Source organism: Micropterus salmoides, unplaced genomic scaffold (genome assembly GCF_014851395.1).
Source record: "Micropterus salmoides isolate LMB-PRFRI ecotype aquatic unplaced genomic scaffold, ASM1485139v1 Ms_hic_scaffold_21, whole genome shotgun sequence".
Classification (NCBI taxonomy): Eukaryota; Metazoa; Chordata; class Actinopteri; order Centrarchiformes; family Centrarchidae; genus Micropterus; species Micropterus salmoides.
The window spans coordinates 26,864,838-26,983,560 of NW_024041262.1; the positions used below are offsets into that span (position 1 = coordinate 26,864,838).

The window sequence follows — 118,723 nt, forward strand, 5'->3', positions numbered from 1 at the left end:
TGTTTTCTCTCCATCCCTCTAAATATCTGAGCAATTAGTCGGATTTGATGAGGTTTATCTTGTGGTGAATGTGTGTCATTAGGCTGCCTGTCTGCCTGCTGAGGCCGGCTGCTGCTGCTGCTCGCTCGCTCGGCGCGTGGAAAAACAAACGGGCTATATAACATTCAGGTTGTCTGAACTTACACCTGGCTATGCATCAAAACTTAAGGCTTCACCACAGAATATACAGGCAAGCATACTCCTCACCGTTCGGGCAAAATTCTTTTTAAAACCACTAGTGTTCGCTAACTGTTCATTTATGGAGACCAGAGGTAGCACAGTAGGCTACATGGAAGGTAGGCTAAAGTCAACAGGATAAAAACGTGTCGACATCGGTGTTGTTTACGCTGGGGTCATGTCCACGCCACTTTTTAAAATGGCCGATTTTGTCCTCACCACTTTTTGAAAGCATTTGTTTAAAAACGTTTTCAAAAGCTTTCAGCAAGAAATGTTCAATAATAAACGAAGACGCTTTGAAAAACGTTAATTTGCACTTATTTATTTCACTTTAAAAAAAGCAAAGCTACTGACAATAAAATGACCCAAAACGTGCAGCACCAGTCAGTCACTTTAACAAGTTTTACGTTCTCTTATATTTTTAGATTTTCATTTGTCTCCTGCTGCCCAGTCGCTTTGACATAAATAAAAAACATTTCCACCATAAATTGATGCAGGAAAAGAAGAAATTGGTGCAGAAAATTTCACCAGAATGCAGGAAAATTAAATGTTTAATGTTCAAAATTTACTACTCACTCCAGCGTAGAAGATTTCAACAAAGTAGTGTTAAATATCGTCACATCTTGTTCTCACGACACCAATATCGAACATGATCTCCTCTCGTGAGCTCAGTGTGTTGTCACCTCTGCTTTTCTACACAAAGGGACGCCCCTGCGCGTTGCGTTGCAAGTCATCTATACAAACATGCTTAAACAGATTCCTCTTTCAGTGTCTGTGTGTTTATCTGCCAGCGTTTTTACCCCTGAGCAGTTTGCGTGCCTGAATGTGGCCAGTCCTGACAACGGGCCCGCCTCCTAGCGCTGTGACGTTGTTTTACCGTCTCCAACTTCTTCTAGTTTCTTTTAATCGATGGAGGTCTAAAACCTCCCCGGATCCATGGGCGTAAATAAGTCGGGCCCCATATTAACAAAGTAGTCACCGCACACACCGTCCTGCCGTTGAAACTTTCCGGCCGTGAATATAAATCGGTTGTATCTGTATCGGTGGGGTGACAGCTGTTAGAGAAGAGAACATACATGAAGTAAAAACTAAATAAAGAAAACCCCCTCGCCCTCGCTTTCCGTCTCGCTCGCCGTCAGATGGAAAGGTGGTCGCCTCATTAATCAGCTCCAATCCTCTCCAACCAAAACTCATTTCTTTATTTACTCAGAGCGGCGTGTGGCGCTGCACAGTAGGCCGCTGCGCTCATGTCATATTATCCACTTGTCAAACCCAGTTAGCCTCCAGCGCTGCAAACACACAGAGACGTCTTAAAACTGGAGAGCGCTGGTGGCGACCTCGACCTGCTGCTGAAATAACAAGGCTCGTGTGTGTGCTGCTGCTGAACGGCTGTGTAGCGCTCTGTAGGCGGCGGAAAGCTGAAGGTCGAGCTGCAGCAGAAACATCATCACTGTGAGCTCGTGTAAAAGCTGGAGTGTGAAAACCTCCGACATCAGAAGCCCAAACTGAAAACATCTTTACATACATAAGCAGCGTGCTCATATTTATTATAAATGTTATCAAAAAGAGATTACAGTAGACTAAACATGTGTGATTTATCAAAGAGAGAGTTCAGGGCCACAGTAGTTTTGGGGAATTGTACTGTTTTTCCCACTTTGCCAGAGTCAGAAACCAATAAACCAAAAAAAAATGTTTTTAGTGTAGTCTGACGTTATGTCAAACAAATATTAAACTATCTTGGCTCAACTGTTGAGTGTCTGTTGGACCAAATAACAAAACTATGGTCCACAGGCGTCCAGGAATTGAGCGAAACTATGCAAGTAAACTCAGATGGGGGAGGGGCCGCCTTTTCCCAAGCTTTGGCTGACGGGAGGCCGACAGTCTCAGACTTTGACAAACCTTTTATTCTCAACGTCTACATGGTTTTATTTACCATTTATTTACCGGTTGGATGTATTTCTTTACTAATTTGTCTGTTTGCCTGGTTTTGTTTGAATCGGTTTCACGATGTGTTGGGATGTTGATGTGTGATCGGACCGAAGGAGGAATATTGTCTGGTTTTATTAAACTAATCCTGACACATGAAATGAAGTGAGACGTCTTCATTGAGTACCACGAATGCAAAGCTGCGTGATGTGGTTCAGACCTTTGGTGAAACCTACAGCCTCACAGTGTTAGTCTGGTTTCTGATCCGGTCCTCAGGTGCAGAACATGCACAACTCCTCCGCCATCCCTCCATCACGCTGTCTTGTCTGTAACGGCGTGCGGTAGACGTGTTTCCGCTGGCCGCCGGGCAGAACAGTCACCGACATGTTTGTGAGCGGCTCCACGTCTGCCGTCTGTTTACAGGCCGGTTATTATGTGACGCTTAATTAGAGTTAAAAAGGGGCCCTGTGGTCTGGAGATTGGCATCGCTGAGCGGCCGGACGGAGAGAGACGGAGGACGGGAGGGAAAAGAGATAGACAGCCGAACGAGTGAAGGAGATAAGATATCGGTCAGTCAGACCGGCAGCACGGGAGAGTGACTCGACCCGGGTGACCTCAGAAACAAACAAACGCTCTCACACACACTGTTTCTCAATCTCTGTCCACAGAGTCTGACATTATTAAGACTTCAAGGAATTTCTGGAAAGTTTTGGATAGTTTGCAGAGTGAAGGCAGAAACACGGGTTTGGTTAAAACCACTTTCAGTCCAGTTCATTGAGAAGAAGGAACGTTGGTCAGGGTCTGTTTTTATCAAGCTTCTCAGAACTCTTTTCCTTTTATTAAATGTGTTAAAGCTGAGAGTCTCTCTTCCTCCCCCAGTGTGCTAAAAGCCGGTGTTCTGTCGATATGTGCTACTTAGTGATTCTGTGCATGAACTACAAGCGTGGTCTGTTTCCTCGCCCATAAATCTGTGCAAACTTGCTGTTGGTCCTGCCGTCGAGACAGAGGCTGATCGTCGCAATATCTTAAAAAAAAAAAAAACAATCATTATTACACTAACCCTGGTATCCTAAATAAAGAGAAAATAGTATTTCAACATGCTCCCTATCTCCCTACAGTACAGTGGTGCGATTTAAAATCATTCTGTAGTGGGAGCATTATTTGATAGGGGATATTAAATATAATTAAATGATGATGTTACAATAGAGAAGGCTGAGAGTTATACCTTTATGGGATTGGAAATGGGAACACATGAGGCAGTATATTTCGATCGGGCGGAGCGAATCGATGCTTTCAACTTGCGCTACGGCAGCATTTCTCAACAAGGCGGCATATATCATCAGAACACCTGCTTCCCAGAAGTAGAAGGCGGTATGGGCAGGTCAGATAACAGCCCACCGGTTTAAGATTTGTAATTAAGAAACTTAAACTTAATTTTATCTGTAATGTGTATATCATAAAGTCTTCTCCTGATAGGATGATAGCAGTAGGCGGCTCGAGCAGGCCTGTGTTTCTGGGTTTTTTATTCAATTCAATTCATTTTTATTTATATAGCGCCAAATCACAACACCAGCTAAAGCAAAAGGACAGGTGTAGACCGTTCTGTGTGATAATATTTACAGAAACCCAACAATTCCCATATGAAAGCCGTTCTGTATCGGATTATGCTCACGCTTGAGTTCGAGCACCCGTACGAGAACACAGCTGGTTGTAATTTTAAAACCGCACCACTAGTGGCCGCTGAAAACTACATGTTACCCCTTTAAGATTTAGACCTACTTTTAACTTAGAGGTTCAGTGAGTGAATTTTAGTGGCATCTAGTGGTGAGGGCTGTGAATTGCACTGTTTACTCGCTGCTCAGCCCTCCCTTTCCAAGTGCGCAGGACAAGCTACGGAGGTCGACCCACTCTGTTAGCTCTAAATAATTTCACTTGTTTTCTTCTAATAAACCAGACGACTTTTTTTCAGTTTGTCTGTTTGGGCTACTATAAAAACATGGCGGCATCCATGTGAGAGGAGTGTACGTAGATATAAATGTCTCATTCTAAGGTAATAAAAACATAACGGTTCATTGTGTAAGGTCTTTATACACCACTGAGAACACAGAATTGTTATACACTGAAACTGAAAGTCAATTCTCAGCAGGTTGATATATCTGCTGAATAATCAGTCTGCTGACAGCAAGTTAGCCAAACCTCGTTTTCAAATCTTTCAGTTCTTCTTCTCCTTCTTCTTCTTCTCTCGTCTTCAGACCCCTCGAAGCTCCAGAACCAGAGCAGGAAGCAGTCCGTCTCCAGGAGTCTGAAGCACCTTTTCAACTCCTCCAACAAGTTTGTGAAAACGCTGAAAAGGTTTGTCGAATGGAAACAGACGCCGACACAGATTTAGTCCGGAACTGAGGTTGAGGTTAAGATTGTAAAAACTCCTCAGTCAGTAAATATTATTGAAATGTGTTAATAAATTGCAGAAACAATTCTGTGTGACCCATCAGCAAATCAAAGTAAAGCTTATTTTGGGCCGTCACCTGTCTCTGCAGAGGGATCTACCTGGCTGCTGTGTTCTACCATAAGGACAGTTTACTGGTGACAGCGGAGGACCAGATCCCCATCGTGGAGGTGGACGACTCCTACAGCAGCTCCCTCATGCAGGACTTCCTGTGGTTCACTAAGGTACTGCCTCCTGAAACATGCTGGTGGAGCGCCGCGCAGCTTTACTTCATGTAGCAGAGTGACAGGATGTGAAAAAGTGGTCCTTGTACTACTAACAGTACAACTACTACTCAGACTGCCTTGTTGGGGGGTTGGGTCAGGACCAGACCAGATCTTTTATACAGATTCTTAATATGTGCTAGTTTGGGAATTTAGAAAGAAAGAAGACGTCGTGGCATTCTTCCACGGGAAGAACCACCTGAAGCACTTACTTTTCTATCCAGGCCCCAGGACAGAAGACAAAGGGATAGTTGTGGATTTTTTGATGTGGGGCTGAATGAGGTACTTATACGCAGTCAGTGTATTACCTGCAGTAGACGGCGGTCAGCGTGTCCTCTGTTTGGAGAAGCAGAGAGTTGTACCTGCACAGAAGCTAAGCAACGTGCTTCTGCAACCCGTTGTCACTCCCAACTCGTCACATATGGACACAAGACCCGTTGGCGTCAGTGTGTTACTCACTGGGGAGCCCCGTGGTGTCGTGGTTTAATGCAGTGGGGAAGCCCTGTAGCTAAACACGCTAAAGGTAGGTGTAGGACAGGAGTCTGGCATCTGGCCAAATTTTTTTCAAGCCGTGACATGGTGAGCCAAAACGTAGTCAAATTATTTTAAATCCTTGTGGACTTGTGTGCACGTTTAGCTCAGTCAGTGAGCGGGACTCCCGTTGGGAGGGTTGTATGATCGATCCCAACATACTGCAGGTATTTTTTTTTTCTTCCTTGTTAAACAGATTGATTAAAGGATGCTTCATAAACTTTATTTTCATTTCCCTGAGGAGATTCAGGGGAATCCAATCACACGTTTACTGACGGCTTTTTCAGAGGTGTGTCAAGCAAACCAGAGACTCTTTTAAATGTCCTTCAGAACTCTTCAAAGTAAAAGCTCTCAATAAACTTGACATAAAGCATTGCTGCAAAAAACATTCTCACGCTTTTATTTTGGAGGCACAAATGCATGATTATGTAAGTAACTGTAGCTGTCATGCACCAGCCGCTATCAATTTATTTATTTTTTATTTTTCTGCTATCAAAGCAATCTGGTCGCGGGCCGCCTATTACTGACCACTGGTGTAGGATATTTAATAGAAAAGTCCGAGTAAGGAGGTGGTTGGGTGGACAGAGGGCCAGAAACTGGACTTTCAAGGAGGCCGGTGTTCATTTCCTGTGTGAAACAAAAAGTCAGCATTCAATGTTTTTATTTAAGTTCTGTAGGTTAGGCAAGTGACGTTACTTAATTTACGCAAGTTAAGTGACATAAGCTACATAGTTGTTTCAACCCAAACCATGATTTTCCTAAACCTAACCAAATTGTGACGTTTCACAACATTACCAAGTTTTATTTTGAAAGTCTAACCGGCTGTTACAGATTTATTGTTGCTAACTTGACCGCATGTTGAAAAGTGACGCCAAAGGGTCTTGACCAAACGTCTGTCTGTGACGAGTTAGGAGTGAGAACGTGTTGACGGCTGAAAGGAGGGCCACCAAAAAATCTACATCAGTTCAAGTCCACGCTCGGGCTCCATATACCATTTATACAGTATGCAGTCAAACCTGGAGCCTCCCCTGCGAGCTCAGGACTGGACAGCTGCTGTCCGTTTCTGCACCTGCTCAATAAACCAGGTGTAAATCACCCAGGTTGTATCGGGTGGAAGGTGACCTGTGATCGTCTGAGAGCTGCAGTCTTCTGGGAGCTTGTTCTCCTCAGCTGTGTTTAAATCTGTGCCTCTGATCGAGGATCGATCGTTTGTCTGTGTCTCTGCAGCTGTCCTGTATGTGGGAGGACGTGCGGTGGCTGAGACAGAGCATGTCGGTGTCCATGTCGTCGTCCTCCACCCTGCAGGCCCGGCACAAGATGCTGACGGCCGCCAGCCAGCTGCAGGTCAGGACCCCGAAAACACCACAACACATGAAACTGACCTGACGGTGCAGCTTTTAAACTCACACTGAGTGAAGTGAAGCTTTGACACGTTTATTCAAGTTGCAGTTTTAAAGTTAGTTATTTTTCTAAATTGAATTCATATTTCAGAATTTTTTTGTAACTTTTGTATACCTTACAGTAGTAATGCTGTACTTCCTGTCAAGAAACTATGTACCAAACCTTTTTGTTTTTGTTGCAGAGACAAGTTAATATATTCAAATAAAGGAGAACACACTATGTTCACCTAAATGCACTAATCAGTAATTGAATACACTCAAATTAATTTTGGTATTAAATCAATATATGTGTGTGTGTATGTGTATATATATATATATATATATATATACACATATGAAAAATCAAAAAACAAACTACCGCACACTGATCTGACTTCACCTTTATTTTATATATATATTTATTTTTATAGATAAGATACTAATGAGTTCCTGTTATGTTGTAATTCTTGTGACTGATGTATGTTTAAAATATATATATATATATATAGTGATGTTTGTTGATTATCACATTCTTGTCGTTTATATTATAATACTTTGTATAAGATGTTGATTTTATAGATGTATAATTGGTGTGAAACCTGCATAATTTAGTTTGTAAAGTCACTCAAGTGCTAATTTTTGCACCTTCTACCTGTGGAGTGTTGGCATGTGATTAAATCACTTGATAACCAACGCTGTGTCAACGTAGTACTTGTAGACTTTACTTCAGTGACAGTACTAATATCACAGTTGCTACTACTACAAGTCTTTGATTTAAAATACAGAAGTTTTAGCATCAAGGTATACTTACGTACTTTTATACTAAGTAAAAGTACTCGTGCAGAATGATACAAGTGTAAAAAGTGCAGTATTTAGTTTATTAGTATTGAAATACTCCGTCAGTCAGCCGCCACAGAAGGTTTGGAGGTTTTAAATCTTGAAGTGATTAAAAATAAAATAAAAGTACGTCCGGCAGAGCCTTCTGGGAACTCACAACCTGGGCCGGGTCCACTACGAGCCCATCAAGGACCGCCACGGCAACGTGCTGCTGGTGACCATCCACGACACGGAGAGCCAGCACTCGCTGTTCAGCGGGAAGTGGATGCAGGTGACCAAACTGCAGAGCCAGAGGAAGTCTCTGTCCACGCCCGAGGAGCCGTACGCCCTCGACATCCTCATCATCACCATCCAGGTGAGGAAGGCCACCTGAGTCGGTCTGAGTGGCGTCTCTGAAACCAGGTTGTTCCTCTGTAAAACTCTCTTTCTCTCTGTCTTTGGCCTCCAGGACATTTTGGCGTACCAGCGGCGCAGCACTCACCGGCTGGCCCCGGGTCTCTACCTGGGCTTCCTGAAGCTCAGCAGCTCTGTAGACCAGATCAAAGTCCTGGTGTCCCAGCGGACCCCCAACATGCTCTGTCACTCCCGCATACGAGACAACGCCAACGTCTCCAGGTACATCGCGCACACAGAGTTTGTTCTGAGAGCACAAAAACAGAAAGAACACGATTTAACCCTGAAGGTTTGCGCTCAATGCCACCACCTAATAATAATCATTATATTCACTAAGCTTAATAAAGCACACAAACAATGGGTTCAATTGGCAGAAAGAGAGTCGTGACGGAGAGAAGAAACCAATGTTCCCAACCCGAGGCCTCAGAGAACAGTCGCTTTCTATCTGACCTCAAATCAAAACGCACAGTTACAGAATGCAATGTTCACACAGGTTAGCAGATTTTTCTTCTCTCTGGAAATGCGAACATGTTTCTGTCTTTGAAGCAACGTGTTGGGACGGACACATGTAGAAATAAACAGCTGTTTCAACAGGAACAACTAGGGAAGCACCGAAATGAAAGTTCTTAGCTGAAGCCGAATATAATGAAAACTTTCCAGAACACCGAACAAGGTTTTCAAATTTTGTTCCATTTATTTTTCCTTTTTTCCCCCCATTGCATAAATTAAACAGTCAAAATGAGCTTTTTCCTCAGTGTTTCCACAGGATGAGGAGAGACTATGGTGGGGGGTCCGGGGCCCGAGAGGCTCCGGTAAAGTAAACTTGTGTCCATTTACTTTTAATGGACACATGTAATATATTTTATACTTTCTGTGAATATAATCCAGTTAATCTTATTTCCATCCTGTACAGACGCCTTATTTTGAAAACCGGACGTTGTCACATGTGTTTCCTCCTCGCGCTAAATCCATCCAGTCCGACCCGGTTTGATAAAGAATGTTGTAACATGAAGACTTCACAGCCTCTCTTCATACTAAAGAGACAAACTGACAGGATAAAGTCTCTAACCTGCCCGTCAGCTCGCTCTGGGCCGCTTCACTTACCGTAAAGGCTGGAATACGTGTGCACTCCAAGTGTAGGCTCGGCTAGCTTCATCTCCTTCTCACAGACGAGTGACAGAAACACTCAAAGTGGTTCTTTTCAGCCACAGATGGAGCGGATGTGCTGGAGACAGTTCAGCAGAACAGCGTCTGCAAACGGCGACACTTTAAAATGCTTCCACACAGCCGACATGGCAACGTGACTGTTGCACCGAAAGTTTGTTTTTGCTATTTTCGGCCAAACATTCGGTGCATCCCCAGGAACAACCACCTGTGTCTTCTTCTACTCTCCTCCACACAGAGAACTCCCTCTGAGACAAACAACTTTCAGATGTAACTTGAAGCCTGTGGAATGAGAGCTGTTTGCACCTGTCAGATGTTGTCATTCATCTGCTGTATTACGTTACACAACCACTACACAGTGTGTGTGTGTGTGTGTGTGTGTGTGTGTGTGTGTCTTTGTGTTTGATCCAATCTGATTGGCTGTGAGCTCTGGGCAGGTACAAGTATTTCTGCGCTTTGGCCTCCGTTGCAGGAATTTCTGGATGCCGAGCGGCTCGCAGAGATTGGAAACTGTGAAGTGAGAAACAAAAAGTGTGTGTGTTTAGAACGACAGGCAAAATGAATCCGTGGTGTGAGTCGTTGTCGTGTAAATGAGGCGGTAGTTGATTTGTTTGTTGGTTCTGGTTGGAGGCGATGACTCAGACACAGAGAGGCCTTTTTAACGCACACTCGCTCAAAGGGGGGGGTGATTTAATCTGCACATACTCAGTGTTTCAGATTGTTAGAAGGGAGAGAAAAGGAACCAAACCTCTGGTTTTATTTCACCTTTTCTTCCCACGTAAATGATGCCACCTGTAGAGTAACTTCTGTTCTTTAAACACTTAACATTTCCAGCATGAAGGCCTCAGGACTGTCTGCCCTGTGTTACAGAAGATTTGGAGGACAAAAACCCCCCAAAAGGTTTCCTCCTCAGCAGACAACAGGACGCTTCCTTGCTGTTAAACATGCTGATAAATGACCTGTGTTTGGTTCAGGGAGGAGTGGGACTGGATCCGCTCGCTGTCGGCTGCCGGAGAAAAGGACCGCACCGGGGAGGACAGCGAGGAGGCGGAGCCCAGGCCTGAAAGCCACGCCCCTTTGCTGTACTACGAGCTGCAGACGGCGATCAAGTCTCTGCTGAAACACATCAACCTACCTCTGCACCAGGTACACACACACAGGGTTAAACACAAGCAGCTGCGGCGTCTTCAGGCTTCGCTGATGTCACCAACATTTATCACAGACGCCAAAATGATGATTTTGCTTCAGTGTGGCAGTTTAAACTAATACTTAAACTAATATTGCCATAAATTTTAATTTTATGTACTTTCATAAAATGTTGAATAATATTTATAAACATTATTTGTCTATTTTATACAGAGTCCGTTAAGTAGAGTAAATTTCATCTGTTTTAAAGTAAAGTTCTCTCTAAACTCTCCATATTGAATCATATATTGTTTGAAAGTTTTCTAAAGCACAATGTCAGCTAGTTCATATATCAGATATCTATAAGAGACGTGTTCATATTACAGTAATGTGTACGTTAAGTGTGTTTCTAATGCGCTAGCTAATCTTTAACAGCCACAAAATAACATTTTTTCTGCACGCCAAGTCATTTCCTCAACCTTATTCCCTTGATCTCTTATTATTCTCAGTTTTTGTGGCATTTTATTTGTAAATATGTAAGGAAAAAAAGGCTCTGTGACATATGAGCGGTTTATTTTGAATAAATCCATTAAAACAAACGTATTTGTTAACTGTTCTGTAGATGTCTAAACATTTGGTATATTTTCACTATAAAACCAAGAAGAATCCATCTGTCTCTTATCAGTGTGCTGGAAAATGGATTTCTGTGATATGCAAATCAGCGCATACTTAATGATGAAATACCCAATTTACATATTACAAAATAAAAAACTTCTGTTTATGTTTAGTTTAGCTTGTTAGTTTCATTGAGATATGAGTAAAGTTGGTTTAGATCCACCAGACTGCACACAGATTAACCCTCTGAGCAAGTTCACGTTAAAAATCAGACTTGTTTCTTAAATCGACTCATTTTCCTGTGGAGTTTGGTGCTGAGCCAGTTTGAAGTGTGCTTGTTTCGTGCTCAAACCTGCTAGTTTGTCTGGTTTTATCCAGGTTTAGTGTTCAGTTGTTCCTCCATCAGCATCTGGAGATTGAGACGTGTTACTTACAAAAAGCCGATCACACGTTATGGTTCGGACCTGGTTCTTGGTTTGGGCTGTGGGAAGGCATGCAGTGTGTGTGTGGTTAAGGTTAATGTGTGTGTGTGTGTGCAGGCCCGTCACTTCCGTCTCTACAGTCAGGAGGTGGTGGAGCTCGGTCACGGCGTCTCCTTCCTGCTGCTGCTGCCGGCGGCCGACAACGTTTGCTCCGCCCCCGGACAGTCCAACCCCTACAGCCCCCTGTCAGGATTCCTCCACCTGCCCCTGCAGATGTTCGAACTCGGTAACAACACACACACACACGCTTACAAATCCACCTTTCATGTGTTATTTGTCTTTGAAGTCCGATAAATAAAACTGTTTAGGACCACATGTTTGTGCACATTCTCACCTGCAGGGGGCGGGCTGTTCATGCGTGGACGTGTTTACTGTAAACACTCTTTGATTATGTAATTTATTTGTCCAAAAGGACGTTTGGAGCCTTTAAGGCGAGACGCTGCAGGTGAACAGGGTAAAAAATGACACCATTAAACCTTCCTAGTTGATTACTAACATTAGGACAGTATTTATTTTGTATTACAGGTTTTCTCAAATATTATGATTAACTATGCAAATGAGGCAGTGTCTAATAAAATATGCGCTTATTTGCATCTATTTAGAACTAAAATCTGAATGAAGTCAGGTTCAAAATTATTGTTTTGTTGACAACGTTAGACTCAAATGTTTTCACAGGGGATTTTGGATATCTCTTTTTATTATTTCATAAATCAGAAAATACTGAATAAACAAAAATCAGCTTTCAACCTGTTTTTGGAAATAAAATGTTGTGTGGCTGTGAATGATATGGAAACAAACCCCTTCAGAACAGAGTCAGGAATGAAACTGGAAGCTTTGGTGTCGGCAAGGCCCCGTGTCCACCAAAGCGTTTTTTCCCAGCTGAAAACGCCCAGCAGGGAGCGCCAGCGGCCGTTTTTACCTCCTGCTTTGGTTGCTATGATACATTTGTTGCAAGTAGTTCTACTTAACTTTACTGGATGTAAAAATGTCAGCACAGAGTAGAGTCCTCGCTCTGCGTGAAGAGGAGGCTGAAGCAGGTAGAGAGGGAGGACGGACTCACCGTATGTGGGTTCATGACATGTTTTGGGCGAGGAATCATCTGGGTGAGTACCACCGCTTGGTCCGAGAGCTGAGGTTGGACGAAGCCCGGTTCCCGGATAGTAACCGTTGCTACGGTGTGGTATTTGTCCCGCCCCTCCTCTACTGTGATTGGACTGCTGGGTAAAAAGTGACAATGACTGCAGAGTTTTTACCAAAGTTGAAAACTTTTCAACGCTCAGCGCCTCGTCACGCTGCTGCTGTTTTTACCATGTTGTAAAAACGCGGCGCTCCCATTGCAATGAATTGAAAAAAGACACTTCGGTGGACACGGGGCCTCAGAGCAAAGAGTCAAATCACGTGACGCATCTAAACCAATCACGTTGTCAGAAATCCACACTAGCCAATCAGATTTCACGCGCAGCTTAAATCCGCCTTTGTACTTTCACGATCGGTTGTTGGTACAAAGGAAATGACCATATTTGCTAACTTTTAGGAGAAATCTACAGACGCAGAGGGACAAACTGCCGGAAAATAAACAACTAAATGTGGATTTAGAAAGTTTTCTTTTCTACTGGTCTGAGAGACAGTTTAGCCCAAAACCCCCAAATTAGCCAGAGCATGATAAAACCACGTTGCTGCCTGCACACTGTCATCCGCTGCAGGGCAGGAGCTTCACGCAGCCTGAACCTCTGGAATCTTCTGTCATGTTTACATGTAATGACATCTAAAGTCGAGCAGCGTCTGCAGCTAGACAGGGTTTCTAACCAGCATGTCACATGTGAGAGACAGCAGAGCGTCCTCACGTTTAAAATAACCCCATCCAAAGTGCGACAAAACTGAAGCTGACGCAGAGTCAGATGTAGAAGTCTGAATACGTTTGTCTCCACCGCTGACTTCTTCTTAACAACACGTTCGCTCTGTGAAACAAAGCTCGGACACAGTTAAATTAGTGAGCTGCTGCTCAAAGATCGGAGTCTCGAGATGGGCAGGCAGCAGCGATTTAGCGTTGTACCGGACCGCCGTGGTTCAGAGGGAGCTGAGCGTTCCAGCCTTCAGCTGTAGTCGTGAGCCGTGGGACCGAAAGAAGCAGATCTCACATACGAGCAGCCCAGTTTCCTCAGACGGCCGCAGGGAGCTCGGAGTAGAAAGCAGCCAGCTGAGGCGGTTCGACTTCAGATCAGGATCCTCGTCTGGAGGTTTCCCAGAGCTCGGGTCCGCTCAGGCCGGAGTGTGTTGAGGTGGATCAGCAGGGACAGACTGAGCTGTGTTAACAAACACACCTCCGGCTGCAGGGAGAAGCACTAAATCAGTCTGCAGGCTCCAGCAGGACGGCCTCTCTGCTGACCCCCCCACACACTAACACAACAGAGTGTGTCACTAACACCCAAACACAGTGCACAATCCCCTCTCTTTGTACCGACCTCCTCCAGCGGGAAGACGCAGGTCGCTCGGCTCTCAGTGCGCGACGTGTTCCTGTGACGACCACTTATTGTTTAGAAGTACAGAACCTAGTAAATGGTGTTTTTTTTCAATCCACAAACTGGTGGAGAGTGCTGCTCTCAGATCAGTTTCTCCTGCGTCCCTGCTGAGTCCTGGTCCAGCCGTCCCTCCTCTGTGTGTCTCTGTTTGGACTGTGGCTTCTTTTCACCTCGATGAGAAATTAATTCATTTGAATTCAGTGATAAACTCCTGGACTTTCAGCACATTCAGAGTCTCTCCCGCAGATCTGTGTTCTCTCACTCCCCTACAAACAACTGATTTATTGTATTTATGTTCTTTTGTTTAGTGACCGTCTTCTTCTTCTTCTTCTTCTTCTCTTCCTCCTCGTTTATCTCTCTGCTCCTTCTGTCTTTAGTTCACTTCTGCACCTACAAAGAGAAGTTCATCAGCCTGTACTGCCGCCTGTCCTCCGTCCTGGACCTGGACGCCCTCATTACCCAGCAGGCACTGCGAGAGGCCATCACTGACAGCGAGGTGGCCACGGCGAAACAGAGGCACCAGCTCATACTGGACTACATCCAGGTGAGAGACGAACACGCAGGTGAAGGCCGACACTCGACTTTTCTAACCAAAGCGTTCGCTTTACCACAGAGAGATTTAGCCATGTTCGGTAAAGCTGCTCCCGTCGTCGTCTGCCGGTCTTTAAATGGTTTGATCTGCGGCCCCTAAAAAGGCAGATCACATGATGCAATACTCCCATAATTGTCCCATAATGGTTTCACTAACGTTCAAAGAGAGCTAGCACTGAGGGCCGTTTAGCAGCTCAGGGGCCACTCAGCTGTCGGCCCCTCTCTGCAGAGTTTATCATCGACTGTTACAGTAAATGAATAAAGTCGCTGTTTGTTCTCTTTTCGTAGTTTAATCCACAGGAAAGATTTATTTATTTGATGAATAAGCAGCGGCCGCTGTGCTTTGAGCCTCTGTCAATTCATGATACTTTATCGTCTCTGTTTTTTTAATTATTAAATAAATATATAATGCGAGTACTTCCCTCCTTCACAATAAGATAACGGGCTTTAAGGCTTTAAGCTTTGCAGTGAGGACGCAGAAAGTATTCTCTCTCGGAGCTGCTGCTGCTGCTGCTGCTGTCCACGGTGTCCACAGGAAAGGAATTTCCCATGTTTTTGGTATTACGTGACGGCCAATGAAAGTCCGAGTCCGACACGTTTTCTTCATTTGTCCTCCATCTGTCTTTTTTTTTTTGTTGGCTTATTCACCATCAAGTTGTGGCCCTTTTCACGGCGGTTTGGATTATTGAGATCGTAGAGCAGCAGTGACCGCCGCTACTGAACACGGCGAGAATACAGAGTCGCCCAGGAAATGTGCAAATCACATGCGGTTCCACTAAAAACTGGGATCAGCCCGTGTGGTTTCAGCTCCTGCACAGATTCACTCAGTCTGTGGCGGGAAATCAGACGACGAGAGGCGGTCAGAGCTCATCAAGGAGGAGGCTTAATAAATCTTTTTATTTCAAAGATGAAGGCGCTGTGAAAACCGACGACTTTGGAATCCACTTTGAGACGTTTACTGATGCAGTAAAGTGTAAGGGAAAATGTGATGGTGGTGTAGTAGTAGTAGTTTTGAATTGAAAACATTCGTTGGTGCTCCCGGCTGATGTGGTCGTTGGAGTCATCTGAGGCCGAGTGCGATCGTTTGTTTAGTTTGCTGGGGAGAGATGAGAGCGCTCGGTCCCTGATCTCCTTCCGACTCTCAGATGAAATACTGTCCTCATGTTGGGGCGGGAGTTTCAGTCAGCCCTGGATCTCCTCGATGGCGTCACGCAGAGGCGATCGCTGTCGGGACCTGATGCAGCGAGGCCTGTTGGAAGTGACGCTGAGCAGAGAGAGCTGCTGCAGCTGCAGCTCGTCCTTGGAAAGTGTCTCAGTCTGTCGGAGCTCATGAAGCTGCTGTCAGTCTGATCAGCTGCAGATGGAAAGATGGAAATTCCTTATATCTTGTTCAGAGAGGAAAAGGCGGCGTGGCGAGGCTCCCCGCCACGCCGCCTTTTCCCCTGAAGTCACAGTCTGAAAGGGAAGCTGACTCTGTTGTTGCTGAAAAAGCTGCAGCTTTCTTCAGCCTTACTCCTGAAGGTTCATCTTATTCAGTACGAAGCGATTCCTGAGACGGATTTTCATGATGTTAGCCGTGTGTTTGTTTCAAGGTCTCCGTACGATGGGTTATTTAATTAAACAGTGTTGTGAAGGCGCCACCGCTCTGTGGTGGACAGGAGGGGGAACTTCAGAGGCGGCACGAGAGCATACAAAGGCAACGGAAAGATGCGATTAGCTGCGACCACAGGCTGTACAACAGAAGCGGACATAGCGGCCGTGACGTCACCCGTCGGTTTGTGGACTGCCGTTTAAAGCCTCCAGTTTGGCATCTTGGCCGTCGCCATCTTTTATTTTTGGAACCAGACGTGAATTATCTCAATTATTGGACGAGAGGGTGGAGCTTGGAGCCAGTTAGCTTGGTTAGCAAGCTGCATCTGTAATTTACGTAAACTGTGATATTAGCTGGGATGCTACTTTTGGCTAGCGACAAACCTACTTACTGAAAAATGAGCAGCCGGCGCTGGTTAAATGTTCACAGAGCAGCAGATACGAGTCGCCTCTATCCTGTCTGACAGGTTGTCAGTCAGCTTGTAGCCCCGCCCTAAAGCCTCCCCTGCTTCCTGGTCTCTGTTCCTCTAAATGGGACCATAATTTACTAAATGAACATCATGCTGTGTTGAAGAAGACTTGAAACTAGCGACTGAGACCATAAACTCATCAGGAAAGTGTTTACTGAGGGAATAAATCAGCTGACAAGTAGAAACATTTTCTCACAGACTTCTATACAATCACACTTCTTTCTGCAGCCGCTGGAGTTTTAAGGCTGTTTTCAGCTCACTTTTCAGACCCGGATGTTCACGCTTTCGAGCAGATTTCTTTACTCTGATTAAAGCAGCTCACTTTTCTATCAGACAGAGGAAATAGAGCATCTGCTAGGGACAATTATTCTAATTTCATTGGGTTTAATAGTTTCTGGACAACAGTGGAGCTCAGAATATCACCACACTCACGTTAGTTGAATGTTTTGTATTGACAGACTTTAGACGGAGTCGATGTTTAAGCTTCACGTGTTTGTTGTTTGCTGCCCGGGAGACGAGCAGGAGTCTCCTCCATGTTTTCCTCGCTTTGTCGAGTTGGCATTCTTTCCAGCCGAGTCATCGCTGCTGTGCGTCTTCCCGCCGCGTGTGTGTGTGTTAACTGCTGCTGAAAGTTTCGTCCTGATTCATTCTCTTCACGAGCAAACGCACTCACACGTTCACCCGTGAGACTTTCACTCTCAGTGAATCGCCCAAAATACTTCAAGAGCTTCGCCGAAACTTCTCTGATGTCGATGCACAAGGCTTATTTAATGTGCAATAAATTTATAGTAATAACCAACATTACAAAGTGCTTTACTTGGGAAAAACTAAATTAAAACACTGATCAAACACTGATTAAAAGAGGAATATTAAGAAATAAAACACATGAAAGATGGAGGAGCTTGGGGATAACTTTAATAAAGTCATCTAAAGGCCTGGTTCTGTTCCTCAGATTAAACACTTGAGAGCACCGTGTATCAGCAAACCTGTTGCTTCCAAATCAAAGTGTGCAAAATGACACGAACAAAGGCGACATGTTCATCAGCTTTTTGTGTGAACGGCAGTCCTAAAAACAAAGAGTATAAAAACGTTTAATCATCGAGTGAAATGACGGTTTGAGCCCGTCTGACTCTCACACAGCATTTTGACCTGTTTGTATTTGTCCTCTGTCCTCCGATAGCAACTGGACGAGATGCGGCGTGACCTCCGCTGGATCACCGACGCCCTGCAGTACGCTCGCTACAAGCAGCCCCGCGGCGGCGTACCGATCACCTGCCTGGTGGACGCCAACGCTCCCGATAGCGACTCCGGCCAGCAGAAGACGGACTCCACCTCCTCGGCCATGGACTACCTGCCCACGCCTTCGCCCTCGCCTGAACTGCGCAGACGGAAAGCCATCAGCGGTGAGTCGTCTCTCCCGAGCGCCGCTTTAACTCTGATCGCTCTGAGCAGCGTTTCACCGACACGCCGTCTGCTTTCAGACTCTCTGCTCGGGTCGGATGAAGACGGGTCCTCGGAGGTTTTCCTGCCGACGGACAGCGACTACGACTCCAGCGACGCCCTGAGCCCCCGCGAGCTGGACCTGCTCTACTCGCCGCCCCAGGATCTGTCCCAGCAGGCCGTGCACTCGCTGGGCGGCAGCGCCCCGGACGTGCTCCAGATCCACGAGCTCAGGTGATTGGTCTGTTTGTACCTGCGCCATCAAAGCTCAGAATTATTACATACGTTATACTTTTTACTCCTTGAAGAAGTAAAAATATTACTTTACTTATTTCTGGGTATTAAAAGTAGTTAGTTATGCATTTCTCAGAGCAGTTTATTTACAGGACATAAAACGTCTCTTAGCGCCGCTCTCTCAGACGCTTCACTAAATCAGATGTACAATTGTTCGTGGTTGAAAGCTTTTTGCCGACGACAGTGTTCTTTACATCTTAGACTGTGACACAGTAACGGTGACAGCTGTGGGAAGAGCGCCTCTCTCCCCCGTTCTCCATTCTTCATTTAGCTTTTTGACTTGAACAACACCTGGGGTCTCATTAATAAACGGTGCGAACGCACAAAACGGGGCTGGAAACGTGCGGACGCCACTTCCCAAGCAAAGGTTGTGATCTATAAAACCGGAGCTGACGGGAGAATGTGTGTCCTGTAAGTAAACTCTGAACCATGCGTACGCACATTAAGAGGAGAAAAGAGAAACGGCGCCTCACACGGCTGAAGGATGAAACGCTTTGACATGAATAGGCTGACTGCTGTGTAAAATAAATCCACGTCTGGCTTAAAGCCTTTCTGAATAAACATCATTTAAGATCATTTGCATGCAGCAATTTATTCTCTTCAATAAGGTGAACAGGACAAATTACATTTAAACTGATGCGTCAGTCGAGCAAACACCAGAGCAGAGTTTCATATATTGTTCTCACATGTTCGTTGCCTTATGGAGCCGAACGCTGAGCGCAAGCGTGTGGATGTGATGCGCTGCTGCTAAAAACACGTTATGGAAAATAAAACCGCTGATGTCAACACGTCATATTTCTTTAACTCGTCAGCACCTCGTTCAGACCTCTTTTCAAACGGGGGAATGCAGATCAGTACCTGGGTCGTCCCTTCTGTGTGGGCCCCTCCGGTCAGCGACGTCACTGCTCAGAGGGAGGCCCTTCCTGCAGGTCGATTATAAAGGGGCGGAGCTCCGGGGCCCCTCTCCTCCGGTGCACAAGCGTTATTGAAAGTGTGTTTTCCCCCCCGAAACAGCTTCAGCTTCACCAAAAGGAGCATCAGAGTCACTGAGTTAGACTCAGAGTCCGCCTCCTTTTCTTCCTGCAGTCAGGACGCGTTAATATTAATGAGCTTCACTGAACGTTTACAGGCAGCTGTGGGCGTTTGGAGGGCCGGACATGGAGCTCCCTCACAGGGGCCACATTTCAAGTTGATTGTGATTTATAAAGGGAACTTGCTGACAGGTGTGGGCACGCACGCCATTTTTGGCTTTTGGGCACACGGACACTTTTAGTGAGGATTCTACGCACAGTTTTATAAATGAGGCCCCAGGTCCCGCTTCTGGATTCTTAACTGCCGCTGACCTGCAGTCATGCATTCACATCAAGGACAACAAAGTAAATCGCCCTCTGGTAACGCGGCGTTGCTTGAATAAGTAACTGTAATATTATAACTGTCCTTTATACTACTGGTTAATGTTTCCACACATGTTCATTTCCTGCTGTTTGTTTTATATTTTCCTGTAAATTAAAAAATATATTTGCACGTACATTTGAATTTCCAATAAATTTTCCATTTAATGCAGGAATGATTTCTGTCAGGGCCGACTCGGTAACGCCTCGTGTGACGCCAGCTGACATTAGGAACACATCTCAGTCTCAGTCGGTCAGACAGGAAGTGTGAACGCCCCTGATGTCCCTGTAAGTCTAACGGGCCCTCCTGTTGTTTGGTCTCTCAGGTACAGCGTCTGCACGCCCAAAGACCTCCCCCTCTCTCCGGTGGACCCCCCTCTCTCCTCGCCGCTCCTCCCCCACTCCCCGTCTCTATCCAGAAACTTCCCGTTCTCCACCTCTGGTCTGCCTCGCTCTCCCTCCCTCTCCAGGACCCTCCCCACCTCCCCGTCGGGGCCCCTGTCCCCCCGATTCTCCACGGACCTGCCCCTGTCCTTCCCCCTCTCCCCGGTGCTGTCCGACACCACCAAGACCCTGGAGGGTCTCTCCCTCTCCAAGAGCCACCAAGAAGGCGCCGCTTCCCTGAGGGCCCGCGTTAACCCCCCCGCCAAACGCAAACTGCTCTCCAGGAGCCACCGCGGCCAGTACTTCAGCGGGCCGCAGCGCTGGCTCAAGGGCCACAGCGGGGAGAGTCACACCGGGTCTTTATCTGAGGGCGTCTACACCAAGCAGCTCGACCTGGACCTGCCTCTCCCCGGGGACCCGCCCTTCCTGCAGGGCCCCACCTACGTCAGCCACGCCTCCTGCGTCCTGGAGAGCCGCAAGGGCCGACACCGGGAGCCGCGACCCCACGTCCGCAGGATCTTCGTGGAGCCCTGTAAGGAGCTGTCGCCGGGCCACGAGAGGAGGGGCTGGGAGGGGGAGGAGGAGGAGGAGGAGGAGGAGGAGGGGATGAGGGAGGAGGTGAAAGCAGCAGGTGTGTCGGTGTTCGTGGCAGAGGCGGAGCCTGAAGAAGAGGAGGAGGAGCCGGAGGGAGCCGCCACCCAGGAGGTAGACTCAGACGACCAAACCAACGCCCAGGTGTCGGAGCTCCTCAGCAGCACGCTGTAGGAGGCGGCAGGTCGGTTCAGTCCACGCCGCCTGTTCATCACACGCTCTCCTCAGCAACTGCTTTTATTTTGTCCGTTTAGCGTTTAAACCGAGCCGAAGAAGGTTTGCTTCAGATCTGCTTACACGAGTTAAAGGCTGAAACTGTGAATCAGTGTTTACGTTCGGTACATTTAAGCCTCACTTACCGTAGGAAGAAGCAACAAAACAGACGCCTGTTGACAATAAAAACAACACTGATAGGATCAAAACGAATAATATAATGAGTGGAAGCAAAATTTAAATAATAATTCAATAAAAATAAGGACACGAGTAAATTATATTCAGACCTAAGTTTATAGAGTTTCCTGGTGTCTGCGCTTTTACCTTTTATATATTTAGATATTTTCATCATACAAGGATTCCAGAAGTTTTGGATCGTGTAGCATAAAACAGCCGCTCTGTGGTTTCTATGTTTCCGCGGGTCTGCTGTGATGGAACTACAGCGCTGCGTCTCTTTATTATTATATTGCTGCTGCAAGGAATTATGGGACACCTCCTTTCCCTTGGTAAAGGGTGGTGCAGTGCTCCCTCTGCTAAAGGAGGCGAGAAAAGGAAGCAGTGAAGCATCTTTCTACCATTTGAAATGATGCAAATTACAAGGTCACACAACATGTAAACCGCACTTTGGCGTTCCTAAATATTTTTTACCTAAACGAACGTCAGAGTCGAGCCTGGACACCAGCTGCTGGGTCTCACCTCGCTCTCAAATTCACATTTTCAAATTCAAATCAAAATAATGCCAAAGCCACATATAAATTACATAAGAACAATTCATTAAATAAATAAATAAAACAGTAAAAGTTGTTTGTGTGTGTCAATAAAAAATCAAATAATAATAAAAACATATAAAATTTAAATATTATGTAAAAATAAATGAAAATAAATAAATAAAACAGTAAGCGTGTTAAAAAATAAAAAAAATATTAAAAATAAAAATAAAATAAATAGATAAAACTATAAACGTGTTTGTTTTTATATTAATAGACAAAAAAAATTAAAAACTAAAAAAATCAGTATCAAATTGAAATTTAAAAAACAAAATACAAATAAAGGAACTATTACTAAAATAATAGTAAATAAAAAAATAATAAAAAATCTCTCTCTCTGTGTGTCTCTCTACCACAGTGACGATTGGCCGGCCGTGTCCTGGCGAGCAGCCCTCGCCTCTCCGTAGATTGTAAACTTCTCTAAAAGTTGCTGGTTCAACTCCGCCAAGCCTCAGAACCCATGGCACCGACTGTTACGAAGAGAACAACCAATGCAACGACAAACCAGGCACTGCTTCTCCGACCAGGAACTTTGCACACTTTGACTGAACGTCAACCAAAAAAACACTCGCTGGTGGTTTGATTGATTGATCGATTGATGGTTTGATTGATTGATTGTGGCTCCGTTTCTTTCCAGGTTTAGTTTTATCAAATTGAATGGTTGGAGGAGTTTCCTGCAGGCGGCGCCGCCTTCAGATGGATTCTCCTCTGCTTGAAGTGAATGTACAGTTCAGTCCGTTGGCGTCTCCTGTGTTTTGTTCAGCTTGGGTCTCAATGTGGTCAAACAAACCTGTGGTCTGTCTAAAGATTAAATATATATAAAAATGATTCCCCCGAGTCACTAAACCCAGACCACTCGAAACCTTAACACATGAAGTATTTTTGTAGTCTCTTTTACCCGAAGTGTTGTCAGAGCATGACGTGTTTTGTGGGTTTTTTCTCCTGGGCCGAAGCTTCGTGTCCAGTTTGTGCCTCCTCCGGGTTCTGCATGATGATGTCAGGGGTCGGCGGGGGAGGGGGGAGGGAAATCTGCACTTTGGCCCTCGGGACCCGACGGTGTTTTTGTGTCGTGCTGTCGTGTTGAGCTTCTCTTTCCGTGTTTCCTCCGAGGCTGCTGGTGTGTTTTTATCTTTTGTGTATTATTTCTTTTTTTACAACTCGCACCAAAAAAAAACCTGCACCTGTTTTCAGAGGAACGCCCGTCGGTCGGTCGGTCCGAGAGCTGTTCAGGTTCCTCAGATGTATGCACGCCGTTTTCAAAAGTGCGTTTTTAATGTTTGCACATAAAAATGATGGAATAAAAGCTAATTGAATCTATTTGATGCAGTTTGGACTTTAACTGTGGCAGCTTCTATCACTAATGACTGTAACATGTTCCAACAAAGTGTTGATGATAAAGACGTATGAAGTGTTCTGTGTCCTGGTTTTGTTCTTCTTTGAATGTGTAGCACAGATACTGCAGTACGCCCCAGTACTACAGGTACTACAACACAACTGCACTGCAGACGCCTCTTTTACGTGACGTTACAGTCGGATAATAAAACATTTATTTGCTTTTGTTTTGGACGAGAGTTAAAAGATTGATTTCAACATCAAGTATGAAGATTAGCCTAGCTTAGCATAAAGACAAACTTTGTGGTTTCAGGCGGGGCAGAGATTTATGCTAAGCTAACACACAGTCATGAGATTACTGTCCACCTCAACATTTCACTCTCACTGAGAAAGAGAATAAATAAACTGCATCCAGCAGGTTGGAAACAAACCCAGAGTTTATTATTTGGAGGTCTGAAATGTCATATTAATCAGGAAACATGTTGTTTCTCAGTTCGGGAAAGCTGAAGCTCAGGTTTAACTTTTATTGTTTATTAGGAGATAAATTAACCTTTTAGATTTTTAATTTGTGGTCGATTTATAAAAATAATGTCCAGCTTGACGTAGAGCTGAGCGATACGGCCAAAAACGTTATCACCATATAAAAATGTCATATTTGATATCGATCATTTTCAGGTTTAACGGCTGATTTTTGCTCCTGAGTGAAAGTTAATGTGGTCAGAACAAACACTGGACGCCAAACAGAGGATCACTTCACAAACCTGAGGCAGAACATACTCTTATATTTATATATTTCTTTATCTACCTACTTTCTATTATTAATTCTATTCCTTATGCCTTGAAGTGCAACTGCGACAAAAGAATTCTGAAAAATTAAGAAAAATCCAGTTCAGTAAATATCTTAATAGATAAATTAAGTGCTAAATTGTTTGTGATTCAAATAAATCAAACATTTATTGAACTTTTGTTTTATTGTTATTGAGAAAAATGATATTGTGATAATTATCAGTATTGTTTTATTGCAGCCCTACGAGTTATTTTTCCTTTTCAGACTGATTGTTGATTTATTCTGTGTCTAAAAAAAAAGCAGTAAACATTTCTTTGTTTTATTGTTTTGGGGGAAAATTATACTGCGATCATTATCATTGTTTTGTTGCTCTAGTTTGACTTAATATGCAGTTTTTACCAATTTAAATTAAATCAGTTTTCATTTGAGATTCTCACGTCGTCTCGCTGACCGCAGCAGAACTCAGACTCTGATGTTCCACCTCACTGAAATGCTGCTGACGTAGCAAATGGATCATATAAAGCATATAATAACCTCAAAATAGAGTCAGAAACGTCATCAGAATTTCAGAAACGTCATCAGAATTGGTTCCACCAGGAGTTGAAATGTGGCCATTTCCAGTTTAAATGGTCATTTTGAGTTCTGCATCCTCACTAACCTCCAAACCCACTCCAGGATTGTCCAAATCTGCCTAAATATTGTCCAGATATGTAATTATGCACACTTTATGCAAATTATGCAAATTAGCATCTGGCAGATTCTAAATGCTGGTGACCACTGCTGCACATTTCTAGACTTTAACTTTGGGGTACTCGACATTTCTGGCCTCGCCGCGTTTGTTAAAACGGTTTTCATCGCCGCGTCCTCGTCCATATGTGTGGCATTCTGGGTATGTGAGTCAAGCTCTGCCAATCAGAGGTAACGAAACACTGCTGTCAGACAATCAGAGGCAGCGATTCACATATTATATCACATCAGTGTGAGAGTCTGCTGACCATGCTGTGTACAGCGGTACTTCACATTTTATACTGCACTACGTCTCGGGGGGGAAATACTGTACTTTTAACTGCACCGCATTTATTTGTCACTTGCAATTAATCTTATTAATCCACTCAAAGTTTGAAAAAGTGGCTTCACGTTTATGAACTACAGCATTAAAGTACTTTTTTACATGTTATATAATATTCTGTGTGAAAGGAGCCAGTCTGCATAGTGAGAACTTTTACTTGTGATACATTTTGCTAATAATGCTTCACATAATGGAGTGTTTCTACTTTTCAGTGAGTAGTAGACTTTGTTATTTACTTCCATTGCTTCAGTTTATCAGTTTACAAACTGGTCGTAGCTGATTGGGTAACACCTGAGACACGCCCACCAAACGGGAGAAAACACCTCGCTGCAGAACGTTGCAAGGAAACATGTTCAATCCGAAAATGTTGCAAACCGGTTTTTCACACTTAAGGAAGGCTTTTATTGTGAAACGTTTGAGTTTCACTGCCAGCAGCTTTTAAAACGACCAATAATTTCACTAAAACCGGCATCAGTGGAAGTATGAAGGTATTTTAATGCAAGCAAAGAAAATGTTTTGAGAGCATATTTCTCACACTGCAATCAAAAATCAAGTTTGTAATTAAAAACAAACTTTTTTTGTGTCACAAAAACTTTTAGTTGCTAATTTGTCCTCTTTGATTGCAAATTGAAAAGTTTTCCTTGAGAGTCAAAGTTTCGCAGGTTAAACCGCTTTGCGAGTGAGAAAGTTTTGCAAGGGGATTGTGGGCATGCGGTCGATGCAAACCCATGATTGGTCAGTCAAACCCACCAATAGAAACTCTTATTTCAACCATTTTTGACTCACAAAACCTTTCGACTTGCAATCAAAGAGGACAAATTAGCAACTAAAAGTTTTTGTTACAAAATTGATTGCAGTGCGATAAATATTTTTTTTTTTCTTTGCTTGCATTAAAAAGATACGAAAATACCTTCATATGGATGAAACCGGATTAAGCTCTTATTTTAGAAATACTTAGACAGTTTGAGGTGACAGAGTTTGAAGGATGTCTTGAAGCAGCGTCGGCCTGCTGAGCGATGCACGACGGAACGGATGAAAGGTGGTCAAAATCTATTTAGTAGGTTAACAAATAAAACAAACAACTCGGCTCATTTACTTAGTTAAAAGTAGTAATACTGCAGTTTAAAAATAAGTCTTGCATTCAAAATCTTAAAAGCATCAAAAGAAACTTAAAGTACTAAAAGTACTCCTTATGCAGAATAATGTGTATCGTGTTACTGGATGTGTTTAATGTGTACTAATACTTCATTTATTAGTAGATTATATTTTGTGTAAATATTTAGAGTCTGCAAAGAGAAACATATCAAATAAATGTAGAGAAACAAACGCAGATAAAGTGGACAGTGAATGTATTCAGGGGGATTTGTGATTTGTTTTTATTGGCTCGTGGTCAAGCGGGTTTCTGGTTTCACTTCCTGTCAGCTGGCGTGGAGGTGTCGGAGGAATCTGACGCTCGCAGGACGCCGCGTGGGAGGGTGTGAACCGACTGGAATCTCACACCCCAGCTGGCGGGCAGCTTTCCCCCGCTGGAGCGCTCCAAGCATTCGGTCCAAACCACAGGATCGCTGCTCGCAGAGACTTGGCGCTCCGCACAACGAGTCCGTCAGTGAGAGCGCCGATCCATTTATCCAGCGGAGCCTGAGAGCCGCTCGGGGAAACTCTCAGCACACAGGAGAGAAACGTCTGAGTAATGTGACCTTCAGGAGCCGGATGATCTGTCCTGGATCGCTGACCCGAGTTAAACCTTTTAAAGTCAGCTTGTTTGCTTCAGTCTCCTCCTCGTTGCTGCTGCTGCTACACACACATTTATATTGTAACCTGAGGAGCGGTTCAGTCCAGACGCAGGACCACACACTCTGCGTTCAGACTAAACCTTTCAGAGTCTCGGGATCTCACAGAATCTCACGTGATCAAAAGTGACGTCAGACAGAAACGTCGTCAACTGGAAGACCTTGTATGTTGGTGTGACAAACAAAAAGAAGAGAATCAAACTGTGAACTCGAGGCTGAGGAGGGCGAATCAGCAGGTTTCTGCATTTCATAAAGCAGAAACACGCTGTCGTGTTTCCATCAACGTTTTTTTACGCACATTAGAAAACGTTGATGGAAACGGAAAGATTCGACTGGCTGGCAGCAGTTTGCGCGCTTGAAACATTCCTGAGGACCTCTCTCCATTTTTCTGAGATCAGTGGTCCTCAGGTTCATGCGACTGGTTTTGTTTCAGGTTTGGAACCAGACGTCTTGTTTATTACAGCCATGTGTCAGCTGCTGATGTAACGACGCTCGCCGCAGCCTGGTTTATTCGCTCCAAACCAGCTGATGGAAACGCACCTCTTCGCTTTTAAAATTCACATGACAATTAGCTGGAAACATGGCTAACGGCTGCTCTCATTGGCCAGTCGGCGACCTTCAGATTCTGTCTGTAAAGCTTCACACTACAGGATCATTTGGGCCGATAATCTTTTCCGACCAGCCTCGGCCCGGGAACGCTACGTTCACTACGGACGTGTGTACTGTAAAAGGTGACGGTCGCTCAGCTCTGCGTTAGCTTTACGTCACAGTGCGGTTGAGTCTCAGCAGCCCGTTCTCGTGTTTCAGTTCTGTTGGATCCAAGTAGAAGCTCCCTCTGATGGTTTTGTTGAGTTTTTACAACATTGTGACCATACTTGTACTTGGAGCTAACGGCTGTGTGCAGAGCTAGCTAGCTTGCTTAGAAGGTGCATCTGTAATTCACATTAACTGTTATTTTAACAGGGCTGATAAGTTTGTCTAGCGAACAACAGGCTTAAAACTAAATGTACTCACCAGAGAAAGTGAACAGCCGACTCCTAATAAGCTTTTTCACCTCTATCCTGTTTGACAGGTCGCCATGGTAGCGACTTGTCAATCAGCTTGTAGTCCCGCCCTAAAGCCTCCCCTGCTTCCTGGTCTCTGTTCCTCTAAACGGGACCATAATTTACTAAATGAACATCACGCTGTGTTGAAGAAGACTTGAAACTAGCGACTGAGACCATAAACTCATCAGGAAAGTGTTTACTGAGGGAATAAATCAGCTGACAAGTAGAAACATTTTCTCACAGACTTCTATACAATCACACTTCTTTCTGCAGGAGTCGCCCCCTGCTGGCTGCTGGAGGGACGCAGGTTTAAGTTACTTCCGCGTTGGCTTCGTGTCCCAGACCGGGCGCTTCCCGTTTGTTTTAAATACAGGTTTTGTGTTCAACGCTGCAGATTGAAAACACGTCTGCAGCAGCACTCTGACTATTCATCACATGACCAGAGATTTTATATAAATATGCAGCTCTAATATGAATAAACGCTGTTGTCATGATGTCTCCTGCTGGTCTGCAGGTCATTGATCGACCAGTTGCTCCTCTCTCTCTCCGCCTCTTTCTTGCTTCAGAATCTATATAATCTTCATAGAAGATCAGAGACGGATGCATCGCTTTATAAAAAAGTATTCAGATCCTTCACTTAAGTAAAAGTGTGTAAGCATCATCAGCAACATGTACTCAAAGCATTAAATAAAAGTACTCATGTTGCAGTAAAATGTTCTCTTTGATATCCGATGTTTCTGGATTAACGTTCCTGCTGCGTTAATGTGGATTTTGCAGTTTCGCTGCTGCAGATGTCAGAAAATCCGCCTGTTTGCAGCTTTGTGACGACGCAGCTGCATTTCCCATCTGATCCGAGGGGAAAGAGTTTGTTCAGCTGGAGGAGGATTTATTCTCCAACATATCTGCAAACTAACTAGTAACTAAAGCTGTCAGACAAATGTTGTTACCTCTGAGATGTGATGAGTACCACGTCTTTTCTGTGAAGCCTTCAGCCTTGTGTGATTGTTCTGTGCTCTGAGTTTAGACTTCTTATAACGTTTTCCTATTACCTCGTATGTAAGATGTCCTTGAGTGTCTTCAAAGGCCTACAGCAAATAAAATGTATTATTAGTATTACCTCAAATTTCTACTAAAGTACAGTACTTGAGTAAATGTACTTAGTGTCGTTCCACCATCCCCCGCTGTGCTGATCAGTGGCATCAGCATGCACTTATTGCATCATGTGTTCACCGGTGACTTTAGGAGCAAAAGGTTTTAGTAACAAATGAAAAACACCATCTGACATTTTGTTTATTTCGTGTCATCTGCCGATTAAAAATCAGGAATTTATAAACCTTCGCGAGAGGATTTGACTCTGTTTACAGTTTTGTTTTTCAGCTGCTTTCACATGTTTTCAAACCTCTACACACAATTCCCAAAACTGCTCACACAAAACGCAAAATTCCTCATAGCTCCTTCAAAATGAAACCCACAAACACATCTCAAAAGGTTTTTTGAATATACCGTTTACACACTGTTGTTCTAAATCCAAAGCTCTTTTCTCTTTCATTGGCTTTTGTGTACGTTTCCATTCAGCGAAAGTAATCTGAGAGGGGCTGAGAAGTACGCTGTGCACACCAACGTACTGTTGAAACACAAAATATTTACTTGGCAAAACATTACTGTTGTGCACAGGAGCAGACAGGAAAACAAAACCATAAACATGTAAAGTTAAGTTTAAGTCAGGCTGGACTCTCTTCTCTCAGAGTCATGGTTGATCACATGATCACTGAGCGTAACCCTGATCTCACGTAGACAGTACGTCACAATGCACCAACGCAGCTGATGGATGAATAGTTTTCTTTAGATTAGATTATAATCTCTTTATAATTTAACCAATATGGTTCCACCTCCCATGTGCGACGGGTTGTCACAGGGTCCATGCAGGCTTTGGTCTTACCCCCTTGTGGTCTCATCAGAGATGCTTCTCCTTCCTTCTCTTCTTTCCCTCGTCCTTGAACTTATCCTCGTTGTCGTCCCGTCTCTCTGCATTGTTTGCATCCAGAGTTCGAAACAGGTAACCTGACCTTTGACCTACTTATAGGCCTTATAGTGAAGCAGTGACCTCAGGTGTTACCCAATCAGCTGATTGGGTAACACCTGAGAAAACACACCTCGAAGACCGTTGCGGAACGTTGCAAGGAAACTTGTTCAATCCAAAAACGCTGCAAAACGTGTTGAGTTTGAAAAAGTGCAGCATTTTGATTGGTTGTGTTTGGAAAAAGGAAAGCAGGTCGTAGGTAGAGAATTGTGTGCAGTGTTTGGAACAAAGTGTTTTATGCGATTAAAACCCGAGTGAAAGGGAGAAAGAGCGTCTGGTTCCCTCAGAGACCTCTTTAAACTCCGTCACTGTTTGAAGTACATTTCTACTGAAAAGTTAACGTGGATCTATTGGATGAATTATTAACTTCCTGGATATTTACCCCGTTCGTGCTGGACGTGCTTATAGCTCCTACTAGTTTGTATTGTCACTCCTCAGATGTGGGTCTCTCAGTAAAAGCATCTGCCGAATGAGTAAATACAGTAAATATAAATATAATACAACTGTCTCATTGGTTCGAGCCGGAGAAACGTCTGGTTAAACGTCTCGCAGCGAGCCTCGGCTTTGAGATAACGTATCCCTGTGGCTTCTTCTGAACTCTCCTGCAGAAGGAAGGAAGGAGGGCGGTGAAACATGAGCCTGCAGAGTGTGTTGACCTGTCTGCCACCTTGAAGCCTTCTCACCCAAATGGACCGTCCAAATTGCCCCGGTTGTCTCACCATCAAAGCTCTTAGTTGTGGGGGGAAAAGACATAAACAGCAAACAGTCCTCGGTTGTTATCTCGCCGGGTCACGAACGAAGCAGCCCGCCCGTACGTCCTTCATCCTGGGAGGCCCTTTGATTCGCTATTAAGATTAAGCTAACGTTGTGCGCTAACATCAGAGGGATCATTTACTAACACACACTGGGCCGGTCGAGTCCCGTCAAAGGCTGGAGAGCCACTGATCCACTGCGCTGGGCCGTATCGCTGCCGTGTTCTGGAAAATCAAAGCAAAGTGTGATTTAAAACATGTGGATCTGTGGAGCGGAGAGGGGAAAACACGTCTGCCAGGGACGCGCTGGAATCTATGGAAAATATGGGATCGGCCTTTTGATGATAAGTGAACGTGATCGCTGGACTTTAACGTGACGTGATGTTTTTACCCTGAAAAGGCCGAGTGGTCCAGGAACAAAACACTGAGCAGGGTGTTCAATTTAAGACCCTTATATGTCACATAGACTGACCTGTGGCGCCGGCTTCATGGTCACAGCGGCCAAAATATGAAAAGTATGATAGAAAACACAAACCCGAGTGAACGAGCTCAAGTATCTCTGCGTCAATGCTAAAATGTGAGCAGCACGGTGCGTTCATGTGCTCCATGTGTCATCTGAAACGGCTTTCTGTTACAAAGTGATTTCTGGCCCAGAGCTGCTGCTGCACCTGTACGTTACCTGAAACTGGTGCTTGAGGTGGGATAAAATATGTGGGGGGTCTGGGGGCATTAAACATTTAATTTCTGCTCCAATTTATGGTGCAAATGTCTTTATTTAAATGAAGGGAAACAAAATGAAGGTGGCAGGTGACAATTCAGAATATACAAATATGATGCAGTGACAGCAGCTTGTTTTAGCTTCACCTACTTTGTTGGACGACGCACGTTTGTTTCCTCCATATTTCAGTTGCATCGCATGTTTTCTTATTGTTGCATTTGTGATTCAACATTTCTTGTTGCTGTTGTTCAGAACATAAAGAACAAAAGCTTTCAAAAAGTGATCTTATCCCTCGTCTCTCCCTGCCGACAGAGATCAGCAGGTGGGAACGGGAACAGTCAGTAAAATGTGGAGGTACCAGTACTGCATCCCCATTCACCTTTACTGCAAATACTGCTAATAAATGACTTTCCTAATTAATCTCTGTTGCTCTACATGAGCAGCAAACTTACTGTTATAATATATACCATACCATTATATACCATATATCAAGTGACACATCGGTGAAAAATGGAAATGCAGTACGGGATTGTGCTCCATTAATCTAACGTTGTTTTACCATCAACCATGTTTATACGCGTGAGAAAACTGCACCAAATTTTGTCAGACTTTCCGAGTTGTTCTTGTTGGGGGGGTTCATGTGAATTTTCCCAGTCGGGAAATAATTTTTCATTAAGAGTTTTTATTCATTTTAATAAAATAACGTACGTACAGATATAACCTGAAAGCTCAAGTAACGCAGCACATTGTGGATCAGCGGGACCTCGGACCCGCAGTCTGTTCGCATGATATCATGAAATCTTTATTACTTTTAAGGATTCTGCTAATTTCTCAGATGACTCCACGGAGGCCGGCTGGTTCCTCGGGGCTCTGTGGTGACTTTTCCCAGAACCCGAAAGTCCTCAAGGCCCCCAAATCCATCTCAGCGTGAACATGAGTCCCCTGTGGGTCCTTCTCTTGGACCCTGATATGGAAGTGAAGGATAAAAGGTTTACAAAGTGACAGGAAGTCTTATCTGAGCCGCTGACTTCCTCTCACAGAGATATGACAGTTTAGCGGCGCCCGTCACACACGGTCACATCAGCAGGCCAGAAAATGACCCACAAACCCCTTTTTCAACAGGAGGGAGGAGGGTTACAGAGGTCAGGGGGAGAAGAAGAAGAAGAAGAAAAACACAAAACGTTTGGTGATTTAGGGACTAAAAGTTACTGCAGCTCGCTCTGATAAAAGCCTCGAATACCAAACATAAAGAGCCTGCGGGCCGAACCAGCAGGTTTCAGAGTTACGACGCTGTGAATCCTTCATGTTTGTTCTTCTGCTGCTTCAGTAAGAGCTACATTTTTTCTTTTTCTTATCAGTTATGACAACGTGAGACAGCTCGAGAGAAAATATGGTAACACAAGTCGTAAATAATCCTCCAGTTTATGTAGTTGGTAAACGTAATTTATACATTTTTATCATTTTAGCAAGATATAACACAATAATTAGAATACTGAAATAATACACCTGCAAGTCCTGTACTTAAGTACACATATGAGGTACCCGTACTTTACTTGAATATTTTCTTTTTATGCCACTTTGTACTTCTACTCCGTCTCCGGGAGACATTGTACTTTTTACTTCTCTACATTTATCCGACAGCTTCAGTTACTTTACAAAGAGTTTATAAAATAAAATGTTTTGTTATAAATGAAATGACAGTTAATAAAGTCCAGCTGACTCTAGCAGTCTCTTCACAGATAATTAATTGGCAACTATTTTGATAATTTATGTCAAGTTTCATGTGAAAACATTTTTCTTTCGTTTCTACTTCACAAATTATTAATTTTAATATTTTGAATGTTTGTTAGTGATGTTGAGCGTTGAGAAGGCGTCACTTTGGGCTCTGGGTAACTGTGGCGGCAGAATCTTCTCTGCCCTCTCCACCGGCGGAGACAGAGTATGGAAAAGATCGAGTGCCGATACACATGCCTACATGTGAACGACATGTGACTGGGAAGTACAGCTCACAGACAGTAAAAACGACAGAAAATGCTAAAATGAAAACACGTTCCATATGATGACAGTGAAAAGTCACTTTGTCTGTTAACCACTAATGTTTAGTAACGTTTCTAAGCAGCAGGCTTGAGGAAATGATTTGACTGAATCTGCCCACAGTTTTTGGGACTTTTTCCTCATGTTAGTCGAGGGTCCGAGGCGTCGTGTGCTGACGGACTGTAAAGCCCTGAAGATTAGATTGGTAAAATTAAGACTACACTTGAACATCGGGGCTGCAGAGGAGGATCAATCAACAGAACTGGTCTTGTTCTCAATGCTGTCTGCTAGTTATTCTCTGACTTGTAGATTTTTTGTGACACTGTGATCAATAAAGTGAAGTGTGTCTGTCTGACCCAGATAACCATTAAGGACTGAATCTGGGACGCCTCCTCCTCCACGACCCGTTAAAGCTCCACAGTCTCCGGCCTGCGATGTGATTTTATAAAGCTGTGTGTTCCTGAGGGGCAGACGTGTCACTAATTGCCTTTACGGAGTAAAGAAATCTGCCGCCGCTCACAGGTCACGCCACAGACAAAGCCTTGCAGGAGTCCTGCAGCCGGGAGGCAGACCCTCGCCAGATCTTTCAGTCAATTGTGTCTATTTAAGTATCTTCATCTGCTTCTAGCCTTCATTCATTGGCTGCTGGAATTAATGTTTTACTAGAAAAGCAAGTCTTTATCGTTCATATTAGCTCTGGTCTCAGAGAAAATGAGCCAGTCTGCCTGCGTTAATCTTGATTCAGCTCATTAATAAGTAAAATGCTCAGTTGGTTTTGTAGTTAACTTGAAAGCATGTGGAAATAAAACGGGCCACTACAAAAAGTGAAAATGGTCCATGATGGTGTTATTTCTCTCCCAGAAGCCCATTTTCCACATTTTGAAGCTGACAAAGTTAAAGTGTCTGAGATGGATATATTCTTCAGCATGTTTCAGAGGCCGTCTCCTCCTGCTGAAGTCCTGAACGGATCCGTTCTAACGTCCCGGCTGACTGAGCAGGAGGGGACGTTGCTGTTGACGACATTATGAAATAATAAAGCAACGGTTTGATGTGAAGAAGCAGGACAGGAAGCGAGTGTCTGTGCTGAGAGAAGCTCTGCTGTGCTGCAGAACCTGGATCAGTGTGAGCTCACGCTGAGAGGCAGAGCTGTAGAATAAACAAGACTGTGGCACCACAACGTCTCGTAAAAAGGTCCTGGCAGTCTGTCTGCAGCTGGACCTCCTTTACACCAGCAACACACACTGCGACACACACACAAACACACACACACACACACACAGTGTCACACTGCGTCACACTGCAACACACACTGCGACACACTATAACACACTGTGTCACACTGCAACACACACACACACACACACACAGTGTCACACTGCGTCACACTGCAACACACACTGCGACACACTATAACACACTGTGTCACACTGTGTCACACTGCAACACACACTGTGTCACACTGCAACACACACACACACACACTGTGTCACACTGCAACACACACTGCGACACACTATAACACACTGTGTCACACTGTGTCACACTGCAACACACACTGTGTCACACTGCAACACACACACACACACACACTGTGTCACACTGCAACACACTGCAACACACACACACACACACACTGTGTCACACTGCAACACACACTGCAACACACACTGTGTCACACTGCAACACACTGCAACACACACACACACACACAGTGTCACACTGCAACACACTGTGTCACACTGCAACACACACTGCGACACACACACACACACACAGTGTCACACTGCAACACACACTGCGACACACACACACACACAGTGTCACACTGCAACACACTATAACACACTGTGTCACACTGCAACACACACACACACACACACACACACTGTGTCACACTGCAACACACACACACACACACACACACACACACACACACTGTGTCACACTGCAACACACACTGCAATACACACTGTGTCACACTGCAACACACTGCAACACACATTGCAATACACACTGTGTTACACTGAAACACACTGCAACACACACTGCGACACACACACACACACACACACAGTGTCACACTGCAACACACTGCGACACACTATAACACACTGTCACACTGCAACACACACACACACACACACACACACACTGTGTCACACTGCAACACACACTGCAATACACACTGTAACACACTGCAACACACACTGTGTCGCACTGAAACACACTGCAACACACACTGCAACACACTGCACACACTGTGTCACACTGCAACACACTGCAACACACACTGCAATACACAGTGTTACACTGAAAACACTGCAACACACACTGCGACACACACACACTGTGTCACACTGCAACACACTGCAACACACACTGTGTCACACTGAAACACACTGCAACACACACTGCAACACACACTGCAACACACTGTGTCACACTGCAACACACTGCAACACACACTGCAATACACACTGTGTTACACTGAAACACACTGCAACACACACTGCGACACACACACACACACAGTGTCACACTGCGACACACTATAACACACTGTGTCACACTGCAACACACACACACACACACACTGTGTCACACTGCAACACACACTGCAATACACACTGTGTCACACTGCAACACACTGCAATACACACTGTGTCACACTGAAACACACTGCAACACACACTGCAACACACACTGCAACACACTGTGTCACACTGCAACACACACTGCGACACTATGACACACTGCAATACACACTGTGTCACACTGCAACACACACTGCGACACACTATGACACACTGTAACACACTGTAACACACTGCAACACACACTGCAACACACACTGCGACACACTATGACACACTGTAACACACTGTGACACACACTGCGACACACACTGCAACACACACTGCATCACACACTGCAACACACTATGACACACTGAAATAATAATAATAATAATCCTTATTTGTAGAGCACTTTTCAAAAACAAGTTACAAAGTGCTTTAACAAGTGTAAAGAATAATACAAAAAAAACAAGATAAGATAATAATAAATAATAACATTTCCTCGGGCAGGCTGTTCCAGAGCCTCGGGGCCCTGAAAGCAAACGCTCTGTCCCCTTTAGTTTTCAGTCGAGACTCTGGAACAGACAACAGACCTCTGCCCGAGGATCTCAAGGTACGTGCTGGTGCGTATGGGACTAAAAGGTCAGAAATATAACAAGGCGAGAGGCCATGAAGAACTTTAAAAGTGATCAATAGAATTTTAAAGTCAATTCTAAAACATACTGGGAGCCAGTGTAATGAAGCTAAAATAGGAGTAATGTGGTCATATTTCTTTGTTCTGGTTAAAAGCCTGGCAGCTGAGTTCTGGACAGTCTGGAGTCGATCAATAGATTTTTGGGTTAAACAGGTGAAAAGGCTGTTGCAATAATCCAGGCGTGATGAGATGAAGGCCTGTAAAATGGTCTCGGTGTCATAGATCGAATAGATCGAATTTTTGCTATATTTCTAAGTTGATAAAAACATGATTGAACAAGCTTTGTGGTGTGCTGCTCGAAATTTAAATTACTATCAAACCAAACACCAAGGTTCTTTGCCACAGGCTTAATGTGATTTACTAGGGAACCAGCAGATGGCAGTATTTGATTTGCCATCTGCTGGACCCGATGACCAGGATTTCTGTTTTGTCTGAGTTCAGCTGGAGTAAATTATTTGACATCCATTTTTTAACTTCACAAAGGCAGTTGTTAAGTGAACTCAGCATTCCAGGGTCTGTGGATCTGACGGGCAAGTATATTTGTGTGTCATCAGCATAAATATGAAAGAAATGCCATGTTTATGGATAATATGTCCAAGGGGAAGCAGATACAAGGAAAACAAAATGGGTCCTAAGACCGACCCCTGAGGCACACCATATTTAACTGGACAGAACAAAGAGACATAGTTGTTTACAGACACGCAAAACTTCCTATTTGACAGGTAGGATGAAAACCATTCTAGGGCCGTACCAGAGATCCCCACCCAGTGCCTCAGTCTGTCTAACATGATGTTGTGATCAATGGTGTCAAAAGCAGCGCTAAGGTCCAGGAGTACCAGGACTGAGCACATGCCTTCATCAGCAGACATTAAAAGGTCATTGGTGACTTTAAGCAGGGCAGTCTCAGTGCTGTGGTACTTCCTAAAACCAGACTGAAACTTTTCAAATAATTTGTTATTTTCCAGTACAGTGAACAGCTGTTTGGACACAATTCTTTCTAGAATCTTTGCAATAAAAGGCAGTTTTGAAATTGGTCTAAAATTATGTGGGAGGGAGGGATCTAAACCAGGTTTCTTTAAAAGTGGATTCACGCAAGCCGTTTTAAAATACACACTGCGTCACACTGCGGCACACTATGACACACTATGACCCTCTGTGACACACTGCAATACACACTGTGTCACACTGCGTCACACTATGACCCACTATGACACACTGCAATACACACTGCGTCACACTATGACACACTATGACACACTGCAATACACACTGCGTCACACTATGACACACTATGACCCACTATGACACACTGCAATACACACTGTGTCACACTGCGTCACACTATGACACACTGCAATACACACTGCAATACACACTGCGTCACACTATGACACACTGCAATACACACTGTGTCACACTGCGTCACACTATGACACACTATGACCCACTGACACACAGCAATACACACTGCAATACACACTGCGTCACACTATGACACACTGCAATACACACTGCGTCACACTATGACACACTATGACCCACTATGACACACTGCAATACACACTGCGTCACACTATGACACACTATGACCCACTATGACACACTGCAATACACACTGCAATACACACTGCGTCACACTATGACACACTGCAATACACACTGTACACACTGCGTCACACTATGACACACTGCAATACACACTGTGTCACACTGCAACACACTATGACACACTGCAATACACACTGCGTCACACTATGACACACTATGACCCACTATGACACACTGCAATACACACTGCGTCACACTACACACTATGACCCACTATGACACACTGCAATACACACTGCACACTGCGTCACACTATGACACACTGCAATACACACTGTGTCACACTGCAACACACTATGACACACTGCAATACACACTGCGTCACACTATGACACACTATGACCCACTATGACACACTGCAATACACACTGCAATAAACACTGCATCACACTATGACACACTGCAATACACACTGTGTCACACTATGGCACACTATGACCCACTATGACACACTGCAATACACACTGCAATACACACTGCGTCACACTATGACACACTGCAATACACACTGCGTCACACTATGACACATTATGACCCACTATGACACACTGCAATACACACTGTGTCACACTGCGTTACACTATGACACACTGCAATACACACTGCGTCACACTGCGTCACACTATGACACACTGCAGTACACACTGCAATACACACTGCGTCACACTATGACACACTATGACCCACTATGACACACTGCAATACACACTGTGTCACACTGCGTCACACTACGACACACTGCAATACACACTGCGTCACACTATGACACACTGCAATACACACTGTGTCACACTGCGTCACACTATGACACACTATGACACACTGCAATACACACTGCGTCACACTATGACACACTATGACCCACTATGACACACTGCAATACACACTGTGTCACACTGCGTCACACTACGACACACTGCAATACACACTGCGTCACACTATGACACACCATGACCCACTATGACACACTGCAATACACACTGCAATACACACTGCGTCACACTATGACACACTGCAATACACACTGCGTCACACTATGACACACTATGACCCACTATGACACACTGCAATACACACTGCGTCACACTATGACACACTATGACCCACTATGACACACTGCAATACACACTGTGTCACACTGCGTCACACTATGACACACTGCAATACACACTGCGTCACACTATGACCCACTATGACACACTGCAATACACACTGCGTCACACTATGACACACTGCAATACACACTGCGTCACACTATGACACACTATGACACACTGCAATACACACTGCGTCACACTATGACACACTATGACCCACTGTGACACACTGCAATACACACTGCGTCACACTGCAACACACTATGACACACTGCAATACACACTGCGTCACACTGCAACACACTATGACACACTGCAATACACACTGCGTCACACTATGACCCACTATGACACACTGCGTCACACTATGACACACTATGACACACTGCAATACACACTGCGTCACACTATGACACACTGCAATACACACTGCGTCACACTATGACACACTATGACACACTGCAATACACACTGCGTCACACTATGACACACTGCGTCACACTATGACACACTATGACACACTGCAATACACACTGCGTCACACTATGACCCACTGTGACACACTGCAACACACACTGTGTCACACTGCAACACACTGTGACACACTGCAATACACACTGTGTCACACTGCAACACACTATGACACACTGCAATACACACTGCGTCACACTATGACACACTATGACACACTGCAATACACACTGCGTCACACTATGACACACTATACACACTGCAATCACACTGCGTCACACTATGACACACTGCAATACACACTGCGTCACACTATGACCCACTATGACACACTGCAATACACACTGCGTCACACTATGACCCACTATGACACACTGCAATACACATGCCACACTATGACCCACTGCAATACACACTGCGTTACACTATGACCCACTATGACACACTGCAATACACACTGCGTCACACTATGACCACTATGACACACTGCAATACACACTGCGTCACACTATGACACACTATGACACACTGCAATACACACTGCGTCACACTATGACCCACTATGACACACTGCAATACACACTGCGTCACACTATGACCCACTGCAATACACACTGCGTTACACTATGACCCACTATGACACACTGCAATACACACTGCGTCACACTATGACCCACTGCAATACACACTGCGTCACACTATGACCCACTATGACACACTGCAATACACACTGTGTCACACTATGACACACTATGACACACTGCAATACACACTGCGTCACACTATGACACACTATGACACACTGCAATACACACTGTGTCACACTGCAACACACACTGCGACACAGTGTGAAAAAAAGAAAAGCTACATAATAAGTCAGAACCGAAGAGCTGGTGTGTCCCAGGGGTGGTGCATGGTGCTGTGGGAAACCAAAAAGAGACTGGGCAGAGTTGGCAGCCATCTTAAATACATCTCAGCCAGGTTGAACAGGTGAGCCACATCTTCTGACGACCCTGGCCTTGGCTCCGCCCATAGACAGCCTGGAACTCAAACCAGCACAACACAACAGACACCCACAGGGTCGTCACAGACCTCATAGTTGTTCTCCTGGACACAAATGAGATGCTTTTAATACCAAGGTGAGACCAAAGGCCTTTTCTCCCACTTCTCAAATTCATCTCAGGAGAAACAACCATATAAAATCTAATTTATGTCTGACTCTGATCAAAACAAGAGATCTCTAACTGATCTTAAATAAGTCTAATTTAAGTCTCCTGAACGTTGTACCATGAGATCACAGAAAGAGCTCAAAGAAAACCCAGCTGCTGGGATCTCATGATTCTTCTCAAATATATCACAGTTTTCTCATATTGGCCTCAGGATCAAAAAACTCATCTCTGTCTTACTCTGACCAAAGGATGAGATCTCTGCAGGATCTTAAATTAGTGTAATTTCAGTCTCCAGAATGTGGATAAGAAAAAAAGCTCCAAGATATTTCTCAGTTTTGTCTTAGTGACCCCACTTAGGGGTTATTTTACTCAAGTACTTTACTTACGCCAAATGTTGAGTTGTTGTATTTGTTGTATTTATTGTTAATTATCTGTTACAAGTTACTGAGAAAAATAAAATAAATGTTGACATTGAAAATAATGCACTTTCATATGTCATGTTTTCCAATTTGTTAAAGGTTGTCAGCCAGCATAACTGGAACAGCCAATACTTTGACCTGATGTTTAGAGATTAATTCATTAAGGACCGAATGCACGCAAGAACTGAGATACAGCATTTATCTGTCATACAGAATAAGTACTTTTACTTTTGATACTTAAGTACGTTCACTATGGAATGAATACTTTTATACCTTTTACTTGAGTAGAATTTTGAGGACTTTAATTGTGGAGATGGGATTTCTCCTCTTTTATGTAAAGGAAACTTGTACTCTATTTAAAGACAATCAGTCCTTCACTGTCGTCGCCCTTTGAACAGACAGTAATGTGATACAATCAAGCTCACAAACATCTCTCCAGAGCTCCCAACTGCTCTTTAGGAGCAATAAGCAAGACATTAATGAACTCAGAAAGAGACAATGATGAGATCTCATCTGTTGCTTTCATTTATCCTACTGTAATCTCAATTCAGTATCCACTTGTCTTACCTAAGTCTCAAAACCTCAATCTCTCTTCATCTCATCCTTTTCTCTTAAGGGCTTTTAGGAGCAACAATTCAGATTGGAGTTTTTGACATACTGACATCTTAGTTTTTTAGTTTTCTTTTCTCAAGAGTTAAAGAAAAGAGCATGCAGCTAAACTCAGCTGAAGTTGTTTGTTACTTTGCAGATTTTATATAAAACATAAACTACTACAGCCCACTGTAGGTCCCCTCATCATCTTCATCATCACCACGTGTGCCTGTTTGTGTGGGAGGGAGGTATCGGGTCAGCAGGGAGGGCTGGTCTCTCCATCCTCAGAGAGGTGGGGGGGGGTCCGCACCGCCCTGCTGGATCCTTGTCTGCAGTCAGAGGCGCCTTCAGTTTGGCTGCAGGACCAGAGGCAGCAGCAGCAGCCGGTGCGCCAACATGCGGACTCAGAGCGGTGACCTGCGGGGCGCCGAGCTGTCTCACCGGGACCTGCTGACCGGAGAAGCTCGGGGCTGAGTGCGTCTCTTCTCCGGCAGGGATCCGGGTCATGGACTGTAAAGTTCCGCGGGGAAACTCCCTCCTGGTATCTCCCCCCCCCCCCCTCTCTCTCTCTGATCAGCCAGCAGCCGCCTGAAAGTTGCTGAGAAGTTTGTGAGCGTGTTGCGCCGCGGTTTCTGCCCCGGTGCGTCCGCTGCGCGCCTGGATATCTTCCTTCCAGACTCTCCGAGGGACCCCGGGGCGCGTTTCTGTTCCTTTGAGGAGGATTAACCGAGTATTGTGACTGTGTCTCACCTGGAGCTGCTCTGAGGAGATGGATAACTCCTGGTATTTCTTGCCTGTGATAATGCTCGTTCTGTCTGCGGGCTTCAGGATAGAGGAGGGCATGTGCCAATCCCAATATCAACTCCGTCCCATTCCCAGTGACACTCTGCCCTTAGTGGAACTAAGGGAGGAACCGGATCCTCTGCTGGACCCTAGGGAGAAGGATCTGAACGAGACAGAGCTCCGGAGCACTCTGGGCAGCCACTTCGACCCGCACATCATGTCCGTCTCCCCGCCGGAGGACAAGTACGCGGGGAACGAGGACGTGATCGAGGCGGACCTGCGGCAGAAGCTCTCCGGAGCGATGCCCAAAGAGATCCGGACCATGGACTTCGAGGTCCAGCACGGAAAGAAGCAGAAGCCGGGTAAAAAACTCCGGAGAAGACTGCAAATGTGGCTGTGGTCTTACAGCTTCTGCCCGGTGGTTTCCGCGTGGACCGACCTGGGCTGCAGGTTCTGGCCGCGCTACCTGAAGGTGGGGAGCTGCTACAATAAGCGGTCTTGTTCGTACCCTGAAGGGATGGCCTGCAAACCTGCCAAATCGACTCATTTTACGATCCTGCGATGGCGCTGCCTGCAGAAAAAAGGGGGTCTGAAATGCTCCTGGATCCCTGTTCTGTACCCGATTATATCAGAGTGCAAGTGCTCCTGCCCGACCTCGAACTGAGTCTGTGTGGCTGCGAAACTGGACGAGTCTCTCCGATCAAACTGTAATGATTATTTTTATACACAAGCAGCAGAACATCCCGATGTTTAAACTCAAGTCATAAAAACTTGTTTTCTTGCAACAAAGTGAAGAAAAAAATCACCTCTGAATCTTTTCCCGGTTTGTTTTAATCCCCTGCTCTGCAAAAACATTCAGTAAAAACTGTCACTTATGTTTAAAGATAATCAGATTTTAAGGCTGAATCTGAGATGACTTGTTGTTCTGCACTGTCCAGGGGAAGAATGTATATTTGAGTACATGTTTTTATTTTATGACAGAACTTTGTATAAACAGGAAGCTCAGTGTTTTTAATATAATCACATCTACTGTGCCTGTTAAATGTATCTGGACTGTATCTGTTTATATTTATAAAGAAGAACCCAAATGTTCAAATTGAAGATGAATTTATGGACCTCAGCATGGAAATATGAAGAGTTCAGATAGATCCAGTTCAGAAACTGATCTGAGCACAGATGAAGGTACCTTTTTAAAAACAGAAACCAGGAGGACAGACTGGATGTTATTACTCAGAATCTTCATCAACACGTCTCATCTTCAGATGCTGTAAAATAAAAAGGGACAGCTGGTCTTTAAACTCAGAGACCTCAGACTCTGTGTTGATTCTTAGTAAGTGGAAGTACTCAGATACTTCAGTACAAGTACTAATACCACAGCAGTATAACCTAAAGCCAGGGGAGGCAGTGTTATTTCAGAAGCGCGTTTTGTTCTGTGTGTTGAAATTCACTTTACATTCGGACACAGATCAATAAATCAAATGCGCTGGTTTCTCGTAACCTAAGTAAAAGTAGAATCAGTAAAATGTCCTTCAAGTATTGAAGCTGTAAAACGTCCCTGTGCCTGTTGTACTGTTATATATTCTGTCACCAGTGGACAGTTACTCAAGTACTGTACTTCAATACAAATTTGAGGTACTTTACTTGAGTATTTTTCTACTTCTACTCTGCCACATCTCAGAGGGAGATATTGTACATTTTTTCTACATTTATCTGACAGCTTCCGTTACTTTACAAAGTCAGATTTTTACACACACACACGCAAGAAGATTTTATAAAATATGATGTTTAGTTATAAATTAAACTCCAACAGCTTCTAAAGTACTACTGAAACGATTAGTCTATTAACGGCAACTATTTTGATAGTTTAAGTTATATTTATTATATTATAAGTTATATTTTATTGCTAAAACATTTCACGGTTCAGCTTCACAAATGTGAAGATTTGCTGCTTTTCCTCTGAGTGATTGTAATACCTGTAATGTATAACATAAATAATAATGATATAATATAACAATGGTGAATAACTGTGAATCTTTACAAACCAAAGCTCAGTCGATCGATGGAGGAAATAATCAGCAGATTGATCCTGAATGAAAAGAATCGTCAGCAGTTACCCAAAGTGACGCCTTCACGACACTCGTTGTGACGGAAACCTTCAGAAACTCATTCATTTATAACAAGACTTAACGTTTTGTGTGTAAAACTCTTAATTTGTAAAGCTGTCAGATAAACACAGTAAAGTAAAATGTAAAATATTATAATTATTGTACTAAAGAAGACAAAATAATAAATAAAATGGAGAAAATAATGAATATTAAATACAATATTGTTCTTTTACTGCATATTTTTACCTCTTCTAAAGATTTTCATAGCATTTCTAAGCAGTACACAAACCTGTACTACACAGGTTATAACACTGTAATGGTAATACACTCAGTTTATTAGGTACACATACAGTTCTTGTTAAAAGAGATCCAACAGGGTTTATTAAAACTCACACAAGCTGCTCTCTAAACAGATGATAAATAACAACACAGTAATAATTATATGTCTTTGAGACCTTTTTATAATATTGTATATTATGAACTCTTAATAAAGTGGAAACACAGAAGTCTCCTGGATAATTAAACCAGTCTAAATACTACAATACCCATGAGCCTCAGCTGACATGAATCAGTACCAAATGCAGAGACAAAACATCTGAATTCAGGTTTTCATCGGGTCACAGCACGCCGCCGAATCTGAAGCGCTCTGATTGGACGTTTCTTGCCAAAATGCACTTCTAACTCAGATGTTCAGATAAATGATCCGTAGATTCTGTTTGAAAGATGCTGCATCAGATGTTCTGCCATTTTCGTTGTAGTTCATACTTCATTTCTGTATCCTGTCTCCGGCTCTGAGGAGGACAACGTGAGCAGAGTTACATAACTGAGCTCTGACACGGTCGTTCTGTTGTGCGTAGAGAACGACCGGTCGGTCAGTTCAAAGAACAGGAAATCTTAATTGGTTTCCGTGCTGCAGGTTCAAAGCACTTCAGAATGTTTCATCCGACTCGTCTCGTGATTTAAGGTATGCGAGAGATTTCATTGAAGCCCCCGTCGTGTCCTTGACTCTGTTAGAGTTCCCAGCAGACGCTTAAGTTTAAACCAACCATCAGCCAGAGCCTCTGATCTTAAAGCTGGAGGAGACACTTGAATTCAGAAGACTGTTCTGTTTTGTTCGTTAAAAGCTCTGACGCAAGAAAGTTATTACACAGTCCGTAGTTGTAGAGCTTCTTCTGGACCAGCGCAGACGAGAGGAGGACGTGACGTCCCGGCAGAGCGACCGGATCCTGATGTGGACACTGGAGATCTGGCGTCCTGCAGATCTCTGCTGCTCAGATCAATATTTGCCTCTGAGATTACTTTCCACCACCAGTTGGTCCTCTCACATGTTCTCCTCTACCTACTGGTGTGTTGGATCTCCTGCTGCAACCGTCCAAGAACTAGGAACAATCCCACAGTAGTATAACTCAACAATTTATGAGTTTAAAGCGGCTGTAATCCAGATTTTTATACCAACAGTGTAAAACATGTCCGGGTGGCTCTCTGTTCAGCCTCAGCAGGCCGTGGGTGGAGGTGTTTCAAATAGACTCTTATCACAGCAGGTATTCAGGTCGAGGTCGAGCCCGGCTTTGATGTGTGTCCGGTGGCTGGCACCTTGTTGAACTTCTGACCCTGCAGACTCACAACTGCTGTCGGATGTGATGCTTCTCCAGGCTCACACAGTTTATTAGTACAACATAGTAGAAGTAGTAGTAGTATTATCACGTATATACATATTTGTTATGTGTCTTTTAACAGTATATTTTTAAGAATGAACGTTTCTTGAGGATTGTCGTTCTCGAGGAACGGCACGAACAGCGGTTATGATTTTGCTGCAGATGTGACGGCTTCTGCTCCTAAGAATCAGATACAGAGAGCTCCCGTTGAATAAACATCTGCTCATCAGCTCAGCACAAACATTTATTTTGGTTGTAAAGTTTAAAAGTGTTTTAGAAACAAAGCTGCTCAGAGGAAACTGTGTGTCTGTGTTGCATTGTTGGAACTATGTGGACTTTTCTGTAGGCAGACACTTTAATGTTGTGAGTGTATGTATCCTGCATAGTGTTTCTTTGTTGGTGCTTCTCAGTTTGCTTGTGTTCTATTAATTTATTTAATAATACTTTAGTTGCTCTTTTTAGCTGGCTGACAGTAGAATACTTACAGCGGAAGAAGACGTTAACATACAGGGGAAACAACATTGTGATTAAGAGACTCAGAAAGTATTTTCTTATTAACATTTTCTAATAAATATGTAGTACTCGTCAATATTAATATACTGTATATTCTTGCTGTTGCCGGGGAAGAAGGGCGCTCCTTTACAAGCTTTGTTAGACAACATACAGTATAAAGAATATCCATAAAATATCCATAAAAACTTTTTTAAATGTGACTTTGTGGTAACACTATGAGTAGGATGAGACGGAGGTTAGAGCCCCGACGCCTCGGCACCAGGACAACAACCTCCATCTCAACGCCAGCTAAACAATGGAGCAGATTGTGGACTTTCAGCCGGTCCTCACCCAGAAAACAACAACATAGGTCAGTAGTTGAACAGCTTAAAACGACTGAATTTAACATTATGAGCGACCTCTTGTGGCCAAGTGATGAAGTGCGTGTGAAGTTTCAGGGAAAACACTGGGTATGCAACATAAATAACCAGAAAATTCCTATTTTGGAGGTGGTGGTGGGTGGGGTGGATGGTTAGGTGATCAGGCGACCTTCTCCCAGGAGCTCGGTTCCCGTGTGAAACAAAAAGCCAACATCAGTTTTTTAGTATTATTAGCATGAGCTAGCTAGTGTTAGCAATAATTTCTGTGTTTTTTTTTAGTTTTGTGGCGTTTCATATAGCCTTAGCTAGCTAGTGTTAGCAATAATTTTGGTGGGATTTTTTTGAGTTTTGTGGTGTTTCATGTAGCCTTAGCTAGCTAGTGTTAGCAATAATTTTGGTGGGGTTTTTTTAGTTTTGTGGCGTTTCATGTAGCCTTAGCTAGCTAGTGTTAGCAATAATTTCTGTGTTTTTTTTTAGTTTTGTGGCGTTTCATATAGCCTTAGCTAGCTAGTGTTAGCAATAATTTTGGTGGGATTTTTTTAGTTTTGTGGCGTTTCATGTAGCCTTAGCTAGCTAGTGTTAGCAATGATTTTGGTGGGATTTTTTTAGTTTTGTGGCGTTTCATGTAGCCTTAGCTAGCTAGTGTTAGCAATAATTTTGGTGGGATTTTTTAGTTTTGTGGCATTTCATGTAGCCTTAGCTAGCTAGTGTTAGCAATAATTTCTGTGTTTTTTTTTAGTTTTGTGGCGTTTCATGTAGCCTTAGCTAGCTAGTGTTAGCAATGATTTTGGTGGGATTTTTTTAGTTTTGTGGCATTTCATGTAGCCTTAGCTAGCTAGTGTTAGCAATAATTTCTGTGTTTTTTTTGAGTTTTGTGGCGTTTCATATAGCCTTAGCTAGCTAGTGTTAGCAATGATTTTGGTGGGATTTTTTTAGTTTTGTGGTGTTTCATGTAGCCTTAGCTAGCTAGTGTTAGCAATAATTTTGGTGGGTTTTTTTAGTTTTGTGGCGTTTCATGTAGCCTTAGCTAGCTAGTGTTAGCAATGATTTTGGTGGGATTTTTTTAGTTTTGTGGCATTTCATGTAGCCTTAGCTAGCTAGTGTTAGCAATAATTTCTGTGTTTTTTTTGAGTTTTGTGGCGTTTCATATAGCCTTAGCTAGCTAGTGTTAGCAATAATTTTGGTGGGATTTTTTTTAGTTTTGTGGTGTTTCATGTAGCCTTAGCTAGCTAGTGTTAGCAATGATTTTGGTGGGATTTTTTTAGTTTTGTGGCATTTCATGTAGCCTTAGCTAGCTAGTGTTAGCAATAATTTCTGTGTTTTTTTTGAGTTTTGTGGCGTTTCATATAGCCTTAGCTAGCTAGTGTTAGCAATAATTTTGGTGGGATTTTTTTTAGTTTTGTGGTGTTTCATGTAGCCTTAGCTAGCTAGTGTTAGCAATGATTTTGGTGGGGTTTTTTGAGTTTTGTGGCATTTCATGTAGCCTCATGTAGTGTTAGCAATAATTTTGGTGTTTTTTTTTTAGTTTTGTGGCATTTCATGTAGCCTTAGCTAGCTAGTGTTAGCAATAATTTTGGTGGGTTTTTTTGAGTTTTGTGGCATTTCATGTAGTCTTAGCTAGCTAGTGTTAGCAATAATTTTGGTGGGGTTTTTTTGAGTTTTGTGGCATTTCATGTAGTATTAGCTAGCTAGTGTTAGCAATAATTTTGGTGGGGTTTTTTGAGTTTTGTGGCATTTCATGTAGCCTTAGCTAGCTAGTGTTAGCAATAATTTTGGTGGGTTTTTTGAGTTTTGTGGCGTTTCATGTAGCCTTAGGTAGCTAGTGTTAGCAATGATTTTGGTGGGATTTTTTTAGTTTTGTGGCATTTCATGTAGCCTTAGCTAGCTAGTGTTAGCAATAATTTCTGTGTTTTTTTTGAGTTTTGTGGCGTTTCATATAGCCTTAGCTAGCTAGTGTTAGCAATAATTTTGGTGGGATTTTTTTTAGTTTTGTGGTGTTTCATGTAGCCTTGGCTAGCTAGTGTTAGCAATAATTTTGGTGGGGTTTTTTTGAGTTTTGTGGCGTTTCATGTAGCCTTAGCTAGCTAGTGTTAGCAATGATTTTGGTGGGGTTTTTTGAGTTTTGTGGCGTTTCATGTAGCCTTAGCTAGCTAGTGTTAGCAATAATTTTGGTGGGGTTTTTTGAGTTTTGTGGCATTTCATGTAGTATTAGCTAGCTAGTGGTAGCAATAATTTTGGTGGGGTTTTTTAGTTTTGTGGCATTTCATGTAGCCTCATCTAGCTAGTGTTAGCAATAATTTTAGTGGGTTTTTTTTAGTTTTGTGGCGTTTCATGTAGCCTTAGCTAGCTAGTGGTAGCAATAATTTTGGTGGGGTTTTTTGAGTTTTGTGGCATTTCATGTAGTATTAGCTAGCTAGTGTTAGCAATAATTTTGGTGGGTTTTTTTTGAGTTTTGTGGCATTTCATGTAGTATTAGCTAGCTAGTGTTAGCAATAATTTTGGTGGGGGTTTTTGAGTTTTGTGGCATTTCATGTAGCCTTAGCTAGCTAGTGTTAGCAATAATTTTGGTGGGGTTTTTTGAGTTTTGTGGCGTTTCATGTAGCCTTAGCTAGCTAGTGTTAGCAATGATTTTGGTGGGATTTTTTTAGTTTTGTGGCATTTCATGTAGCCTTAGCTAGCTAGTGTTAGCAATAATTTCTGTGGTTTTTTTTTGAGTTTTGTGGCGTTTCATATAGCCTTAGCTAGCTAGTGTTAGCAATAATTTTGGTGGGATTTTTTTAGTTTTGTGGCATTTCATGTAGCCTTAGCTAGCTAGTGTTAGCAATAATTTCTGTGGTTTTTTTTTGAGTTTTGTGGCGTTTCATATAGCCTTAGCTAGCTAGTGTTAGCAATAATTTTGGTGGGATTTTTTTTAGTTTTGTGGTGTTTCATGTAGCCTTAGCTAGCTAGTGTTAGCAATAATTTCTGTGGTTTTTTTTTGAGTTTTGTGGCGTTTCATGTAGCCTTAGCTAGCTAGTGTTAGCAATGATTTTGGTGGGATTTTTTTAGTTTTGTGGCGTTTCATGTAGCCTTAGCTAGCTAGTGGTAGCAATGATTTTGGTGGGTTTTTTGAGTTTTGTGGCATTTCATGTAGCTTCATCTAGCTAGTGTTAGCAATAATTTTGGTGTTTTTTTTTTGTTTTGTGGCATTTCATGTAGCCTTGGCTAGCTAGTGTTAGCAATAATTTTGGTGGGTTTTTTTTGAGTTTTGTGGTGTTTCATGTAGCCTTAGCTAGCTAGTGTTAGCAATGATTTTGGTGGGGGTTTTTGAGTTTTGTGGCGTTTCATGTAGCCTTAGCTAGCTAGTGTTAGCAATAATTTTGGTGGGGTTTTTGAGTTTTGTGGCGTTTCATGTAGCCTTAGCTAGCTAGTGTTAGCAATAATTTTGGTGGGGTTTTTTGAGTTTTGTGGCGTTTCATGTAGCCTTAGCTAGCTAGTGTTAGCAATAATTTTGGTGGGGTTTTTTGAGTTTTGTGGCATTTCATGTAGTATTAGCTAGCTAGTGTTAGCAATAATTTTAGTGGGATTTTTTTAGTTTTGTGGCGTTTCATGTAGCCTTAGCTAGCTAGTGGTAGCAATGATTTTGGTGGGTTTTTTGAGTTTTGTGGCATTTCATGTAGCTTCATCTAGCTAGTGTTAGCAATAATTTTGGTGTTTTTTTTTTTGTTTTGTGGCATTTCATGTAGCCTTGGCTAGCTAGTGTTAGCAATAATTTTGGTGGGTTTTTTTTGAGTTTTGTGGTGTTTCATGTAGCCTTAGCTAGCTAGTGTTAGCAATGATTTTGGTGGGGGTTTTTGAGTTTTGTGGCGTTTCATGTAGCCTTAGCTAGCTAGTGTTAGCAATGATTTTGGTGGGGTTTTTTGAGTTTTGTGGCGTTTCATGTAGCCTTAGCTAGCTAGTGTTAGCAATAATTTTAGTGGGATTTTTTTAGTTTTGTGGCATTTCATGTAGCCTCATCTAGCTAGTGTTAGCAATAATTTTAGTGGGATTTTTTTAGTTTTGTGGCGTTTCATGTAGCCTTAGCTAGCTAGTGTTAGCAATAATTTTGGTGGGGTTTTTTGAGTTTTGTGGTTTCATGTAGCCTTAGCTAGCTAGTGTTAGCAATGATTTTGGTGGGGTTTTTGAGTTTTGTGGCGTTTCATGTAGCCTAGCTAGCTAGTGTTAGCAATGATTTTGGTGGGGTTTTTTAGTTTTGTGGCGTTTCATGTAGCCTAGCTAGCTAGTGTTAGCAATAATTTTAGTGGGATTTTTTTAGTTTTGTGGCATTTCATGTAGCCTCATCTAGCTAGTGTTAGCAATAATTTTAGTGGGATTTTTTTAGTTTTGTGGCGTTTCATGTAGCCTTAGCTAGCTAGTGGTAGCAATGATTTTGGTGGGTTTTTTGAGTTTTGTGGCATTTCATGTAGCTTTAGCTAGCTAGTGTTAGCAATAATTTTGGTGGGGTTTTTTGAGTTTTGTGGCATTTCATGTAGTATTAGCTAGCTAGTGTTAGCAATAATTTTGGTGGGGTTTTTTTGAGTTTTGTGGCATTTCATGTAGTATTAGCTAGCTAGTGTTAGCAATAATTTTGGTGGGGGTTTTTGAGTTTTGTGGCGTTTCATGTAGCCTTAGCTAGCTAGTGTTAGCAATAATTTTAGTGGGATTTTTTTAGTTTTGTGGCGTTTCATGTAGTATAAGCTAGCTAGTGTTAGCAATAATTTTGGTGGGTTTTTTTTAGTTTTGTGGCATTTCATGTAGCTTTAGTTAGCTAGTTTTAGCAATAATTTTGGTGGGTTTTTTTTGTTTTGTGGTGTTTCATGTAGCCTTAAGTTGCTAGTGTTAGCAATAAGTTTTGTGTTTTTTTTAGTTTTGTGGCGTTTCATGTAGCCTTAAGTTGCTAGTGTTAGCAATAAGTTTTGTGGGGTTTTTTTGTTTTGTGGCTAGTGTTCACATCTTTTATGAAGCATTGTCAAAGACACTGACAGCCCCCCAAAGCTCCGTACCTAGGGCGACCATACGTCCTCTTTTTCCTGGACATGTTCTCTTTTTGAGACCTTAAAGATGCGTCTGGGAATTTTAAATCAGCCAAAATGTCCGGTATTCTGCTTTTGCTTTCAGCTTACAGCATTCACTGTGCGTTTTTACATTGCTTTGACCAGAACCAGCACTGTTACATTTTATTCTTTGGCTTACCGGGACTTCTCACAAGCTGCCGGTGGGTAACTCTTTCTGCCCTCTCCACCGGCGGAGACGGAGTAGAGAGAAGATCGGGTGCTTTTTTTTAATCCCAGCAAGTTCACAGAGTTGCTCTTCAGTGTCACTTTTTGTGCTTCAACCAATCACAGCCTAGAACAGACATGTGAAACAGAATGCATGACCTGCAAAGCTGGTACGTTTTGTAACCTCCCTGTGTTGCAATGGGGAACAGAAAACGCTCAGAAATGTCGTTTTGGAGACATCAAGTATCGACCTATTGGAGTACAGGAAGTGATGGGGCTGAAGGACACGCCCCTATCACCATCAATGGGACTATGGTGGACAGAGTCAGCAGCTCCAGGTTTTTCTGGATCCACATCAGCAAGGACCTGAACTAGACTCACCAGCACCACCACAGAGACAGCGAGACGACAGCTCTTCTTCCTCCGCAGGCTGAAGAGGCTCCAGGGTACTCTCAACACATCCTCGTCCCAGGGCGTCACATATGGGCGCTTTGTCAAGACCTCTTGACGTCGGTTTGTAACGCACTGTGGGAAGCCCTGATATGCCGCTTCAAGTACATTTTATATATATATATATTTCCAGAAATCTTAAAACCACATTTCTTGCCATCCGATATAATTGTTTTTTTGTATTTGAAATGGGACCAAACATCTAAGCGCCTCTTTCTCCTGAGCATGTTGTGTTCACCAGAGTTCGCATCATCCACAGTAACGGTTTCCTCATGCAGCAGGCGTCGCCCCGGCCAGCGTTAAAAGGTCGTTGACAAAGATATTTCGTTTAGTTTAGTTTGACGAATGTAACACTAGTGTAGAATATTTAACAGAAAATCCAGAGTAAGGAGGTGATTGGGCCAGAAACCTTTCAGCAGTTCGTTTCCTGTGTGAAACAAAAAAATCAACATTCAGTGTTTTTATTTAGGTACTGTAGGTTACTTAACTTGAGTATGTTGAGTCAGATAAGTAATATTATTATTTCAACCCAAAACATGACCTTTTCCTAAACCTAACTAAATTGCGGAATTTCACAACATTAACCACTAGTTTTATTTTGATTTGATTTTCTAACCGGACGTTTCATATTTATTCTCGCAAAAGGTTACCCAGGGTGTTAAAATCGACACCAAGGGGAACAAGCGTCCACATGTGTCACTCTCACGCTATCACCCTATCAAATGCCTCACTAGCACCAGACAAGACCTCTGACATTACACTCACAATTTCCATAGACTCATAGATCGCAGAGGTCTTTGAGGTGAGGTACAGGCAGAGATGAGGACTCGACTTGAGACTCGTCCTCAAAAGACTTCAGACTCGACTCGGACTCGAGGCGCGGGACTCATTAACAATATTTATTTTTAGGAAACGTCTGATGAGTTTGCTGTTATTCCGTCCCTCTGTTTCCTATAAGCTGCCTACGTAACACGTAGCATCTGCTGCGCGCGGCCGCACGTGAGAGAAGACAACAAACAGCAGCAGCTGCTGAGCTGTTCATCATAAATTTGGATTTAAAACTTCATAAAACCTGAGGTTAGTGAATATGTTTAGCTCAGCATTGGCCCTCTAACGTTAGCTTGCTTCTTGCTTCAGCTACGACCTAGGAGAGGTTAACTCTGACTGTCGTTCGTTAAGAAAAGAAGAATGAGCGTTTGTTTACTTTCCAAACTTATGGTTGTCGATTAACGTAATCATTTACATCCCGCTGGCTGCAAACAGGATACAGGTTTATAGTTGATCATTCAACATTAGTTTTATTTAGTTAACGTTACACTGGGTTTGAGAGTCTGCACGGTGTGTTGACTTACAGTAGTTGATGCATTGATTGCATTGTACATTACATGGTTGTGCTCTGTCAGTGAAAAACAGGTTACAGTTACAGAACCCCTTATAGCTCTGCAGTTTTATAAGCAGCCTGGATTGAACGCAGCAGGTGTTACAACATTCATTATAACCACGAGAGACTTGAGACTTTGCTTGGACTCTAGCTCAAAGACTTGTGAGCATCTCTGAGTACAGGTGCACATAAATAACGATCCACCCCTCATTCCTGTGGACGGTGCAGTGTGTCCTTTTGCATATTTTTGTGTGAGCACAGTTGGAGGAGCCTCAGAACAAGCATTTCATTCACTGCTTCACTGTAATTATTGGGCACATGACTCATAAAGAACGTAACACACACATACACATATGTCTATATATGTGTGTGAGTATGAATAAATATATAAATATGTATGTATTTATTCATACTCACACACATGCACAGCAGGGATGGATCTGTGGAAACAAACTGTGGGCAGGTTCTGACAGGTAGGACGAGTGGGAGAAGTCGGATGTCACACCGAGACGTTTCAAGGTTTTCACTCTGGTGCGAGGAGACAGCCGGCATCTGCAGCCGCCCACCGCCGAGCCGACTGCCGCCAGCATCCACCCCCACACACACAAACACACATCGCTGCAGGAGCTGCCATCTGTGTAGTTCTTAAAAACACACAGCATTGTTTCACATCCGCCCTCGCTGCTCATTAATCTAATCCTGCTGGAAGAAGAAATGTGAGCAGTCTGTCTCACCGCCACCTTATCACCGACCCGTAACTGTTCCATCAGTTGTATGAAACATCTGTCCTGAACGTTAACACACAAAATAAAAAGTTGGCAGGCTTTAAAGGTTTTAGTGGCATCTAGTGCTCCTCGGACGGTCCCATTTCTGACTTCACTGTGTGTTCATGTGTTCTTAATTAACACTATCAGAGCAGATAAACAACACGCAGACATCCAGTTCACTCTACATGGACAGCAAACTAACTGTTTACATATTACATATTAATTACACGTTTGCAAAATATATTTATACAATATGTGATTTAGCAAAGTTCTGTACATTCCTTTATGTCCCATGTACACTTCATTTCACAGGAAGAAAAGATTCTGATTATTCCGACACAACATGAATGCACCGTTCACCCCTCCCCCTCCCTTTCCTACAGCGAAAAGAAAGTGAGGAAGTTGAACCAAGTTCGGAAAATATGTGTCTGTTACGTGATTTTAGCTGTCGTTGTACTTCACTATCTTTGAACAGGTTAGCATAGCGCAGCCCTGATCGATCCGAACTCCATTCAGAAAACAAACATTTAAAAAGTTGTTGTCTAGCTGACAAACCTGACAAAGCATGGCTGTGGCTCAGGAGGTCGAGCGGGTTGCCTGTTAATTGAAAGGTCGGCCGTTCGATCCCCGGCTCCTCCAGGCTGCACGTCGAAATGTCCTTGGAAAAGATACTGAACCCCTGGTGGCTGTTCCACCAGTGTGTAGAAAGATACTATAAAAATACTGAACATTTACATTTGTAGTTATTTCGGCATCGGTCTGATCCATTTATTGGAATTAAATCACAGCAAAATGTTTACTTTGGGTTCATCCAGCTGTAGTATTCGCGGGTTGTGTTTATTCTCATTATCGTGTTGTGTGTGAACACTTGGCAGTAGTCCAGTGATTAAACCCTCAAGTGGATTAAATGCGCATTTGGTCTGAATGCACAGTCAGCATTGTTTTTGTAGGAGGTAATGCTGCGTTCCAGACCGCTCGGAACTGGGAAATTTCCGAGTTGAAATATCCGACCTCGTTTCAGGTGCATGGTGGTGCGTGACGCCAAATATAAACAATAAACACGACTGGCCGTGACGGACTTACATTGAAAACTTGGACAAGTTTATGCGCAGTTAAACCCTCAGCGGTGCACTTGGTGTTTTTACTTAAAAGGACGGCCATTTTATTAAAAACAAGCGATAAATATACTCGTTAACTGTGTATCCTTCTAGCTACATCAGCTGGTAATCCTCAAAAGTCAGTCATAAGAAGCACTAATTCTACCTGAAGCGTCTGGGCCCAAAGCCTTTTCCTTTTCCTTTGTCAGTGTATGAGCTGAACGTGACAACAGAATAATGAGTGAAGTGGATTCATCCCACTCCCATTGATCAGCCTCTCAAATCCTCTCATTAGCTTCAAATACGGACGTGTTGCACATTTTCTTTTCAGAATAACCAGGACTGTTTGAAAATGAAGATTTATTTGCTGTAAATAGTTGCAGTCAGGATTTCTTGATGGATTATCATAACATGTAGAAATGATTTTATTAGAAATGATACGATCAGATGTCTGATTAAAGAACAGAAACACGTCTGGGAGGATTTAGGTGAAACTGACAGAAACTCTGAGCTCACAACAGCCTCTTAACTAATAGTAAAATATTTTACTGAAATCACAGGGGACAACGGTCAACTACTAGGCAGTGCATTATTGACAAAAATCATAATAAAAATCTATATATTGATTGACAGCGTGTTGGTCCAATCGGTTTGTGTGTGAGCCTCACAGCTGGGACTGACAGGGTTAACAGGGTCCAGGTCTGAAGGTCTGTGGTGTTGGTGCAGCAGCAGACTGATGACAGTCTGGTTGTGTTTGTACCAACAGGGAGACTCAGACAGACTCTCGCCGGCTGCTGTCAGCATGTGTTTGTGTGTGGGAGCTTGTTTTACTACAGTCATGGGGTCCAAACACCAGGATTCCACCACACTTGTTGGGTCCAACAGCTTTGTGGGGACTGAAATCAGAGTCAGAAATACTTACTTTTCTTTTCTTCTTGCGTCACAGACGCTCACATTGCACATCAAGGTATAAGGAACAGGACTAATAATAGAAAGTTGGTAAGTAGCATTTAAAGAAGTATAAAAATAAATATAAAAATATAAATAAGAGTGTGGAAAGAATATTTGAAAGAAGTGTAATGATAAATAGTACTAATAACGAGTACATATCCTGTTTGTTGTGGAATGTGTTAAAATCTTTAAAAACTGCATTATTGGACAGAGAATACTGAATATTAAATAAAATAATATATATAAAATGCTGGACCCCACAAATTTAAAGGGCAATTTGATGGTCAAGTTTTAGGGGCTCAGGTTAGGGGTAGGATTACGTTTAGACATGTAGTAGTGATGGTTAAGGTTTGGGTAAGGAGCTAGGGAATGCATTATGTCACTGACAGGTCCCTACAAAGACAGTGAAGCAAGGCTGTGTGTGGGTCTATAAGCATCTCAGCTATTTTTGTATTGAAAATGTGAAATTTACCTACATGCAGCACACAATTTCACATGAATATGTAGAATAAAATTTCCAATAATTAATAAATATTTGCTTGATTGAAATATAGCAGTTCTATAAAGGAAGTTTTCTCAAAAATATTTAGTATTTTATAACTGAAAGTGAAATATTATCAGTATAACAAGTACTTTACCTTTGTAACTTTAAGTACCTTTTGCTGATAAAACTTTTACTTAAGTAGGATTTTAAAGGCATGAGTTATATCAGAGTATTTTTACATGTAGTAAAAGATACTAAAGAGTACTACTTCCACTCTTCTTCCTGTTCCTCAACATTCACCGGCCACAGGGGGGCAGTGGTGTGTCGCTGTCGGTCATTCACCATTAAAATAAATGACTTCATGCTGTCAGAAGGTGTGTGTGTTATCTCTGAGTGGAATTTAAATCATCAGTGCAAAAACTAAAACTGAAAATTTACTGCAAACTGAGACTGTGTATGTGTGTGTGTGTGTGTATGTGTGTGCAGTAAGGGGGTGGGGTGGGGGTGGGGGGGTTCACACTGCCCCACACTGTTCAAACTGTTTATGCATACCAGGGTCCTGTGAGGGCCCCTCTGTCGCAGCCTGTTTACTCAAACTTATTTTGGGGAAATTCCACCTCGCTGGCCATAAATCACTGAATCTGCAGCTTTGTGAGGTGATAGCTTCTGTCACTCACACACACACATTGCACATCACCTCTGTGTGTGTGTGTTATGAGTTGCTGGTGTAACTAAGTGAATTTACTCAGCAACTACACACAAGTGTTTTTGTTTTCATATTTCAGATGTTTTTCATTTCACTGTTTAGCAGCTGCAGTTACAGGAAATATAATAATGATATCTAATGATAATAATAACTGATGATAATATATATAATAGTATGTAATGATATTAATAACTGATGATAATATATAATAGTATCTAATGATAATGATAACTGATGATAATAATATATAATGATAATGATAACTGATATAATATATAATGATAACTGATGATAATATATAATGATAATGATAATTGATATAATATATAATGATAACTGATGATAATAATATCTAATGATAATGATAATTGATATAATATTTAATAATGATAACTGATGATAATAATATAATGATAATGATAATTGATATAATATATGATAATGATAACTGATGATAATAATATCTAATGATAATGATAATTGATATAATATATAATAATGATAACTGATGATAATAATATCTAATGATAATGATAACTGATATAATATATATAATGATAACTGATGATAATATCTAATGATAATGATAACTGATGATAATAATATCTAATGATAATGATAATTGATATAATATGTAATAAAGATAACTGATGATAATAATATATAGTAGTATGTAATGATAATAACTGATGATAATATAATAGTATCTAATGATAAACATAACTGATGATAATAATATCTAATGATAATGATAATTGATATAATATGATAATGATAACTGATGATAATAATATATAGTATCTAATGATAATGATAACTGATGATAATATATAATAGTATGTAATGATAATGATAACTGATGATAATAATATGTAATAGTATCTAATGATAATGATAACTGATGATAATAATATCTAATGATAATGATAACTGATGATAATAATATGTAATAGTATCTAATGATAAAGATAACTGATGATAATAATATATAGTAGTATGTAATGATAATAACTGATGATAATATAATAGTATCTAATGATAAACATAACTGATGATAATAATATCTAATGATAATGATAATTGATATAATATATGATAATGATAACTGATGATAATAATATATATAGTATCTAATGATAATGATAACTGATGATAATAATATGTAATAGTATCTAATGATAATGATAACTGATGATAATATCTAATGATAATGATAATTGATATAATATGTAATAATGATAACTGATGATAATAATATAGTAGTATGTAATGATAATAATAACTGATAATATATAATAGTATCTAATGATAATCATAACTGATGATAATATATAATAGTATCTAATGATAATAACTGATGATAATAATATATAATGATAATGATAATTGATATAATATATGATAATGATAACTGATGATAATATATATAGTATCTAATGATAATCATAACTGATGATAATTGATATAATATATGATAATGATAACTGATGATAATATATAATAGTATGTAATGATAATGATAACTGATGATAATAATATATAATAATGATAATTGATATATGATAATGATAACTGATGATAATATATAATAGTATCTAATGATAATAATAACTGATGATAATATATAATAGTATGTAATGATAATCATAACTGCTGATAATAATATATAATGATAATGATAATTGATATAATATATGATAATGATAACTGATAATAATATATAATAGTATCTAATGATAATGATAACTGATGATAATAATATATAATAGTATGTAATGATAATGATAACTGATGATAATATATAATAGTATCTAATGATAATGATAACTGATGATAATAATATAATAGTATGTAATGATAATGATAACTGATGATAATAACATAATGATAATGATAATAGTATCTAATGATAATAACTGATAATAATATAATGATAATGAGAATTGATATAATATATAATAACTGATGATAATATCTAATAATGATAACTGATGATAATATATAATGATAATGATAACTGATGATAATAATATATAATAGTATGTAATGATAATGATAACTGATAATATATAATGATAACTGATGATAATATCTATTGATAATGATAATTGATAATAATATATAATGAGAATGAGAATTGATATAATATATAATGATAACTGATGATAATATCTAATAATGATAACTGATAATATATAATGATAATGATAACTGATGATAATAATATATAATAGTATGTAATGATAACTGATAACAATATATAATGATAACTGATGATAATATCTATTGATAATGATAACTGATGATAATAATATATAATAGTATGTAATGAAAATGAAACTGATGATGATAATAGTATTTAATAATAATAACTAGTAATGAGCCCTGCGATGGACTGGCGACCTGTCCAAGGTGTACTCCGCCTTTCGCCCAATTTCAGCTGGGATTGGCTCCAGCCCCCCTGCGACCCTGTACGCAGGATAAGCAGTTGATGATGGATGGATGGATGGATGGTGATAATAAGGATAGTGAGTCACCACTTCCTGTTGTTCCAACAGAACAAGTCACACTGCACCAATTTTATATGAAGCAACATTTTTTAAAACTTTTTTGTAGTACAGTATTTGGCAAATTGTTTTTCAGTATATGTTTTTGAGGGCGTGTGTGTGATGTCTGCAAAATTTGGATTTTCAGCAAGCTTGAATGGTTTTGAGTGGAGCACTTCATTTTAATGTGTAAATAGGATGTTTGGGGAATTGGGTGACAAGTTGTGGATTTGTGTTTAGAGTAAAGGCATAATTTCAAGAAATGTGTTTAAGCAATCGAGAAAAACTGCAATTGTTTGCTGATTTTATAAATCCTCCCACTGAACTTTAATTATTCTACTGGACAACCATTTTCATTTATTTTTACCTTCCGTCACGGTGCAGACGGATTTATTAAACCGCCCACTCGATTGCTAATCCATTCACAGTGAATTTGTTTGGGTTCATTAAGCACGGATTATTAAGTTTGTTCGGTTCATCGACATGTTTTCTAAATGCTTTTTATATGGTCTTCTGTTAATCTGCAGTATTAAACTGGGACTCAGTTCCTTTGCAGCGATTTAATATTTTTCCGTTGATCCACCATCACAAACAGACCAACAGTACACCTGGAGGTGGGTCTGACTATTCTTCTTCTGCCCAGAAACACAGAAGCTGCACTTACTGCCCTGCAGCAACACCTGCTGGTGAAGACGTGAACAGCAGAACCCAGAACACCTGCATACTGGAGAGAATCCACACAGGAACGTTTTCAATCTTTAGGTACTTCTGGTTTATTTCAAATACCTTCAAAATGGCAGAGAGGCACAAGTATCTGAAGCTAGTAAGCCAATGTGAGCACCAGATAGATATCAGATATCACATGAAAAAAAAATATTTACAAATATAAATTAACAGATATTTTCAACTCCAAAAGACACTGTGACAGCAAATGTATTAAAATGGTATAAAACTGGTAAATATAGGTGAGAATGGAAATGTCTCTTTTGAGATGACAAGAAATCAGCTTACATTTATACTGTATGTAGTGCAAGGAATACTGTCAATAACACAAATTAAAAACAAGAATATTCACATTCGTAACACCTTTGGTCCAAAGAGAACTGAAAGACGATTACAAAAACCCGGATGGATGAAAACTGAGTGATCACAGACGGACTTCACTTCTTTTTTTTTGTTTTGTTTTGAATATTTTGTTAAACATGCTGCCCTGAATAAAGCCACATATTTAGTTTGGATACAGGTCCGACAAGCACAAACGTCCTACTCAAACTAATCATCACAAGCTGCTGAACGGTGGCAGTGGGCTCGGTGGTCTCTGGGAAGAACCTGAGGCACTGGGGAGGTGGAGTCGCACATCCATCTGTCGCTTTTAAACCCCGTTTTTACACCTTCCAATAAAACGCAAACTGAGCCAAGAACTACAGGCAGCAATGATTAATTAATTCGTCACTTGATTTGATCAAGTTTTTATTAGCAGCTACTAAATCTGAACACTTTTCATTTAGGAACTTTACTCAAGGTCCTCTTATTATATTTTTTGGGGCTTTCAACTAGCAGTTATGTGGTAACTGTGGCGAGCCGATGTAACATTTACTCCTTAAACTTACTAGTCGCCATTTAACAGCTACTTAACGATTAATTGCATCTGCGATATTATCGCTCTGGTCACATGACACGCGAGAATTAAACCAGTCTGCAGACGAAGCAGAAACTTTAGTGTCACACAGGGAATGAAAGTAGCGCCCGCCCCCCGCGGGTTACGTGGTGGTCTGTCCTGAGTTACAGCCAGAGCTGCTGACCAGCATCGCAGGCTGCGGGGAGCTCCGGTGTTTGTAGTAGAATTACTAAGCTCATTTATTAAACACAAGAGGCGTCACTTGGTTTTATTTTCGTTGGCCAGCTTTTGAATTCAACCTCAAACTGAGTATTTTTTGTTTGCTTACTGGGACACAGAAAGACAGACTCCTGGGAGATCTGACCTGAGATCAGGACGCATTAATTGGTGGTTGAACTGTGGGGGTTTGTATTGAGCAAACTTAGTTTTTCTTGTGCTCTGTAGGCCGGCCTGATGATGTTATATCATATTATTTAATGCCATGACTTGACTCTCAAATTATCTTTCTCATATTATTATAATTTAATATTTCTTCTCCACCACTGCTCATATTAATAATTCATGCAGCACCTAATTTCATCATAACACCGGCCTGACCTACAAGAAAGAACAGGGTGTGTAATCTATCTAATATTGTGTTGGTCAGACTGCACAGATTTACTGCTTCTCCATTATGAATAATACAGAAGGTAAAGAACTTAAAAATCAATCACCTTTTAAACCGCAATTAGATTATTTTCCAAAATCGTTCAGCCCTACTTACTAGAAACTATTTTTGTTTATGTTACCGTTAAAAATTTATTAGATACTAGTACTTCATTTTTAGTTACTAGTGACTAAATTGCACGTTTTTCCCATTAAAATCAACGAGGCAGTTCAGATATCACCTGTTCATTAGTTACTAGAAACTATTTCCATTTTACTAGTATCTATTATTTAGATACTAGTACTTCATTTTTAGGTACTACTAATTATTCCATTTTACTAGTAAGAATTAAAAAGTTACGAGTATCTTTTGGAACAGTTACTAGTAAATACTGAATAGGTACTAGTATCTAAATAATACTAGTAAATGGAAATAGTTATTAGTAACTATTCAGTTAGTTATTCATAACTAACACTACAGGTGATATCTGAACTGCAGAGCCCCGTAGATTTTAATGGGAAAAACGTGCAATTACTAAAAATGAAGTACTAGTATCTAATCAGTTGTTACTAGTAAAACGGGAATAATTCTAGTAACTAATAAGTAAAAGTACTAGTTGCTTTTAAATAGCGACTACTGAGCACGGTGACCATCACATGCAGTTGAAATCTGAATTTAAAAAAAGGGCTGTAAGACAGAGCAGAGCAGAGCAACCTCAAACCAAACTCCATTCAAAAATGTTAGAATTTAATGCCACCAGCTATCCTCAGTGAGGTCTGTGGTTTTTCTGAGCAACTGGATCGTATTTCAGGGGAAAAAAAGATTTCCAGTTTTAAATTTCTCCAACCACAAACTAAATTCCACTTTAAAAAGAAAGGCCATACATTGAGGTGGCGACAGATCTCTCAGAGCCAGATATTCCTTTCTACAAATCTGGGGATTATTCTGAGCAACGTGGACTTTATGTCTGGTATAAATTTTAGGTTCAGTACCACAAACCAACATACGTTTACCGCCACTGTTTTGAGATGGAAGGGGGAACAATTTGACAGATCTGACCTGAAGCTTGGATTCCATTCAGCACCATGACCTCCACCCCAGACGTTTAATCTAACAGGCCTTGAACTTTTCCTTCTCCGGACACAGACTGCGTTTTAATGTCAGGTGTAAACGGCGTCTAAACGTCAGGGTTCCCACTCCTCTGTGTGTTTGTCTTCTCCTACTTTATGTAACATCGCCGGGTTGATGAAACCACAGAAGCTGTATCGTCTGTTTGGACGCGATGAGTTTCCCTAACTTGTGCATTTCTATGAAGAGCTGAAAGAGTGAAATCTCGGAGCGGTGCAGGAACCCTGAGCGCCGCTGTAGGAGGCGTGGTTAGACAGTCCGGTCCGCTCAGCTCTGCAGACTGAGGCACCATCGCTGACGTCCTTCAGTGATTCCGTGAATTGAAGAATCCCACGCTGGTCGGCGACTCCTTCACCGTCACCGTGATGAAGTTGGCCGTGACGTCGGTGACGAACACGTGCTCCAGGAGGCTCCGGGCCGGCCGCCAGTCCGTTTCCGTGTCAGACTCTGTGTTGCCGAGGCTGGGCCTGCTGTTGTTTGGATACAGGGAGGCGCCGTGCTCCGATTCGCTGCTGCTGGTCTCGTCGGAGTCGCCGGTGCTGAGCTCGTTCAGACTCCGGTTCTGAGAGCTGAGCCCGTGCTTCCTGTCCTCGTGCCTCCCGCCGCCGTTCCCTCGGCCGGAGCCGCTTCCCGCCAGCTTCTTAGTCTCTGCCAATGCTTCCTTCCCCCTGTCCTGCCGTAACCTCCCCTGCTCGGCGCCGCCGCCCGCTGCCACAGCAGAGCGCTGCCCGCCGGCTGAGGTTCGAATCTCTTTCATACTCGCCACACCTCCTTTCACAACAATGCCGCCGCCACTCCTTAAGCTGGACCTGGACGCCGCGGCTCCGCCGCCGCTCATGCTGTTTCCCTGAAGGCTGCTGCCCGCCGGAGGCTTGCTGACGCTCTGCAGGTTGAGCGCTCGCAGGCTGAGCGCCTGGTTGGCTCGGTCCCGAGGCGTCTGCGAGGACGACTGTTTGGAAAGGCTGGAGTGCTGCTTGTGCTGGACCACCCCGGTCTGACCTCCGACGCCCTCCTGCCTCCTCTGGCCCAGCGGGGAGCGCTGGACCGCCTGGCCTCCCGTGAAGCTGCTGTGTAAACCCAACGACCCCGAACCTCCACCCTGTTTCAGAGCAGACGCCTTGAAGCCGTCTGCTCTGCTGCTGCCCGTTTCTGAGATGGAGCGCTTCAGCTCGGACAGAGAGTTCTTACTTTGGGGGGACGGGCTGCTTCTGTTGTAGGAGGAGGAGCCGGAGGACGGAGACATGGAGCGACTGGTCCACATGCAGCTGAGGGACCCGGGTTTGGAGGCGGCTGTCTGGGAGAAGGAGCTGGGGGAGGTGTGCGAGGCGGAGGCGGCCTCTTCTCTGGAGCTCCTGCTCAGCCCGGTGTAGGTGAAGCTGGCCGGCTGCAGAGGTTTCTTCACCCCGGGTCGAGGCTCCTCCCTGGGCGCTCTGACCACCTGGTGGTGACGTGGAGGAGCCGTTGGAGGCGGCGGCAGCGGCGGTGGCGCCAGCGGTCTGCCCTTTGCTTGTCTTAAAGCCCTCAGGTCGGGGTGGAGCGGCTTCCTCCCGCGCTTCTTCTTGTGTGGAGGATCTGCTTGGGCCAGCATGATCTGAGGCCTCTTCTGGGGGGCCGGGTGGACACGAGGGCCGGGCTTCGCCTTCTTTGTGTGCTCTTCATCCTCTGAGGAAGACGAGGAGGCCGATGATGAAAGAACAGAGGAAGAAGAGGATGAGGAGCGGCTGTCTTTTATAGCAGCTGGCTCAGGCGGCTACAAAGAGAAAGAAGAAGAATGAGCGAAACATCTTGCTGCGTCACAACAAGTGAAACGTCGAGAGGAATTACCAGAATCTTCCGCGGACGTCCTCTCGGCCTCTTTCCTTTCTTCTGGAACAGAAGCTCCCGCTCTTGTTCTCTAAAAACACATTTACACAATCTTTCAAAACACACGACAACTTTAAACTGGTCCACAGAGTCTGGCTGTGACCCCCCGCTCAGCCCTTTCATCTGGCTGAAAGCTCTGGTTTTCAATATGAATTTCATTCTTAGCATTTTTGATGTGTTATTGTTTAATTGCTTCATCCTTTAAGTCATTTATCAAACACAGGATTTTCTGTTTTTAGATGGTTGTAAAAAACGTCACATGGAAAAATAGAGCGCAGCCGATGTGGGACTGATATCTGAGGATGTTAGATCAGATGTATCGGTGGTCACGAGAACTGAAAAGTGTCGGTACTCATCAGTGGCGGACTGGCCATCGGGAGAGCCGGGCCAAATTCCCGTGGCCTGCAGGCCAATTTGGCCGTTTCAGTTTGGATCAACTCAAAATCACCAAAGATGACGATGCAGTTCGCAACGCTAAGAAGTGAACGTCTGTTACTGCAGGAGGAGTTAGGGACACACGATCCATTTCAATCATCAACAACTTTTTGTTTTTCAATATAAACCTGAGAGATTGTAAAAACAAGTTAAGAATATTCATTCATTCATTAATTATTAACATTGCAAGGCTGTGATTTCAACAGTTTGCTCATTTTATTTTATAGTGACATCACGTCTCTCATCAGTCCGGGACATCCTCGCTGTCACAGCTGTTAGCTGTTTCAGTGCATGATGGGATTTATTGTTTGGTTATTTGCAGAGCGCCCTCTGCTGAATCTAGAGGATCTCTGTTTATCAGCTGTTACAAACACAGATATCTGAAATCAGCTCATCATGTCCCATAAAAATAATCCACCTTCAAACCAACACGCACCTCTTGTGAAACGCCGCCAGGAGCCTCGGGTCCAGAATATTTTCTTCTGGCTCCCAACTGTTGTGCCTGAAAACACCAGAAAAACTGTTTTAAAGGGACGTTTTCACAAAGCTGGTCAGGATTAATCTCCTGTTTGATAGATTCAGGTACTGGTCTGATCTGATGTGGACCCTGCAGCCTGTTACTGGTCTGATGTGGACCCTGCAGCCTGTTACTGGTCTGATCTGATGTGGACCCTGCAGCCTGTTACTGGTCTGATGTGGACCCTGCAGCCTGTTACTGGTCTGATGTGGACCCTGCAGCCTGTTACTGGTCTGATCTGATGTGGACCCTGCAGCCTGTTACTGGTCTGGTCTGATGTGGACCCTGCAGCCTGTTACTGGTCTGGTCTGATGTGGACCCTGCAGCCTGTTACTGGTCTGGTCTGATGTGGACCCTGCAGCCTGTTACTGGTCTTATGTGGACCCTGCAGCCTGTTACTGGTCTGATGTTGACCCTGCAGCCTGTTACTGGTCTGATCTGATGTGGACCCTGCAGCCTGTTACTGGTCTGATGTGGACCCTGCAGCCTGTTACTGGTCTGATGTTGACCCTGCAGCCTTTTACTGGTCTGATCTGATGTGGACCCTGCAGCCTGTTACTGGTCTGATGTGGACCCTGCAGCCTGTTACTGGTCTGATGTGGACCCTGCAGCCTGTTACTGGTCTTATGTGGACCCTGCAGCCTGTTACTGGTCTGATGTTGACCCTGCAGCCTGTTACTGGTCTGATGTGACCCTGCAGCCTTTTACTGGTCTGGTCTGATGTGGATCCTGCAGCCTGTTACTGGTCTGATGTGGACCCTGCAGCCTGTTACTGGTCTGATGTGGATCCTGCAGCCTGTTACTGGTCTGATGTGGACCCTGCAGCCTGTTACTGGTCTGGTCTGATGTGGACCCTGCAGCCTGTTACTGGTCTGGTCTGATGTGGACCCTGCAGCCTGTTGCGGGTCTTATGTGGACCCTGCAGCCTGTTACTGGTCTGATGTGGACCCTGCAGCCTGTTACTGGTCTGGTCTGATGTGGATCCTGCAGCCTGTTACTGGTCTGATGTGGACCTGCAGCCTGTTACTGGTCTGGTCTGATGTGGATCCTGCAGCCTGTTACTGGTCTGATGTGGACCCTGCAGCCTGTTACTGGTCTGATGTGGATCCTGCAGCCTGTTACTGGTCTGATGTGGACCCTGCAGCCTGTTACTGGTCTGGTCTGATGTGGACCCTGCAGCCTGTTACTGGTCTGGTCTGATGTGGACCCTGCAGCCTGTTGCTGGTCTGATGTGGACCCTGCAGCCTGTTACTGGTCTGGTCTGATGTGGACCCTGCAGCCTGTTACTGGTCTGATGTGGACCCTGCAGCCTGTTACTGGTCTGATCTGATGTGGACCCTGCAGCCTGTTACTGGTCTGGTCTGATGTGGACCCTGCAGCCTGTTACTGGTCTGATGTGGACCCTGCAGCCTGTTACTGGTCTGATGTGGACCCTGCAGCCTGTTACTGGTCTGATGTGGACCCTGCAGCCTGTTACTGATCTGATGTGGACCCTGCAGCCTGTTACTGGTCTGATGTGGACCCTGCAGCCTGTTACTGGTCTGATGTGGACCCTGCAGCCTGTTACTGGTCTGATGTGGACCCTGCAGCCTGTTACTGGTCTGATGTGGACCCTGCAGCCTGTTACTGGTCTGATGTGACCCTGCAGCCTTTTACTGGTCTGGTCTGATGTGGACCCTGCAGCCTGTTACTGGTCTGATGTGGATCCTGCAGCCTGTTACTGGTCTGATGTGGACCCTGCAGCCTGTTACTGGTCTGATGTGGACCCTGCAGCCTGTTACTGGTCTGGTCTGATGTGGACCCTGCAGCCTGTTACTGGTCTGATGTGGACCCTGCAGCCTGTTACTGGTCTGGTCTGAACTGGACCCTGCAGCCTGTTACTGGTCTGATGTGGACCCTGCAGCCTGTTACTGGTCTGGTCTGATGTGGACCCTGCAGCCTGTTGTGGGTCAGATGTGGACCCTGCAGCCTGTTACTGGTCTGATGTGGACCCTGCAGCCTGTTGTGAGTCTGATGTGGACCCTGCAGCCTGTTACTGGTCGGGTCTGATGTGGACCCTGCAGCCTGTTACTAGTCTGGTCTGATGTGGACCCTGCAGCCTGTTACTAGTCTGGTCTGATGTGGACCCTGCAGCCTGTTACTGGTCTGGTCTGATGTGGACCCTGCAGCCTGTTGCTGGTCTGATCTGATGTGGACCCTACAGCCTGTTACTGGTCTGATGTGGACCCTGCAGCCTGTTACTGGTCTGATCTGATGTGGACCCTGCAGCCTGTTACTGGTCTGGTCTGATGTGGACCCTGCAGCCTGTTACTGGTCTGATGTGGACCCTGCAGCCTGTTGCGGGTCTGTTGTGGACCCTGCAGCCTGTTACTGGTCTGATGTGGACCCTGCAGCCTGTTACTGGTCTGTTGTGGACCCTGCAGCCTGTTACTGGTCTGATGTGGACCCTGCAGGTCCGCTGTTGGCTCTAGCATCAGCTGCTCGCAGTACAATAAGAGCAGTAATGGCTGCACCGCTGTCTGTTCTCCATCGTGTGTATCAAAGTGAACCCTGGAAGTCCCCCTCCCGTAGTGAAGCTACAGATCCGGCCCAGGAGCTCAGAGCTCGGCCGCAGATTCGGGCTTTGTCCGCTGTTTCAGTGTTATGAGCTGCTGTTATGTGTCGTTAGCCGCGGCGGCTAGCGCAGGATGCTAGCTAGCGTACTTACTTGGACGACCACCCTCTCCACTTCACCAGATACTCAAACTTGCCCTGCGGGAGAGACAAAGAACCGTGAGGGACACGCAGAGGAAGGGGTCCGGGTCCGGAGCGGCGGCCCCCGGGGCCGCGGGCGGCGGTTTCTTACCTTTCTCGGCCGTTTGCTGAGGATGCATTCCGCGTCAAATACCTGGCCGACTGTGACCCCCTCCATTACTACAGCCCCTCCGAACGGGCTGCCTGCGCGCTTTTTACCTCGCACGGCCACCGTAGGTCCTGTTCCGTAGGGCTGGTTGCAGAGAGAAACAGAAAATAAAAATAAAAGACACAACAACAATAATAATAATATAAGTTATTACTATAAAATGCGTAATATACAAATTTAATTAAAATTAAATTAAATTAAATTTCATTTCATTCAATAAAAATAAAGACTAATTATAATAAATAGTTATAATAATAACAACAACAACAACAATGATAATAATTATGTATAAAATATATAAAAATAAATACAATTAAATTAGGTGTACTACAGAATCATTTGGCAGAAGTGTAATTAATAAATCGTTGTAGTGATAATAATGATCATGATAATAACGATTTTTGAAAATATAGAAAAATAAAGATAGGACTGTGTGGACAGTTTACTAGAGTTACATGTGACTAGTGGACAAATACTAATAATCAAAGATGGACAGTAATTAAGTACATATACTGCAGTACAAATTGAGGTATTTGTATTATTAGACTGACATTGAGATTAACTGGCAACAACTTTGATATTTGTATAAACATTTTAATGTGGGATGTATAAATTCCCTTTTAATTATTTTAATTTATTTTTAACACTGTTGAGCTTTATGCTGTTAGACAAAGAAAACATTGCGTTGGCATCAGTTTGGACTCTGGGTAACTGGCATTTGCCACTGTTTTCAGAGTTTTGAAAATCAATCAAGTGAGAAAATAATCATTAACTGCAACATATTAATTAGCTTTAGAGATGCTTGTAGAATCAGAAAGTTTGCACAGTACATGCAGAAAGATGGAAACAAAGAAGTAAAAACAAGGACAATAAAGCTGAACACAGAAAAACAAAGAACCATTTAATACATATACAAATACTTTGTGAAAAATAATTGTGTGTGTATATATAAACATATATAGCAAGCAACTCTGAGCAGCAACATGTCTATATGTTTCTGTAAATTGTAAACAAATAGTATAAAGGAAAAACTATTAAACGGGTAATTTAATAGATTACTTTATATACATGAAGTTGGCAGTTATAAACAGCATTTATATTTAATAATAAATGAATAATAAATGAATAAAGCTAATCATGTGATTTTGTAGCGTGTATTTTCACCTGTGCGGAACCTTTTGCGCTTTGCTCTTATAGGGAGTTAATTCCGTGGTGCACCCATGTTATGTATGTGTCTTTCCGGCAGTGCTGCTGTCCAGCGGTGAACGTGAGACAGCGGAGCTCCTCTTCGAAGGTATCCGCGTGTTAAAGAGTATTTTTAACTAAATAAACAGTGTTTATTTATTGTTTCTAATAGTTCCGCTAGCATGCTACCGTTAGCTTAGCCAGCAGACAGACGTGGAGACACCTGGACACAGTAGGTCAACTCACCTGAGCTACATAATGACTATTTAAATGTGACAACTTGTTCAATCAGTCTAAATTAAGCTAAACTGAAAGTTAAATATGTTGCCCCGATAACTGCTCAGTGCTTTATACTATGGTTAAAATACAAACCTGCAAACGTCGATTAAAAACTGGAGAAATTAAGATGTGTTGGTGTTTTGGCACGCGGACATGCATAGTATAATATGACTGGAGACATATTCAGAATCGCCAGTGTTCGCTGGCAAATTCGGCATATATGTGATCCACCCAGAACACACAACATGGTTAAAATACACGTTCATAAAAGTAAGTAGTGGCTGCCCACAGGCCGCTGTTTGAGAGGGTTATCAATATTTCCAACCCGTTTTGCACAGAAAGAGTTGCAGCTTAGAGAGCGAGTCATATAGGCCGAATTGAAGCGTTAGTGTTAGCAAGTTTGGGGGAATATATTTATTCTTATTACAACAGGCATGTTACATGTTGGTAAGCAAGGAGGTATTAAAGTGTAACTTTTTCAAACGGAGTCTGGTTTTATATTGTCACTTGCAGATTATAATGTATTGGCTGCAGCGATTAGTCAATGAATTAAGTTAATCAACAGAAAAATCAACTACTTAGGTAATTTGTTTCGCCAAAATAACAAACATTTGATGGTTCCAGCTTCTTAAATGTCAGAATTTGTTGTTCTTGTCTTAGAATTTGTTTCATGTTATAGACCAAAAGATTAATTAATTAAATTAATAATTAGATGCTGCCCTACTTTACATCTAACAAACTTAACCACTATTTGTCTATGTAAAAACTAAAGTAAATGGAAAGTCTGAGCTGACTGAATGTGTTTGTCCTCCCTCCAGGTGAGTTTCCTCCAGCTGACCCAGCGTCAGGTGACTGCAGCACCAGCCATGCTGCTCCACCTCCTGGTACGTCAGCCCCTCTGCTGCCCTCAGTTGTTAACACGATGCGTCTGGACTCTTCGCTGCGACACTGCGAGGACGCTGCACTCTCAGGCTGAGCACTTCCTGCGGCGGAGGCTTCCCCTGCGCTTCAGCACACAGAGCCGGGGCGCCAAGAGCCAAAACAGGAAGTCCGAGAGCCAGGAGGAGGCGTGGAAAACCAGGAACAAGACGGTGCTGACGTACATCACCGCCGCCGGGGTGGGGATGATCGGCCTGTCGTACGCTGCAGTGCCGCTCTACAGGCTCTACTGCCAGGTGAGGACAAAAAAAAACGACTTCCTGTTCCGGGTAACCTCCAGCCTGCAGGCGTGACCACTGTGTTTCTGTCTGTCAGGCGTCGGGGCTCGGCGGCACGGCGGTGGCCGGCCACGACGCAGATCTGGTGGAGACGATGAAACCGGTGAAGGAACGCGTCCTCAAGATCACCTTCAACGCCGACCGTCACGCCAGCATGCAGTGGAACTTCAAACCGCAGCAGACGGAGATCTTTGTAAGACCTGGTCCCTCCTTTCTCAGGTCCCTTTTTATATTCTCACCCTAAATCTGGGTTTGAATGAAGACGTTATAGTGTGGAGATGCTGTCAGTACATGACTGGAATTTAATTTGTACCAAAGAGAAGGTTCGACACACAAGAACAAGAACGCGACACGTTCCCTTAAATCCCTCAAACCGGCCACTTGCAAACAAAGTAAAAGCACTGCGGTTTGTCGGATGGTTGAAAAAGCGTCTTATTTTCTGACATCCACAAGTCAAATTAGGGCTGGGCAATAAAACAATAATGATAATTATCGCAACATAATTTCCTCAATAACAATTTAACTAATATTCAATATATCGTCAATAAATGTTTGAATTGATTAATTTGAATCACAAATGAATTAATTTTGTTGAGAAAAATGGACTAAAAAAAGATTTACTCATAATAGTTTTGAAGGTTCTACCTCAGATGTGTGAAGTGATCCGATGTTTGGCCTCAAATGTTTGTCACATTCTGACCGTAAAGAAAAGTTTAATCACACGATTAACCATCTGTATTCTTCAACTTTCACTTCAAAAATCAACCTTTACACTTGAAGAAAATGATGATTTAACATTTATCGTGATAATTATCAAATGTTATTTTCGTGATAACATTTTAGTGTTCATTTAAGTCAAATGATGCAAAAACCCAAAACCAGCAGAAACCAGTCTAGTTGTTAAATGCCTTGATTAACGTCCCCTTCCCGAAACCAAACTTGCAGAGCTCTGATTAACTGCAGTCAGTGAACACAGCCCCAGACCTGGTCTGGTGCTGATTCAGGTCTGGTGTAACTGGAGGTTTGAGCTGATGTTTGTTGTGCAGGTGGTTCCAGGTGAGACGGCGCTGGCTTTCTACAGAGCAAAGAACCCCACAGACAAACCCATCGTGGGCATCTCCACCTACAACGTGGTGCCCTTTGAGGCGGGACAGTACTTCAACAAGATCCAGGTTAGTCTACCGGCCGCTGGTTCCTCCAGTCCACATCATAACAAGTCCACGAGGCCTGTTCCAGGTCACGAGGCGCCTCTAGTTTACGTTAAACACGTGCTTCTCCGTCCTCTCCGCAGTGTTTCTGCTTCGAGGAGCAGCGTCTGAACCCTCACGAGGAGGTGGACATGCCCGTCTTCTTCTACATCGACCCGGAGTTCGATGAGGACCCCCGGATGGCCCGAGTGGACACCATCACACTCTCCTACACCTTCTTCGAGGCCAAGGAGGGTCAGACGCTGCCTCTGCCCGGATACGGCCGCAAGTGATCCGTCTGCCGCCGCTGCACTGAGAGGATCGCCCCAGATGCTGAACCGGGAGACGGATTCTGCTTCAAGACTCAGTCTGAGGAGGCACCGGGTGGAAAAAGTGTAAAAGACAAGAAGGAACGTTCTTCTGTACTTTGTTGAAACCGAAGTACGTGCCGCAGGAATATAAGCCTGAAAGAAAACGGTCCGCCGCATGTCTCGTTGTCCCAGAGTCTCAGCCTGTCATGTTAGAACTAATATATTCAGAATAAAGTCGAAAAACTTTTAATATTTGAAGTTAGTTTTCACCAATAAGTTAAGAAGTTGTCTTCTTCACAGCGGGCCGGACGGTCCGGGACGACAATTTGCACCCGAAGCAACTCATTTTATTCTGATTGTCTTGGAAACATTAAAACGAAACTCTCAGTCATCAGATATATTTATTTTCCCACCAGTGGCCCCGATACTCTCATCATATGAGCCTCAGCACGCTGAACGTCCTGGAAACCCTGGAATTCTGCAATGCAGTGATTGAAAAGTCCTGAAAACGCCTTGAAAGAGGCATCAGAATCTGGAATTTCGCTCCATTGGCTGATATGTTAGCTTTACTCTTGCAGACGGTCGAGGTGACGAAACGTTGAACAGAACCAGAACTTTTTCTCTTGTCACTAAGAGCTTTTTGTTTATGCACTGATGCCTGAGAGGATATATACAAATCAGAAACTGTATTGTACGTTTATCACAGCAGATAAAAGTTCAACCGGCTGAAGATGAATCAATAAATATTGAGTATGAACCGAGACTGGACAGAGCTGACGGGTGCTCGGGTGATGTGAGACGGTAGGTGAATCTGATTTCTCATGTCATGATGGAAACTGAGACTTCAGAAAACAGATTCAGGAAAAAGGTGATACTAAAACGGGGTCTCAGCAGGTCCTGAAGCACAGAGCTACAGGCTGACTTTGTCTGTGAGAGTGAGTTCACACAGCGAAGGTTCAGGGTGCTTCAAAGAGCCACCGCTGTGCAGGTGTGGCCCTCTGCGTCTGCCTTCCAGAGTGGGCGTCCCCCCAGCTGCACTCAGTCCCTGCCGAGGGCCCGGTGCTACGGGTTCTCTGAATGATCCTCTAATCCAGAACCAGAGTAATGTGGAGATTTGGGCTGCAAATAACTAATTAACTAATTATAAAGATAATTATTTTAATCATCAACTAATCTTTTCTCCATTAATCGTTTGGTCTATAAAATGTCAAGAGGTTGTGAAAAATGCTCATCACAGTTTTTGCAGAGCACAAAGTGACGTCTTCAGTCAGAAATGACAACAAATAGCAGCAATTCCTCCCATTTCAGAAGATGAAACCAGCACATTGTTCACATCTTTGCTTAGTCGTTGCAGCTCTAGTGGAGATTTGGCCAAACTAATGGGGAAAAATAAACTCTAATAGCAGCAAATCCATACTGACTGCTACACTCGCTGCATCGTCTGCGTTTCACTCAAATCATTCAACTCTAACATTCATCTTCATCACTAGTCTCAGTATCCTAAATAAAGCACATAACAGCTTCTCTCTCTCTCTCCTGAGCCTCTGCCCCAGGACCTGCAGATCCTGTCCTGTGTCCTCCGCTACAATGGACAAGCTGTGCGGGGCCCCTTTGGAAGCTTTGGACAGTTTTCAACCAGAGCCTGTCTCCCAGACTCAGAAGGAGCTTTATTGAGTAGTGCTTTACACATACCAGGAATTTGCTTTGGTGATGAGCTTCTACACGGAGACAAACATACAGTTGACATAAATAAATGTAGAAATATATAAATATGAAATAAACAAATGCAAGTTACATTAGAATAATAAAAGAATAGAGAAAAATAATACAACTATGTACAGAGAAAGAACAACGTGGCAGGACGGGAGAGGATATGGTATTTTATATCTATACACATATAAAATAGAAAAATAAGTAGACATATGTTTGTGTGAGCCTGCTCCAGATTTAACTCTACAAGCACTTGGACATCTTTTAGAGTATGTGGGGACCATGTGCCAGAGGGTGGTCCCTTCAAAGACCCTCTAAGCTGCAGCTCAGCCGGGGTAAAGCCAGTGGCTTCATCGACGGCAACTCTGGTATGAATCGATTCCAACGCTTGTGCTTTTCACCAACATGAGAAGCTATCATGGTTTTTAGAGAGCGGTTAACTGGCTCAGACATGTTAGTCTGTGGATGATGAGCAGTTGTGAGCTTATGGACCAAACCCCAGTTATCACACCGCTCTTTGAAGATCATATATAATCATATAACAGTTAACACGGGTAGAACTGAGAGGTCTCAATGTTTAGCATTTAGCTGTTCGACACCAATTATCCTTAAATTGTCTTCCTATCCCAGAGGGGATCATACCTTTTCAGATGAGAGGCTGTGGCAGCCGGCGTCCAGAGAAGAGCATGAGCATGCTCTGCTAACGGGTAACAAAAACTTCCTTCACAGTTGTCTATCAAGAAATAAAGAACGATCAAATATCAAAAAGTCTCATACGGAGGTCAGAACATCAAGAAGGAGCAGCAGTGAGGAGAGCGAGCGACTCTTTGTGTCCCTATCTTATACAAGTTCAAGACAGGAAGAAGTCGAGCTCATTCCTAAAAACGGTCAAATACAGTTCAGAGACAAAGCTCAGTTCTTCTGCGTGAAACTTAACGACACGTGTTCAAATACCAAGAAAGTTCTAACAAGGACTTTCTAAGTAAGCCCATTTACTTAGAAAGCCGCTGGTGTCGATCACAACTAGATGACAGGAAAGTCAGAAGGGAGTGAACTCTGTGACATCCTCTGCACAAACCTCAAAAGACGAGGACCGTCTTCCACAACATAAGGTCACTGAGACGGAGAGACAGGATGTCTGTGGTCACACACGTGATGCTTTTCTTTAGAAGCGTCCCTGCAGTCATGTAACTGTCACAGCTCCTGAGATCTGTGCAGACATTCAAACAGAGTTCATGTCAAAGTTCACTGTTCAGGTGAATAACTCAGATGTAACTTTAGTTTTGTTCTTGAATTAGTTTTGGAGAAATAAACACATTGCTGTCATTGTTTGATGATGGGAAGAAGAAGAGACCGTTTCCTGTTTAGTCTGGTTGAAAAGTTTTTCTGCCTATTTGGACACCAGGTGGCAGCACAGGAACATAAGTGCTGTAGATGAACTGGAGTGAAGCCTCTATGAAGGTGTAGTTTGTTTTTACAGAAATCTGGAGATCCATAACGCTGCTCTTAGTTCTGACAGTTGGTAGTAACAAATTACTTTGGAGGAAGATTATTTAAATCAACACATTTTCCTCCACTTAAAAGAAAAAAATACAATAAAACATGAATGTAAATGTGACATTATTTTGAATCTGTGGTGCGCTGTCAGGCTTTTATTTTGTAGGCTCAGACGGGAAGTTCAAACTGTGTTGATGGACGTCTACAGCGTCAGGTCCGGGCGCGAGGTTGCCCTAGCAACTCACAGGATGAACCAATCAGACGGAGGCAGGTCCAGACTCCCCCTCCTTTCCTCGCCTCCTCCATCCTCATCCGCGACACCACCTCCGCTGGAGCAGGGAGGCGGAGGGAGGGAGGCCAGAGATCCGTCAGTCGTTCCTCCTCAGTCCTCAGTCCAGGAGCTGAACTGAACCGTCTGCGGAGGATTTTTACCTTCGTGCGTAAAAGCGCTGTGCGTCTTGTGCGCGCGGATGGCACAGAGGACGCAGTAGTTGTCGGTGTCGGCGGTTCACGCTGGACAGTTGTAGCTCAACTGGACACAATCTGAACCGGGTGACCAAACTCTTTGTTGCACGTAAACACGCACACTGTCCACAGTGGACCGTGGAGAGACTTTAACCGTCGCGGATTTATTTCGGCGTACTTTACGCGTCTTCTCGCTTTGGACCGAGCTGTTAGAGGAGGAGTGTAGAGGTTCGGCTCTGTGCTGCCGAATCTCATCTCATGATGGGACACGACAGCTGCCATCTGCCGCGAGGATGAGCTACAGAAGCAGCCCGGTGAGGGCGTACGACTTTCTGCTCAAGTTCCTGCTGGTGGGGGACAGCGACGTCGGGAAGGGCGAGATCCTGGCGAGCCTGCAGGACGGAGCCACAGAGTCCCCGTACGGATACAACATGGGTGAGTGTGGAAGTCAGTGTGTGGAGAAAAGGTCCTTTATTTATCTTAACCCCGCCTCTGTTTTTGGTTTTGCGCGCACGGGTTTCCTGTTTTTACGCACAGTTTACGCAGAGCGGACAGCTTTGACAGCCAGCGTGTCTGCACTGAATCCCAGTTTGAAACCAGCGTCTCTGAACTGGGATACCTGCTCAGTCACAGGGAGTTTAAAGTCAGTGGGAAACACAAAACCCACAGACAGTTAAGAAAGTACCTTAGGATGTTTACTGTACTCAAGTTTGAGGGACTTTTCGTTTACCTGAGAGTTCTACTACTTTATACTTCTACTCCAATATTATATACTTTTACTGCACTGACAGCCCCAGAGGACCCCGGACCCCTAAAGTGAGAACCTATTCTCTTCTGAAAAATTATAGTAATTGGCTCTTCATCAGGTGAGTTTGGGCTTGAAACACTGTAACACTGACACTCTTGACAATATTCCTGTTCAAACTTTCTGCAAAACATTATGAATTTACAGGAAGGCTTTAGTGGCAGGTGTTCCTCTCAGCGCTGCCTGAAGACAGTACTGTGTGAAGGGTGTACAGTGTGAATGGTGTGTACGGTGTGAACGGTGTGTACGGTGTGAACAGTGTTTATTATCCTGAATCTGGATCTTTTTGTGGCTGCAAATGATCTTAAATGATGGTTTTTTTGCGCACTTCAGGGAAAATAAATCAAACGGGTGTTTGTTTATTCAGAAAGGCTTTAAGCCTGGAATACTCAGAGGTAATATTTTGATTTATTTTACACAATAGAATCCATTTCAACCCCTTTCATCCTTCTGCCATGTGAGTCGCTGTTTCTCATTTCTCCAGTTTATGTGCGTACGCATGGTTCAGAGTTTACTTACGGGACGCAAGTTTGGTTTTTATAGATAACCTTTGCTTGGGAAGTGGCGTGCGCACGTTTCCTGCCCTGTTTTGTATTTACGCACTGAGCTTTCAAACAAGTATCAGCTGAGGCATTTTTACTGGTCGGCGGTCGGCCGTGCTTACTACATACAGTCATGCAGCTTTTGATTTATTTATCGCTGTCAGGATGTGAGGAGACGCTCAACAAATATAACAACAAAGCTTCTGAAATAAACTTTAAGCTTTAAGTAAAAGTACTAATACCACACTGTAAAAGTATGTAAGTATAATCAGTGAAGTATTAAATAATATAAAGTATAAAGTATAAAGTAAAAACAGGGAGTCTCTGTCAATCACAATAATGTCAGTGTACTTAGCTGGTAGATTACTGTATTATGTGAATGTTTGGATTTTGTACCAGGAAAAGAAACATGAGATCTTCTGTCTCGTGTAACTTTTCATCCATTTTTTTTCAGCCACATTTGAGAACAGAGCGAACATCCTCATCTGTTTCCCATCCAGATCTTTAATTAGTATTTCTGGATTTCGTTTCAAAAGCAACATTATTCCTTTAGAAAAGGTGACTGTTGTGCACACAGAAGACTCACGGAGCAGAGCATCTAATTTTCACCCATTGTGCAGCTTTGAAAGCCTCTTTGATATCGTTTACCATCATCTTCCTCTTATTTCTGTCAGTACTCACGGCTCTGTGTTGAACCTGCGAGGTGTATTATTAATAAACGCTGGCAGGCAGCTGCTCATGACTCACGCTCACTCTGCAGGAGGGCGTCCAGGACGACTCGGCGCTCTCAGCTCTTCACACACAGATCACAGATGATGTAATCACCCTCCGGCGGCCATGTTGGAGATCTGCAGCTTCAGGCCAACAGTGACTTCATACACGTTCATGTTTGACCTGCCGTTTGGGACCGAACTCTCCCTGCTGAAACATATGTTTTCTGATGTGGTGTGTCATGTGATCTCAAAATAATTTGGAGCTTTTTGCAGTTGTGATCAAATTCAATAATTAATACAAAGGTTGAGAGCTGCAGCTAGAGTGGAAGTGATTCATTGATTAGTCAAATCAGCAACATGAAAACATGTAATTGTTTGTCGTATTAGTTTGAGCAGACTGTGTTCTCTATTGTTGTGACATAGATGAAGATCAGATCACATTTGGGGACCAATTTATGCAGAAATCCAGGTTATTCCAAAGGGTTCACATAGTTTTTCTGATAGACTGTATTTTACGTGTCTTTTTTTTGTGGTTTTGAGATCAGTTTTATATATCAGCTCTCTAAATATCAGTCGAACTTCTGGTTTAGCGCTCCGCTAACGTGAATGGGGGTAAAATTGTAAACGATGTTATCGACCAAATGGATCACATTCTGATCATTTCGCTCGGGTTGTGACGTTCAAATATATTGAACCATAGTGTCACAGCCGCTGATTTGGCCGCTAGTAAAATTTACTTTAAAGCACGGAGCACTTCCTGTCGACTCTGAGGCATTGCGAGGCTACCCAGCCGACCAATCACAGTTCTTACACCCCGCGTTGCCCAGAAGTGTAGTTGCATTTTTGAGGAGGTGCACGTCAGGCTACGATGTAGGCTATGGGACTGCGCACTTTAGACGTTCAGATTGATGCCTGTCACGGGAAATTACAGCCAGCAGTTGGTTAGCTTAGCTTAGCATAGAGACTGGAAACAGGGGGAAACAGCTAGCCTGTTTCCCGTCTTGTTTTTGTTCACACTGCAGATTTACTGAGACATCAGGAAACATCAGCTCTTCGGGCGGAGAATAGTTTGAAATTGAGCAGCACTTTAATGTTCATGTATGAGCAGAGCTTTGTGTGAGATGGGTTTACTGTCCAGCTTTAATGCTGAGGTGTCACTGCTTCGCTCTGTAGCTCTGATGAGACAAGTGGATCCTCGCGTGGAAACAAATCTCTCCTTGTGCCACGTTAATATTTCAGGCTTTTAGCAGACTCAGTGCGACAAGAGAAAAAAACTCGCTGCCTCAGACTGCTGGCAGAGGAGGTCAAAGGTCAGGTTTCTTACACGTGTGCTGATATCTGTGACGAGCTGCCGATAATCTCCGAGTTGATGCATCGGAGGAGCGAGCCTGGGTATTAACTTTTCAAGGGGACTCCTTGGGGTGATGTGAGACACAGTTTCCCCCACATCAGGCTGTGTAGCTCAGCTGATGGAAAACCTTGATGTCTGCTTTTCTGGGTCATCATCCTAAAGAGGAGGGTTGACGGGAGACATAGCTGTGGTTGGCTGCATCCCTAACAGGGAGTTTTGTGGTGAAAATGCAGGCTCAACTGGACCGGGATCAATGGCGTGGAGGCTGCCGGCGTCCCGGCGGGGGCTTCGCTCTTCAGCCAAGTCCAGAGGAGAGCTGTTATTAAAGGCTGCGGCAGGAGGACGACGCCAAAACCACACGGGGCGAAGCCTTGACTACAGCTCGGAGAAAACGTGCCGACGCAAGCTCGCAAAAATGCCCACAAACAGTTTATTTTATATAGTTTATGGTCCGTTGATAATTACTCACTAATGAGACGCATGAAGAAAGGCTGAATGTTTGTTTTCAATTTGTTCTTCAGCGGTCACGAACAGCTGTTTGGTAACGTCTTTCTGGGTGTTGTGTAACTTCACAAAAACACTTCCATTTCTCAGCTGAAGCTCCAGCAAACAGCCGAACCTTTGAAATCCCTGAGAGTCTCACGGAGACTTGACAAGTGTGTGCGTGTGTTAGTGCTGAGAGCAGCTCGGTGGGGGTGTAATGATGAAGAAAGTGGAGATGCTGTTGGTGTTGCCAGGAGAGGCTGACTCATTCCTCTGGATGTGCACTCACACAGATGGGGTGACCTTGGCCAGCACATGAACAATACAGAGATTTTTTAAATTTAAATCAAACATTTGCCATGGTCATGTTTAAACAGAAGCTTAAAGGGTAACTTAGGTATGGACCTCAGAAAGGATCCCTACAGAGAGAGATGCTTTTTGTTTAAAACAGTTAATATATCGCTCTTGTCAAAGCCACCAGACTCCGTTGACAAAAAGCCTGATTTTACCTCCCAGAACATGGGAGTTGCTGGTCTACCGCTGCCTCGGTCGGTCAGCTTGTTTCCGTTATTGTGTGATGAGGGTGTTTTAAAGGGTTAAAAACACTCTCATTAACACTTTCACAAACTAACTGACTGGTCAATGGAGTCTGGTGGATTTGATGACAGCGAAGTTGTGACTGTTTCTGTCTAAACAAAAAGAATCTCAATTTAATAAAAGCTCTCTCTGTGTAGGGATCCTTTCCGTAAATGTCGTCAGACACTTGTAATAACAATCTGAGCCTGTCAGTGGCAAAAACAAGCACCTTAGTGGACGGACTTTGACGGGGTGTAATTTACCTGCAAGGACAAATTGCGCCCTGTATGCAGGGTGCTCAATACTGGACCAGTTTTAAAAAAATGATGTCCCAGTAAGTCACAGAGACACAAAAACATGGGAAGGTCAAGGTTCACAAATACTGACGTTACCCTGTAACTGGTCGGCTTTGTTCATTCAGCGTCATGATTCAACATCAGCTACAGTTTGAATGAGTGGAACAGAGAAAACAAAGCTAATCCAGAGAGACCGCTGGATTAAAGACGAGGAGAACAGGAATCAGGTTGGAGACGTGAGGAAAGGTGACAGATGGTTGAGAGGTGACGGCGACAAACCCCCCAGGGTTAGGATAATGAAAAATAGAAGGTTATTTTAGGTAATCGTGGCGGGCTGGTGATCCTCCACAGCTGAGAATTTATGACTTTTCAGAGGGAAATCTTTTAGTTTTCACTACATTAATGTGACAGCTGGACTTAGCAGATGTTCAGTGTGATGCTTCAGCTTACGTTGCGTTGATATCTGAACAATGTGGAAGTGAACTTTAACCACTGAGTGCCTGCAAACAGTGGACAAGACAAAGGCCACGTTCAGACCGACTTCAGCTCTTAGAGTATTATGAATCTGTGAAAGTCTGAACCAGATTTCATCACAGTCCATCCGACTGACATTAGAGGCTATAAAGCTACGCTGCCAGCAGAGGTGGGACCAAGGCACTGTTTTACGAGTAAGTCTCAAGTCTTAGCTCTCAAGTTTCTCAAGTCTCAAGGCAAGTTTGTCTGCACAGCACATTTCAGCAACAAGGCAATTCAAAGAGCTTTACAATAAACATAAAGCGGCACAGGGAAATATATAAAAAGACATTTAAATACATTTTTAAAAGTAAGAGTCAAACAGAAAATAACAACAGGTTAAAACAGATTTCCCGTCTCTCACACCAGTGAAACCTCGTACGATATTTATTTTATTTATTTCCTCTTTTTCACAATCGTCACCCTGAATCCAAATTGTTTGCGCTACAATCTTGGTAAAAGCCGTCCGAACAGCGGAGAAAAACTTACTGCTCCGTCTCGTTTACTCAAGTCAAGTCCCAAGTCCTCAACTTGGAGTTTCAAGTTCTAAACAAGTCCTAATGTGCTCGCCACCAAATTTAAAATGATTTCATATTTTTAACAAGAGTTAAACTTTATTAAGAGAGAGAGACGTTTCAGAAAACAAACATCATATAATTTCATAAAGTGTTGATGCGCTGCACGCAGTTTTTATATCATAATGTATATTTGTCAAGTCCAAGTGAAATCACGAGTCTGTACAGTTGAAGTCAAACTCAAGTTGCAAGTCTCTTTTTGATTTTGTCAAGTCGAGTCTAAACTCAGCTTGTTTGTGACTCGAGTTCACACCTCTTTCTGCTAGCGCCAATAAACACCCACTTACCCTATCACACATTTATTTAGCTGTTTCTGCAGGTTACCAGATCCCGGCCCTTCACTCGCAGACTACGTCATTATAACTATTAGAAATATTGAACAAAACCCACGTTGTGACAATCCAACACTGACATGGTCCTTTTAATATCTGTACGCATCATCACTGTGAATTGAATCCCCCCCCCCAACATCACGTGCACACTCATGCACCCCGCCCGGCAGGCAGCTACAATCTTTCACTGTTTTGACGTCTGTCAACAAACCTCACTGTTCCAGCCTCTTATGTAACACTACTTTCCCAAGATGCATCATGCATGCCTGTGTGTGTGTGTGTGTGTAATAACTTGTACATATGTGTGTAGGTCGGACTGGTGTGTTGCTTTCCTCCCAGAAGAACATTATATCCCTTCTTCTTCTCCCAGATCTTCCTCCTCTCGTCGCTCTAACACGCCTGAAGTGTCGTCCTCTGAGCGTGTTTTTCTTCTTCTACCAGATAGTTCCTGATTAAAATCACCAGTTTGATCATTTTATGCCAAATGTTGTTCAGCAGAAGCTGTTTGTGTCACAGAGAAACTCCCCTCTGTGAAATGTTTAAATAATATTAAAAACTAAAGGTTAAGCTCACCAGGTAAACAGAGGTGGCTGACTGGGCCTTAAGGCAGCATCTGAGGTTACTGGAACTCTCTTTAACGGGCCTCTTCTGCACGCCAACGCATTAACGTGTGTGTGTGAGCACCATTGTTGAAACATCACAGTAGAGTGTCGTTACTTGCCGACAGCTCCTGATAATTACTGTTATAAAAGGGACGCTGCTTTTGTTCCTGCAGGTACTCGTGTGACAGCAGCCTGATATTAATAGCTAATCAAATGTGTGTGTGCGTAGTCAGCCGTTGGTTTGTGGGCTGCTGTTTGAAGCCTCCAGTTTGGCATTTTTGCAATAAGATGTGACCATATTCGGGACAAGAGGATGGAGCTAGCCAGCTTGGCTTAGCTTAGTGACAAGAAGGGTTAAAACAAAATATACTTACTGGAAAAAATTAACAGCTTGTCAATCAGCTTGTAGCCCCGCCCTAAAGCCTCCCCTGCTTCCTGGTCTCTGTTCCTCTAAATGGGACCATAATTTACTAAATGAACATCATGCTGTGTTGAAGAAGACTTGAAACTAGCGACTGAGACCAGAAACTCATCAGGAAAGTGTTTACTGAGGGAATAAATCAGCTGACAAGTAGAAACATTTTCTCACAGACTTCTATACAATCACACTTCTTTCTGCAGCTGCTGGAGTCGCCCCCTGCTGGCTGTTAGAGAGGACGCAGGTTTAAGGTGCTTCAGCGTCGGCTTCACTCTTCAGACCCGCAGATTCCAGCTGTAGATGGTTAGCTTTGAATCCAAAGTTACGCCCTCAGAAACAGGAAGGCCATGCAGAAGATGTTTTGAATAACTCTGCATCAGTGATGAACTTTGTGTGTGTGTGTTTGGGCTTGTTTTACTATATTCATCGGGTCCAAAAACTGGGATGCCACAATGCTAGGGTCCGACAGCTTTGACAAAAACACTGGACCCCACAAGTATAACTATGTGTTTGAGGGCCAAGACTTGGTTTTAGGGTTCAGGTTTGATTTAGGTTAAGGTTAGGGGGTAAGAAGCTAGGGAATACATTATGTCAATGACAGGTCCCCACAAAGATAGTGACATAAGGCTGTGTGTGTTTGTGTGTCTAAAGCTGGCGGGCGCCAGTACAAATCTCTATAATACTGAAGTAAATCCGTGGCCGTCTTGGTTGGATGAGTCTTTTCTTAATCTGCTGTCAGAGCCTGGGAGGTTGCTGGTTCTAATCCCTGTGAAACCTCTTTAAAGTGACACTATTTAAAAACCCTGTTTAAAAAATGTATTAACAATTTATTTGAAGTGACTAGTTGGAGTCAAGACTTATAATGGATTATATAAACACACAGAATGTAGGTTCAGCTAGAAAGAAAAGCATTTTATCAGAAGAACAGAACAGAAACAAAACAAATCAACTAATCAATAACACAGGGGAAAGCACAACGACAAACAGGTCAAAGGTCAACGCCGAGACTGTGAATAAATGAAGCATCGTAACCAAGAAATAACAGTGAACTCTGCACAGCCTCACCTCTGATCAGGGGGGAAGCTATAACCAGGTGTTAAAGCTCATATTGTTTCTATTTAATAAGCTTAATGATGGTGCGATAGAAAGCCACAATGAGCCACAATCGTGGGGTCGTTTCTCATCCAGGGAGTGAATGAGGGGTGGAATGCATCAATATACAAACTAACTAGCACCTCAAACCCCTCAACAGTGTCTGACAGGATCCCTGCGATCTGACCAACCTCTAATATCAAACCTACAATCTCCCGAGCCTTCTGTGGTCTTGTCAGGTGCTAGTGAGGCCTTTGCGGTTCTGGTGATTATAGATGTTGTCTGATTATAAATAGACATGGTGTTACTGTCAACTCGCCCTGATGCGTCTTACTATTAGAGCATCTTATTGTGCAAGGCAAGTTTATTTGTATAGCATATTTCAACAACAAGGTCAATCAGAGTGCTTTACAGAAAACATAAATGCAACAGGGAAATATATAAAAAAAACTTTTAAAAGAGTTAAATAAAAACAGGCAGGTCTCCCACCTTTGCTTATTTTACTCCTCTGATTCCCCGTCTATCCTTTTTTAACACTTCGGGACTCTAACCCTAAGGGGACTCTTACCCTAAGGGGACTCTAACCCTAAGGGGACTCTTACCCTAAGGGGACTCGAACCCTTTAACACTTCAGGACTCTTACCCTAAGAGGACTCTAACCCTAAGGGGACTCGAACCCTTTAACACTTCAGGACTCTTACCCTAAGGGGACTCTTACCCTAAGAGGACTCTAACCCTAAGGGGACTCTTACCCTAAGGGGACTCGAACCCTTTAACACTTCAGGACTCTTACCCTAAGAGGACTCTAATCCTAAGGGGACTCGAACCCTAAGGGGACTCGAACCCTTTAACACTTCAGGACTCTTACCCTAAGAGGACTCTAACCCTAAGGGGACTCGAACCCTTTAACACTTCAGGACTCTTACCCTAAGGGGACTCTAACCCTAAGAGGACTCTTACCCTAAGGGGACTCTTACCCTAAGGGGACTCGAACCCTTTAACACTTCAGGACTCTTACCCTAAGCGGACTCTTACCCTAAGAGGACTCTAACCCTAAGGGGACTCTTACCCTAAGGGGACTCTTACCCTAAGAGGACTCTAACCCTAAGGGGACTCAAACCCTTTAACACTTCAGGACTCTTACCTTAAGGGGACTCTAACCCTAAGGGGACTCGAACCCTTTAACAGCGGGACCCTGTCAACAAGTTACCAGCGTAGAAATCAGGTACTCTGACCCTTGTAATTCTACTCGGCCCTGTTAACTGCCGCCTCACATCTTTCCACTGACTTTATCGCCAACACGCTGCCTTAACATTCGCCCTGCATTAGAACTTTTAGTCTTTATGATATTTCTACATTTACTGAAGTAAAAGATCTGAGTGCGTCCTCCACTGCTGATGTTACCAAAATGATCTGGCATTAATTTTCAGACCGCTTATACAGATGAGTCCAACAGGATTCTGGACTCAGCTGGTCTTTGCCGGTGTTTTCAGCTCTAACCTGTTTGGTTTGGTTTTAACGGCCTGTTTGCCAGCTGGGTTTAGTTTATGAGGATGTGGAGAGTTTGCTTCCTGGTGAACTCTGGGACAGTTTGTTTGTGGTGTGAAATCAAATGGACCAACTTAACAGAAATTCAGAAGGTAAACTGCTGCTAGGGCGCCTTCACACCTAAAGTTCTGTCAGCACACTGAACCAAACTGACCACAGTTTATTTTTTAACCGACGCACACAGTGTTTGTGACTCAAGACTCATGTGTTTCTTGTTTGTTTTGTTTCAGGAATCGACTATAAGACGACCACCATCCTTCTGGACGGGAGGAGAGTCAAGCTGCAGCTCTGGTACTCACCTCGTGTTGTTCTCCTCCTGATTGAAACCCAGCAGTCAGATCATGTGATGATCAGCAGAGAGTTTGGACCAGAAATAAGCAGGAAGCATGTGAGGCAGTTTGATTTGATAAAGAGCTGTTTCAGGTGAAGCAGGCTTCAGTTTTGGTTTTTACATTCCTGCTTAAACAAACGAGTTTGTGTTGATTAGTGATGTGTAGAGGTGTTGGGAGGCCTAAGCATTGAGTTTATTATTTCTTGGCGTGGTCTGGACTGGCCAGGTTTGAATATAATTGTGAGCTTGTTAGGTTGGACTAATCAGGTCACATGGGCTCATAAAATGCAGAATCAAACATTCAAGAGACTTTAAAGCAGTTGATCAGGTGTTGGTTGAGTTCTCCTGGTTATGTTTTAAAAGTAGTATAAAGGCTTCAGTGTCTCAGAGGGAGCGTCTGTGAAGTCTGATAAATGTCCTTAGGTGATGTCACTTGAGTCAGCACCGTTGCTGCTGAGGTTGTACCAACTTTCTGAGTCGTTACAGTTGAAATTTCCGACTGGGACTCAGAAATTGCTCGTCCCAGTAGAAATGAATTGCAGGACAACACGCAACTGTCAGAGGGACAGTTGCATTGTGGGTAGTATTTGAATGCAGCTGCACTGGAAGGTACCATCAGTCTGCATCTTTTCACACTACACGATTTTTTTGTTGCTCGGCGATGTGTGAACTACTCAACGACGTGTCAAAACAGCTCCCCGACACATTTCTGACACATCGCCGACGTCTGCCAGATATCTAGAGGTGTCGGCCGACTCGACATCCACATCCAGCCAATGAGAGCAGGCTGCTACTTTTCACCGCAACACATTTTCCTCCCCTGCAGCTCTCTGTAGCTACCTGAGTGTGCTGATCCATCCATTCACCCAGATTCTCTGTCTTTATAATAACAAACAACAGCTGTTTTGTCTGTAGGTTCGACTTATTTCCTGTTTCACGTGTTTTCTTGACCAAACGTGGTTTGGAGACCAGCGTCGGGTGACAGAGCCGCTGCCAGCTCGTGTAGTGTGTGATTCCCACGTCACCGATCAGTCACGTAGTGTGAACGCCATCGAGAAATAAATAAAAATAAAAGACACACAGACGTCTCACTGTGTTTGAACGACCATCTGAATGAACTCTGATTCAGGAGGAATAAAGACTACAGGAACGTTTGGGTTACACAGACGTCTAATGTTTCCAAACCTCCGCACACTCAGTCAGGGAAGAAAGATGTGGGTGGGATTACAGAGCACTTACATCCGTGGCTCTAAACTCGCAGCTCTCTCCGAGGTATTTTTAGAGCGGTTTTGCTTTTAGCAGAGTCAATATTAAATTATTAATCTGAAACTATGTTTGATGTGTAAGCGGATGAGACGCTTTAGCTCTTTTATGTGTGTGTGTGTGTGTTATTAACGCCCTTTGCCTCTCCTGTGGCTACACACAGTTTCATGAACACACATAACGCCGTGTTTGGGGGTGGCTTTCTCTTCTGCATCTCCTGATAACAGCAGATGCAGTCTCTCAGGATCACGTCATGATGAATCCTTCTGGTTTGCTTGGACCACCTGACTTGTAATCTGGCAGCTGCCTTTGCTCTGGCCCGGGTCGGGAGCAGCAGGCCAGCAGCCAGCGAGCGTCCTCTTGAGCCAACCAAAACACTGCTCTGGTATTCAAGCTCTGCTGTCGGGAAACACACTCTTGTTTTTCACCGTCGACGCTCACAAAAACAGCTCCCATGTTCCCCGAGAGGACAGTGTGACAGCTGGAGAGGGGTTTGCTATCACTGTGGCATGTTGACACTCCGGCATCTTATATTCAGTTCAGGAGGACAGAGAGACGGCCCTTAGTGAAAACTGACATTCCAAAATAACAACAACAACTTTATTTATACAGCACATTTCATACAGAGTGATGCAACACAACCTGCTTCTTTCATAACAAGAGGAACACTGAGGCTCGGCTTCTGTGTCAACATGAAGTCTGATCAAGGCTTTGGTTCTGCAATCAGGTCTCAATTCAAGACCATGAAGTCCAGAGTAGGATTGTGCCAATTGGCGATTGGACCGCCTATTGACGATTGAAGGGATGATCAGCGATTCATGCGTTGGGTTCAAGTTCAAGTCACGTGACTCGAATCAATACTTGTTTCATCATAATTTTATCATATATGAGCTTTTTGTGTGTTTGTGTGGAAGGTGAAGATACTCCAGTAAGTTTCCTTTGAAGCTAGTAAAAAGTCAAAAGACTAAAGGTTTAAATTTTAGCCTCTGTGTGACTTTGCTTGACCTTTGACCCTGATATCTCGACCCCTGACCTTTTATTCTGTGTTGTTTCAGGGACACCTCTGGTCAGGGACGATTCTGCACGATTTTCAGATCCTATTCCAGAGGAGCCCAGGTATGTTTCTTTCATAGCCCACATTCACTGGAAATGTAGTTTGTAAAGCTGCTGGCACACCTGTCCAGTCTCAGGTTTTACCTGTGAGACACAAGTCTTTAGAAGTTAGAAAGACTGTAACACTAAGAAGATGCCGCTGAGCTAGCTGTAGTGGAGCTGGTGGCATCTCTAATAACAATTTAACAAAGTCAAGCTTTATTCTTTTGGAAGGTTTTCAGCTTTATTAATTATTAATTAATATACTTGAAAATGGGAATTTCAGTGAAATATTCTGCTTGTTTGTCAAGCAGCAGATATTATTTAAGATACCAACGAGTTTGCAGGTTGCCCTGCTAAATGCTATCTTAGGTGAGTTAACGATATATTAGTTATGTTCCCCTATAGCTAAATTTGGATTGCCACTAGCTTAGCCCTGCTGATATTGAGTTAATGTTGGATTGCTGTTAGCTATGTGTCCTACTAGCTAATGCTCCGTAAAGCGCCTTTCTATTATTTAAGATACCAACTCAAAGCACTTTTACGCTACCTCTGCATTCACCATTCACTCACATTCATACACTGAGCCTAAGTGCTGAAACAGAAACTGACATTCACACAGTGGCGGAACAGCCACCAGGGGCAATTCAGGGTTCAGTATCTTGCCCAAGGACACTTCGACATGCAGCCTGGAGGATTGAACCGCCGACCTTCTCATTAACGGGCAACCCGCTCTACCTCCTACCAGCTAATGTTATGGTGTTTTAGTCACCATAACATTAGCTGTAGGCTGAGACTACATTGCTGGAATCTTAGCCCATCTAATGTTGAGTTTAGCTGATGTTGGGTTGCTGATATTGGAAGCTTAACCCCACTAATGTTGAGTTTGTTCTATAGCTAAAATTTAGCCCAAATAACTTTGAGTGAGCTTCTTGCCCTGTGGCTGAAGTTCAGCCCTGCTGTGGTATCTTCACCGCTAGGAACCTTTGAACCTAAACCTAACCCTAACCCCTCAAAAGGTCCCTGCTCGGGGGGTTGAGGGTTAGTACTTTATGAAAGGTCGAGGAGAGGCTACACGCTTTAAGTCGAGCATTTCGGGTGTTTTGAATCTGCTTTGCTGCTACTGCTTCTTTACACCGTTGACTCAGTAACATTTGCAAACCAGTAAATCACAGATACACACAGGTCTCCCCGATGTCGGCCTGAGATTGTACGTCGGCATTATACTTATAGCTCGGAAAGAACTGCCGGTGTGCTGCTAGTCCTGCGGCGTGTTTACAGCTAACAGATGATGAAGTTAAGCTAAATACTGGGTCAGGGGTTATTGTTTTAGGTTTTGTTGTCAGGAGTTGAAGAAGGAGTCCTTGCCCCCGGCTGATTATAACAGGTAATAAAGTAAAAATCACTTTTCCTCCGACGCTCAGGTGGACTTAGATGTGAGCTGAGCTGCTAACGTTATCCCGGTTTAGCTGCTCAGGCTGTTTTCTGTTTAGGTGTTTTTTCCCTTCGGTGTTGACCTTTCGGGAGGTTTCTACCGGGAGCCGAATTACCACCGAGGTTGTCTCCTCGTAACTGGAGTTAATATTCAACAAGTGGTAAAATAGTATACTATTATATGAAATTATAATGAATGTAGTATATTGTTGTTATACTAACAGTATACTATTAACTAAGCATTGTACTTTATTTAATACACTCGTGCACAGTTCCTCCTCCAGGCTGTGGATAGAGACATTGAGCGGGTGCCAATATGTGCTGCTTCTAGCCGACTGGAGAGGGCAGTTTATAACCTGTACTGCAGCCAGCCAGATGTTTTGGATTCATTTTTGGGAAGCTGTCATGTCGTCCATCTTTATTTTACAGTCAGTAGTTTAAACCCATGAGGAAGTAGATTTGTTCATCACAGGCTTTAATCAAACATCTCAGTCCAGATATTTAAACATGTTTGTGGAGTTTAAATGAAGCTGTTTTCCTCGTGTGGTGCTTTTATCTGGGACTCGCTGTCTGTTTATTTCGAGTCCTTCAGCTGAAGCTGCTCTTGAGTTTTCCTCTGCGTTGCTGTTCTGACCTCAGACAGACGGAGCTGTGAGAGGATGTGTGAAGAAATCCATCCCACACATGAAAACAGACCGCCTCGTAACGTTCCCAGCAGAGAGAAAAAGAAAACCCTTTTCAGTGAATGAAGTTGTTGTCATCACTCATCAGGCTTTTTGTGGGCGCAGAGGAGCCATCGCCATGGCCACAGAGAAACCGTCACCACAACGAGGCTGAAAACTGACAATGAATCTTTACTGTGTGGGTGTGAGTTGATCGCGGCGTCCACATCCACCTAGTGTTGTTAAATCACATGCTACCACATTCATCAGGGCTGCAGCTAATGATTATCAAATTCAGTGAATATCTCCTTGCGGTCCACGAGCGGTGAAAAACAATCCGGTGTTTGTACTCAGCCCTGGCTCTGTGATAGTGAAATCACCAATGTGACAAACCCCGCTGCACAACGCTACGCCAGCAGGTCCAGTCATGATGTTTGTATCAGTAGTGATAAATGTCTTGCCCACGGACACTCAGTTTACTTTCTAGTTCACCAACACATGCTGTTGTTGCGATGTTAGCTATGGCAGCAGGAGAGCTGTGACGACTGTCTGGGACCGTCTCCTACCTTACACCGTAGCCTGACGTGTACCTCGCCCAAAATGGAAGTACACGCCACGGCGACAAAGATGTGTGATTGGTCCACTTAGTAGCATCGCGTTTCCTCCAAACCGCCAGAAAGTGCTCTGTGCTTTGAAGCCAGTTTTACTTTACTGGCCAAAGAGTGTCAAAATCCCCGCGACGTGAGTTGTTTCACTATCAAAATTTGATCCATTCGGTCCAATAATATTTGTAAAGTCTACAAGAGCCACACTTCACCATTTTACTCTCATTCAAGTTGGCTGAGGTGTAGCCAAGATACTTCACCAGTATTCCACTATCAGGCCCATCAATGACAAAAAACTTTGAGCTGGCGTTCTCACAGCAGCAGAGGATCGAGACAAGTTAAAGTCAGGCTTTATTTTTACTGTTCTTCGGATGAATCCTGGCTAGTAAGATAGTTTTTACCTCCAGTTTACAGGATTTTGTTTTGGAGTGTGTTTATGTAAAATGTAATATATTTAAGATATTGAGTCATAAATTCCAGAGTAGTTAACTGCTGTGCAGAGTGATTGTGATTTGTGAAATCTTCCTCCTTGTTTCTCCTCAGGGAGTTATTCTGGTCTACGACATCACCAACCGCTGGTCCTTCGATGGAATCGACAGGTGGATCAAAGAGATCGACGAGGTCAGTGATGAATCAGTCTCTTCCACAGACTTTGGACGGAGGCACCATAACGTCCCCCGTTGGTTTGAGGACTATTGTTTTGAAGCCTTGAGTTTCGCATTTTGTTTGTTTGGCCATCTTTTAAACCGGACATGGGAGGGTGGAGCTAGCTAGCTTAGTTAGCAAGGTGCATCTGTAATTCATGTTAAGACTTGAAACTAGCGACTGAGTCCATAAACTCATCAGGAAAGTGTTTACTTAGGGAATAAATCAGCTGAGAAGTAGAAACATTTTCTCATAGACTTCTATACAATCACACTTCTTTCTGCAGCTGCTGGAGTCGCCCCCTGCTGGCCGCTGGAGGGGACGCAGGTTTAAGTCGCCCCCTGCTGGCTGCTGGAGGGGACGCAGGTTTAAGGCACCTCAGCGTCGGCTTCACTCTTCAGACCCGCAGATTCCAGCTGTAGGTGGTTAGCTTTGAATCCAAAGTTACGCCCTCAGAAACAGGAAGGCCTGTAAGGTGCTTCAGCACTGGCTTCACTAAATAATCCACGTCCTGTCAGTGTTTCTAAAACTTTGAGTTTCCGTGTTTTATCGCCTCATCTGAAGTGATATTTCACTCCAGTCAGCACATTGTTTACCACTCAGATGTTATTTAACAGCTCCTCTCTGAGTTAGTCAGCTACGTTCGCAACACCAACAACTCACGCTCACTGCAAACAAAGCTGCTCTGAAACAGGCCAATGAGACATTTTGGCAGATACAACAAGTAAAAGTCTGGTGAGACTTTCCCCTCATGTTCAGTCCCGCATACTCACTAGAGCACCACACATGGATCATCCGCCTCTGAAAATAGTCCCCAACAGATGCTCTATTTCCTCCTGTTTAAAAACCACAGCGAGCAGCTGTTTCTGGAAATTACTGAGCCTGTTATCAACATATGTATTTGTTTATGTCTTCAGGAGAAACCCGATGGGCGTGGCCCTGAGAGCCACAGACAGGAAGTCAGGCCAACGCCACACTCTAAAGATGTGTGTGGTTTTTAAATACAGATGTAGATGAAGGGTTTGTTTTTCCAAACTACTATTAATGCCCAAAAGGTCCTCACTTGGTCGGCACTCAAAGGACAAGCCCCAAAAATATATTGATAACTTTTGCTGTAGTTACAATCCTCTTTTTCCCTATTTACCCAGCATGCCCCGGGGGTGCCCAAGATCCTCGTCGGGAACCGTCTCCACCTGGCCTACAAGCGTCAGGTGACCACGGAGCAGGCGCAGGTGTACGCGGAGAAGCTGGGCGTCACCTTCTTCGAGGTCAGCCCGCTGTGTAATTTCAACATCACCGAGTCGTTCACGGAGCTCGCTCGCATCGTCCTGATGAGACACGGCATGGAGCGACTGTGGAGGCCCAACAAAGGTCAGTCGGCACGCCTCGGCGTTTCGTGCGTGTGGGAGGTGCGTCGTTAATAAAAGAGGAACGTAACACCATGTTGTAGCTTGAACACGCCCCCGCCATCAGTGCCCCAGCCTCAGGTGACATCACATGAGGAGGAATGTTTCAGACCTCACACAGCTTCAGACACTACTACTTTAAAAACATGCAGGAGAACTTCAACACCTGTAAACACCTGGAAACACCGTCATCTTTATCGTCTCTTGGTGTCCTGACAGTCCACTCGGTTAAAATCTGCATGACAATTGGATGGAAACTATTGTCACTCCCTACTTGTCACACACAGTAGGCACCAAAACTACTTGGTTAGATTTGTTACTCTGTTACAACTAAAAGTTCTTCATTTCATAATCTTAATTAAGTAAAAGTACAAAAGTATTAGCATCACAATATACTTCAAGTACCAAAAGTACTCAGAATTGAATGTTGCAGCTGGTAAAGGTGGAGTTGATTGCTTTATATTCTGCTAAATGTGTAATAATACATCATTTATTAGATGAATATATTTTGCATTAATAACTTGAACCTGCAAAGTATCTCATTTGTTTAAACAGAAATGTAAAAACTGCAGTTTGTGATTTCAGGATTTCAGATTTGAAAAGTGTCTTTCCCCAAAAAAGATCCACCAGCAGACCAGCAGTGTCTACATCCAGCAGCTTAGCTTAGCTTAGCATAAAGACTGGAAACAGGGGGAAACACCTCGCCTGGCTCCACCCTTGTTTCTTCAGTCTGTACAAAACCCTTGTGTAAACACCACACATTGTGGTTTTATGGGATAAAATGCGCCAGACTATGTCTGAGCGATTGCCGGGAAACCAGCTGAGACTTCTAGGATGTGTTGGCAGGTCTGTGCTGCCCCCTGCTGTACACTGAAACAACACACCACTTCACTTTGCTGTGACTTTAATGTTGTATGAAAAACAGCTCATCCTCTTATTAAAGACACAAAGCTAAATAATTGTCCTTTCAACAAATGTTTAATTTAATTATGCCACAGTAAATGTAAACTTAAAAATCAGGTTCCCTGTTGTTGGGTTTCGTTTGTGGACCAGTTTCATTCACAAACATGTAACGACTAAAATAAATGCTTGGACGCTGCAGAGATTCATGTCCTACAAAGAGACGTTTAACACAGTCAGTGGTGTTGTTAGAAGAGCTAATACTGCTGCCAGTGACGTATCATCAGAGCAGAGGGAATGTTTAATGTTTTATGTGAAGTTAGACTTTAAAAAACATCTTTCCAAAGAGAAGCGGCCCATGAGAGAGATGTTGGGAAACTAAAGCAGTATCGCATGAGAAAAGGTTGATGGAAACGGCAAAATAAAAAAATAAAAAACTTAATTTCGTAAAAAAACAATTTCTCTCGCTTGAGGTGTTTTTTGTAGAAAAAGAGTAAATGCGCTAAACGGGAGTAAGTTCTGACGCAGAGAACTTGTAACTAACGTCTGATCGGCTGTTTCTGCTGTCGGCGTCTCGCCCAGTTGTGCAGAGTTCTGCACGCCTGCAGAGAATTTCATGCTCCTCCCGGTACGGTAACGCTCAGTTGTGCTGAGAAAACAAGTGGATGCAGATCTCTGGAGACATGCAGAACTCGGCATAACACCGGATATTCCCATAGCGTGCGGAGTCTTGGCTGGCAGCAACTTGCCCGCTTGAAACACATTCCTGAGGACCTCCCTCTGTTTTTCCAAGATCAGTGGCCCTCAGGTTCATGCAACTGGTTTTGTTTCTGGTTTGGAACCCAGACGTCTTGTTTATTACAGCCATGTGTAACGTCAACAACTGACGTAACGACGCTCGCCGCAGCCTGGTTTATCCGCTCCAAACCAGCTGATGTGAACGCACAGATTTAGTCATTTCTTTTTTTTTCTTTTTTGCAACATTTCAAAAGTACGCTTAAAATTTGCATGACAATTAGATGGAAACATGGCTACTGTCAAATATTTTACACCAGATTATAATTGGGATACTTACAGAATATAATTTCTTCTCTCTCTCTTAGTGTTGAGTCTCCAGGATCTCTGCTGTCGCTCCATCGTCTCCTGCACTCCGGTTCACCTGGTTGACAAACTCCCGCTCCCGCTGGCTCTCAAGTCCCACCTCAAGTCCTTCTCCATGGCCAACGGCCTCAACGCCCGCATGATGCACGGACGCTCCTACTCTGTCACCGCCAATCCTGCTCCGCTCCACAGCGCCAGCAAGAGGACCGGAGGGACACTGCTGAAGAAGCCCAAACTAATCCGGCCGCCGCCCCTCAGCCCGTCTGCGCAGAGCTGCAGAAACAGCTGTAAAATAGCCTAACAGCTGGAGGCACACAGGGAGGTGTCAGTGAACGCACCGTCACATGTTTTCACGGTGTAAGGAAATTTTGACACTACAAGTCATTTGTTTTGTTAAGTCTGAGAAGATGGTGACGCCCCATGAGCAGCACAAAAGGAGGAAGTGCAACATGACTGTGACGTCAGCAGTTTGACTTCTGTTAACCAGCCTCAGCTTGACAACAGACGGGCTCTTCGTCAGTCCTTCTGAAAAAGCTCAAACACTAAACTTTCTGGCCATATGACTTCCTGCTCTACTGGGCATCTGAAAACTACGTCATTAATTAATTTCAGCATCTTATGAAGAACAATACAGTTTACATTTTGATGTCTAATTTTCTTTAAACAGTTTCCAGCTTTCTTCACATTTTTCCAGCCATAAACACAGAAAAAGTAATATATCAATATCAAAAACAAAAAACAAATTAAACAAAGAGTTGCAGGAGGATTATGTATGCATGTTGCATTCCGCTAATTTATTTCTGTGAGTTTCTATGATTTAAACGCTGGTGTGACTGAGCTCTAAAAGAGTTGATAACGTTATTTTATTAACTCGATCTCCAATTGTTCCCAGAAGTTTTTAATATGTTGTATGAGGGAGGTTCAGGTTTCAACCACTGCATCATAAAAACAAAACAATTCTTTAGATGCATTCAACAACTACAGCCTCAATAAGAATCTGATGGTGTGACTGTGGCTAAAACCGCAAACACAGATTTTATTGTCAGTACAGCAGAAAATACTCCAAACCTCAGTATCAAGTTTTAGCTTTTCCACAAAGACAAATGAGCGAAACCGTCTATGAGAGAACACATCGAAACCATGAACGCTAACTGAGGATTATGAACAGCTGAAAGTCAAAGCGGACTTGAACAGCGGACTTTGCTAAAGAAGACTGCTGATGAACTTTGTATGGACAAAACATTCACCTGAAACACTGTTAAAAAATAGCTGTTTGATGTGTTTTCCTTTTTCATGTGTATTGTTCAACTGTAGAAGACTGTGGCAACAGTTAACGTGTGTTGGTGTCGACACGAAAGAGCAAGGACAATCCGCCATCTTTTGAAACCAATTCATCATCAATTCATCAGATGTTGAGAATAAAGTGAAAAACTGGCAGTTGCAACAAAAATAAATGAGAAGAAAGGTGTAATATTTTGTTTCTCAAGATATAAAAGCAATTATAAAGGCAATGAAGGCAATACAAAAATGCAAACAAAATTGTCATGAACGCAAAGTTTTTACTTGTCAGAAAATTATTATATATTGACAGTCAGAAAATACTAAAACATACACATACTACTCGAACTCAAGTTCTATTATGAGACATTAGATCAAAATTATATATATGTGTATATATATATATATATATATAATAAATTAATATAGACTTTAAATTGAAATATTTGGATTTTATTACTTTATTTTTGAAACATAACTTTTTCAAAATGTTCTTACTTTAATCTGAGCCTTTTTCCCTAGAAATATTTTACTTATTTTCTAAAAAAAAATCAACAATTTTCTCAAAGATTGCGAAAATGATTAGAAGTTAAAGTATTCAAAAAGAAATTATAAAATGTTTATCTCACAATTTTGACTTACTATGTCATTCCAAAAAGTATTATCAATTGGGTACTTATTTTTAAAATTACGGCCTTTTCTCAAAATATTACGACTTTGGGATGAAATATTCCAATTTATTTTCGAAATATTAAAACGTTTCATGATATTATTAGTTTTATTCTCAACATATTTTGACTTCATTCTGTACATATTTTTTCCCTAATCTATGGCCCTACTGACCAAAAAAGACGCATAGGTCTTGATCAAAAATTACGACTTTAAATTTAAATATGTATAAATATTAAATATTTATATTTACTTTATTGTAGAAACATTACGACTTTTTGTCTCAAAGTCGCGATTATTATTAGATCCTAAGTAATTCCAAAAAAAGTATTAAATGTTTATCTCACATTTTGGACTTACGATCTCATATTCCAAAGTATTACAGCTGCTTTTCTAATAAAATTACAGCTTTTGTTTCTGTTCATTATTACTCTTTTTCTCAACATGTTTTGACTTTAATCAGAAAATCTAATGTTAAACTGCTCTTTGATTATAAGCTACATGTTTTTGACGGCTCTCTTCAGTTTGCTCCAAAACATTTTAGGAAACTTAAGGAATCACGAACTGAAGAAGAAATCTGAGGGAATAAACCTTCATGACTAAATACTTGCAGAAGGGCATCGATTCTCACAGACAGACAGACTTTAACAGCGAGTTATTGTGTTCGCAGTCATGCAGCTTCTTCCTCAGGATGTTTTCTACAAAACAGACAAACGATAACACAGACACACATATCTGTACATACAAGCACTTTGGACTCTGTATTTTTGCACAATGTACTGAATGATGATAATTAGTCTGCACTTAAATCTGCGTGTCTGAGATAAAATGTTCGCCTTCCTCTTAATGGCCTGTTTCCAGACACACTTACCGCTGTGTACAATATTTGTACGTGTTGTAAATATGACTGTTTGATAAGATAACCTGTGGGGTTTGTATCTGTTTTCAGTGTAATGCTATATTTTTCCTGAGTGACACCAAAGACTGACAGAGAAGGTCACTAAACTGAAAGGTGTGTTTTGCACTGTTAATCATTGTTTAATGAGATGCACCTCTACAATAAATGTTACCCACCATGAGTTTGTACTTTCCTGTTGTGGTCCAGTAAAGATATCAAACCAAATCTCTTCTTTTTATCTCAAAATATGACAATGAAACATACTTTAATGTAATTTTAAATAAAGACTAAGTAACTTTTATGAGAAGTAACAAGTAGGTTTTGCTGATACAACCTTTTTTGGTCTGGTATGACCAGTAATTTGGTGGCTTATGGTGGCTAATATTAGCTAATTTAGTTGCCACAGCTCTGCAAAGGTAACAGTCTCACATGATAAAATTTGATTTAAGGACTGTAATGTGTTCAGACATTTTCAAACAACATATCCTTGATGTTAGACATAAGTAAAGAAATTTTCTAAACTTTCTAATTTTACATTACACCGGGGCCAATGATGTTGTGAAGCAACAGTCTGAAGTGTTGAAAGAGGTCTTTAATAATCTGTTGAACACAGTCAGCTCTTTGAATGCTGAGGTGTTTATCAGTGGCCCTATACCGCCAATCCGAAGAGGAAACTGGGAGATTCAGCAGACTGATGGCATTGAACACGTGGCTCTCAACGGCATGTACTGTCCATTCAGTGCATTTCATTGAAAACTTTTAATTTCTGTGGGACCGCAGACATCTTTTTCTGCGTCACTCATCTGTTCCCTCTGCCGAGGACAAGAGACAAGAGGAATCTAAACAAGAAGAAGACATAACACAACACGCCAGAAACCTTGAAGGAGAGCCACCTCAGCCCCCGCCGGAAGAAAGCTCTGATCACAGGAGACACCTGAGCCAAGAGGAAGAGTCTCCACCTCCCTCACTGAAAACCAACAGTGAGGAGTCACCATCTTTACCCCCCAATCCCCACCTAGGTCACCCTTATCTCCAGACACCCTTTCTCCCCTCTCCCCCCTGTTGGACTTCACTGATCAAATGGAAGACCTGGTTAGAGCTGGGACCAAATTTACTCCCCCAACCTTCCCTCGCTCCACTCCCATTTTCTCTACCCTAAACCCCCCTCACCATCCACCTCCACCACTGGTTCTAAGTCCTCCAGGTTTGACACGTGTCACAAATACAGTGCACAACCCACCTTCCCGCTCCGCAAAGGCGAAAAAGCCCAATAAGCTCTGTCTGATATGTGCTGGGTCCAGGCTACAGGGAAAATAGTACTCATGACTCTTCTGAGGACAAGCCCAGTGTGCTGGTAGTCTTCTCCATCCCTGTCTTGACAGGTAATCTGTATTGACTTTGACTGTGTGGTTATTGTTGGTGATTTTAACATATTAATGTTGACAACCCCCAGGACAGAGGGACTAAAGACCTGTGTTGTGTTCTTGATAATTATGGACTGACTCAACATGTGACGAGGCCCACGCACAATATGGGGCACACTTTGGACTTGGTCATCTCCAAGGGTCTGGACATTTCCAAGGTTGTGATGACTGATGTTGCTCTCTCTGATCATTCCTGTGTTTTCTTTGAGAGTGCTATCTGCGTGCACACAAATGTACAAACAGAGGTGATCTGAACATCTGAAATCCTCCTCATGCTGCCTTGATATTCTGCCAACAGGTTTTTTCAAAAATGTTTCTAAATGCATGGCCTCAGATTTACTACAAATTGTCAACATGTCTGTCCTCTCAGGTTTTTTCCCACAGGCCCTGAAAACTGCAGTCATTCAGCCACTCTTAAAAAAGAGCAATCTAGACAGTTCACTAATGAGCAATTATAGGCCCATATCAAATCTCCCATTTTTAAGTAAAATCATTGAAAAGGCTGTTTTGCTACAGCTTAGTGCTTTCTTGGCACTAAATAACTGTTTTGATGTCTTCCAGTCAGGTTTTCAACCACACCACAGCACTGAGACGGCTCTTCTTAAGGTCTTCAATGACATCCATTTAAACACTGACAGTGGCAGAATTTCAGTCTTAGTATTATTGGATCTCAGTGCTGCATTCGACACGGTCAACCATAACATATTACTAGACAGACTTGAAAACTGGGTTGGACTTTCTGGCACAGTACTAAACTGGTTTGAATCCTACTTAAAGGACAGGGACTACTTTGTGTCTATAGGTAATCACACATCTGAGCTGACAAAAATGACATGTAAAGTTCCCCAAGGCTCCATTCTGGGACCTCTTTTGTTTTAACATTTACATGCTTCCACTGGCTCAGATTATGAAAAACAACAAAATATGTTACCATAATTATGCAGATGACACACAGATTTACATAACCATTTAACCCGCTCGAGTCCTCACTAAGACCAAAAAGGTGGATCACATCACTCCAGTTCTGAGGTCTTTACATTGGCTTCCTGTCTGTCAAAGAATTGATTTCAAAATGCTGCCTGCTGTTAGTTTATAAAACACTAAATGGTTTAGGGCCAAAATACATTTCTGATCTTCTGCTTCGTTATGAACCATCCAGACCTCTCAGGTCGTCTGGGGCAGGTCTGCTTTCTGCCCTGTTGCGAACGAACAGTGTGGATTTGTGCATTTTATATCAAATAATTTGGAAACTCAAAATTCCTTCTCTCTCTCTCTCTGAGAAGGAAAAGGAGGGGTTTGAGATATCAGGAGGAGGAGGTGAAAGGTTTGCTTTCCCTAAGTGCTGTTTCTGGGCACACGATCATAAAACTTGCCACCTCTGGTGCCGCAGCCAGATAAAGCTCGGTGCCTGACTGTTAAAATGACAAAAAAACACTCACCAGAGATTACAAACAGCCTATCAAAACTCTTTTGGAAAGAGGGCAGGAAACCCTAAACTGTCCCCCCACACACGTAACCATGGCAACTGACCTCCCTCTTTGTTTAATTACCTCACATCAAAGGATATTTTCCTCTTCACGCTCAGACGTGAGAAACTCCAGAACACCAGAAAGACACTGCCCTGAAATCCTTTTGTAAACAAAGAGTACTGTCTCCTCAAAACTCAAAGCATTACCTTGTTTATTTAAATAATCTTTAAGTTACTTAACTCGGTCACTCCACTCCAGTTTGAGTAGTTATGTTACCATGTTGTTGTTGATAACTGCTGTTGAAAAGAATCTAAATAAGTTAATTTTGCAGTGTTTTAATTTTCAGCAAGGATCCCTGACATTGCCTCATTTTATGTTGTAACCAATGCTATGATAAAGAAATGTCATCTTATACTTGATTAATTTTCCAGCTCGAATTTAATGTTAAATCACTAAATTCCCCAGATCCTGAACAAAGGGTTGTTAAAAGGATTAATCAAAGCTATCCTCATGGAACCAGAGCTCCCCCAAGTGGACAAAATAAGTATAACATGACATCGTTCTGAAATGCCGTTTTAATGTATAAATGTCACTCTGTATTTACCTGTTCATATTCTGATGCCATTCGTGTATTTTGCTTATACTCTCTAAGTAAGAACATGTAATAACCAATATTATCCAGAAAGCTAGTTAAGTTCCTCTCATCTGATGTGATTCCTAGGAAATGCTAACCTCAAGGTTTAACTAACAATTGTTTTCCTTTTATCAAATGCTTAAAACTAAGAACGATATAACCGTTTGACAATTAAGGTTTGATTGTGGGAAGATATTTGATTACAATACGCGCAAATAGATTTTTGAATAGACATATTAAGAGTTAAGAAGACGGTCTCTCAGGAAACCGGAAACAAGCCCTCAGAGGAACAAAGGACTGCCCTCTGGGAACCACGCCACAACAGCCAAAAGCAGCGACCCAGACTGTCTCACTCCCTCTTGTTCCCTCTTGACTGGTTCTCTCCTACTGCACTTCGGCACACGCCCAACGTGCCCCTTTTCCCGGCAACGCCCTAAGAAGTTCGATCCGGCGCTGCGAAGGCTCTTTGTTCGTTTCAAGCTAAGTGAAGCGCTGCAACCTCGATTTTTCCCTTGTTTCCAGCAACTTTACTTGCTTTTTATTTTCTTTTGTTTTGTTTGTTAAAAGTTATCTGTCCGTTAATTTACACTAGTTTAATTCAAGAACGACCACATTCTTTTTTTAGCTTTATTCGTCGAGCTAACTTACACTGCTTCCACCGACGCCCGGACCCAGCCATGTGGGCCCGCCAGCATGTGATCAGTGATGTCCAATAGTTTGTTAATAGATTATCTTTAACTCTTAAAACTCATTAGCTGCCCGTGTGAATCAAATTCACCCCACAATAGAACCCCACATTCTCATTGTTTAGCCATTGTTTATTTCTTTGATGTATATTTAACCACATTTTTATGTCACATTAGTTAGTTAATAAACTTGACCGTAATCACAGGAATTGTGTGTGTATTGCCTACCTCAAAGTCCCTGTCACGAGAATTTACCCCTTCGATATTAGACTGACTGATTGATCTAAGATAACTGAGCGATTATTAACTAACCGATCACTGAATAATTGTATAATTATTAATAAAACGCTACCCAGAGGTCCTGAGACTCTGGGTGAATTAAATCTCCGGTGGTGCCCCGCGAAACGAGAGCAATATGAATTAATATTCTCTGAATATTAGAATTCATAATTTTGTATTAATTCTCACAAGTTTATTAAAACATAAGTAGACATGCTACAGACCCCAGAGTCAAAACTAAACAAGGAGAAGCAGCGTTCAGTTATTATGCACCGTATATCTGGAAAACACTCCCAGATAACTGCAGGTCTGCTGAAACTGTCAGTTCTTCTAAATTAAGACTGAAGACTTTTCTTTTTACCATTGCTATCAATTAAATATTTACACAGTGAGAAATTAGTACGTAACTGAGTGAAAAGATAATGAGAGTGAGATTGAACAGAGTGAAGGACGTGTTCTTAAATCTCTCGCCTGAGTGATTTGCAGGAACCTCTGTCCACCTGTAAACACGCAGGTGGGTCCAGAGTATAACTGGATCAAAGTGGCCTGTGGACAGACGTGTCCTGGTTTCTCTGTAGTGTCCGAGGGTTTTTGGAGTTTCAGTAGACACAAAGATTGCTGTGGACCCGAGTACAGACTAGCTAGAGAGAGTAGATTAAGTGTACTTCTCTGTTTATTCTCTTTTCAAAATGAAATGTGCTATGCAAAGAAATGCAAAGAAACTTGCCTTGCCTATTATTCTAACAGGCTGATGGTAAAGGTCCCAGGGAAACCAGCTAGTTAGCCCTAGAATTCTCAAAACAGCCTGTAACCTCAATAATGTGGATAGCTAAAAAATTATGAAGTAGTCCCCATGGATTGAGCTAATGCTGCCCCATTAGGAATGCACCAAACGTGGGGATTGAGATTAAGAGTCTCATGCTCTACTGACTGAGCTAGCCGGGCCACGTAAGCCTGAGTGACATCAATGCTCAAACAACCTGTTATCTCATATAATAATGTGGTTCGCTAATTAACTCCTAACTTCAATTTTAGTAAGGAAGAAGATAGTAAAGAGAGAAAATGATGAACTTTGTGTCTCATACAATTATAGTACGGACCAAATTTTCCCAAACGTGAAATTGAGGCTTTTCGTTTAACCCATCTTTGAATGGGAAGCCACTTTATAGAACAGAAGGAGCAATTAGCTGTTCAGAGCGTTGCTCAGTGGCTCAAACAATCAAATCTTTACAACTAAACCAAGTCCCCATGGATTGAGGTAATGCTGCCCCGATAGGAATGCGCCCAACGTGAGGCTCGAACCCACAAATTTCGGCCTCTGGATTTAACCAATCCTAGAATGGGGAGGCATTGTACAGTGTCAAGGGAACAGTGACGTTTTCAGAGCGTTGCTCAGGGGGCTCCAACCAGAAAATCTTTACTCCTAAGCCAAGTCCCCATGGATTGAGCTAATGCTGCCCCGATAGGAATGCACCCAACGTGGGGCTCTACCCTGAGTTCGCTAATTATCCCTTAACTTCAATTTCGTAAGGGAGTAGACAGTAAAAAGAGTAAATGATAAACTTTGTGTCACATAGAATTATAGTGTGGGCCAAATGTTAGGGGTCCAGGGCCTTGCTAATGCTCCCTCAATTTAGGCCTCTGGATTTAACCAATCCTAGAATGGGTAGGCATTGTACAGCGTCAAGGGAGCAGTGACGTTTTCAGAGCGTTGCTCAGGGGGCTCCAACCAGAAAATCTTTACTCCTAAGCCAAGTCCCCATGGATTGAGCTAATGCTGCCCCGATAGGAATGCGCCCAACGTGGGGCTCGACCCTGAGTTTGCTAATTTTCCCTTAACTTCAATTTCGTAAGGGAGAAGATAGTAAAAAGAGTAAATGATAAACTTTGAGTCACATAGAATTATAGTGTGGGCCAAATGTTAGAGGTCCAGGGCCTTGCTAATGCTCCCTCAATTTAGGCCTCTGGATTTAACCAATCCAAGAGTGGGCAGACATTGTACCATGAAGAGTTACGTTTTCAGAGCGTTGCTCAGGGGGCTCAATCCAGCAAGTCTTTACTCCCAAGCCAAGTCCCCACAGATTGAGCTAACAGGAAGACGCCCAACGTGGGGCTCGAACCCACGACCCTGAGATTAAGAGTCTCATGCTCTACCGACTGAGCTAGCCAGGCCACGTCAGTCCAAGTGTAAGCCCTTCAATTCTCAAACAACCTGTAATCTCACATGATAATGTGGTTAGCTGCTAACTCTAATTTAGTAGGGAAGAAGATAGCAAAGATCGTAAATAATAAACTTTATATATCACATACAATTATAGTATTGGGCCAAATTTTCCCAAATGCGAATTTGAGGCTCTGCGTTTAATCCATCTTTGAATGGGAAGCTATTGTACAGCACCCAGGGAGCGGTTACGGGTCCAGGGCCTTGCTAATGCTCCCTCAATTTAGGCCTCTGGATTTAACCAATCCTAGAATGGGCAGGCATTGTACAGCGTCAAGGGAACAGTGACGTTTTCAGAGCGTTGCTCAGGGGGCTCCAACCAGAAAATCTTTACTCCCAAGCCAAGTCCCCATGGATTGAGCTAATTCTGCCCCGATAGGAATGCGCCCAACGTGGGGCTCGACCCTGAGTTTGCTAATTATCCCTTAACTTCAATTTCGTAAGGGAGAAGATAGTAAAAAGAGTAAATGATAAACTTTGAGTCACATAGAATTATAGTGTGGGCCAAATGTTAGGGGTCCAGGGCCTTGCTAATGCTCCCTCAATTTAGGCCTCTGGATTTAACCAATCCTAGAATGGGCAGGCATTGTACAGCGTCAAGGGAACAGTGACGTTTTCAGAGCGTTGCTCAGGGGGCTCCAACCAGAAAATCTTTACTCCCAAGCCAAGTCCCCATGGATTGAGCTAATTCTGCCCCGATAGGAATGCGCCCAACGTGGGGCTCGACCCTGAGTTTGCTAATTATCCCTTAACTTCAATTTCGTAAGGGAGAAGATAGTAAAAATTGTAAATGATAAACTTTGTGTCACATAGAATTATAGTGTGGGCCAAATGCAAATTTGAGGCTGTGCATTTAACCCATCCTTGAATGGGCTGCCACTTTAAAGCACCCAGGGAGAGGTTACGGGTCCAGGGCCTTGCTAATGCTCCCTCAATTTAGACCTCTGGATTTAACCAATCCTAGAATGGGTAGGCATTGTACAGCGTCAAGGGAGCAGTGATGTTTTCAGAGCGTTGCTCAGGGGGCTCCAACATGAAAATCTTTACTCCTAAGCCAAGTCCCCATGGATTGAGCTAATGCTGCCCCGATAGGAATGCGCCCAACGTGGGGCTCGACCCTGAGTTTGCTAATTTTCCCTTAACTTCAATTTCGTAAGGGAGAAGATAGTAAAAAGAGTAAATGATAATCTTTGAGTCACATAGAATTATAGTGTGGGCCAAATGTTAGGGGTCCAGGGCCTTGCTAATGCTCCCTCAATTTAGGCCTCTGGATTTAACCAATCCTAGAATGGGTAGGCATTGTACAGCGTCAAGGGAGCAGTGACGTTTTCAGAGCGTTGCTCAGGGGGCTCAATCCAGCAAGTCTTTACTCCCAAGCCAAGTCCCCATGGATTGAGCAAATGCTGCCCCGATAGGAATGCGCCCAATGTGGGGCTTTACCCTGAGTTTGCTAATTATCCCTTAACTTCAATTTCGCAAGGGAGAAGATAGTAAAAAGAGTAAATGATAAACTTTGAGTCACATAGAATTATAGTGTGGGCCAAATGTTAGGGGTCCAGGGCCTTGCTAATGCTCCCTCAATTTAGGCCTCTGGATTTAACCAATCCTAGAATGGGTAGGCATTGTACAGCGTCAAGGGAGCAGTGACGTTTTCAGAGCATTGCTCAGGGGGCTCAATCCAGCAAGTCTTTACTCCCAAGCCAAGTCCCCATGGATTGAGCAAATGCTGCCCCGATAGGAATGCGCCCAATGTGGGGCTTTACCCTGAGTTTGCTAATTATCCCTTAACTTCAATTTCGTAAGGGAGAAGATAGTAAAAAGAGTAAATGATAAACTTTGAGTCACATAGAATTATAGTGTGGGCCAAATGTTAGGGGTCCAGGGACTTGCTAATGCTCCCTCAATTTAGGCCTCTGGATTTAACCAATCCAAGAGTGGGCAGACATTGTACCGTGAAGAGTTACGTTTTCAGAGCGTTGCTCAGGGGGCTCAATCCAGCAAGTCTTTACTCCCAAGCCAAGTCCCCACGGATTGAGCTAATAGGAAGACGCCCAACGTGGGGCTCGAACACACGACCCTGAGATTAAGAGTCTCATGCTCTACCGACTGAGCTAGCCGGGTCACATCAGTCCAAGTGTAAGCCCTTCAATTCTCAAACAACCTGTAATCTCACATGATAATGTGGTTAGCTGCTAAGTCTAATTTAGTAGGGAAGAAGATAGCAAAGATCGTAAATAATAAACTTTATATATCACATACAATTATAGTATTGGGCCAAATTTTCCCAAATGTGAATTTGAGGCTCTGCGTTTAATCCATCTTTGAATGGGAAGCTATTGTACAGCACCCAGGGAGCGGTTACGGGTCCAGGGCCTTGCTAATGCTCCCTCAATTTAGGCCTCTGGATATAACCAATCCTAGAATGGGCAGGCATTGTACAGCGTCAAGGGAACAGTGACGTTTTCAGAGCGTTGCTCAGGGGGCTCCAACCAGAAAATCTTTACTCCCAAGCCAAGTCCCCATGGATTGAGCTAATTCTGCCCCGATAGGAGGCAGCTAATGCTGCCCCGATAGGAATGCGCCCAACGTGGGGCTCGACCCTGAGTTTGCTAATTATCCCTTAACTTCAATTTCGTAAGGGAGAAGATAGTATAAAGAGTAAATGATAAACTTTGTGTCACATAGAATTATAGTGTGGGCCAAATGCAAATTTGAGGATGTGCATTTAACCCATCCTTGAATGGGCTGCCACTTTAAAGCACCCAGGGAGCAGTTACGGGTCCAGGGCCTTGCTAATGTTCCCTCAATTTAGGCCTCTGGACTTAACCAATCCAAGAGTGGGCAGACATTGTACCGTGAAGAGTTACGTTTTCAGAGCGTTGCTCAGGGGGCTCAATCCAGCAAGTCTTTACTCCCAAGCCAAGTCCCCACGGATTGAGCTAATAGGAAGACGCCCAAGGTGGGGCTCGAACACACGACCCTGAGATTAAGAGTCTCATGCTCTACCGACTGAGCTAGCCAGGCCACGTCAGTCCAAGTGTAAGCCCTTCAATTCTCAAACAACCTGTAATCTCACATGATAATGTGGTTAGCTGCTAACTCTAATTTAGTAGGGAAGAAGATAGCAAAGATCGTAAATAATAAACTTTATATATCACATACATTATAGTATTGGGCCAAATTTTCCCAAATGCGAATTTGAGGCTCTGCGTTTCATCCATCTTTGAATGGGAAGCTATTGTACTGCACCCAGGGAGCGGTTACGGGTCCAGGGCCTTGCTAATGCTCCCTCAATTTAGGCCTCTGGATTTAACCAATCCTAGAATGGGTAGGCATTGTACAGCGTCAAGGGAGCAGTGACGTTTTCAGAGCGTTGCTCAGGGGGCTCCAACCAGAAAATCTTTACTCCCAAGCCAAGTCCCCATGGATTGAGCTAATGCTGCCCCGATAGGAATGCGCCCAACGTGGGGCTCGACCCTGAGTTTGCTAATTATCCCTTAACTTCAATTTCGTAAGGGAGAAGATAGTAAAAAGAGTAAATGATAAACTTTGTGTCACATAGAATTATAGTGTGGGCCAAATGCGAATTTGAGGCTGTGCATTTAACCCATCCTTGAATGGGCTGCCACTTTAAAGCACCCAGGGAGCAGTTACGGGTCCAGGGCCTTGCTAATGCTCCCTCAATTTAGACCTCTGGATTTAACCAATCCTAGAATGGGTAGGCATTGTACAGCGTCAAGGGAGCAGTGACGTTTTCAGAGCGTTGCTCAGGGGGCTCCAACCAGAAAATCTTTACTCCTAAGCCAAGTCCCCATGGATTGAGCTAATGCTGCCCCGATAGGAATGCGCCCAACGTGGGGCTCGACCCTGAGTTCGCTAATTATCCCTTAACTTCAATTTCGTAAGGGAGAAGATAGTAAAAAGAGTAAATGATAAACTTTGAGTCACATAGAATTATAGTGTGGGCCAAATGTTAGGGGTTCAGGGCCTTGCTAATGCTCCCTCAATTTAGGCCTCTGGATTTAACCAATCCAAGAGTGGGCAGACATTGTACCGTGAAGAGTTACGTTTTCAGAGCGTTGCTCAGGGGGCTCAATCCAGCAAGTCTTTACTCCCAAGCCAAGTCCCCACGGATTGAGCTAATAGGAAGACGCCCAACGTGGGGCTCGAACCCACGACCCTGAGATTAAGAGTCTCATGCTCTACCGACTGAGCTAGCCGGGCCACGTCAGTCCAAGTGTAAGCCTTCAATTCTCAAACAACCTGTAATCTCACATGATATGTGGTTAGCTGCTAACTCTAATTTAGTAGGGAAGAAGATAGCAAAGATCGTAAATAATAAACTTTATATATCACATACAATTATAGTATTGGGCCAAATTTTCCCAAATGCGAATTTGAGGCTCTGCGTTTAATCCATCTTTGAATGGGAAGCTATTGTACAGCACCCAGGGAGCGGTTACGGGTCCAGGGCCTTGCTAATGCTCCCTCAATTTAGGCCTCTGGATTTAACCAATCCTAGAATGGGTAGGCATTGTACAGCGTCAAGGGAACAGTGACGTTTTCAGAGCGTTGCTCAGGGGGCTCCAACCAGAAAATCTTTACTCCCAAGCCAAGTCCCCATGGATTGAGCTAATGCTGCCCCGATAGGAATGCGCCCAACGTGGGGCTCGACCCTGAGTTTGCTAATTATCCCTTAACTTCAATTTCGTAAGGGAGAAGATAGTATAAAGAGTAAATGATAAACTTTGTGTCACATAGAATTATAGTGTGGGCCAAATGCGAATTTGAGGCTGTGCATTTAACCCATCCTTGAATGGGCTGCCACTTTAAAGCACCCAGGGAGCAGTTACGGGTCCAGGGCCTTGCTAATGCTCCCTCAATTTAGACCTCTGGATTTAACCAATCCTAGAATGGGTAGGCATTGTACAGCGTCAAGGGAGCAGTGACGTTTTCAGAGCGTTGCTCAGGGGCTCCAACCAGAAATCTTTACTCCTAAACCAAGTCCCCATGGATTGAGCTAATTCTGCCCCGATAGGAATGCGCCCAACGTGGGGCTCGACCCTGAGTTCGCTAATTATCCCTTAACTTCAATTTCGTAAGGGAGAAGATAGTAAAAAGAGTAAATGATAAACTTTGAGTCACATAGAATTATAGTGTGGGCCAAATGTTAGGGGTTCAGGGCCTTGCTAATGCTCCCTCAATTTAGGCCTCTGGATTTAACCAATCCAAGAGTGGGCAGACATTGTACCGTGAAGAGTTACGTTTTCAGAGCGTTGCTCAGGGGGCTCAATCCAGCAAGTCTTAACTCCCAAGCCAAGTCCCCACGGATTGAGCTAATAGGAAGACGCCCAACGTGGGGCTCGAACCCACGACCCTGAGATTAAGAGTCTCATGCTCTACCGACTGAGCTAGCCGGGCCACGTCAGTCCAAGTGTAAGCCCTTCAATTCTCAAACAACCTGTAATCTCACATGATAATGTGGTTAGCTGCTAACTCTAATTTAGTAGGGAAGAAGATAGCAAAGATCGTAAATAATAACTTATATATCACATACAATTATAGTATTGGGCCAAATTTTCCCAAATGCGAATTTGAGGCTCTGCGTTTAATCCATCTTTGAATGGGAAGCTATTGTACAGCACCCAGGGACGGTTACGGGTCCAGGGCCTTGCTAATGCTCCCTCAATTTAGGCCTCTGGATTTAACCAATCCTAGAATGGGTAGGCATTGTACAGCGTCAAGGAGCAGTGACGTTTTCAGAGCGTTGCTCAGGGGCTCCAACCAGAAAATCTTTACTCCTAAGCCAAGTCCCCATGGATTGAGCTAATTCTGCCCTGATAGGAATGCGCCCAACGTGGGGCTCGACCCTGAGTTTGCTAATTATCCCTTAACTTCAATTTCGTAAGGGAGAAGATAGTAAAAAGAGTAAATGATAAACTTTGAGTCACATAGAATTATAGTGTGGGCCAAATGTTAGGGGTCCAGGGCCTTGCTAATGCTCCCTCAATTTAGGCCTCTGGATTTAACCAATCCTAGAATGGGCAGGCATTGTACAGCGTCAAGGGAAGAGTGACGTTTTCAGAGCGTTGCTCAGGGGGCTCCAACCAGAAAATCTTTACTCCCAAGCCAAGTCCCCATGGATTGAGCTAATTCTGCCCCGATAGGAATGCGCCCAACGTGGGGCTCGACCCTGAGTTTGCTAATTATCCCTTAACTTCAATTCGTAAGGGAGAAGATAGTAAAAAGAGTAAATGATAAACTTTGTGTCACATAGAATTATAGTGTGGGCCAAATGCAAATTTGAGGCTGTGCATTTAACCCATCCTTGAATGGGCTGCCACTTTAAAGCACCCAGGGAGCCGTTACGGGTCCAGGGCCTTGCTAATGCTCCCTCAATTTAGACCTCTGGATTTAACCAATCCTAGAATGGTAGGCATTGTACAGCGCAAGGGAGCAGTGACGTTTTCAGAGCGTTGCTCAGGGGGCTCCAACCAGAAAATCTTTACTCCTAAGCCAAGTCCCCATGGATTGAGCTAATGCTGCCCCGATAGGAATGCGCCCAACGTGGGGCTCGACCCTGAGTTTGCTAATTTCCCTTAACTTCAATTTCGTAAGGGAGAAGATAGTAAAAGAGTAAATGATAATCTTTGAGTCACATAGAATTATAGTGTGGGCCAAATGTTAGGGGTCCAGGGCCTTGCTAATGCTCCCTCAATTTAGCCTCTGGATTTAACCAATCCTAGAATGGGTAGGCATTGTACAGCGTCAAGGGCAGTGACGTTTTCAGAGCATTGCTCAGGGGGCTCAATCCAGCAAGTCTTTACTCCCAAGCCAAGTCCCCATGGATTGAGCAAATGCTGCCCCGATAGGAATGCGCTCAATGTGGGGCTTTACCCTGAGTTGCTAATTATCCCTTAACTTCAATTTCGTAAGGAGAAGATAGTAAAAAGAGTAAATGATAATCTTTGAGTCACATAGAATTATAGTGTGGGCCAAATGTTAGGGGTCCAGGGCCTTGCTAATGCTCCCTCAATTTAGACCTCTGGATTTAACCAATCCTAGAATGGGTAGGCATTGTACAGCGTCAAGGGAGCAGTGACGTTTTCAGAGCGTTGCTCAGGGGGCTCCAACCAGAAAATCTTTACTCCCAAGCCAAGTCCCCATGGATTGAGCTAATTCTGCCCGATAGGAATGCGCCCAACGTGGGGCTCGACCCTGAGTTTGCTAATTATCCCTTAACTTCAATTTCGTAAGGGAGAAGATAGTAAAAAGAGTAAATGATAATGTTTGAGTCACATAGAATTACAGTGTGGGCCAAATGTTAGGGGTCCAGGGCCTTGCTAATGCTCCCTCAATTTAGGCCTCTGGATTTAACCAATCCTAGAATGGGTAGGCATTGTACAGCGTCAAGGGAGCAGTGACGTTTTCAGAGCGTTGCTCAGGGGGCTCCAACCAGAAAATCTTTACTCCTAAGCCAAGTCCCGATGGATTGAGCTAATGCTGCCCCGATAGGAATGCGCCCAACGTGGGGCTCGACCCTGAGTTTGCTAATTATCCCTTAACTTCAATTTCGTAAGGGAGAAGATAGTAAAAAGAGTAAATGATAAACTTTGTGTCACATAGAATTATAGTGTGGGCCAAATGCAAATTTGATGCTGTGCATTTAACCCATCCTTGAATGGGCTGCCACTTTAAAGCACCCAGGAGCAGTTACGGTCCAGGCCTTGCTAATGCTCCCTCAATTTAGACCTCTGGATTTAACCAATCCTAGAATGGGTAGGCATTGTACAGCGTCAAGGGAGCAGTGACGTTTTCAGAGCGTTGCTCAGGGGGCTCCAACCAGAAAATCTTTACTCCTAAGCCAAGTCCCATGGATTGAGCTAATGCTGCCCCGATAGGAATGCGCCCAACGTGGGGCTCGACCCTGAGTTCGCTAATTATCCCTTAACTTCAATTTCGTAAGGGAGAAGATAGTAAAAGAGTAAATGATAACTTTGAGTCCACATAGAATTATAGTGTGGGCCAAATGTTAGGGTTCAGGGCCTTGCTAATGCTCCCTCAATTTAGGCCTCTGGATTTAACCAATCCAAGAGTGGGCAGACATTGTACCGTGAAGAGTTACGTTTTCAGAGCGTTGCTCAGGGGGCTCAATCCAGCAAGTCTTTACTCCCAAGCCAGTCCCCACGGATTGAGCTAATAGGAAGACGCCCAACGTGGGGCTCGAACCCACGACCCTGAGATTAAGAGTCTCATGCTCTACCGACTGAGCTAGCCAGGCCACGTCAGTCCAAGTGTAAGCCCTTCAATTCTCAAACAACCTGTAATCTCACATGATAATGTGGTTAGCTGCTAACTCTAATTTAGTAGGGAAGATAGCAAAGATCGTAAATAATAAACTTTATATATCACATACAATTATAGTATTGGGCCAAATTTTCCCAAATGCGAATTTGAGGCTCTGCGTTTAATCCATCTTTGAATGGGAAGCTATTGTACAGCACCCAGGGAGCGGTTACGGGTCCAGGGCCTTGCTAATGCTCCCTCAATTTAGGCCTCTGGATTTAACCAATCCTAGAATGGGTAGGCATTGTACAGCGTCAAGGGAACAGTGACGTTTCAGAGCGTTGCTCAGGGGCTCCAACCAGAAAATCTTTACTCCCAAGCCAAGTCCCCATGGATTGAGCTAATGCTGCCCCGATAGGAATGCGCCCAACGTGGGGCTCGACCCTGAGTTTGCTAATTATCCCTTAACTTCAATTTCGTAAGGGAGAAGATAGTAAAAAGAGTAAATGATAAACTTTGTGTCACATAGAATTATAGTGTGGGCCAAATGCGAATTTGAGGCTGTGCATTTAACCCATCCTTGAATGGGCTGCCACTTTAAAGCACCCAGGGAGCAGTTACGGGTCCAGGGCCTTGCTAATGCTCCCTCAATTTAGACCTCTGGATTTAACCAATCCTAGAATGGGTAGGCATTGTACAGCGTCAAGGGAGCAGTGACGTTTTCAGAGCGTGCTCAGGGGGCTCCAACCAGAAAATCTTTACTCCTAAGCCAAGTCCCCATGGATTGAGCTAATTCTGCCCCGATAGGAATGCGCCCAACGTGGGGCTCGACCCTGATTTGCTAATTATCCCTTAACTTCAATTTCGTAAGGGAGAAGATAGTAAAAGAGTAAATGATAATGTTTGAGTCACATAGAATTACAGTGTGGGCCAATGTTAGGGGTCCAGGGCCTTGCTAATGCTCCCTCAATTTAGGCCTCTGGATTTAACCAATCCTAGAATGGGTAGGCATTGTACAGCGTCAAGGGAGCAGTGACGTTTTCAGAGCGTTGCTCAGGGCTCCAACCAGAAAATCTTTACTCCTAAGCCAAGTCCCGATGGATTGAGCTAATGCTGCCCCGATAGGAATGCGCCCAACGTGGGGCTCGACCCTGAGTTTGCTAATTATCCCTTAACTTCAATTTCGTAAGGGAGAAGATAGTAAAAAGAGTAAATGATAAACTTTGTGTCACATAGAATTATAGTGTGGGCCAAATGCAAATTTGATGCTGTGCATTTAACCCATCCTTGAATGGGCTGCCACTTTAAAGCACCCAGGGAGCAGTTACGGGTCCAGGGCCTTGCTAATGCTCCCTCATTTAGACCTCTGGATTTAACCAATCCTAGAATGGGTAGGCATTGTACAGCGTCAAGGGCAGTGACGTTTTCAGAGCGTTGCTCAGGGGGCTCCAACCAGAAAATCTTTACTCCTAAGCCAAGTCCCCATGGATTGAGCTAATTCTGCCCCGATAGGAATGCGCCCAACGTGGGGCTCGACCCTGAGTTTGCTAATTATCCCTTAACTTCAATTTCGCAAGGGAGAAGATAGTAAAAAGAGTAAATGATAAACTTTGTGTCACATAGAATTATAGTGCGGGCCAAATGTTAGGGGTCCAGGGCCTTGCTAATGCTCCCTCAATTTAGGCCTCTGGATTTAACCAATCCAAGAGTGGGCAGACATTGTACCGTGAAGAGTTACGTTTTCAGAGCGTTGCTCAGGGGGCTCAATCCAGCAAGTCTTAACTCCCAAGCCAAGTCCCCACGGATTGAGCTAATAGGAAGACGCCCAACGTGGGGCTCGAACCCACGACCCTGAGATTAAGAGTCTCATGCTCTACCGACTGAGCTAGCCGGGCCACGTCAGCCCAAGTGTAAGCCCTTCAATTCTCAAACAACCTGTAATCTCACATGATAATGTGGTTAGCTGCTAACTCTAATTTAGTAGGGAAGAAGATAGCAAAGATCGTAAATAATAAATATAAACTTTATATATCACATACAATTATAGTATTGGGCCAAATTTTCCCAAATGCGAATTTGAGGCTCTGCGTTAATCCATCTTGAATGGGAAGCTATTGTACAGCACCCAGGGAGCGGTTACGGGTCCAGGGCCTTGCTAATGCTCCCTCAATTTAGGCCTCTGGATTTAACCAATCCTAGAATGGGCAGGCTTGTACAGCGTCAAGGGAACGTGACTTTTCAGAGCGTTGCTCAGGGGCTCCACCAGAAAATCTTTACTCCCAAGCCAAGTCCCCATGGATTGAGCTAATGCTGCCCCGATAGAATGCGCCCAACTGGGGCTCGACCCTGAGTTTTGCTAATTATCCCTTAACTTCAATTTCGTAAGGGAGAAGATAGTAAAAAGAGTAAATGATAAACTTTGTGTCACATAGAATTATAGTGTGGGCCAAATGCGAATTTGAGGCTGTGCATTTAACCCATCCTTGAATGGGCTGCCACTTTAAAGCACCCAGGGAGCATTACGGGTCCAGGGCCTTGCTAATGCTCCCTCAATTTAGACCTCTGATTTAACCAATCCTAGAATGGGTAGGCATTGTACAGCGTCAAGGGAGCAGTGACGTTTTCAGAGCGTTGCTCAGGGGCTCCAACCAGAAAATCTTTACTCTAAGCCAAGTCCCCATGGATTGAGCTAATTCTGCCCCGATAGGAATGCGCCCAACGTGGGCTCGACCCTGAGTTTGCTAATTATCCCTTAACTTCAATTTCGTAAGGGAGAAGATAGTAAAAAGAGTAATGATAAACTTTGAGTCACATAGAATTATAGTGTGGGCCAAATGTTAGGGGTCCAGGCCTTGCTAATGCTCCCTCAATTTAGGTCTCTGGATTTAACCAATCCAGAGTGGGCAGACATTGTACAGCGTCAAGGGAGCAGTGACGTTTTCAGAGCGTTGCTCAGGGGCTCCAACCAGAAAATCTTTACTCCTAAGCCAAGTCCCCATGGATTGAGCTAATGCTGCCCCGATAGGTATGCGCCCAACGTGGGGCTCGACCCTGAGTTTGCTAATTATCCCTTAACTTCAATTTCGTAAGGGAGAAGATAGTAAAAGAGTAAATGATAATCTTTGAGTCACATAGAATTATGTGTGGGCCAAATGTTAGGGGTCCAGGGCCTTGCTAATGCTCCCTCAATTTAGGCCTCTGGATTTAACCATCCTAGAATGGGTAGGCATTGTACAGCGTCAAGGGAGCAGTGACGTTTTCAGAGCGTTGCTCAGGGGCTCCAACCAGAAAATCTTTACTCCTAAGCCAAGTCCCCATGGATTGAGCTAATGCTGCCCGATAGGAATGCGCCCAACGTGGGGCTCGACCCTGAGTTTGCTAATTATCCCTTAACTTCAATTTCGTAAGGGAGAAGATAGTAAAAAGAGTAAATGATAAACTTTGAGTCACATAGAATTATAGTGTGAGCCAAATTTAGGGTCCAGGCCTTGCTAATGCTCCCTCAATTTAGGCCTCTGGATTTAACCAATCCTAAATGGGTAGCATTGTACAGCGTCAAGAAGCATGACTTTCAGAGCGTTGCTCAGGGGCTCAATCCAGCAAGTCTTCACTCTAAGCCAAGTCCCACGGATTGAGCTAATAGAGACGCCCAACGTGGGCTTGAACCCACACCCTGAGATTAAGAGTCTCATGCCTCTACCGACTGAGCTAGCCGGGCCACGTCAGTCCAAGTGTAAGCC

The 118,723-nt window shown here is 43.3% G+C and overlaps 5 protein-coding genes and 5 non-coding genes across 17 annotated transcripts in view; 4 read left to right on the forward strand and 6 right to left on the reverse strand.

The window, feature by feature from the left end:
• The window catches only part of ankfn1 (ankyrin repeat and fibronectin type III domain containing 1), a 131,033-nt gene extending 107,994 nt beyond the window's left edge, over nucleotides 1-23,039 (forward strand). For 6 of the 7 annotated variants that reach the window (XM_038735905.1, XM_038735902.1, XM_038735903.1 and 3 more), the window contains 12 exons: nucleotides 4,395-4,494; nucleotides 4,680-4,812; nucleotides 6,610-6,726; nucleotides 7,738-7,953; nucleotides 8,047-8,213; nucleotides 10,130-10,301; nucleotides 11,435-11,603; nucleotides 14,274-14,440; nucleotides 17,728-17,950; nucleotides 18,029-18,221; nucleotides 19,999-20,831; nucleotides 21,986-23,039. In XM_038735905.1, the coding sequence (XP_038591833.1) occupies nucleotides 4,395-4,494; nucleotides 4,680-4,812; nucleotides 6,610-6,726; nucleotides 7,738-7,953; nucleotides 8,047-8,213; nucleotides 10,130-10,301; nucleotides 11,435-11,603; nucleotides 14,274-14,440; nucleotides 17,728-17,950; nucleotides 18,029-18,221; nucleotides 19,999-20,821 (2,480 nt within the window). In that variant the 3' untranslated portion in view covers nucleotides 20,822-20,831; nucleotides 21,986-23,039. The remainder of the gene's footprint in view (nucleotides 1-4,394; nucleotides 4,495-4,679; nucleotides 4,813-6,609; nucleotides 6,727-7,737; nucleotides 7,954-8,046; nucleotides 8,214-10,129; nucleotides 10,302-11,434; nucleotides 11,604-14,273; nucleotides 14,441-17,727; nucleotides 17,951-18,028; nucleotides 18,222-19,998; nucleotides 20,832-21,985) is intronic. The other variant, XM_038735906.1, reaches the window with a different exon arrangement.
• Nucleotides 23,040-42,199: 19,160 nt separating this feature from the next.
• On the forward strand, nucleotides 42,200-43,947 carry nog3 (noggin 3). The gene has a single exon (XM_038736544.1). It carries the CDS (start codon nucleotides 42,630-42,632, stop codon nucleotides 43,305-43,307), a length of 678 nt encoding a protein of 225 aa, XP_038592472.1. The 5' UTR covers nucleotides 42,200-42,629; the 3' UTR covers nucleotides 43,308-43,947.
• Nucleotides 43,948-61,642: 17,695 nt separating this feature from the next.
• LOC119916216 (chromobox protein homolog 2-like) lies at nucleotides 61,643-70,076 on the reverse strand. Its single transcript, XM_038736148.1, has 5 exons — nucleotides 69,947-70,076; nucleotides 69,809-69,852; nucleotides 67,021-67,086; nucleotides 66,111-66,180; nucleotides 61,643-66,036 (listed from the first exon to the last, which is right to left on the reverse strand). Exons 1-5 carry the CDS (start codon nucleotides 70,010-70,012, stop codon nucleotides 64,591-64,593), a joined length of 1,692 nt encoding a protein of 563 aa, XP_038592076.1. The 5' UTR covers nucleotides 70,013-70,076; the 3' UTR covers nucleotides 61,643-64,590.
• Nucleotides 70,077-71,222: 1,146 nt separating this feature from the next.
• On the forward strand, nucleotides 71,223-74,935 carry LOC119915978 (cytochrome c oxidase assembly protein COX11, mitochondrial). Of its 2 annotated transcripts, none has more exons than XM_038735794.1 (5): nucleotides 71,223-71,297; nucleotides 72,286-72,642; nucleotides 72,722-72,877; nucleotides 73,731-73,856; nucleotides 73,976-74,935. In XM_038735794.1, the coding sequence occupies exons 1-5, from the start codon at nucleotides 71,229-71,231 to the stop codon at nucleotides 74,162-74,164; spliced, it is 897 nt and encodes a 298-aa protein (XP_038591722.1). In that variant the 5' UTR covers nucleotides 71,223-71,228; the 3' UTR covers nucleotides 74,165-74,935. The 2 variants fall into 2 exon arrangements, with proteins under 2 accessions (XP_038591722.1, XP_038591723.1); XM_038735795.1 differs by having other exon boundaries at nucleotides 71,250-71,420.
• Nucleotides 74,936-77,655: 2,720 nt separating this feature from the next.
• rab40b (RAB40B, member RAS oncogene family) lies at nucleotides 77,656-100,165 on the forward strand. Its single transcript, XM_038735796.1, has 6 exons — nucleotides 77,656-78,289; nucleotides 87,931-87,991; nucleotides 90,350-90,410; nucleotides 93,631-93,708; nucleotides 94,881-95,103; nucleotides 97,142-100,165. The coding sequence occupies exons 1-6, from the start codon at nucleotides 78,148-78,150 to the stop codon at nucleotides 97,438-97,440; spliced, it is 864 nt and encodes a 287-aa protein (XP_038591724.1). The 5' UTR covers nucleotides 77,656-78,147; the 3' UTR covers nucleotides 97,441-100,165.
• A 6,410-nt stretch (nucleotides 100,166-106,575) lies between these two features.
• On the reverse strand, nucleotides 106,576-106,648 carry trnak-cuu. The gene has a single exon. It is a non-coding gene; the product is annotated as a tRNA-Lys (tRNA).
• A 4,200-nt stretch (nucleotides 106,649-110,848) lies between these two features.
• trnak-cuu lies at nucleotides 110,849-110,921 on the reverse strand. The gene has a single exon. It is a non-coding gene; the product is annotated as a tRNA-Lys (tRNA).
• A 1,124-nt stretch (nucleotides 110,922-112,045) lies between these two features.
• trnak-cuu lies at nucleotides 112,046-112,118 on the reverse strand. The gene has a single exon. It is a non-coding gene; the product is annotated as a tRNA-Lys (tRNA).
• A 2,787-nt stretch (nucleotides 112,119-114,905) lies between these two features.
• On the reverse strand, nucleotides 114,906-114,978 carry trnak-cuu. Its single transcript has one exon. It is a non-coding gene; the product is annotated as a tRNA-Lys (tRNA).
• A 1,827-nt stretch (nucleotides 114,979-116,805) lies between these two features.
• Nucleotides 116,806-116,878, reverse strand: trnak-cuu. Its single transcript has one exon. It is a non-coding gene; the product is annotated as a tRNA-Lys (tRNA).
• Nucleotides 116,879-118,723: the final 1,845 nt, after the last annotated feature.

Excerpts from the sequence above, each read along its gene's own strand:
- LOC119916216 (XM_038736148.1), bottom strand. The coding sequence starts at position 70,012 with ATGGAGGGGGTCACAGTCGGCCAGGTATTTGACGCGGAATGCATCCTC. Across the intron at positions 69,853-69,946 it reads TCAGCAAACGGCCGAGAAAG|GGCAAGTTTGAGTATCTGGT; the intron begins GTAAGAAACCGC and ends TCTCTCCCGCAG. Across the intron at positions 67,087-69,808 it reads TGGAGAGGGTGGTCGTCCAA|GCACAACAGTTGGGAGCCAG; the intron begins GTAAGTACGCTA and ends TGGTGTTTTCAG.
- LOC119915978 (XM_038735794.1), top strand. The coding sequence starts at position 71,229 with ATGTATGTGTCTTTCCGGCAGTGCTGCTGTCCAGCGGTGAACGTGAGA. Across the intron at positions 72,643-72,721 it reads TCTACAGGCTCTACTGCCAG|GCGTCGGGGCTCGGCGGCAC; the intron begins GTGAGGACAAAA and ends TCTGTCTGTCAG. Across the intron at positions 73,857-73,975 it reads AGTACTTCAACAAGATCCAG|TGTTTCTGCTTCGAGGAGCA; the intron begins GTTAGTCTACCG and ends TCCTCTCCGCAG.
- nog3 (XM_038736544.1), top strand. The coding sequence starts at position 42,630 with ATGGATAACTCCTGGTATTTCTTGCCTGTGATAATGCTCGTTCTGTCT.
- rab40b (XM_038735796.1), top strand. The coding sequence starts at position 78,148 with ATGAGCTACAGAAGCAGCCCGGTGAGGGCGTACGACTTTCTGCTCAAG. Across the intron at positions 90,411-93,630 it reads CCTATTCCAGAGGAGCCCAG|GGAGTTATTCTGGTCTACGA; the intron begins GTATGTTTCTTT and ends GTTTCTCCTCAG. Across the intron at positions 93,709-94,880 it reads GGATCAAAGAGATCGACGAG|CATGCCCCGGGGGTGCCCAA; the intron begins GTCAGTGATGAA and ends CTATTTACCCAG.